Source organism: Triplophysa dalaica, chromosome 15 (genome assembly GCF_015846415.1).
Source record: "Triplophysa dalaica isolate WHDGS20190420 chromosome 15, ASM1584641v1, whole genome shotgun sequence".
NCBI classification, from domain to species: Eukaryota; Metazoa; Chordata; class Actinopteri; order Cypriniformes; family Nemacheilidae; genus Triplophysa; species Triplophysa dalaica.
The window spans coordinates 19,165,836-19,289,534 of NC_079556.1; the positions used below are offsets into that span (position 1 = coordinate 19,165,836).

General features: G+C 37.6%; 3 protein-coding genes across 6 annotated transcripts; all 3 read left to right on the top strand.

Moving 5' to 3' along the window:
* The first annotated feature begins 552 nt into the window (after positions 1–552).
* Positions 553–5,535, top strand: tmem30aa (transmembrane protein 30Aa). The gene is made up of 7 exons (XM_056768737.1): positions 553–993; positions 1,078–1,197; positions 2,488–2,595; positions 2,736–2,823; positions 2,946–3,092; positions 3,891–4,103; positions 4,330–5,535. Exons 1-7 carry the CDS (start codon positions 745–747, stop codon positions 4,521–4,523), a joined length of 1,119 nt encoding a protein of 372 aa, XP_056624715.1. The 5' UTR covers positions 553–744; the 3' UTR covers positions 4,524–5,535.
* Positions 5,536–5,878: 343 nt separating this feature from the next.
* LOC130436859 (cytochrome c oxidase subunit 7A2, mitochondrial) lies at positions 5,879–8,704 on the top strand. Its single transcript, XM_056767854.1, has 4 exons — positions 5,879–5,999; positions 6,439–6,528; positions 7,988–8,072; positions 8,496–8,704. Exons 1-4 carry the CDS (start codon positions 5,982–5,984, stop codon positions 8,549–8,551), a joined length of 249 nt encoding a protein of 82 aa, XP_056623832.1. The 5' UTR covers positions 5,879–5,981; the 3' UTR covers positions 8,552–8,704.
* A 1,551-nt stretch (positions 8,705–10,255) lies between these two features.
* col12a1a (collagen, type XII, alpha 1a) lies at positions 10,256–66,915 on the top strand. Of its 4 annotated transcripts, none has more exons than XM_056767269.1 (64): positions 10,256–10,373; positions 10,991–11,098; positions 14,920–15,036; positions 15,124–15,264; positions 15,409–15,459; positions 16,051–16,314; positions 16,538–16,702; positions 16,790–16,963; positions 17,076–17,366; positions 17,577–18,179; positions 18,600–18,878; positions 18,986–19,258; positions 19,350–19,619; positions 23,932–24,201; positions 26,442–26,708; positions 26,794–26,986; positions 28,603–28,730; positions 31,003–31,152; positions 31,319–31,438; positions 31,574–31,738; positions 31,826–31,972; positions 32,231–32,373; positions 33,049–33,178; positions 34,035–34,180; positions 35,597–35,726; positions 35,838–35,974; positions 36,861–36,990; positions 37,147–37,286; positions 37,747–37,879; positions 38,145–38,165; positions 38,258–38,397; positions 40,124–40,253; positions 40,342–40,481; positions 40,796–40,925; positions 41,880–42,022; positions 43,121–43,250; positions 43,678–43,797; positions 43,891–44,037; positions 44,126–44,242; positions 45,952–46,104; positions 46,185–46,259; positions 46,697–46,836; positions 46,924–47,047; positions 47,289–47,432; positions 47,712–47,876; positions 47,969–48,007; positions 48,098–48,236; positions 49,230–49,372; positions 49,513–49,622; positions 54,447–54,605; positions 54,854–54,931; positions 56,353–56,439; positions 56,816–56,869; positions 56,974–57,069; positions 57,802–57,855; positions 58,395–58,448; positions 58,842–58,895; positions 59,410–59,481; positions 59,627–59,662; positions 60,090–60,156; positions 60,241–60,423; positions 60,620–60,697; positions 63,764–63,934; positions 66,162–66,915. In XM_056767269.1, the coding sequence occupies exons 2-64, from the start codon at positions 11,029–11,031 to the stop codon at positions 66,308–66,310; spliced, it is 9,069 nt and encodes a 3,022-aa protein (XP_056623247.1). In that variant the 5' UTR covers positions 10,256–10,373; positions 10,991–11,028; the 3' UTR covers positions 66,311–66,915. The 4 variants fall into 4 exon arrangements, with proteins under 4 accessions (XP_056623247.1, XP_056623249.1, XP_056623250.1 ...); XM_056767271.1 differs by having other exon boundaries at positions 66,165–66,915; XM_056767272.1 differs by having other exon boundaries at positions 65,254–66,304.
* The last annotated feature ends 56,784 nt before the right edge of the window (positions 66,916–123,699 follow it).

Sequence of the window (123,699 nt, forward strand, 5' to 3'; positions counted from 1 at the left end):
GTAATAAAATAAAATATAGTGCGAGCTCGAGCTGGTGACCAATCCTGCTGCATTTGTGGTGCATTACATTCATAAAACAGAAGAAATATGTTAAAGGAGTTCTATTTATTCAATTATTAATATTACCTTGTCAGTAATGATATTATGTATTTTTAATTATTGTATTATATACTTTTTAGACTGAAATAATAAAGGTAATTCTCTTATGCGCATTTACAAAATAATCGAATATTTTCCAACAATTTGCATCCTTGCAGCTTTCTTTTTCGGCGAAAAGTTGAGTTCATTCCAAGTCCCTTTAAGGAAATTCATGGCACGCTGCGGCCATTTTTTTATTCCTCCGACAGCTACTTCAGTCACACAACTACAAGCCTTATCTACTTGATAAATATATCTCTAATATCGGTTGCAAATGTACAAATAAAACAACCTCGACAGTTAAAAACACATTTTCCGTTTTTAGTGAGGGGGAGCGTTGCAGGTGGTTTCTCTACAGGTTCAGTACGACAGCGAACGTCATGACGTCACGACGCCGCTTTCACTCTATAGGCTGTTGAGTTTCCGTGTTTACCGTCTTGCTCAAGAGCGTTCATGTTACGGAAATAATCACCAGTTTTGCTGTCGTGAAGCTTTACACCACGAACGTCAATGATATCAGCGAGATAAACCACCAAACGGACAATCAAAACAATACATTTGAAGCGATCGTTTACCGTCCGCTCGTCTGTAGAGGATTAAAGAGCGATGATGGCGTCCAGCTATAACGCCAAGGATGAGGACGGTCATCATCCCGGTTCGGTAGGCTCCGGCGGTCCGGGCGCCGTCAAGAACAGGAAACCCGATAACACGGCGTTCAAACAACAGCGGTTACCCGCCTGGCAGCCCATTCTGACCGCGGGCACCGTCCTGCCCGCTTTCTTCACGATCGGACTCGTTTTCATCCCCATCGGAATCGGACTTTTCGTCACATCCAACAACATCAAAGAGTTCGAGGTGCTTATCCTGACAGCGTAACTATAGCAACCGATCAAACGTGTGTTATCTGCACCGAGTTGATGTGTTCATTTTTTGTTGTAGATTGACTACACTGGTGTCGACAAATCCAGTCCGTGTTTCCACTGCTCTCAAAACTACAGCTGGAACAGCACCAGTGCCTGTACCTGCTCTGTCCCCTTCACCCTAGACCAGTCCTTTGAGGTATATACTTTATTTTCATGTACACTTAAAACTCTTCAATAGTTTAGGGAACCTTGGTCAAAGCAATTCTATGTGTAGAATTTGCAGAAATGTTTTATCATTTTATCAAGCAGCTTCTTGAGGTCTCACTTCTGTTCTAAAACCATCCATTATTTTAGTCATTCATTTCAAAAACATTTTTATTAAATAATTGTAAAAACAATTGTATTTATTCAAATAAATAGTATAAATATAATATAACTGTATTTTTGTCTATAAAACATGTAAGCATACAGTTTGGGCTTGAAAGGTGTGAAAACTAAAGAGAAACATTTCACTTAAGTGAGCCTAAACTTGAGAACAGTTCATGTGCTTGTGGTCTTGTCTGTATACCTCAGCTTTTAAGTGTTACTGTTGTATGTTTCCGCAAACTCGATCTTTGCCTAAGGTTTTTCTCGTTTGTAGCCAGATACTGGACAAAATATCACACTTCAGCAGTCTTGGGTGGATCTCAAGTTTGGTTTTGGCCATCACCCTTCTTTTACTTTACATGATAGCAGGTGTTGATAACAGATCAAGCCTTTATATATAAACCAACCTGTCGATCTATGATCCAACATTCCCTTGTGCAGCTTTACGGAAATTTAAGTGTTTTCACAAAAATTTATGTTTTTTAATACAGTGTTGTTTTGTTTAGTTTGTAGTGAACCCATGATAACGTTTCTTACTCTTTTACTTTTATTTACATTCTAGTCTTACTGTTTCACCATTCATTTATTCATCTTAACATTGTACTTGTACAGCGGTCTGCCCCTGAATTTCATTATTTTATTATTGTTGCAAATAACTTCCCAAAAGTCATTGTTTGTGAAGAACATTTTTTATTGTACACTGCGGCTGTTCCTCACTGTTCCGTTTTCATCCCTGTGAAGTGAAATATAAACACCATGAAGGTCCAAACAAAAGGGTTTATTTATAGATGCATTTATTTATAGGTCCATTAAGTTTTGTTACTTGGCCTGTGATCTCTTTTCCAGGCCATTTATCGATCAAATAAAGCACGCTCGTGTATAATGCAGTAGCATTTTACAGGATATTTTATTGATCGTGTCTGTACAGGTTTAAACAGAATTGTTTCCCGCTCATAAGATAATAGGTTGAGGATCAATCATGAATAAACTGCCTTTACGTGTGTATTTTATGAAAGCTGCAGATGTGTATCTAGACTGAAATGGCCACAGCCAAAAGATGGATGTGTGTTGTCAGATGTTTGTGCTGGTATTGCTTTTAACCACATATGGTTTGTTGCAGAGCAATGTTTTCATGTACTACGGGCTGTCCAACTTCTATCAAAACCATAGACGTTATGTCAAATCAAGAGATGACAGCCAGTTGAATGGGGACAAAAGCTCTTTACTGGTAGGTGATTCCAGTTAATGCGATTAACCTTAATTTATGTTGAGATAAATGTATTTCAGAACAGTTTCAACAACTTTTGCAACAAATGATGCTGATTGTTTCATATATTTAGGTACAAGACCTTTATTTTTGTTTTACAGAACCCTAGTAAAGAGTGTGAGCCGTATCGGAAGAGTGTTGAGAAGACCATTGCCCCCTGCGGTGCCATTGCAAACAGTCTTTTCAATGGTAAGACAATTATGTAACCTTGCAATGAACCATGTCTTAAATGAACTTGAGTTAATTTCCTAAGATGTTTCTCAGATTTATATATATATATTAATATATTGCATATATTTTAATATTTCTAGATACTTTGGAACTGTTTTATATCCATCCCAACGGAAATAGAACGGCTATTCATCTGGTAAAGACAGGCATTGCTTGGTGGACTGACAAGCATGTGAAGTTTAGAAACCCTGGAGGAAACAACATGAACCTCTCTGCAGCGTTTCAAGGTAAACGAAGCTGAGTGATGGTGAGACAGGTGGACAGACTTCTTACATACTATATACAATAGTATGTTTAGTTTTATATTATACTTGATTTGATTTTATATTTATTTAATAAAGCCCAAATATGCTATTGAAGATATGTAATTGATTGTCCCATGTAAGTAAACATTACTTTTTCTATACATTTATAGGCAGAATAATAGAAAAAGGTTGCCTAAAATATAAAGAGAATTGCATAGCTTAAACAAGAAATGACAAAGAAATAATAGTTCTCAATAAGACACATTTACATTACAGAAGATATATGATAGTTATATGCCTAAGTGTGTAATTACATTATTACATAATAATAGCAACTTTTGTGTCATCTACGCCAAAGTCATGCAGTCATGACTCGTGAGTCAGCGAGGTGTATAACAGTGGACTTAGCACAGAGCCCTGCGGCACACCAGTGTTTAATGTGACAAGTCGAGAGGTCCAGGTGTGGATAATGACTGGCTGTGTAGTGCTGCATAGAAAGTGCGCAGTTGCCCAGTTAAACTCAGATAATTTGTTAACTCTGTGATTGAAATTATTGTACAGTGAACTTAAATTCAAAATTATCTTTTGTTTTTTATTTGTCCAGGTGAATTAATGTAATGTCTGAGAATTGTTCTGATGTTTGATTGATAGCTTTTCTTAGCAGCTTATAAATGATCCAACAAGACATAATAAAATATGACCGGAATCAGCTGCCATTTAACTATTTTAATGTTTCTTAACCAATTAAAAACAACCTAACAGCATTATTAATCGACACAGAAACCAGCAAACCAGTGAACTGGCGAAAGCCGGTTTATGAGCTGGACCCCACTGATCCTGACAACAATGGTTTCATCAACGAGGATTTCATTGTGTGGATGAGAACAGCTGCTCTCCCAACCTTCAGAAAGCTTTTCCGGATCATTCAAAAGAAGAAAGACAGCAAGACCCCGACATTACAACCTGGAAACTATACCCTGGAGGTGACCTACAGTATCCTTGACAATAATATGCAATCTAAATCTTATATGCCTAAAAAATCAACATTCTTTTTAAACAATGTCATGAGACTAAGATCTAAAAATAACCCTGGCTTAACAGTTTTTTTTTTGTGAAGAGCCCTTTATATAAAATGTATATGAAAAACAGGTAATAATGTGTGTGTAACAGTAGAAAACTTCCACTGTATCTCTAGACTTCTTTAATCATGTGAATCCAGATTACCCAGTGCGCAGTTTCGATGGCCGCAAGCGTATGATCCTCAGCACGATTTCCTGGATGGGAGGAAAGAACCCTTTCCTGGGCATTGCCTACATGACCGTGGGCTCCGTGTGTTTCTTCCTGGGAGTGGTTTTACTCATTATCCACCATAAGTATGGTAACCGCAACAACAATGCTGACATTCCCAACTAACACGTGTCAGCTGAGCTCTTTACAGCTACATACTGACGTGAGATATGCAAGCATGAGTCACACGAGTCACACAGCTTAACTCATCTCTCATATCTCACACAGAGCAGATGCTCCTAGGTAAACATATTGGCGGCTGGATGGACTATTTGCAAATGTGTTGTTAATGCACTGGTATTTGAATTAATCTGTTTTAAGCATTTCATTATTTTGCACCAAAGATCTATCACTAAAAACCTAAGCAGTGTCTTCTTTCTGAAAAATTGTGTGATGAGGACAGTGTAATGATGGGGCCAAAATAACCTATTCAAACAAGTAGATTAGTTTTGGATGAATCTTACAAAAACGTTACCAGTTATTATTTCATTCCAAGAAAGAAAAGTATTGAAATGATGTGTTGCATAGAGAGGATGAGGTTCATTTCACAGTTTTCCTCAAGCTTCTCATTTTTGTTTTAGTTATAAGTTTAGTTTTAGTAGATGTCGATTATTTTCGGATTTTCATTACTATCAATATTTTATTTGCACTGTAAAATCTGAATGCTATATAAGTATTTCGCATTACAGTAAAAATAAGTTTAAAAGTGCTTAGTTGGCATAAAAATGATGCCACAATCCCAAAGCATTTTATTGGTCATTACGACAGGCTTCCGCATTTATACCTAAAATATAACTTGAACATATGACAGGCTGTGTGAGATTTATTCGCTCAGATATTTAAGTGATTTTACTGATGAAACAATATTTCTGATGTACAGTTTGACACATGCATATCAGCAAAGATTGTGTGCATATATTCACTGAAATGCTGAACTGTGATCTTTGAGGATTTGATTGAAGCAAAGCTGTTCATTTTTTGAGTTTGTTGTACAATATTGTTATATGTATTGTTAGAAGTATGTGTTTGGTAGCTGGTAGCTTTATTGATCTTTGTTGTGTAAATGTCCTGTGTTGGCCTGTAATTATGTCTGTTATTTTAAAGTTGTGAAATAATAAAAGCATGAGCACTGAAATTGTGTTTTGGTGTCTTTAATGCTTAAAAAACAGACTGTACAAAATACTATACGTTTCCAAAACTGTTGGATAAGATCACCAGAAAAAACTGATTCATCATTGGTATCGTACATGTAGCTCATTTTTATTCTACGTATTTCATGCTTTAGCAACGAGTTCATAGTTTACAAATCTGTCTTTAACAGCATAAAGGACCACAGCAGAGTAAGCAGCTGTCAGTATAAAATGGGATTGTGTTTCAATAAATATTAAAACGAATTTTTAAATAAATTTACAGGAATATTTTGGACGCTGTTGTTCACTGTCCAGCAGAGGGCAGTCACTCGTCACTGTGCGCTCGAGCAGCCTCAACAGCGAGCAGAAGAAGAAGTGACATTACGTTATCCAGTGTCCTTGTGCTTCCGCGGCTTCCTGAGCACTGCGATCTAAACTAAAGCATAAATTCATCATGTTTAGACACTTAAGGGTGAGATTTAATCACTGTGTTTCATTATGTTTATCTCTAGAGGGCTTGAATGAGATTCAAGTAGTTGTCTTTTCGAGCGTAAATGTGGTAGATGTGATGAAAACGTTTAGCATAGCATTTGCGCTCGTGACCTCCTGCTTCTTAAAGGAAATGTTAAGGATGTATTTGTGTGTAGCAAAAACTAACACTTCTGTTTTGACGAAATGTATATTTTTACAAAGACATTTCAGTAAGTTGACATTTATTATTGTAAATGTTGTTGTTGTTTCATGGGCGTATTATATCTTAAGCTTTTTCACATTAGGATCGTACTGACCCATTAAGTGACAGAAGGACGTTTTTATCAGTCCTACGTTGGTCAGGATGTGTTTTCCTTTCTGTGTGTTATATGTATAACTTAAACGTGAAGTAAAATGTAAACATTTATTTTGCCCTTTAGACATTGCAGCAGGTCTCCAGACGCACTCTATTCAACAGTGCACCCAGACAGCTGGAGAATAAAGTCCCAGCAAAGCAGAAGTTGTTTCAGGTTAGTCCTCTTTACCAGTTTTGACCCAGTCTAACTAGAGCGTTTTCTCCTCAGATTCCCCAAAACCTCAAACTTTTTACTTGATTTACTATCGTCTGGTATATACAGTGACCTCCACTAATATTGGCAATATTAGTGGAGGTCACTGTATTGTCCTCTTTGGCACTGGTCTGTTAATGGTACTGTTAAAGTTAAGACTGCAATTTGTTCCCAGGTTCTGGACAAATATTGTGGATGAACAGATAAGTACGACATGATTGGCTAATAGGGTTCACTTTCGTAGTAGGCTGCGATTACTAATCATGCATGTGTTGTAATGCTAAAATAGTAAAAATGTGTCAAATCTAAGTAGTGCAATGCTTTGCTTATTCTGTAACCGTTATATCACTGGCTTTGAGGCTGTCATATTCTGCTCATAGCCGATCAGCGCTAAATTAAGAGTGGTTGTTTAGATATTTCGCTTTATAAAATATATATGACATACTGCAAGATTTAGTTATTAATTCATTGGTGTTTTGTACACATACACAGCGGTAAAATGAATTAAAACATATTATTTTTAATGTCGTAAATGATTTTCCTAGGTACACCGTTTGCACACTTTTAAGTTTTTACATTTTGTAGTGAAACCAGAACTGTGGGATTTTAAGTGCTTTGCTCACCCTTAAATAAAGGGCACTTTTGTTTTACTTCATGTTGTTCCAAATCTGTATGCAGTTATTTAGAACACAGTTATACATTTTGAAGAATCACGATGAAGTTTGCATAAACAATCAGTTATGCAACAACAGTTGATATTGACTAAAGACTCTAAAGTATTATTTGGTTTTATTGCAGTTTAGATCATTCATTTGATATAGACACCCTTGGTTCTTGTGTGTGGAGAGTGTTTTATCACTTTTGGAGATGATTCAATGAATATCTGATTTTTGTCGGGTCCTCACACACACGACAACTTTATGGTTCTGACACTCGCTTATCACACAGAAGAATTAATCTTGCCTCGATGCATCCTTTGTCTACTAACTTCCTCTTCGTCGTTGGTATCAATGTGTGCTTGGCAAGACCGTTTTGTGCTTGAGCACCGCCAAGTCGTGTTTTACTGTAACTTCAGCAGCACAAAAGCACCAATCTCATTGGTCAGCCACTTTTAACGCGGTGCATCAACCCCCCCAAAAAACAAACCCGATGCATTTTTTTAGATGACACTTTTACGCTTTCTGTTTTGCACATAAGTGTTCACACTCACATTGACGCCCTTTATTTTGTCCTGAGGCATTAAACGCTGGCGATAAGCACGCACCATTACCGTCCCGGTGTGGACGAGCCTTAAACTGTCTCTTTTGCTTTAGTCCACTCACACACAATTGCTTGATGGTAATGTATACTCGTGGCTCCTAATAAGTGGATGCTGAAGTGTCAATTATGTTAATATTCTGTTCCAACTCCATTTTTCTAGGAAGACAATGGGATGCCAGTTCATTTGAAGGGAGGTGCAAAGGATGCTCTCTTGTATAGGGCAACAATGGCCCTTACTGTCTTTGGTAAGCTCTTTATATAATGAACACTGACATTCATTGGTATCATGTATTGCTGTTTACTCAGGAATGTAAATAGTGGGTTTATGTTAGTTATTATTTGTAAATAATAATTATTGTATTTTACATACATGTTGCAGTCTTAATTCCGAATCATTATACGATCTACTTAGAACCTATGTCCTGCTTCAGTGGGATCTATTCGTATTTAAACTTATGAAAGGTGTAAATAGTTTCATCAGTTTGTTTTAGTTTGATCTCATACTTTAAATGACTCTGTGTCACAAAAATCTTATTCAGGGTTAATTATTTGAAAGGTCTTTCCACAGAAGTGTCAGGAAATGTCAGGTTTCATTGTGTTTTTTGTGCTCCTTTCTTTGATATGTACTCTCTTTTTCTACTGTATTGAAAAACCTTTTCTCTCTACAGGATGTGGTTTTGTGGTGTATTCGCTTGTCGATGCTGCATTGCCCAAGAAGAAGTAATAAACAGTTCCCTCTGTTCCCATGTCTGAGCTGTAAAGATCATTAAACCTCAGAATTGTACTGTCAGTTATTTTCAATACAAGGAATAAATATTTATTGATTGTGCTATAAAGTACATGTAATATGTAATAAAATGTCACACTGTACAAACGGTCCGTGTATTCCTTGTTGTGTCACCTCTCCTCAAACACAATCGTTTGAACATGTATGCACATGCATCTAAAGTCGCATTCTTTGTTTTGTTTGCCAAATTAGCATCATAGAATAGTGAGATTTATGTCTTTGTAATGATGCTTAAATTCGACTCTTTAGAAGTTGCTTTAGGTGTATTTAAACATGAAACGGATTCAAACTGATCTAGGTAGATGCTAATGCTGCTATGTGTATGAAAAGGTCTAGGTAGCTGTGAAAGCTGCTCACGAAAAATGTTCTTTGTTAAATACTTCAGTATGATTTAGGATGCTGTTGGCAGAGGTGCACCTAAACAAAACTACTTTGGCACCTTACGTTTAGAATGCATATTTTGTTTATAAAGTACTTGTATTCATAAGATTTACTTTGTATACTTTGTTTACTACAACATCAGCACACATGTTGTGAAGTATATTCATCTTCGTCACACATGTACTGTACATTAGCATGCATTCTTCGTTTACTGAAGGTTTGTCTTGTCCTTGTAGTGTAAATTAACTTTTTTATTTGGAACAGATTAAAGGTTTAGAGTATATTTTCCTGTGCAGAATCAATATTAAAACATTAAAGAATATCACAGCCCATGACAATTGACCCTCAAACACATCAGTTCCTCTAATGTTAGTTTGGTTCCCGTTAATATTTTTATGTGAACCAAATAATTTGTTCTAGGAGACTTCAAATAAACAAAAAACGTATGCAAAATGTTCCCAAGGGTTATGGGTTGATAGTTTGGGTTCCTTTATTTTTTTGCAAAATCTGTGCCAGTCTGTTCCTCCTCTTCTTACTCCAGCACGCGCTTTCTCCTCTCCGGGATGCAAAGAGCGCGAATAGTTAAACATTAACGGTCATTGCTATTTTACTTATTTAGGTCACAGCAATTTCTCGATTTCAGTCTTTCTTTAATAACTCACAAATGTAAGAATACATATTTAACAAAACCAATTGATGTTTGTGAGTGCTAATGAAGTTTTTCATTCTAGTGTCTTAAAAGCGGACAGCTGCTGAGGTAAGACGATCAAATGTTAGCATAAAGTCAATTTAAATGTCTATTTATTTGTTATAAGATACAACACCGAAAGAAAACGAAGATTGATGTCATTAGTTATGCGATTTAGACCACTTCACTGTTTTAATAAAACGATGATGACGAGGTAACCTTAGACTAGTATGCCAAGAGTGCAGTTTGATTTAAATGTCGTACGAGATAGTTTTGTACTTCATAAAAAAGTTATCTTAACTTCAGATTGTTAAACATCTATAAAAGTTATGGTTCTTTCTGTGGATGGCCAGCATTTAGAGGAACGTTCTGGGGACCAAAAAGTTGTCAGCACATCCCACTAAAAAGGACCACTGCTCATTTAAAACTGGGGGCTCCATTCTTGAGGAATTTCGTAAAGGAATAAAGTGAGGAACAACCCCCAGGTTGAGATCAGACACCTCCCACTCTCACAGAGGTTTTCTGATATCAGACACCTCCCACTCTCACAGAGGTTTTCTGATATCAGACACCTCCCATTCTCACAGAGGCTTTCCCTCGATGCTGGACGAGCCTCTCAGTTCTCATTCTGTCTGCAGAGGGACATCAGCTCTGACTTTCCATCCGTATTATTATAGGACACTTGAACAGGTCTGAATATGATTTTATTCTATTCACACATCTCTAAAGAGTTCTGAGAAGTTTTGTAGATTTATATGTATACAATTATATGTATAATTGCGTTCTGATATTAAATAGAAAGTTACATTATTATTGCTCGTAACGTTTTAAGTTGAGTTATTCTGATCTCCTTTTTGTAAATATTGTTTTTTAAATTAGATGAATCTTTTGTTTAACTGCTTTGAGAAATGCATTCATCTTTGTAAATTGTATTTAAACGTGTGCAGGGCAAATACAACGAACATTTTTTTTTTTAATTCAAGCAGAACAAATATATTTTGATAATTGTTATTAATGGAAATTGGAGTGAAGTAAGCATCTGTATCTATGAGCACGTTGCGTTTTCATTGCATGTTTATAGATGTCCAGATGGAGGCGCTCGTGTGCTACAAAGCTGATCAGAGGGTCTTGTGTAGAATAATCATACATGGGAAACAACTCTATTTCATTGAAAAAAATGATGATATGCATTTATCTCGGCCATATGTAGTGCATAAAAAACGGATATATAATGTTTCTGTCAATTAAAAATAATGTGATATGATGCAGTAATGTTTAATGACAAGTAAATTTTCTTTTATTTCCAGATTGATTCATGAGCTGCTGACTGTCTCTCTGTTTAAACATGAAGATCAGGCTGTGTTTCGCCGCTGCTGCACTCTTAACTTTATTACTGAATTCAGTCGAGGCTCAAGGTATGGTTGGTTTCTAAATTATTTCTCTCTGTCCCCTGTAACTAATTTATTATATAAAAATGTATTATCTGAAACATATTTTTGACTTCATTATCAGACATTACTGTGGTCAAATATAAATAAAATTTCATTTTAAAATCATATTATATGCAGTAGTTTAACTACTGTGTATTTTGTTATATATGTATATTTGAGAAATGCATGATTTTTCACACACTAATACATTTTATAAGTTTTTAAGCCAAGTAGATTTCATCGACTTAATGAGCAAATTATTTTTCAAAGTTGCACATGTAATTTCTGTATACATAAAACCATGATCTTAAAAAGAGACACACACACACTTTTTCAAAAGTAAAAATGCTGAAATGTGTCGGATGGAATATGTTTATGTCATCTGTTGCGGGGCGAGCCTCTGCAGTTTTGAACAAGCAAGTCTGGGATGGTAATCACTTCTCCTATGAGTCATTTACTGCCCAATGAATTACCATAAGAGAGCCGGCTAATGACATGAGGACTGAGATGAAAGGATTTCATTATTAAACAGATCCGGACAGGTTAAACAGAGGTTTTCATATTTGTGGTATAAATTCTGCAGCATTTACGTTCTAAAAAGTGTCCTTAGGGCTCTTTTTGCCCTAGGAGCTCAAAGTCCTGCAGTTATCGCGAGTTGATGGATGTACACCAGAACACACTTGCATGGTAATCTGGAGTTTTTAATTCCAGAAAGCAAGTGCTAATTTACAGGGGAAACTTCTCCGGCAAAAAGTTTTTAATAAAAACAAAATTTCTTTCAGTGCCATCAGTTACATGCATAGACTGGATGAGGGTTTTCTACCGCAAGATTTAAAGTTGTTTTAGTTTAAGTTAGATATATTCTTTCAGTCACCACACAGCATCAGTTTAGCTGTCTCGGGAGAATATTTGAGGATGAAGCGTAAATCGACTGGAACACCGAATGGAAACATGTAATTCATTCATTTTTTGCGCTGTAACAGAATGGAAAAGACGTAACATGAGAGGACTAAATTATTCCTCAAGACAAAGAGGCTTTTCAGGCTTCCTGCAGCAGTCGTCGAAAACGCTGAGTTGCAATCCATATGGAAAGTTAATATGCAGTAATGTTTAATGTCAGCACATGCTGCGGAATTACTTTGGCTTCTGTTCGGCCTCTCTGGGAGACTCCGACCTCTTTTCCGAGCTGCCTGGCAACCGTGCAAGCCAAAAAGAATGCCTGACTGGCTGGAAGTTATTGACATGGGGCCGACTCTCTCCGGGGAGCGACAGAGGTGCTTTTTTCCGACGCGCCTCTTTATTCTGAAGTTCCCAGAAACCTGACACGAGCGGAGAGTTCTGTCATTTTCGTTATTAAACTGTCAAAGTCAACAAAACTGTCGCGTTTCATTATTCCACACTCCACTGAGCTAGTATATTGTATTTTAGACTGTCTACGAGTAAACACTAGGTAGAGTTTTATATGTTCATGTTGTGCGTCGGTGCCGAGACACCGCCCGTGAGATCTCTCAGCTTGACCCCTGAAAATCAGTCTGAAGACTCATGGGGTCCAGGCCTGTTTGGACACATGAAGCTAATCAACCCCGGGCCGTTTGAGTATGATGCGTCAGGTTGGTGAGCATTCTTTTTCCGGCAGACCCTCAACTCTGTGTTCAGGTCGTGTTGTTTGTTCTTTGCCTGTGCAACGGTGTGTTTCCTCCATCATTTATTTTAAAATGATATTTTGCTGCTCTGGCCTCCATCTTTTTCCCCTCAAAACTTTCCTTCGTCTTGTTTTTGCATGTGACATTTGCTTTATTCACATTACCAGCTGGTCATTAGGGACCCAGCTAAACAGACAGGCACAGCTGGTTAACACAATACTCGGTGTTTGTACTGCTTAACTAGCTACCAGCTGCACCAGCATAACTGTGTCGACCCAGCGGCATATCCAGCTATTTGTACAGTAGTGCATGAAAATATTTAGATAATTAAGATTTCAACAAGGAAGATCTGCCATCATATAGATGATAAATCTATAGAAGGCAATTTTTGGATCTTCATCACCTTGTTGATGAGCATTAACATTAAATACACTCTTAAAAATAAAGGTTCTTTGACAAGGTGTTTTCTGTAAACTTATTTGACATATACTGGTATTATGAAAAGTGCAATGCAGATAAATGCAAAGTGAATCGAATATCAACAATGCATTCTGGTCCTTTAAAAAAACTTAAAGCCAATGCATAGTATCTAACACTTTTTCAAGCAAACATATCGAACCGTATTGCATCCTTATATAAACTCAATTTATATTTACACAACAAATATTTATACAAACATCAACTGTTCCCCCTCGACTTTCTTCTGTAGAACACAAAAGAAGATATTTTGAGAAATGTCTCGGTGGTTTTGCGTCCATTCAGTGGAAGTCAATGGGGTAAATGTTGTTTGGTTACCGACATTCTTCAAAATATCTTCTTTTGTGTTCTGCAGAAGAAAGAAAGTCATACATATTTCGAATAACATGAGGGTAAATAAGAACCTATATTCTAAAGGGTTTCTTTTGCACAGCACAAGCTGAAATCCTGACAAAATCAACTAATATTTTGGTTAAAGCAAAGCATGTTTGATATCATAACCTCCGTGTTTTACATTTAGAACCAGATCAACTGCTTTTCCTGTGCAAACAAGACATTATTCTGACATCAATTTTCAGCATCCGATGTTGATGTTGAGCGTGTACGTGGACATCTCTACCTCCACCTGCTGAGATGAGATCCACAATGCATTGATGTAGATTGCATGTTAATGTCTATCACAAAATATCATTTTAAAATACATTTGTAACCTTTCTATGTTTGGTTCCTCGTGTACATGGAAGCCGTTTATCAAGTTGTTCACCCAGCAACTTTCTCATGTACCTGTGCATGACACTGTGGCAACCAAGGGAATGTGGATTTGTTTTTTCATTAATACGAGATTATTTCGTATTATGTTGTTTGTCAATATTTTGTGTTTGTACAGTTGTACATCTATACTAAGTGTCAAATAAGTATGTGTGAAAAGAAACTACACAACAGTCGGTCACGATGAATTGTGTATTCTTTTTCTGAGATTTGCAATGGATGTTTGTCTTACAAATACATTTACATTTATGCATTTGGCAGACGCTTTTATCCAAAGCGACTTGCATTGGATTGTATTATACATTTGTTTCTGACCATGTGCAATCCCCTGGGATCGAACCCATGACCTTGGCATTACTTGTGCCATGCTCTAACCATTGAGATATATAGATATATATATATGCACTTACACCGAGTGTAAATATAACATATAAATGTATACTTTACATACTGCTGGCCTCTTATCATAATAAAACTTGATTCCATTGTATAATCAACATCTTGGGAATGATATGATTGATTTATCACGTTTTGTTTCCAGTGTACAGGCATGCTTTGTATTGACAGCATTCAGCATGCATTGGATGGTTGTCTGCATATGGATGGGTGATGAAGTATACGGGTATAGAAATGTGTTTAGACTTTCACAGCTTGAGCTGCAGACCGTGACATTCCGGGTTATGCAACTCAAGAAAAGGCCATTTGATCCATTCGAATGGCTTGCGTGGTGTTTTGTCATCTTTACTATGGTTGTGTTTGTCCTGCCCAACAATGAACAATTGAACTTCAGTCTGAAGTGTTTGTCGTTGGGATTACTAAAATCATCTCTTTTTTTTTTTTTAGCATTATTACTATTATTCATTCAGACGTATCCATCTCTTTCGTGAAATCTTGACTATATAAACCTCTTCTTTGCAGTGGAGCCCCCATCAGACTTGAAATTTAAAATCATAAATGAGAATACTGTGCTGATGTCATGGAGGAGACCTTTATCTAACGTACATGGCTTCAAAATACAAGTAACATCAGACACCGGTGAGCGAGATCAACAGTTGTCAATGGCAATCAATGAGATGCCTTGAATGATATATCTTCTAACGTGATATTCCATATTTGTTCCAGATGATTCCAGAGATTTAAATCTCCCTGAATCGGCCACAAGCACATCTATCACGGATCTAACTCCAGATGTGGACTATTCAGTGGCAATCAGTTCATATTTTGGCACAGAAGAAAGTATTCCTATTCTTGGCCAAATCACTAGTAAGTGTTCACCACAAAATACACTACTTAATACTGATGTTTGCTATAATATTACATTACTATTACTACTACTTACAGTATATGTCAGTTTAAGGGTTTTTGGTTGCTGCAAAAATGAAGATCTAATTTCTCCTTCTTTTACAGTTCAATCCAGTAACACCAATGAAACCAGAAAGCCACAGTCAGAAGTGATCAGTGAGTATTTTCAACATTGAATCAGACATTTTATCATTCCAGAGATAAGGTACTGTAATTTTGCTTCTTGTCAAACCAGATTAACTGTACCCGCCATACTATGTATAAAACTTTCTATGGACTGTTATTCCAGCCCCTGAGGGCTTTGAGAATTTGTTTCTATTTGACAAGAAAGGTTGCCGAAGAATTAGAACTCATAATAGAGGTCATAAAATAGAATTAGACTTCATAAAATGTATTGCTTTGCGCTGTTGAATGGGTAAATTGTTATGGTAGAGAGGAAGGGTGAGGTCACTTTCCAGCCTAAAGGATTGACCCTCATATACTCATGTTTTAAACTCATGGAAAGGATTACAGTCTTACCCAAATTCACTCAAGTTTCCTTTCTTGCGAATCCAAATAGTATAAACATAAAAAAATGCCAGTTCAGGGTAAAATTTTGAAGTGCTGATTAAAGAAAACAGAAGTTTATTGAACGTTCCATTTGCTCTTGAAAGGCAAAAATTACAAGTCGCTAAATTAATTTCCCACATAGATTGTGGGTGATGGCACCGGCTTTCTCTCATGCATCCTACTTCACTTGTCTTGCAGAATGTTCAGTGAGTGCCATTGCGGATCTGGTTTTTCTGGTGGATGGCTCTTGGAGTGTGGGAAGAGAAAACTTTAAATACATTCGGAGTTTCATTGTGGCCATGGCAGGAGCCTTTGACATTGGGGAGGCTAAGACCAGAGTGGCTGTGGTACAGTACAGCTCAGACATCAGAACAGAATTTAATCTGAACCAGCATTACAAACGGCCCAACCTTCTCCGAGCCATCAAAAATCTGCCCTACAAGGGTGGTAACACCATGACAGGTGCGTGAAAAAAATCGACTTTCTATGATGTCAGCAGGTAGGACATGTTCTGAGATAAGCGCTCTTGTTAGAACAACATTAGTATAAACCATTTACATCTTCTTTGTAAACTTGCAAAATGCCTTTCATGGTAGTTGTTGTCTTTTATAAGGGATTTATAAGACATTTCCCAAGCTTATCCATTGGCATTAACATCATTTTGATGTATTACATGCTCAACCAGGTGAAGCAATGGACTATCTCGTAAAAAACACTTTCACTGAGGCAGCCGGCTCAAGGAAAGGCTTCCCCAAAGTAGCCATGATCATCACGGATGGAAAGTCTCAGGACCCAGTGGAGGAGTACGCCAAACGACTGAGGAACATCGGAGTAGAGATCTTTGTTCTGGGTTTGTATCTCTATATCTCTTATCTAGCATTTTCAAGTAAACGTTTCAAATTTAAAATCTTAATCAAATTTATTATGTCCTACTCAGGTATCAAAGAAGCAGATGAGGATGAGTTAAAGGAGATAGCCTCAACTCCTCACAGCAAGCATATCTATAATGTTCAGAACTTCGACATGATCGATCAGGTCCAGAAGAAGCTCATCAGTGAGGTGTGCTCCGGAGTGGAGGACCAGCTAAATGCCCTAGTAAGCGGAGGAGAAGGTACAACCCAACACAGGCACTTATAAATAAAATTGGATGATCTATAAAATAATTGGATCATTACCCATTTTCAAAACCAAACCTTTGATTATCTATATGTCTCTTTGTGCAGTTGTCGAACCAGCTTCAAACCTGAAAGTAACGGACATCTCCTCCAAGTCCATGAGGATTACATGGGATGCATCTCGTGGAGATGTCACAGGCTACAAGTTGCAGCTCATCCCCACCATTGCCGGCGCCAAGAGGCAGGAGCTATACACGGGGCCCACAATGACCATGGCCAACGTAAGAGATCTGTCACCAGAGACTGTATACGAGATCAGTCTTTTCGCCCTCAAAGACCTAACCCCAAGCGAGCCAAGAACTACCACAGAGAAAACTCAGCCTGTGAAGATATCTACAGGTTAGATTCTTGCAAATGATTTGTCATCTAGCAGATCTTTTTTATAAAAAACAATCTACAGTAGATACATTACAGGGAAACTTGAGATTAAGTGTACCGATAAATAATGTAGTGATTTTTTAGTTGTAGAAAGAAGTTTTGGAAAACCCTTACAGTGCCTGCTTCTTTATTTGAATCAGTATTCAAATTTCAGTCTTTTGTCTTCTATAGAGTGTTCACTAGAGGTGGAAGTTCAGGCTGATGTTGTTCTGCTTGTGGATGGCTCCTACAGTATAGGACTGCCTAATTTTGCCAAAGTTAGAGCCTTCCTCGAAGTGCTGGTCAATTCCTTTGACATCGGAGCCAACAAGGTGCAGATCAGCCTGGTTCAGTACAGCAGGGATCCTTTCACCGAGTTCGCCTTGAACAAGCATCATGACATTGCTTCAGTGGTCAAGGCCATCCGCACCTTCCCCTATCGTGGAGGATCCACCAACACTGGTAAAGCTATGTCCTACGTGAGGGAAAAGATCTTCGCCACCGGCCGGGGTGCCCGCAGTAACGTTCCACGGGTCATGGTCCTCATCACGGACGGCAAGTCTTCAGACTCCTTTAAAGATCCGGCCAATAAACTGAAGAATGCAGATGTTGAGATTTTTGCTGTGGGAGTGAAGGACGCAGTACGCACCGAGCTGGAGGCGATTGCCAATGCTCCTGCTGATAACCATGTGTTTGAGGTGGAAGACTTTGATGCTTTTGAGCGTATCTCAAAGGAACTGACCACATCCATCTGCTTAAGAATTGAGCAGGAGCTACATAACATCAAGAAAAGAAGTAAGTGTCTGTTATCTTTATTTATAGGAAAGAAATTTTGTTTCATAAGTGAGTTGTAGAAGAAACACAATTGCTGTTGGAATACTAGTCATTGGAAACATATGTTGAGTATTGCTCTGAAATAATCAATAGTGGTAGAAATATTTGAAGGTATCTTGATAATGATCACATAATTACCGAATTGGTTGACTACCGTTTAATTCAAGACAACAAAATACTAAAATTTGTATAATAATGTCTTTATTTGAACATGCAGTATTACTTTTCTGATGTAGTGTCTTTTGTCCTGTCACTTTCATACATTAGACTCTCTGCAGCCACACTAGATTTTATTTTAGGTACACCAGTGTTGGACAAATATGTCTGTAAGTCCAACATTTGAAGTACCTTCAAATCACAAATATGTGTTTGACCACGCAGGTTTAATTCCGCCCAGATCTCTGAGCTTCTCTGAAATCACATCCAGGAGCTTCAGGACCTCGTGGATTTCTGATGCAGAGGATGTCCAGTCTTTCCTGGTGCGTTTTAGGCCAGCGGCTGATGTAACTGGAGACTATATCTCAATGGTGGTTGACAGTGACACCACCTCTGTCATTTTACCCAATCTCATCCCCCTGACCACATATGAGGTTAACGTCATCGCTCAGTATGACAAAGGAGACAGCTTTCCTTTGACGGGAGAAGAGACGACTTTAGAAGGTATCCAATCATATCCAAATCCAATTATTTAAATATACAGCTTAATGTACGATGCAGGGTTCATGTACTGCATATAATCGATGACACATTCCCCTTTCGTAATTTAGAGAAAGGCCCTGTTCGTAACCTCATGGTGAGCGAGGAGAACGTGGACAGCTTTCGTGTTTTGTGGAAAGCCGCACCAGGAGCAGTGCTGAGATATAAACTGTTGTATGAGCCTGTTGGTGGGGGAGATAAACTGGAAGCAGAGACCGATGGGAGTCAGGTCACGATCGTGCTCCATGAGCTGCTTCCTATCACCACCTACCGTGTCACAGTGTACCCTGAGTATGCCGGTGGAAATGGGCCCTCCTTGGACACAGAGGGCACCACTAAAGAAGGTCAGAACTGTTGGTAGACTTGTTGCTTTTTCTCCCATTTGTTTTCAACAAAATGTCAATTAAAGTAATTCCATCTCTTTGATTCTCTCAGTTCGGGGCTCTCCGCTTGATCTGAGGGTCTTCAATGAGACCGTGTCCAGCATGAGGCTCTCGTGGCGGGCAGCTCCAGGAAATGTGCTTCAGTATAATGTGGCGTACAAACCCGATGGTGGGGAGAGGAAAGAAATTAACGTGAAAGGGGACACAACTTCTGCTCTGCTGAAAAATCTGCTACCTGACACGGATTATGAGCTGTTTGTTAGTGCCCGTTACTCTTCTGGGCTCGGAGATCCACTTTTGGGAACAGGCACCACTCTGGAAGGTAAGAGACCTGGTTACTTCTTTTTTTCACATGTTTGCAATGTCTTGAGTATTATTTTATAATACTGCGATACGCTACATGAATCACTATTGAAAATATAATAGGAACTGATGTTTTAAATGTCCTCATGAAGCAACACAGAACTTGTATTAAGCATCTTGCTTTAGGTGGAGTGAAGGGCATTTGTAAAATAAATGTAGGCACAATGGCACATTCTTTTATTTAGGGCTTAAAGTAAGTTCACTTCCGATGATGTAAAACACAAACATCAATCGAGTTACTTTGTTCAACATTCACGTAAAAATTGTCAAATGGACAAAATTTCATTCAGAATGAACAAGAGGTCTCTGTGTTAAGGTTGCTAGTGTTGACAGAGAGTTGACATTTGGTTTTGTCTGTCAACGTGTGAACTGCTCTCGGCCTCCTTGGAAGTTTTGGGAAATAGCAAATGGATGAACTTTAGAAAAGAGCACAAAATACTGTTGGCCATTCATTTCTGTGTTTATGACCAGGCCCTTTGGTGGTGGTTTTGTCTGGTGTCAAATGGGGCCAATTTCAAGACATCAAATGACAACAGCTTTTGTATCTCATCCCACAATGAAGCTGTATTCCTCCCTGTAGTCACACATGTGTCATATAATGAGAGGGTGGTTAAATCACTCTCCACGACCCATCTGGATTCCCCGTGTGGGCAGGAGATGAATTAGCTGAGCTTGTACAAATTTCCACATTTTTGCTTGGCATGACATGAATGGCGAGCGAAAACAAGAACCTCAAGAGATGATGGTTTGGGGAAGTTTGTGTTTGTTTTTGCCTTGTTTCATTCTTAAATACTCAAGTGGATGTTTGTTACATCTAGTCATTCGTGCCCACTTTTTCAATGTTACAATCTAAGTTCCTTGGTGCTAGTAAGTTATTTACCAGCAACTGCAAAGAGTGTGGTTTGTTCCTATGTAAGCTTAAATGATAAAGAACATGTCAATATGAATGATGAATTTGCAATAAATGCCACAATAACAAGGTTCCCAAAAAAATATTACAACATCAAACCTGAACCACTGATGACTACCCTGTGTTTTAAAGCACATACTTCATAAGATGGTGATTATTCATGCTGACTTTCCACACGGGGTGTAAGGATACGTGACTAATTTCTGTCTGATGACAAACATCTCTGAACTGAGCTTCATTCAACTCTATGTCCTGGTGGATAACACAACAGTCTTTGTTTCAGAAAACCTTCCACCTTCAGAAAAATGCGTAAGGGGCCAAACCAGTCAGGTAAATTAGGAAGTGACCTTTGACAAGAGCTTCAGGGACGGATGCTGAGAGTTTTTCAGTTACATTGGGTCTCCTGAGGAGAAAATAACTACTTTAGCCCTTTTGAATTATTTGTGAAGTGTTGACTCACAATGTAAATGGCAAAGCGTAAATTACTTGAGAAGTGTCTCAAGGGTCATATAAGATATTTTTATACTTTTTTTTATACTTTGAAGTATACTGTTTAATAGTCCAGAAACTATAGTATTCTAGTCTAGTCAGCCTTATGTTTTTTTTATAAGTTAACCACAGCAACAACTCAAGTAACATCAGAAGCTGGTGTGTATCTACAGGTCTTTATAATTAAAAGTAAAAAAAATAATTCCGACTCATTGCACTGTTTGGTTGTTATAAGCCAATGCATTTAAAGCAAAACCCATAATGATCAACATGTTTCTTGTGAGTGCGACATCTGCACTTTATGCACTTGGACAATCTGAAGATACACGCTTTATCTAATATCTTTGGATGGCAATGATCGCCACTCCAGGCTATATTTTTTATATTTTATTTGTATTATTTCATTCCTGATAATGGCCTTAATGTGAAAGAAAGACTTGTTGAAGTGTTTTTTTAGGGGGGTTTTCCAACTTTGCAGCAGATGTATCAGTGAGCCTTTGGTGTGTTTTAACACCTGGTAAACGTGGTTCCAGTCAGCATGAGTTTTGTCTCATGATAGTTTGTGTGGAAACTGGGCTCGGGAGACTGTGTTTCTGAGCCAGAATTCTGCTCTGTTTCACTGAATATATATTAAATTCTTTGAGGAGAGAGGACAGACCTTGCTTAATGGCTGCCGAGATTGACCAACAGCAAATTACCGTGCTATTGTAATGTCATTCAATAGTTTTAACGTTATTATATGAATTGTATGTTTGATATTAGATTGAATGTTGAATGTTTCTGAGAGGCACTTGACTGCTGTTTTACGCATTGAAATTATCTATATTTCCGTGTAGCACTTTAACCGTTGTGTTTAAATGTAGTGTGATGGTGTTGTCTGCGGATCAAACAAGGTTTATTGTAGAAAACTGATCTTGAGACCCATACCTTATAGCCTTTTTGTTATGTCCCTGTGTCCAAACAGCTCAGATGGTTTGAATGAGGGTGATTATATGCATGAGGTAGTCAATACTAAGGTCAAGGGGATATATTGGGTTCAAGGACATAGCTTTTGAGCTTCCAGGTGTTCTAAACTTGGAGTAATTCGGGATAACAGCCACATTGATGCTTGAACTTCTGTTCTCAGTTAACATCAATATTTTGTTTGGATGGAATGCAAAAACAAGGATCAAAGAATGAAAATAGCATATGAGAGTTCAAAAGACGTCTGCTTTCGATCTGGTCTATAAGTAGACGAGCATCAATAAGCTCATGCATTGGTGGATCTCTGCTATGTGGCCGCATCTTCTATTAAAGCAGAATGGCACAAATGGTTGCTCATTAGTAGCATGTGTAAACTAAGCATTCTAGCGCAACAGTTTTTGGCATTGGCCGTTCATCCACCAACATAATGAAAAGCAGCCTGCAGATGACATTCGCATATGTAATGCTTTCTTCTGCACTCCGTCAGAAAAAAACAGACCTATGTGTTGCCACCGGGCACCGGGCACTGAGTCCTGACCTTTCTGTCTCTTCCATCTTGGATTAGTTGGTGGTGTTTGCTAAATCTCGAATCACTGTTACTTTTGGTCATGCCCGGGTTATTGATTTAAATTGTGATATAGAGGAATGTTATTGCTAAGTCTCTTATAGCTCAAGAGATTTGATGGAGTTCTCAGTTGTGTTTCATTAAAGTGTCAACTGAGACTGTAATTATTGAAATCCATGAAGAGTATGGAGGTGTAAAATGAATGTAGATTGCAATGTTAAATAATCTGTATTTGGGTAAATCTGATGAGAAATGTTTCAGCTCATATTGAGTTCTTCAATAATATTGACTTTTTATTGCAGACTTGACACATCTAAGCTCAGTTTGAGACAATGTTGAGATTTCTTCTGAAACTCTAATGGAGACATTTATGAGATTTGTCAGTAGGCTAGAAATATCTTAGATGCAGATGAAACTTAAGCAAAAGTTTCCATTTGCTCTCCATTTTATCTCATTGATGTCTGGTGACTGTCCTGAGGTCAAATGCTCACCAGGAGAACAGGATAAGGACAACCGCTGAGAGGGATAGGCTTTAACATTGCGGTTTATAGAAGATTGACTCGCCTGTCGAAGCTCCTACGTTTTCACATCACTTCTGCTTAGGCTTCTCTGTTGCTTCAGCCCACTCAACAAACAACTTAGGAAGGGGGGGTAGTAAGGTATGGCATGGATGAGAGAGCGAGCTACATCTGCAGTTTTAGCAGTCTGGGTTTAATGGATGGGTTGTGTGTTCAATGGAAAGTGGTGACAGATGTGTGGCAGCAGTGAGAGAGATTGTTTTTGCAGGACTGGTTTTCAGCGTGTGTGTTATGGACAGAGTAACTCAAGACAATCGCATGAGCTACTGGCCGGTAAACTGATACAATACGGCATAAGTTCACTAAAAACAATACTTCACCCACAAATTAATCTTTTTGAGTCTTGTTCATTCCAAATCCGTATGACATGGTGTAGTTGATAGAGTGACCACCAATATAGGGGTGTCCCAAAAGGGGTGTCACAGTACACCAAGATTGACAATAACTGATTTTAATAAATGTGGTTATTAATATTGTGTTTAAAGTACATACATGATGAGCATTGTAAATAATTCAGCACCAAACGCTCTCTCGACTTTAAATTTTGAGTTTGATTCAATGACCAAAAAAGAGAAAAGACAAAACACCCTTTTTGGATTTAGTTTTAGATTTTAATGCAATCATTTTTATCCAGAATGTAATTCTGTCTTTTGTATGTAATGGTTTTTATTGTGGATATGTTTTTATTAATCGTCTCTCTGAAGTTATGCACGTAACATGACCTGTTTTAAGTAATTCCTCTCTTTTTTCCTACTCAATTCCTCAGAGCTTGGATCTCCTTCCAATCTGGTTACTTCAGATGTGACCGAGAGCAGTTTTGTAGCTTCCTGGACTGCCGCCCCTGGAAACGTTCGCGGTTATCGGGTCACCTGGAAATCCCTCTTTTCAGAGGAATCTGGAGAGAAAACCATCCCCGGGGACATCACCACCACGGTTCTGGACGGGCTGACACCGGAAACCCGCTACAAGGTTTCTGTCCATGCTGCCTACAGCCGGGAGGAGGGGAAACCACTCCACGGAGAGGAGACCACAGATGGTAAATCCATTCCCACCCCTTAATGCATCTAACATACGAACAATACTCTTTACCTTCTCTCTGTTTGTCTGACATGGGCCTCTCGTCCTGAGGTAACCCAGTCCTGAGAGGATTAAACCTTGACGGTATGTAATGGAGAAAAAAAAAACAGTGATAAAGTTTATCTGCATATGTGAGCAGCAGTAATGAATGAAGTTTAGGTTTATTCAAGTGTGAGTTTTGCTCTTTTCTTTCGAAAACTGCTCTTTTATCCAAGTTTCCTATGTTTTTTGGAGTTTATTAGATGTTTGAAGCAACAGTAATATAAAGACAAGGGGTGTTGAAGTATGCTGGAAACGAAGGCTCTCAAACTGAAATGTCTCACTGTTTTTTCCTGATGTGGAAAAACGAAAAACTGACTTCCAGTTTCTTTTATAAGCTCAATGCCAAGAGTGCGTCATTGCCGTAGGTTTGCATCATTGCCACTGTTTCCTCTGCTGAAGGCTTTGCGTTACATATGTTCGAGTGTATGGAAGTCATTGGTTTAATGATCTACACATGCTCTTTATTAAAGAGGAACAGGATTACGTGAGAAATTACAAAACTTACATACTCAATCCTCATACATATCAACCGTTAGGGCAGGGCTATTAAATTAGTTTGTCATCGTGGTCAGTTCATGAAAAGCATCCCAAATGAGGGGCCAGAGAGATATGGCTTGTAAGATGAGGGATGACACAACAACAATAAGAAAGCTGTTTTATTTTTTCCCAAATTCCATTTTTCGGTTGTAATTTTTCTGGATTCTGTGTTTTCCGTCCTTTACTATACAATAGTAATATATTTGCACACATGAAAAATAACTTCAGTGTACTACAGTATTCACTCATAAACTATACAAAAACTACAAGAACCTGCAGTAGATAGATACGTTGAACCATACAGGGAAAAACTCTAATATAAATAGAACAATATTTTGTTTTTAAGTCTACTTAAATGTGAGTAATATTTTTAATAATAACTTCAATTTTTTTAGTATATTGTTACTAGCAAATTAACTTTACTAAAGTAAATAATGTACTCAGGGATTGGATTATTGAAAAAAAATAAAGAGAGATGGGTGTGTAATAACTTGTTCAACCAAGTTAACCAGACTTTTATTTTGACGGGTCGTTGCAAAGGGTGTTTGTAAAACTATTGCAGATTACATATTTAAACACCATCTGAATATATCTAAAATTATTCATGCCAATTTGAATTTAGCTGTTCGGTGCTACTTTCTGGTTAAGAAATACATACATTTGCCAGATTTTGTGCCTAGATTCCGCAATTCAATCATATGGCCCTAAATATGGGAGCCCGTATGTTGTATTTTTACATTTTTGCCCCATTAGAAGTTTTTTCCTAGATTTAAACATGCTGATGTTGTATTTCAGACTGCACAACGACATTGGTGCATTGTAAATATGCCCAAGCAGGCTTTTCTACATTCAATGTTCAATTGTTGTATTTTGAAACTGCATAACAAAAAAAGGAAATTCAGCGAAACAACATTAACCTTCACAGGTGCTGCTCTCCGACCCGCTATTCTCCGCCCATTGCCTCTGTACTTTTTGAATGGTGGTCCTGTTTGTGCTAGAAAAATGTCAGAAATGAAACTAACACAAGTTCTCAACCTTCGTCGTCCTGTTTACAGCTTGCGAGTCGCGCCACTTGCCTAACGTCAAGTGACTGCGCTGTGCTGCTGATCATGCTGAATGGAACACACGCGCATCACTTCATTACTGTAGGGTCGAACTACATTTATTCTAGAGATTATTTTCACAATATGCTACTTGAAGCAGTTGAGCTGAAAACAGACTTCTGGCACAGTCAACTACATCTAAGCCTGCCATCACTTTATTCCTCACGACTGACACTGTGTTTCTTAAGATTTTTGGAAAACTTGGAAGTGTTGTTTTCCATCCATAAAACTTGCAATTTGTACAATGTCTGTCCATCTAAAAGTGCTCTGTAGGTCGCCAAACGTCCCGACCGTTTATTACATTCCCTTCTGCGTAAAAACACACGGCATAAAAAGAGAACATCCTGGCCAGGCTCAGAACATCTGCATTATCCATGACGTAAAAACATTTTTCCATGTCTGATTTCAACCACTTCAGATAGTCTCAGTTATATCAAGCATACGGAGGAACGTTTCTGAAGAGAATTATGTGTAGATCTGTCTGGTAATGCTTAGCACCTCCCATTCATCTCAACAGTGTCGGCCGCTGGTAGAGTTCTTATGGTATCAGAAGAAACGGAGAGGACCATACGGGTGACATGGCAACCAGCCCCCGGTAACGTGGTCAACTACAGGGTGACGTACAAACCTCAGGGAGATGTGCGTCAGTTGGCCTCCAAAGCACCAGGGGGCACCAACACTTTAGTCCTGAGACGCCTGCAGTCCGTGACCACTTACGATATCACTGTAGTTCCCGTCTACAAGTTTGGAGATGGAAGAGCAAGACTAGGAGAAGGAACAACATGTATGTCCCTCTGATCAACTACTTGAGGTTAAAATTAATTTGCCTGCGATTACCGGTTTAATTTGACTCTGTGTTCTTTTTGCAGTGTCTCCATACAAAGCCCCCCGAAACCTTCAAACTTCCGAGCCCACTAAGACCAGTTTTAGGGTTACGTGGGACCCAGCCCCTGGAGACGTGAAGGGCTACAAGGTCATTTTCCATCCCGCTGAGAATGAAGTGGACCTGGAAGAGCTGCTGGTCGGCCCTTATGACAACACTGTTGTTTTGGAGGAGTTAAGGTATAAGATGTCAATGCAAGACGTAATATTTCACAATACACATCTGCACACTGTGCCCTGCATCCCTATTTAAAGGTGTCATGAATTGGCCTTTATCGTTTTATACTGCTGTATGTGGTCTACTTATGACGTCTGCGTGGTTTTTACATTCAAAAACATCAAAATCAATAAGTAATCGGCTATTTTCTACCCGGGTTTTAATGCTGGTTCCACAAACGTTCTGTTTTATGCGCGTGCCGCATTGAAGACTTGGAAGTTAACGCCCACTGCTATGATTGGATAGCAGTTTGTGTAGTGAACTTAGCTGTAGCCTTCTGTGAATTGGGTGAGACACATAACGTTAGGTTACATATTAGCCCTATTTGCATGGGATTAGTATTATCTGGGGACTTTGTGTGATTTAGAAGTTACCTCCCCACATCTGTTTTTCATGTGTCGCACTGGGATAAGTGAAGCCTGTGATTTTACTCAAATTTACTGACTTATTTCAAGGGATGTGATTGCAAGGTTTTGAGTATAGTTTGTATAGCCTATAGTTGTATGGTTTTTAAATATATATGACCGTTCATGTCAGAATTTGAGACCCGTGATTGCGAACCGGACAGAAGATCTCTGCGATTGCTGGTCTCCTATGTAACGCGAGTTTCAATGATAAACAACAACTGGCAACTGTTGGCAGGTATGGATATGACCCAGGACCAGAAATAATATCAAAACACTCCAAAACAGCCTCCATTATTTGCAAACTGTGGAAATAATCTTGAAAATTATATATGAGCCCTCAAATCACGCATAGTACAAATATGTTTGACTTACATAGGAGTTTTGCGCCATTTTGTGCCATTCCTATCGGATCCAATATTGACGACACGGCGCTGCTTTTTAATTTTAGTCTCTGGAAATCCAGCGTTTACCTGTGCCTTGTTCACAAAGGAATCCGCCGTGAAATGATAGGTGCATTCCAGGACCTGGCGTTCGATGGGCCTGGTGTCAGTAACAGTTTTAATTTCAGTAACAATTTTCAGTTCTGACACTGACAGGATGTTCACTTGAATACGATTTCCTCTAAAATAACAAATGCTCGGGTTAAAATGGATCTCTTCGTTCATGACTCCTTTAAAGTCAACACAACATCATATTTACCTTATTTACTTTTATTGCATCTTCCTGGCCTTACTGGGAATGATTCACGAGTGCATGCTTTTTGGAAAAAGCACTACAATTGGCTTATGGTGCCGAAATAGTTTAAGGATTCGTCCAATATACAGCAAATCAACATTTAGATCAGCCTTTCCCCCTGGAATTAAATCCTCACTTTTCATCCAAACATTTCCCAATTAAAGTTATATTTTCCTAAATTCTGAATTAGATAACCGACATATTCGTTCATTCCTGCATTAATTCTGTCTATAATGTCAACACTTTCTAGTTTACTTTCTCCATGAACTTCATGGACATTTAGAGATGAATATATTCCATGTGACAGTGAAGGGAACAAAAATAGTTCAACTATAGCAAAAGCTGTGGTGCATGCCTGCGGTTTAAATCTTGATCAGATGTTGACGGATGAAAACATTGTGTGTCATGAGAACTGATTTGTGTTGCTCTTGTGTCAGGGCCGGCACTAAGTACTCAGTGAACGTGTTTGGCATGTTTGAGGGAGGTGAAAGTCTTCCACTGGCTGGAGAGGAGAAGACCACCCTCTCTGATGGTCCACCTGACCCTGGACCCTTTGAACCTTCAGGTAATAAAAACACCCTTAACTCTCTCTGACGTGCCTGCGCAACCAGCCTTTCTGACCCCAGGCACAACACCTCTTACAGACCAACTGATGGCGTATTATGTTACCGGAGAGCGTTTGGCTTCTCACTTAAAAGAAACCCGAGTACCTGTAGCATTCAATTTGTTTTGCAGTTTGTAATTCTAGAATATGTAGAATTAAACCCGCTATGTGTTTTTTGCAGTTCGTAATTCAAAATGACTCCAGATACAACTGTTCTTAGTCAGGGTTTAATAGAAAAAAGTAGGCTGGAATAGTGCTCTGAGTAATGGCAAATGTCTGTGTTGTAAGAGCAGAGGGGAGGATTTCGACACATGGTCACGTCTCTGCCTTCAAACAGAAGAACATTTCAATCAAAGAGCAAGAAACATTACCCGCTCCCAATTATGAATGCTATACAACTTGGTTAGGAGAGAAGTGACATACTGCACACGGTCTGTTGACCCTGGTTTGGAATGTTGCTCATAATTGGAAACAGATCTGATGGTGAGGGTTTGCTGGCCGAGACCAGCAGGAGAGGAGAAGGTAATATACAGAGGCAAGATTGAGATGCTTCACTCTGCTTTTGCTAGTTTGTGAAAGGCAGTGAGGCACCACTACTAAAAAAATTGCAAAAAAGATTCAAGATTCTTTTACAACACAATATCATGGTTCTTAAAGTCCCCATGAAATCAAATTTAAAGTTTTGTGTTTTGAAGCGTGAATATGTTAGCCTTAAAGTCTGCCTGTGCTCCCTTAAATATCTTTGACCATCAAAATATACATTTAAATGTTTTTTTCATTTCAAATTTTCCTTGAAATAGCTTGAATCAACCCCGTTGGCCCAAAAAATTGTTTAGATGTAAGTAGTGTGCAGAGTGACAGCAGAGGTTAACGCCTCTTCCGATCTTCACTGTCCAACACATGACATGACATTGAAGTTATGTGCTGTCTGACAGAGATGAAAGCAACATGTGTTTGCTCTTCAGAACCATCCGGACATACTTATGGAAACACATCTGTATCTATACTGTGCCATGCTAGATCATTTCTGTCATGTCCATATTCAAATTAGCTTTTGAATGAACTAGTTTTGTTTCATCATAATAGGGACTATGAAAAGTTTTTATGTAACGAAATTTCATGTTCGAAAAAAAAATTCCAGAAACCTTTTGAGCACTGGAGATTGTATCGAGCACAGAAATATTACATCATAGGTCCAATTACATTTTTTATAAGTTCACCATGTCAAGCATGAGAAGACAGCACATGGGAAAGAAGTCAGAATGCATGAAACAGTGTTCAACCGCCCCTTTAATAAATAAATCCTTTCATCATTTACTCACTATCATGTCATTCCAAACTTCTATGACTTTTTCGGCAGAACACAATAGAATGAGGCACATTCACCTTGTAGAGAACATTTGTGCGAACAGTATGAGTTATGAATGTTTTAGATGCATTTTGGCGGAACCTGTACTGTTAAACGTGTATATCTGCTTAAAAAAACAATTCTGTCAACAGTTCACTAACCGATAGATGTTATCCTGGAATCTAATTTACTAAAATCCACTCAACTTGATTTCATGGGATTTAAAGCGTGTCATCCTTTCCAGAAACAGTTGCAGTTTACTGCACTGTTAGTCTCACAAGGAGTTGTTATTTAAATTTGAGAAGTCCTTGTTGGGGAAAAATGTCTGTTTTTGTTGTTAATCCCTTTGAAATCCTCAGGTAATTCTTTTTATTGCCACTAAGGAACTCCCATGCAGGTTTGTCAAGAGAGCACATTTCGTAAAAACAATAACTGGAAGTTTTTTCAAAAATGTTATCTGTGATATCCATTGGCTGTGGTTTTGTTTTCTTCATTTTCTTTTTGCTTGAGGGAATGTTCAATAAATCAGACAATTATGCAACCTGTTCTCTTTGAGCAGGGCCAGATGGGCGGCACTTTCTTTTCCCCCTATTCAGGTATCTGGAGAGGCAAGAAGACGGAACGCAAACCAAGAAATCTCTTAAAAGAATGTGTCTTCACCAGCAAAGAAGATCTTAGTTTTAAAGATGTCTTTTAGTCCGATTTGTAAAGTATTTTCAAATGTGCCCAAAATGCCAAATAAACAGTTGTGCTTGGTATGACTGTGTGACTGATTCATGTGTTCCAAATCTGTGTCCTTCATCACAAATCACACTCTCAAAATCTTTTATTTTAGATTATATTTATGGTAACTCATGTCCTGACTAGTGTTTTCTGGCTATACAGATGTAACATGCAAAGCGAAAGCTCAGGCTGATATCATCTTGCTTGTGGATGGATCTTGGAGTATCGGCCGTCTAAACTTTAAGACCATAAGGGCTTTCATCGCCCGCATGGTGGGAGTTTTCGACATCGGCCCTGATCGTGTCCAGATCGGTGAGAGAATTCTAGTCAGATCTTTTCAGTCCTTCACCTTTAAGGTTTCGGATGAGATCTCAACAATATTTCATACTGTTCTTGTATTTGACTAAAGTCTGATGTTATTGGACCCTGGTGTACCCTGGACATAAACATACTCACTGTATTTGTCTCTGGTTCACAGGTCTGGTGCAGTACAGCGGAGATCCAAAGACAGAGTGGCATCTAAACACTCACAGAACCCGACCAGAACTGATGGATGCTGTGGCCAATCTGCCCTACAAAGGAGGAAACACTATGACTGGTATCTCACACTATGTTCTGTTCATTTTCTCCAGTGCTCTCTGACTTTCAGACCCCATGTTATACTTTTAACTTGTTCTAACAGGTACTCTCAATTATATTCTGACTTATGTTGCCATATTCCAATATTCCTCAGGCCTTGCGTTGAACTACATCCTTCAGAGCAACTTCAAAGCTAATGTCGGTATGCGTCCAAACTCCCGGAAGATCGGCGTCCTCGTCACTGATGGCAAGTCGCAGGACGACATCTCAATAAACTCTGAAAACCTGCGGGGCCAGGGCATTGAGCTGTATGCCATCGGTAAGAACTTCGGATCTGAGTAGAAATCGCATTGGAGTTTACCTTTTACAAAGCTCAATGTGATGTTTGGGATTTTGCGATCATCAGGTGTGAAGAATGCAGATGAAGGCGAGCTGAGGACCATTGCTTCAGACCCTGATGATATCCACATGTACAACGTGGCCGATTTCTCCTTCCTGTTAGACATTGTGGATGACCTGACAAACAACTTGTGTAACAGCGTCAAAGGTCCAGGTAATACTGACGTTAAAGTCTAAAGACATGCAACTTTAATAAAGTTACTACATAAAATAATCCTACATGTACTGCCTTGTGAAGTTATGAAGAACAAAACTATCCAAACTCTTTTCTAATGTCTCAAATTTTATTCTGCTGCACTAACAAATCCTCTCAGTTGGAGAAGTCATCTAGTTTTTAAATAACAAAGTCAAATTTGTTGTTGAAGTAAAGGGGTCAAAGGGTAAAGCCTAATTACCATCATAACTCTCTCAGGAGGAGGGCCAGAGCCACCCACTGATCTTAGGACCTCAGATGTTACCCATTACTCTTTCCGTGCCACCTGGGTCGGCCCTGACGGTCCTGTAGAAAAGTACAGAATTGAGTATGTGAGCACGGCAGGAGGACAGCCTCAGGAGGTATGAACGACTCTTAAGTTAGGGATAATGTACAGGCATCCGGTTGTTATAGCAGAAATAAGCCCCGGCAGTATGATCAGGACGCGAAGCGGAGAGTCTTGTATCACACTGAAGGGGCTTATTTCGCGATAACAGCCGGCTGCTTGTACATTATCCCGCTTATTTCACGGCTACTAGCCACATGAGAAAAAAACTGGACATAAAGTCAAATTTGAAATATTGTATTAGCTCATTTTTACAGAATGCAGACTTTCTGTGAGGAAAAGCCGTTTACTTTCGGTTTTAAAGTAAGAAATGACGTTCAAACGACACAAACAGGCAAATTGGTTTAATCATTTGTAAATATAATATATTTTATGTTATTTAAAGACATATTTATAAATAATTTTTGTTTAATATTAAAGTGCCCCCCACAAAATGATTCGCAGCATCCGGGTTACAGGGTGTTATTAGTTTAAATTTGGGTCTTTAATTATTTTTCTATTTTACAAACCACTTTGTAACATCTGCCATATTTTTTTCTAATAAAAACAAACCCATCATTGATAGATGAACCTGGATTTGACCTAGACATGATTTGTTACTTTGAAAACATCTGAATATTAATGTAGTGTGATTCTGGATTTTATCTTGGGATGAAGTTTTGGTAAGCCCTCGTCTCCTCCTCTGTTACAGTTGTTTGTTGACGGGACAGTGACGACTGTGGTTCTGGAGAGTCTCACGCCTCTGACAGAGTACATAGTCAAGGTTTACTCGGTAGTGGGAGAGGACAGCAGTGACCCTCTCAAGGGCACAGAGACGACTTGTAAGTGTACATTTACTGATCTATTCAGCTTTGGGTGTATCTCACAAAAACATCTCCAAGTCACATCTCAATTCAAAATCAAGAGAATACATGTCAGCAATACTTTTTTGCATTATTCTCAAGAAAATAATGCACGCATGCTTCCAATTCCCAGGCATGTTCTTGACAGGTTTTGTGAGATTCACCAACACTTTAAATTTTGTATTTTGTTCAAAATATACTGTTCAAAAATGGCAACGTTACCTGATTTGTTTGAGCTGCACACTGTACGATTTGATCTCAATTTTACCCCTCGAGATCTAGAGTTCGTCTGACATATTTACAAACTGACAATTAACCATAAAAAAAGAACCATTAAAATCGCACAGTGTGCACCTTAACATAAACATTAAGCAAGATGCAAATAAAGCTGCAGGGAATGTGTATGTGCTTATATTGCTGTGTTTGCCATATTTGATTTGTGTTTGCCACGTTTGACATTACTTCTACAGAGCTGTGAATGTTACGCTCATGTCACATTTGGCATGATGCTGCTGCTCTGCATTGCAAAGTGTCTTTGTATTATGTTATGAACATCGCTGTCATCCTCACAGCCATCATTGTCTTTATGTGCAATGTCATGGTGTTGGCTTATCTGTTTGTCCTTGTGGCGGTCCGTCCGTCATTCTCATTAAGTGAGTATCTCATGACCATCTTCATCCAACCATTGCCCTTCATGACATCCCATTCCACACTGTCATGCTTTTGTTGATCCACCCCGGAATGCTTCCCATCTAAGCTTCAGTTGGCTGACATGGATAGTGAGGGAGAGAAAATGACATAGAGACCTAGAGAAAAGCTATGTTCCCCTCTATAGTGCCTCTCAGTGGTGTGAGGAAAATGAACATCTACAGAGAGCGCTCCACCACTATGAATGTGAGATGGGATGTGTCCGAGGGCGCCACCAGCTACAAGATTCTTTACAGAGCCTTGAACTCAACTCAACCCTCTGTGGAGAAGGAGGTATCACGATGCCACACTGAACATTTTTACAACCCACCCCTGATCTCATTATATCATGCAGAAAGCTTTATGGCCCTCCATCTTTCCTACATACAGCTGAATAGTTGAAAATCAAAGTTGAAAAAAATATCAGTGAAAAGTAATTTTGGCTTTAATTAGAAACAATGGAAATATTAGGGTGTTACCTTGCTCAAGACTGTCAACGGCTATGACATAGTAGAAAGGGCATATGGAAAGCATTTTTAGAGATGTTGTAAATAACACCTGCATGTAATAGGCTAAAAAGCATTCTGTATATCGTTTTTGGAAAATAGCAACTCATTAGCTCATTGGGGCCAGTTAGCCTAGTTTCTCATAGCGAGAAGATCCAGCGGTCTCAACGTCACTTCTGGCTAGTATCTGATTTCCACAGGGCTTAAGTCAAACGTTGACTGAAGACAGAGAGAGCAGATGTTTCTACTCTTCCATTTCTTCATTAGAGAGAAACAATATGTTGTTGTGGTACTAGTTCAGACATTATATATCATCATCTCTAGTCAGAAGTGATATTTGAGTCTCAACTTTTATAAAACATTTGTAAAACTATAATAGAACTTCCCTGCTGAGAAGACCAGCATGTCTTGCGTTTTGGATGCTGCCCTGCCGTGTCCAAGCTTCTTAACTTTAAAACTGCAATCTGTTCTTTTGAAAAACAAACAAAAATCATTTATTGAGCATGTACATAGAAGATCAGTGTTCAAAACCATCTTCCTACGTCACAACGTTAGGTGTATTTACCAATATTATCAAGCCCAAGCTGGCTATTAGTAAAGGCTAAATGATCTAACATATCGCTGTTTTGATGGTATAGCTTTTCAGTCTCATTGTTTTAAGAGACTGTAACACCTTGTCTACACCGGACGCGCCTCATCCAGTGTGTTTAACGTTTTAAAAATCTTGGCAATGTGAAGCTGTTTAAATATAATAAAAGTTATATATTAATACTATCATAAAGAATTATATATTAATATATAATTATAATTAATTATTAATATATATATATATATATATTAAAATATATTTGTTTATATTAATATCTTGCAAATCAAAATAATGGCACATAATGACAGATTTAAAAAGTTAATAGGGGAATATCTTTACCTTTATCCTCCACATCGTGATGAAAAAATCTTCAAGTCTGGCTTATTACAATTGAAGGAATCGTGTCAAACAGATCGCAAATGCTATTTCATGTTAACTCAACCAGCTAGATATCCTACTACAACGGGCTTTGCTAACAAACGGGTAGTTATAACTAGAACAAACAAAACCTAGTAAATCATGTTGGTCTTTTCAGCAGTAAACGTAATTTTCCATAATGGTCCCCTTGAACGAGTCCACCATCCCTTTCATTTGTGATGTGGTTAACCTTCACAGATGCGTGTGAAAGGAAAGGTCACTGAGGTGCAGCTGAAGAAACTTCGTCCCAACACAGCCTACACCATCTCTGTCGTCACCTTCCATGGCAAAACCGCCAGTGACCCTCTGACTGATCAGGGGGTGACCCGTAGGTGGCACTAGGGCTTTCTTCCCCTCAGCAGGGACGTAAAGCACATCCTTCAGATTCTCATTGTTTGTTTGTCTGTTTTTTTTCCATTTGCTTCTTTACTCTTGATAGTAAATATGCCTCCGTCCGGGGAGTTGATAATCAGCGATGTTACCCACAGCACTATGATGCTAGAATGGGATGCTGCTCCTGGTGCTGTTCGTAAATACATCATCACTTATAAGCCATCGGATGGGGAGTCCAAAGAGGTAAGGCCATAACCATCAAAAATGTAATTTTGTGTATTAAGTTCTTCTTAAGTTAAGGCAACCCGAAAAGGTTACTGTTTTATGTTCAACCTATTGACTACAAAGACTCGACAGTACGAAGAGTGACCAATATGTTTGAATTATTCCTGAGTAATGGTCGACACTAGGCTGCATCTGCAAATCTGTGGAAAGATTCCTGTCGGTTTACACAATACATGGATTAGGGACCTGTTAATGCATCGCCACAGCAATTACGTTACGCAAGTCAGCGGAGACGGCAGCTGTCGGGACAACGCAGCTGCTCTCTTGAACTTTGGGAATGCCTATCGTCTACCGCTTGAAGATTGCAAAAGCAGACGCACACCGAAAAAAGATAGAGGACTTCCTATGGGTTCTCTAAACTGGCCGTGGCAGTTTTGGCTTATGATGTACACCACATCCTGGGGCATTAATCTTGACTCCATGCTGCTCATAACTCTACGTTCTGGTTCGCAAAGATGAAACAAACACACACGCAAACGGAGGCCCAGGTGGATTGCGTCTTGAGAAACCTTCAGAGGAAGCCCAGATGGTGGCAGCTCCTGTTACTTGACAGATGATGATGCACTGTTGGATCATGGGCTCGGCTCTAATTCTGTAGACACGTCAATTGCTTTTGCATCCATTGAGGCTCTGTTGTTGGATTTACTCACCTCCACGTCTCACGACACCTCTGTCCCAAAACCCACAGACTGTCAAACCCTCATTAACCAATCCCAGTGACCATTAACCAACGTGAATGCACTGCCAAATTTTGGCGTTGTGGATTGTGCACAAAACCAAATTCTGATGTATTTCACCAGCCATCCAAGAGACCCTTAACTGCACATCTCATGTTTCTCTTTAGCTTGAAGTTGACGGCGATGTGACAACAAGAGGTCTGGATGATCTCATTTCCCAAACGGAATATGATGTGGCCGTAACTCCGGTGTACGACTCTCGATCTGGGAACCCAATGCTGAACCAAGCCATTACCGGTAATGCAAATTAAGTTTCCATCATCTCTGATCACGTCCTTTCTGGCATAACATTTGCAATTTAAATTGTTCATTTTATCGATAGTAATATATCAAACTCAAAGTTTTAAACAATATTGTTAGCCAACGCTTGGTGTCTTCTTCAATTGGTTTTAGATGTTGTTCCAGCTCCAAAGAACCTGAGGTTCTCTCAAGTGACTCTAACTAGTTTCAGGGTTCACTGGGAGCATGGCGCTCCAGACGTTTCCCTGTACCGTATCGGATGGACTAAGAGTGGAGAGAACAAGTTCCAATATGTAAGACGCCAGATACTCAGAAATCAAATCAGACCTGTGTCATGATTTTTAAGACTTAAGGCAAATACTAGAATTAGAGCTAATTTTTTGTAATGATGCGATTTAAGCAAGCTGTTCTTTCTGCTCAATACAACAACACAAAATGAGGAAAAATAAAAAAAAACTATTGCATTAAGTCAATGTCAATACAAAAAAATCACTGCTAATGTTGTCAGCTTGCAATTACAAAGCTAGTTAAAATATTAATTGGGAGTTTTTTAAATCTTTCACAAAATTCACAACATAACCACTTCAGATTTTCATAATAAGACTGTGGGAGTATGCATGCTTGGGCATGTTTTGGTAACTTTGATCACTGTGGTTATGAGATAGTGATTATTAAGATTATGTTGACTCACATCGACCTAATTTGACATAAAAAAATGTATACAATTCAGTACACACTTGCTATCTTTCTCAGGACATCTTGAGCAATGAGGACACCACCAGCCTCCTGGAGGGCCTCGACCCAGACACCCTGTATGATGTATCTATCACTGCCATTTATCCCGATGAGTCTGAGAGTGAAGATCTTATGGGCAGTCAGCGCACTTGTAAGCAACCCCAAAATCCACCTTTTACACTTTTTGAATAAAACGTAACTATTTTACGAGATAATGAAATCGTACAGTGTGAATCGTACAAAAACGTTTATTCGAAAAAAGCAATAATGAAGCTCCACCTCTAGCCTAGATTGTACTAAAACGTACGAATAAGATCGTACAAATTTCTCACCTCGTAAAATAGTTAAGAATTGTCATGAGACTGTGTTGAAACTTCAAACTCTCGCTCTGTTTCTCGGTATCCTCCTGACATCAGTGTCCAAGATAATTACACCTGGTGAGTCTGTTATTTTGAAGATATATGACAACACATAGATTCCATAGGAATAGGGATGAGACGCAAGATTGACATGTTTTTCTTTCTTGTAGCTCCCAGTGGACCCCCTCAAAACCTTCAGGTATTTAACGAGACCACCACGTCCCTCACCGCCCAATGGGAACACGCGCCTGGACGAGTCCAGAACTACAGGATCACCTATGTGCCAGTCGCCGGAGGCAGAACGCAGTCGGTAAGGATCATCTAAACACGTTTCTATGTCTCACTGACATTTTTTCAACAAAAACCTTCTGGTTGGTTGCATGGCATGTTCTTCTGAAAGGTCTTCATTAAGAAGTATTTTTTTCTAAATTGTTGAAATGTTACAGTCGGTACAGTTAGAGATTTATTTGAGCTCTCAGGAACTGCATGCATGATCAAATTTGCAGTAGTTGATGAATGTCGTCCTGTTAGTGTAAAGCACGGGAATGTGTTCAATGAAAACAAATTATTGTGTCATCGCAGTGGAAATGAATTGCTACTTTAGCTTTGCTAAAAAGATCAGACAGTAATATATGATCGGAGATTCTCTACCATCTGCAGGCCTGTTGCCGTAATGTTTTTCAATGACCCCATTTGAAATCGCTACCAGATTTCCACGACTTCTCTCGCCCAATCATCTTCATGCCATTTTTCATGTTTTCATGGTCTCTGAGTGGGTGTAGAGGCGATGTTATTCTATACTAAAGTCGTAGCAGTTACTTTCCAATTTCTGTTTAGTTAATCAAGCAGGGATATTTACTCTGGCTAGAGTCACAGGAATAACTGAGCACAAATGTGCATAGTGTGACGGTTCACGGAAACGCAGTCGTATCTTATATCATATTCAACTGGATATTGATTCCGATTTCAAACACTGCCCTGTTACCTGAGCTGAAGATAGCTTAAGTTTATTACCCCGTATCGATCCGTAACCTTTGACTCTTTATCGCCATCACTGTTTGAAACATAACATTGCAGGTTACTTTATGCACTTTCTTTACGTGTGTTAAAGTCAAATGACTTCAAACTGATTTCCCATTGGAAATCCAACCCGACAGCATGACATTGTTATTATAGTTGATTATTACAGTCTCCAGAACTTACCCTGAAAAGGTCAACTTGTATTGCATTTTTTGTCTTTTTATATATTTATATTTCCAAGAGTGGATCCTTCAGTTCCTGCACGATGTTGCGATCGCAGAATTTAACGCATAATCAAACAAACTCTGCAAAATTTAGGGATTGTCACAGATTTTCACATTGCGCATTCTGCCAAAACCTGCTCCAAAAGTCAAGCAGAGGGTCTGCAACACTTACAATTTGCTAATAAACATCCATCGGCATCTATTAAAAAAAACTAGCCTCTGGTCTCCTTTCCTTCGATCCGCTGAAGGTGTTAGCATTAGCCGTTACTATTTTTTTGGCTAAAGGTTGCATGCTTGTGGCTTTGATTCAAGTCAGCCTAACCGATGGGTGTGTCACGTTCTTAAACAACATAAAGCCACCTGATCTATGTAGAAAGCTGTCATGTTTATTTCGGTGTCAATGAACATTCATCACAACCAAGTAAATGCTGATTTCTTAAAAGTATGCAAGGTTCATGGCATATTCTCATAAACGTTATCGCAGGGACATTTCCACAACCATAAACATGAAACGGCATGAAAAGAAACGTGATTGGTTGCTTGACCTATTGGGACGGGCTTAAACTTGCATAAATGCTTATGTTTTCACAGGTGGTAATTTTAAAGAAGAACACTATTTTCCTATTTAAGTAGTATTTTTAACTTTTTCTGTAAACTGCCCCACAAAATTGGATAAACCCGCTGCAAAATTAAGTATTTTTGACTGCAGAAATGTCAAAAAATCTCTGAAAAATCCTCTGGGGGTTGATGGCTTGAGCGTGTGTGTAACAGCAAACGTTTCCCTCCATACAGTCAGTGGTTGGAGGGAAGAAAAACACAGCCGTCCTGCAGAAACTGACCCCTGATACACCCTATACCATCACTGTAGCTGCAGTCTATGCGAACGGAGAGGCAAAAGATATTTCCGGTCAAGGAAAGACATGTAAGTGGTTCTTTAATGTCGATGCACTCCATAAATTAGGCCATGAATAGAAACACGTTGAATAGAGTTTCAACTTGCGTTTCCACAGTACCGCTGGGAGGCGTGAGAAACCTCCGGGTCACAGACCCCACTGTCAGCACCTTGAATGTACGCTGGGAGCCTGCCGAGGGGAGCGTGAAGCAGTACAGGATTTACTACCAGCCCGTCAGAGGAGGCGCCGAGGACATGGTACGTAATCCTGTTAAATCTCCTAACAATGATTTATTTGACCTTTAGTAGTTTTTGTGGATGACGACATGTAGCGCAGCATGCCCATGCTCGCGTATGGAACAAGGGTTACTGCTTTTTTAAAAGCATAACCAATCAGCCTGTTTGTCTACCATTTGTTTGCATTGCTAAATGGTTAGATGCATCCTATTAGTTGCATTTAGCATTTTTCTTACCGTTTTTTTGTTTCCATACAAGGAAAGTGTTGTATAGTTACCAAAAAATCACACATTCTTTGAGATAATAAAATATTATATTCTTTGTTGTTTTCTAAGGTCCAGGTTCCTGGATCGAGCACCAGTACAGTTCTGAAGATCCTGCAGTCGGACACTGAATACAGAGTAACGGTGGTGCCGGTTTACGCAGCTGGAGAGGGCAGGCGCATGTCTGAGAATGGAAAAACCTGTGAGTCAAGCTCTTTTCTACTTAAGATTTCTACAAATGCTAACAATGGTTCTTGAGTAAACAGGCATTGAGCATTGATTTGCTCATCAGTAATGTTTTCCAAATAACCGGCGTTTACAATGCAACTAAGTACAAAGCGAAGTTTTCTTGCTTGTACCTATAAATAGAACCCAGAGACTTGGCCAAAAAGTGAGTCAGCTTTATTGGATAGATTACCAGGGGAGGAATGCCGATGTGTTGGCAACCCCATAAATGTCCCTCCCATTCATGGCTTTAATGGATCTTCTTTATGGTGTGTAATGGCTGGGGATGCTGGTGGGGGGAACCAAATATCCCCAAATGGAAAACCAAGGGAGGTGCAAAGACATAAAAGCTCATGTATTTACTGATGTGGGCTTAATGCTCCTCAACGGAGCGTGGCTTACAGGACTTTGTTGGCGCCATTGTTATCCGTTAGAGAGTAATTTCATGGTTTGCCTCCCATCATCTGTTATACTTTGTTCTGGGTTTGTGTAGCTGTGCCATGTCAAAATGTTGACCATTGCTTGGTTTCAAATCTGGTATTGGAGTTTTCGCTGCTGGAAATCTGAATAGTTTTCCACATGGTTCGCATTTTTCAAGAGGCATGTTTCTGATTCCTGTGATACCCAATGTTTGTCTGTTATGCTAGTGTTTTAATGATAGCTGTCTGCTTTAAAAGTGTGAGTGGCAATAAAACATATGTTTTTTTAAATATGAAGTATGAAAAGACGTTTTGTGAGATATCTTCAAAAAGATCTAAACATTGACTCTCGTCACCTTTTATAAACGTGTTTTGTTGCACATTGCTTGTCGTATGTACAACATCCTCACTTTTGGAGTTCTTTTCAATACTTTTAATTTCCGTTACCTCTTTAACCTGCCCATCCCCTTTTACTCTCTTTAATTTTATGACGCCATTCATCTCTTAAACAGTGGTGCGGACCCCCGCAAGGAACATCCAGGTTTACAACCCCACCACAAACACCCTGAACGTGCGCTGGGAGCCGGCCTCCGGGGATGTGCTGGAGTACCGCGTCGACTACGCCCCCCTGTCCGGAGCCCGACCCTCCGAATCCGTAAGTCCTTGTCGCGTGAGAGGTTGTCGAGCAACAGTCACCAGTACTACCAATCTGTTTGCAATCTGTCAAACATGTTTGTGTTTTCAATGGCATGTAGTCTCATTCTCACATGAACTTCATTGCTGGAGAGAGATGTTTGTAAAGCTGTGAGATCTATAAATTACTTTATTGCCGTTTGATCGTTGTTTGAACGACAGCAGCTGTGTGAAATTTTTAGCTCAAACCTGTTTTATGTCAAAGCTCCAGATAATAAAGTTCATACAAAGTAATGTTGTGTTGTTCAAATAGAACTAGCTCCTTATCTGCAGCCACTGAGATTTTATTTCTTAGTGGAATATTGGTGAGGACGCAGAGCTTTTTCCAACAGTGCGGCCAGCTTTCCAAATCGAGTTACACTGAGAAATTTAGCTCAGCAATAGTCTGCGCATTCATTTAACCTCTGATCTGAGATAAATTCTTTCACTTCTTTCCACTGGAAAACCCGCAGCGCTGAAGAACGATCATTCGTTAACTGATCCCTGTCGCCAAAATAAAGTATAGGGTTGTTGAAAAGGACGGGAGAACGGGGAAGTTGTTGTGTGTTATACCCTCGTGACCAGATATCGCGAGTAGCGGTGAGGGAAGACCGTCCGCAAACCTCTGTCAACACATCATTCACTCTTATTACTTACGACTTCTAGACTATTAAAACATGAAAGGAATATTTCCGGGGTCTCTCGCTCTACGTTGGCTGTGAACGTGATGGTTGGGTTGGGAGTCAGTGGCGACACAGACAGGAGGTCAGACGCTAAAAAAAAAAGGCAAAGCATCTTTCTCACGGTGTTATGTATCTGAAGTCTTATAAAGTCAACTATTCTGTTTTATGTTTATGTTAGGAAAATTTCACAAGCCGTCTAAGAACAACGCATTTTACATTGTATTTCACATTATATAATTTACATCGATCTGTTTGTCAGTCTTATTGTCTGTCTATAAAGAATTTAATACAGTACTCAATTACACTTTGGGGGAACAATATACGACATGTTCTTTGTGAGATTAACCTATTACTGTGTGTGAAAGTGTCTGACGTACTTCTGTTTTATTGTCTATCAGGTTATGGTTCCAGGAAACACAAACACGGCCTTGCTGGAGCAGCTGATTCCAGAGATGGAGTACTCCGTCAGTGTGGTGGCCCGGTATGCTGATGGCGAGGGTTCCTCGGTGTCTGACAATGGAAAAACATGTGAGTCTGTGCTTGAGAACACACCACTTCTTCTCTTCTGTGGTCACAGTGCCATGACAAAACTAGAGTTTTAAAAAGTCAAAGTTTTGAAAGTTTTAATACACCTTAAAAAATTTATTTGAAGAAAAAGTATTGGACAAAGTATGGAGAAAGTCATGTGGGTTTGGAGCAGCATGAGAATGAATGAATTTTGATGAATTTGGATGAATTTTGATGGATTATTCATGGCCAAATGCTTGAAAGAAAATTGAAAACTATCAGTAGAGATATTCAGTGTTTTAGAAATAATAGAAATTGACCATGCAAAGGTAATGACTTTCATCCAGCCATTTAGTACTGCAGGTCTACAGAGGAGTTCTTTATGCTTTCAAACGGCTGTATCTTGCCTCATATATTATGTTTCTCTAACATGTCACGTGGTCCTCAGTGGGTCTCCTAGAGCCTCGTAACCTGCGTGTTTCAGACGAGTGGTACACTCGTTTCCGTGTCTCTTGGGACCCTCCTGCTGCACGGGTCAATGGTTATAAACTGGTCTACACACCAGTGGGTAAGAGAAAGCTTTGCGTTAAATTAACGAAATTGTCATCTGAATCGTTGTGGATTATTTTGTTACACATTTTGTGGCTGAATGCTGTTCCAGGCACAGATAACACCATGGAAGTGTTTGTTGGAGACGTGACCACACATATCCTGCAAAACCTCCAACCCGGCACTACCTATGACCTGAAGGTTTACGCCCAGTATGATGCTGGCGTGAGCGGAGCTCTCGCCGGACAGGGAACCACTCGTACGTGCTGCATTCTTTGACTGGGAAATCATTCGGTGTCACAAGAATCTGTTTCCATGGCGTTAATTGTGTTGTTTGTCTGTTTTAGTGTATCTCAACGTGACTGACCTCCAGACATACAATGTGGGCTTTGACTCCTTCTGCATTAGATGGACGCCGCACCGGGCCGCCACCTCATACAGACTAAAAGTCAACCCTGTCATTCGTGAGTAAAAGAAATATGAAGCTTGAGATAGCTCTTTACACACCTAAAATAAAGTGTCACAAATGTTAGAGCTTTTCGCCTGATGCGGTTCAACATTGTGTGATGAGCACTTGTGTACAGCTAGTGGTAAACAGATGTTTATTCATGTTTGAGGCTATTTTCAAATGATCTGGAAGTAATATCTGTAGCAAAGCCACATGTTCTGTGGCGTTAAGAACTCAAGCTCCCGTTTTGTAAATGTGACCGCACACTTTCTTTCAGCAGTTGTTTGAGAGTGTGCTTGGTGTGTATAGGTCTTATATTTATTCTTCGGTTCTAACCTTAAACTCAACATAATTGTTTGTGTGTTTGGCTCACAGTTAAGTGCTAAAACAACACAGACATATGCGGTTTAATAAGGGCATTGATCTTTGTATGTGTTCTCCCTATTTGTTACATATATTGCACTCCATGTACATTACATTGAATGGCTTAAGCTTACAAGCTATGCATTAATTTCAATAGAAAAGAACAGAACAGACGCGATATAACATAAAACACAAAAATAAAATGGCCAGCTTAATGACAAATACAAGTACTTTGTTTTAAGAACGTTTTGTTAACATTTCCATTAAAGTCGGCATGAAATAAAAAATTATCTTTCTTATTGTTTTATACGGTGTTGAAGTATTTATGAGAAATTATTTATCAGTGCATATCATTATTATTTTTTAATTCATTTGTACTTGTAATCTTTAATCAAAAACTTTAACCTCCCCTACCCCTCGAAATGACCTCTATTTACTTCCGGTCATGAGGAAGGGCAAGAGGGCGGGGCTCCAATGACTGACTGATTGCAAACGTGCGTTCAAGTCTTTTAACTTTCAACGATCCAATCAGTTCTCGATGGATGAAATCAAGTCCCGCCCTACATTTTTTTCTCATTTCAAAAGTTGATTGACTCAGGTATACAGTACGTCACAATACAGAAAAAATACAATCGCTGCTTCCGTTTCATGCCGACCAATAAGTTATAAAAATAAAATTTCTAAACGTTTTAAAGTTTCACTAATGATTTAAAAATAATTGTTCACACTAATGTTTGGTAACTCTTTACAACAAGGTGCTATTTGTTAACAGTTAGTTAATGCATTAACATTAACATGAACGGACATTGATCAATTCTTCCACAGCATTTATTAATCTTAGTTTATTTCAGCAATTTTTTTATCAAACGTTGTGTCTGTTAACATTAGTTAATGCACCATGAACCAACTTCAATAATTGCATTGACATAAGCTAACATTAAGAAGGATTAAGAATGTTGATAAACTTAACGGTTTGTTGTAAGCTAATGTTAGCTAACGCATTTACTACTGTTAACAAAAAGGACCTTATTGTAAAGTGTTACCTAATCTTTTTGTTACATTTCTTTTTAGAATGTTTGACGTATTGTTCATTGTTCAAGAGAACCTGTCATACAGAACAGGAAATGTGTTGGTGAGCTGGACAACATAGGAACATAAAGCAGACATGAAGTGTCCAACACGCATATGAACACTTTAAAATGCATCCCTCATGAATTTCCTTGGGGATATGACCAATGAGTTTTGGTCCCAGCTGTCTTATTTTGTGTAATATAATGTTCAAACATTTGACTGCTACTGTATGTCCCAGCTGTGTTACCATACTTTCTGTAACTAATCATTGCTTTCTTCTCCCATCACTAGCATCTAACCGTGGTGCTCAAGAGGTCACCATAACCGCTACCGAGAGCCAGTACTGTTTCGACGGGCTGACGCCAGACACGCTGTACAACGCCACCGTCTACACGCAGACCCCCAATGACGAGGGTCCAGGAGTCAGTGTGAAGGAACGCACATGTGAGTCACCGACACACTCAAAATTCAAGCACACAGCTCTGTTTACAGTTTACTGATGTCTGGATTTCTTTTCTGTGCAGTGGTGAAGCCAACCGTAGCCCCAACAACACCCCAACCTCCTCCACCACCTCCCACCATCCCCGGTGCTCTCGAGGGTAAGACACTACAGTTTTATCATTTCACTTTTAAATGCCTTTATATAGGGCTAAATAATTAATTGATTAAACACGAGTGTTTTATAGATAAGATAAAAATCTGTTACAAGCAAAGATAACTACACTTTTCTCATATTGATAACTCAGTTCAACAGTCCAGAGTTCAACAACCAAAGACCATTTAATTGCATTTATGCAAGATGCACAACTGCACAGCTCAATTGCTCCATTCTAAACATCTCTAAAATGGTATAAACATGTTTTGGCCTAATCTCTGCTTCCTCCCCTGAAGTGCATCCTATAAACAAAACACAATTCCGTCTCACTTGTGTGATCTGTAACACTACATTCCCAAACGACTTCAAAATGTTTTTTATGGTTATGAGGAGTTGATGAGGATGCCAGCGTAACTCATTTTGTCCTCATCTTTACGGCAGTGTGCAAAGGAGCCAAGGCTGACCTGGTGTTCCTGATCGATGGCTCGTGGAGTATCGGAGATGAAAGCTTTGCTAAAGTCCGTCAGTTTGTCTTCAGCATGATCGGAGCCTTTGACGTCATTAGTCATGTCGGCATGCAGGTAACACGCCCGCCGGTGGTCACGTGATGACGTGTTGACCGCCTGGCCGCACCGTGACTCACCTTGTCCTTCGTTCTGTGGAAACAGGTGTCTTTTGTACAGTACAGCGATGGCGCTAAAACGGAGTTTAAGCTGAACACCTACCACGACAAAGGAAAGGTCCTGTCTGCTCTCCAGATGATCAGCTACAGAGGAGGAAACACCAAAACAGGTCTGAATCAGTAACAGATCTTTTGTGCTTCTTCTTTTGTTTATAAAATTGTGAACATCTCTGCACATCATGAAACAGTTTAAAGAGACACTTGAATGTCTGATGGTTCTCCAGAGAATTGAATAAATACTGCAGATTATTGTTGTGTCCGATGTTGACCCAATTGCTTCCATTGTTTGCCCAACTTTGAAGTCGCTTTGGATAAAAGCGTCTGCTAAATGACTAAATGTAAATGTTTTAGGTGCTGCACTGAAGCATGTTGAAGAGAAGGTGTTCACTTCAGACAGCGGGATGAGGAGGACCGTTCCTAAGGTGCTGGTTGTGGTGACAGATGGGCAATCTCAAGATGAAGTGAAGAAGAGTGCCGCTAAACTTCAGCATGCAGGTAACACAGACATCAGCATAAAGTTTCAGTGGTTGAGAAGTTTGTCTGGTGATTGTGAAAAGTTATTAATGATAATATGTTATTGGGAAACTGAGATGCTAAAAAGTCCCAAAAGTGGTGCTTTTACTTTTGACTCGGGCATGTTCTTCACGTGCTTGGAAGAGATTCGTCCATCTTAGGCGATCTATTTACTGTAAACACCAGGCAATTTCTCTACTCTAACTGACAGCAGATAGATTACTGTGATCTTTAAAAGTCTTTGTACTCTCTCTTTCTCAGGCTACAGTGTGTTTGTGGTGGGCGTCGCAGACATTGACATTGCAGAACTGAAGAATATTGGAAGCAAGCCAAGCGAGAGACACGTCTTTGTCGTGGACAACTTTGACGCATTCGCTAAGATCCAGGACAACCTTATTACCTTTATCTGCGAAACTGCAACATCCAGTATGACTATGTTCATCAAGTCTGTAGTCTCAGCAATTTTTTTATCTTAAAAAAACAAAGAAAAATAAGATTTCTGTGCTCTCGTTTTACAGCATGTCCTTTGATTTACCTCGATGGATTCACATCACCAGGTCAGAACTTGACTTTGTACATTTCAAGTCTTTTCTCATTACACAACGTTGTTTATGTATACGTATTTATGTTTTGCTTAAACTTAATAGGCTTCAGGATGCTGGAAGCGTTTAACATCACCGACAGGACATTTGGCGGCATGAACGGAGTCTCCATGGAGACCGGATCCTTTAACAGTTACATCGCATACAGACTCCATAAGGATGCGTTCATTTCCCAACCCACAAAGTAGGTCGCCATGTAGCATGTGTTCTCCCCCCTACAGACTGTAATGATCTCCGATCCATCACAATTATCTTAACCATGTTCAGAACTCTCCGCTCTCCTTGACCCTGTTTCACAAAGCAACAGTGTCCTTGTTTGTTTGCAGCTTGTGAAGACGGGGGTCACATATTTCACATATTTCCAGTGTGAAGGAATATCATAGACTCTCATAGGGATGTAGCAATCAAATGTATCCATGACAATGTAGCATTTTGAAAGAACATCATATACACAACTTGATATACAGTAAATATAATGTTAAAAACTGATATCACACTCTTCAGTTCAAAGTTCAAAGAAGACTGTAGGATTTGTCTGTGGCCAAGTCATGCTCGATTAATGCCTTATAATGGTTTGTATTTGTGCGGGTAAACAGCTGTACAAATGGAAACATTTTGAGAACCAGAGGAGGAAAATACTTTCAATATGTTGCAATATCTCTAGGCTGGGAGGCTTTTCTCTGGGTTTGTTTTTGTCACAGAACAGTCCATTAAGTCTTTCTTTCAGCTCTGTTTTTGGTTGACACTGCAACATGAAACAAATTAACATACGTTTCTGAAAGTTTTAACAATAAAGGCCATTCTTCTGCCTGAGGGGACGTTTACAGGACAACGTTATACCAACGGAAAAGTTTTTACTATGCGCTTTTGAAAAGTTTCATATGGATCTGCGAAAATGAATAAAAACACTGTTCGCACAATGCCAGTAATTGTTAATGTTTTATTTCCCATCAGTGTAGATGTTGATTTTGAATTTGGTGTGTGTAAATAATATGTCTCAGTAAATCAACATTTCCGCCATTGTGGTTTTGAAAATATAAAAAACCTTCACTTTAAAACCTGTTTCTTTTCAGGCCCTCATAACATCGTTGCAGACGTTTTGTTTTTAGTTTTAAATGGTGTTGTGTAAACAGCCCCCAATTCTCATTACTGATGTGTAAAAATGTTGTCCTTAAAGGGAAATCCATCCAGAAGGTCTTCCTCCCTCCTACACCCTCATTCTCCTCTTCCGTCTCCTCCCAGACACGGGCAAGGACGCCTTTGATATATGGCAGATAGCCGATAAGAATAACAACCCGGAGGTTGGACTCACCCTTGACCGTAAGGACCTTCTCTTTTCTTCTGTTGTACTAGTTTGTAGCACACTCAGTAGTGGGGTTTACTGCAACCTGTTTCGAAACAGACCTTGTTATGGGCTGCTTCTTGTTTTCTGCAGACTGATCCTTTTTTTTTCTCTTCAGCCTCCAGCCGAACCATTTCGTTCTACAACAAGGACACGAGGGGTGAAATCCAGAAAGTCTCCTTTGATAATGACCACGTGAAGAAAGTCTTCCATGGCAGTTTCCACAAGGTAGAGTGAGTTTAAATACCGGGCCTTTAAAGGTTTAGCAAACCTATCATTTGGGAAACACAGCACAGTCAAACATGTTTCATTGAAATAATCAATTTGCACAGGTAGTTTTCATCCTGCACCAGAGAGACCTTTAATGACCTGAAGCCCATCTGTTCCTTCCTATGAGATGGTTTTGTTACTTTAGTTGTCTCGTGTATAACGGCTTATAGATTTGAAATGGAGTGCTCTTTCTCCCTCCAACCAGTTACATCGCATTTAGAAAGTTGTGGAATTTCCCCGGGTGAATATTAGTCCCAGCAAAGTAGTAAAGTTTGTTTTGATAAACGATTTTGAAAGAGATGGATTGTGATATTTTTTTGCTAGTAGATATAAAATGTGTTTCCAGGTTCACTCAGATTTATTCTTTTTTTGGTTTAATGGAAGATTCGTTGCTGTTGACTTTGCCTTTTGATTTAAATTGAGATGTTTTAATGGTCCATGTGGTGCACACACATCTGTAAAACACAGCAATTCTTCTTGGTAAAATCATATCTTCAGGTTCATGGAAGACTGGCCTTTAGAAAGAAGAATCACGGATGAGATATCTTTAATTTCTCCTAGACATCAATACGATTAAATGGAGAGCAAATGGAAACTTTTGGTTTAGTCCTATCTGCTAAATTTCTCATGAGAAAAAGAGCCAGAAGAAGCTAGAAAGAGATCTTAACAATGCCATATTAAATAAGTCCACATTCATTAACCTTATTTTACTTGTCCTATGGTATTAAGGAGAAACATTTAAGACTATGTTAATACTTACTGTAACACAACTGTGATCTCTTGAGCTATGAAATAGCAACATTTATTATTATTTTTGTCTGGGTGGCCATTGTACATGAGAACCATTTACGTCTATCCCTACTGTTTAATATCTTTCAAAAGTGAATTTATGATGTTATTTTTATATAAAGGATTTTGCGCTCTTATAGGTTATTCTAAGCCAAAAGCAAACACAGAGTCTCTCTATAGGCAAAGGTTTCAGTTTCTTTGAACATTAAACGTCTCACGCACAGGAGACTGTAATGGATTTTGTTAGCTCATGCAGTGATCAGTGATGTCATGTCATCTGGACTGTAACTTATCTCAGTTTGTGGTCCGGGGTTGGAGTAGAAAACCACTGGTTTGCCTCTGTGGTGTACCTTACTGCAGTTTTGTACAGTACTGGATGATCCACAATCACAGGCTTTACTGGGGACTTAAACACAGAACAGCAGTTCTTGAGTCAGGGTGGTGTTTAGCTAGGCAGCCTGGTCACAAGATTGCAGACTGGTTACATGGAGAGGAAACTTTTTGGTTTTAGAAAACTTATAATGAGAAAGTAAAGTTAAGAAAGTTCTATAGTGTGAAAAAAGTCTAATAAGTGAGCTAAAATGTGGAGGACACCCGCTTGCTTATCTGAGATTCCAGTGTAAAGAATCACACGTGATGTTCAGTTATTTTGCTAAAAAAAAAAAATTTTTAACTAGGTAAATACACTACAAAGTTTGTAGAATGGTTTTAGCATAATGCTTACATGTTTTAACATGTTAGCATGTTAGAATTTTAAGATTAATATTTACCGTAATGATTGTAGCATTAAACAAACATGTTTTACCATAAATTAGCGTCATGCTAACATGTATAAAACAATGATAGTAGTTTTCAACGTGATGCTAAGGTTTTAACACATTTTTTGAATCATGTTAACATGTTTAAGTATTATGCTAGCATCTTTAGCATGATGTTAGCATTATTCAACATTATACTAACTTATTTTGCATATTTGAACATATTTAGAATGATGCTACAGAAAGATCCATGGCTGTTTAATTTGATTTATTCGTGTACTGCAATATCGTTATGCAACTGAAATGTACTAACCACAGTCATGCCGTTGCCAATTTGAATTATGGATTTGTAGTAGCCGAGTTCCTTGGCTAGATGTTTTGAAACCAAAGAATCCTTTATTATCAGAACCAATTTTTATGGAAGCAAATAAGAGACATAATGTTTTGAAATTTAACAGCCTATGAATACTTGATTTTGAATTATTTTACTTTGGAAACCATGTATCTGAATTTATTTGTTTCGAATTTACCTCTATGAAATTTAAATATGAAAATTCTTGATTTCCAATTTAAAACCCTGAATTTAATGCTCACAAATTCAGATACAAAAAAAAATCAACTTACAGAATTTCAGATAAAATACATTCAGATTTATCAAATTTGATTGCTCTTATTCAGATCTCAAATTTCAAGTTAATACTTTTCAAGGAAAACATCTGTCTAATTCGACTGCTCAAATTCAGATCGAAAAATTCAAGTTAAATATTCACATGTTAACATCCGGGCTACCCAGGATAGGAAAAACATTTGAGCCCAGAGCCCGTCTGCAATTGAACCGAACCATTGAACCGAACCATTGAACCGAACCATTGAACTGACGTCGGGCGGCCTATCAGAGCACGACAACCTGACTGTCTGTCATGATCCAAGAAGAGGCCAAGGCACGGATATTAAACCTCTTAAGAAGATGACTTCTAGGGAAAACGAAGGCGCTCCGGTAAGTTTGCTGTTTATGTACAATCAGACTCTACAGAACAAAAGTATGTTGTTGCTAATTATTTTTTGGAACTATTATTATTATTATTTTTCGACCGACGTCGGTTCGGTTCATTGGTTTGGTTCATTGGTTCGGTTCAATAGTTCGGTTCAATGGTTCGGTTCAATTACAGACGGGCTCTGGGCTCAACTGTTTTTCTTATCCTGGGTAGCCCGGATGTTACCATGTGAATATTTAACTTGAATTTTTCGATCTGAATTTGAGCAGTCGAATTAGACATGTTTTCTTTGAAAAGTATTAACTTGAAATTTGAGATCTGAATAAGAGCAATCAAATTTGATCAATCTGAATGTATTTTATCTGAAATTCTGTAAGTTGATTTTTTTGGTATCTGAAATTGTGAGCATTAAATTCAGGTTTTTAAATTGGAAATCAAGAATTTTCATATTTAAATTTCATAGTGGTAAATTCGAAACAAATAAATTCAGATACATGGTTTCCAAAGTAAAATAATTTAAAATCAAGTATTCATAGGCTCTTAAATTTCAAAACATTATGTCTCTTATTTGCTTCCATAAATTTTTTCTACCATGCCAGAATACTGTTTAACCAGAGTCGTCAGGGAACCATAGGAAATCAGCACAGCTTTTAAAGTCCTTCTCTGGTCAACCGCACATTACCACACAGAACAGTGGCCTTTTCTTCTTTTCATTTCAGTCCTTTTATATCCAATCCCGGTGATTATGAATTTAATAGCTTAGATAAATCCATAAATGAATGCTTTCCTAATTCGATTTGAAGGTCAGGCCTAGAGCCACAGGACTCCTTCCCTCTTCAATGGATTCTATTTAGATCATAGCGACTTTGTGCCAAACTCCAGTAAGCCAACTAGCAAGATAGCCTTTTGAAGGCGGAATGCCAGGGAAAGACTGTTCCAAACATTATGCAGCAAAATTATGCAGCATTGTATCAATCATTTTAAGATAAGGCAACCAGAAGTCACTGGGATAAAGTCGTTTAAAAGAAAAGCATTGATAAAAATGATAATTATTTAAAGAAAAACCTTTACTGAAGGATTCCGTTATCAGTTATGTGCGTTTAACATGAGAAGAGGTATCTGAGTAGTGTTTAACGACTCAAACTACTTTTAAACAGTTATTGGATGCATTTTCTATTGGAAAGCTGTTGTTTGGGCCTGACAACTTGAAAAACCTTTTGAATTCCTTGACGCAAGGTAGAGAAAATGGAAGGAAAGACTGTCTGCCAAACATGCAACTATAAAATGGAGGCAGATAGATACAATGAAATCCTGACAGTCGGGGAGGCTACAGAACAGCACCAAAATGAAACCACATGGTGGGTGTAACAGACCCCGCGGTAGCCAGAATGGGAGGATTCGGGCAAGTGTGGAACCTTATGGCACAATTAAATGAGACCATAGAAATGTTCTTTGGCCATGACCTCAAGCAAAAAAAGTCTCCGCATTCAATTACTGTAATAATATCTATTGTATTTCTAATTTACCATGAGCTATTGAACATGCTATTTAGAAAAGCTTCCAAATGTTTCCATGCGAGTTGCTACATCCAAAACCAGAATCTCAGACCCGTCTACTTGTGGCCAGCCAAATGCCGGATTCGGTTGCCAAAGATGTTGACAGTATTGTGGCAAGAAACATAACCTTACTTCAGGACTGCTGATCTACAATGTAGGAATATGAGATTTAAGAGCTCATCAGTCTCTTTGACTGAGAAAAGCCAGACAGAGGAACAAGAGATGGTCAGCCGCAAAATGACGTAACAGCAAGATGCGGTGACGCTACATCTTAAGAAAATGTACCCCCCCCCTAATAGGATGGAAAAAGCATTTTAGTGGTTGTACCTCCGTGTAGTCTCATGGTTTGTTCAAGGAGAAAATCACACTTGATTAACCATTTAATATCATCATTAAGGACGATCCTGCTGACATTCAGTTTGCTTTACTGTACATGATCTAATTCAACTCATCAATAACTGAAGAATTTTAAACACAGTTTGTAGAACATCACAGGGTTCGTGTCCTGTGGAATCATGGCAAAAGGGTTTCCAAAAGAGAGTGTTTCAGGATTTGTTTTGCAATTACATTTCCGTGGAGAATTGGGAACCAATCTGATATGTCCAATGAATAAATTACCGTAGCTGATGGATAGATTGCTTTACCTAGGTATTTTCCCTAATACTTGCATATTAATTCTTGCAGCTTCACATCTCGATTTCACCAAAAAATGTCAAACTGAACATCGATTGTCAGGAGGTGGGTGAGAAACCGATCAAAGACGCCAACAACATCACCACAGAGGGTTATGAAGTTCTTGGCAAAGTGGCAAAGTCTGGCGGTTCAAAGAAGCAGTCGACCACAGTGAGTACAAATCGCACGAGCGAGACTATTAATACCATCAACCAGCCGTGCGTTTTCATTGTCTTCTCAAATTCGATCTCACACGTCCTTCCGACCGTTCTTGTCTGCATGGATTCTATTGTGTTTGTGGTCCTTTTCAACGTGCCATTGGGCGCATATTGGCATGTTATTTTTCTCATTCCCCGTCCCGCCGCTCAATAGAAGCCATGTGTAACATCCGTCTGCCTTCTTTTGTGTCTCTCCCGCAGTTCCAGCTCCAGATGTTTGACATTGTCTGCAGTTTGGGCTGGACAAGTCGAGACAAATGTTGTGATATTCCAGCAATGGTAAGGAGGTATTGTGTATAGATTGTCATGGGATGGTGGGTGGTGTCGTGTCCTCTATGGACTATTAGCGAAAACATTCATAATAAATAGCAACAGCGATAAAGTCTCAGTGGATTACAGTGTATGTATTTAGAGCAGGTCAGTGTTTCTTCCCTAAACACAGCTGTCAAAATCTTGGGTGATTTCCAGCAATTGTGTTTCACTATGACTCTTCTGCCCTTCCCCTCACATTATCTTCGAGCAATCTCTCTAGAGTAATATGTCATCATGTCTCTCTAAAAGCAATGCGAGGGTTAATAGTTCCCCATATTGACCTTCCTCGTGTCAAGTTATCTCATGACACACATCACAGTGTTATCAGTGTGGGGAGAAACACATGATCATGTCTCATTACTTTTGGAAAGTAAGGATGGAGGTCTGGCCCACGGTCAGTGTTCCTATTCATTCCAGTGCTGTTCAGCTGGGTTCTGGTCTGGGCTTTGTGCAGACCAGTCAAGTTGTTCCAGACTGAGTAAATCATTTCTTTATGGACTTTGTTTTGTTCACTGGGGCATGCTGGAACAGAAATGGCCCTCCCCAAACTGATCCCACAAAGTTCTAGAGAATGTCAATGCATGCCGTTGAAATAAAGGGCTTATCCTAACCTGTTAGAAAGAAGAGAGTGTCCACACACTTTTGACCATTTAGTGTAGTTGAAGGACAGGTAATGGAGGTACACATCATTTTGTGCCCTCTATGGCCGGTTAAGTAAGTTACTAGAACTGTTTTAAAATAGGAGTGCACTGATTTTTTTAACTACTATACTATATATGCTATATTAAAAAGTGTATTTTTTATAATCATTAGAAAGGTCGAAGGTTTAAATCATGTTTTAAAGGTGCAATCTTTTGCCTCTCTATCGCCATCTGTGTTTGAAACATAACATCGCAGTTTACTTTAGTAACTTATCTTTACGTACAGTATGTTGAAGTGAAATGACATCAAGCTTCTGTTGGAATCATGTCTGACAGCTCAAATTATGAATCATTATTGTTAGCTTACCGTTGTGAATTGGGGCACAACGTTTTCAACACTGTTTATTGAACTGGCCCAACAACTGATTTTTGTTTACTTTTAACCAAACAACAGTTACAGATTGCTGCTTGAAATTAGTGAGTTACATTCAAAATCATGTGGATGAAGGTTTACAAGCAAGTTTGCAACAGACATAACACAATTCATGTGTTAGCCTTTTCCATGCTATAGCCGATTAGTCAATGGTTTAAATGGTTAAAATATCAGCTGGTAAATATTGGCAAGCAATACTATGTTTATTTCCACTGGTTTTTGCTTGCATAGACTTCATAAAGAAATCATTTTCAAACTATCTACTTCATGTTTGACAGTATCAGGAGGTCTGACATTTCTCTGTATCCTTGTAGAGAGATGAAGCCAAATGTCCTGCTCTTCCTCACTCCTGCACATGTGCTCAGGACAGCATTGGCCCTCATGGTCCAGCGGGCCCTCAGGTAAGACCATTAGAGTCCTGTGACATTTCCTCCGACTCTGAAGTCATCGCACCAGCGCTGCAGATCTTTAGTTCAGGGATTGGGGTATTTTCCCCGTAACCCCAGCACTGTAATTACAGCCCTGCTCTTTACATTAAGTAGAAGAATATGATGGGGCCTCTTTTCATATACGCTTTTCTGTCAAACATCTGGGATTGCCTATGGTTTGGAGCACAGCATGCGCTAATGATCTCTGACTTGCTCGAGAAATAAGCGGATACGCTTAAAGGTCAAAAGCAGAACTGAGGTCCGTTGGGTAGGCTAACGTAGAAACATCTAACTCTCTGGAACAGTCAATATGGAATCCTCTTAAATTTGCTACTGTTTTTATTTCCAGGGTAGCCCTGGTACAAAAGGCCCACGAGGAGAGAGGGGAGAGTCTGGTTCACCGGTAAACTTGTCCTATTGCTACGAAATAACCAGACATTGATACTAAATAAAGTGTGGCATTTTGATCGAACACCAGATTCTAACTTATGCTATCTGTCTTTCCAGGGTCATATGGGACCACGTGGAGAGCAGGGTCCGCCAGGCTCAATGGGACCACCAGGCCCACAGGGACCCAATGGATTGTCTATTCCTGGTGAACCAGTGAGTAAAGAGCAGAAATATACCCTAATGAAGAACAGGGTTGCAGATAAATTAGTCTAGGACACAGAGTTGGCTGGCTAGTCTAGGGCCATGCTAGTTTGGTGAAATGATGGATAATCTTAAATTTGTTTAATAATTGGCAAAAGAATTGATTGGATGAATTTGGATGGCTACAGTCAACATAATTTGTGTACACATTGACAAAATGACTGTAAATTATGTCACTACATGGGTGTTTCTGTGTTATGTTATATGCAGTTTATTTTAATCATGGGGCAATCATGGAAAATGCAGCGTTTTGCTTAATATTGAATTTCTGTTCATTAAAATGATAAACTAATAAAGGGAATAATTATATATTACACAAATCATGTAATCATGTAATTTAGTGGCGTTGACGTTTTTATGCATTATGCTACTATTAATCTAACATTTATAAAATATGAACCAACAATTTATACCCTATTCTTGACAAGTACCTCTTACCTGGGCTGTTACATATTGCTTGGAGGTAGAAATTGTGAAGCTGTCTGACTCTGTGTTGTGTGGATCTGTTTTACGACCTTAAGTTTTAAACCCATGCATATAACAGAGACAGCATGTTCTCGCCTCCTCTCCCTGTCATCCACATACAGCAGACACGTATTTTCCTTCATGTTCATGTCACAGAAGAATGAGAGGGGCTGGTTTTAACTGCAGTGTGAAAGCTCTCTTCATTTCTTATGTTTTCAGGGGCGGCCTGGACCTAAGGGAGACCCTGGTGACCCGGGTCTACCTGGACAAAGAGTATGTGCAGTTTTGTATGCATTTTACAATTAGCTCTAATATACTGTTGTGAACAGTATTACGTAATATCACATTAATGATTTTCACTTTTGATGATGTGTTCTCTAAATTAGTAGTTAATAATAAAAAACAGAAAGGGACCGTTGACAGACACTTGCGGGTTTACAAAGTACAGAACGGTTTCTCGTATAGTTTTCTGAATATGAAAGAAACGATTGCTGACAACATTATTATAACTTCATTTCTTGACTTCGAAACAAAAACAAAACATGGATAGAAATACCAATGTCAACTGGTACTAATTGGAGTACAGGATGTAGGTAAATCACTAACCACATTACTTTACAGAGAGTTTATTTACACATGAATTTATGCGGTTCAGTTGGTAATATCTTCCTTCTCCGCTGCGGAAAGGATGAAATTAGTCATATCCTTCCAATATAATGCTCAGCTGTGATCCACAAACAGCTGAATCATTGTTTGATCCATAAAATGTGTATGATGAGCTGAATTGAAAATTATGTTTTCCATCTTTCAAGGGGCCCGTCGGTGCTGCTGGTCCTCTTGGCCCGGTAGGATCTTCTGGAGGAAGGGTAAGACAGACAACCATCAGTGCATGATGAGTTTTACACCTTGTTTAAGAGAGCAGGTTTTCAGCTTTTCTATCTGGATTGTGTTTTGTCTGGTCGGGCCAATCGAGTGTTTTGGTTAGTCCCTCTCAAGGGCATGTTTAAGTCAACTTGAAACCAGAATTGATCCTGTTTATGTTCTTAACATAACTTTCTATTGCAGACGATTCATCAGGGCATGTTAAAAATAAAATGGCTTTGTTAAGTCAAATCCTTTCCAATCGCTCGGCTTCATTCTCGTATTCAATGCCCAATATTAACTTTACCGTTAAATCTGTTTATATCTTGCTTGATAAGGAGACATTAGGAATCATATAACTGAAATACAACTGTTTGACTGCATGTGTTTTTATTCAGGGTCCTCCAGGAAATGAAGGCCCGTCTGGACCAAGAGGTCCATCAGGACCAATGGTGTGTAGACGTGCTCTTTAAAATGATCTGCATTACAGATGACTCGTCTGTTGAAGCCGCACAAAATAATTTTGAATGGACAGCACAGTCTCGATCATGATGTGCTGAAGGACAAAAAAATATAAGGACAATTAAACATGTATGCAGTAGATCATTCTGTTGAGTAACAAATGATCCTCTTATTGGAATAAAAAAGACCAAAAGACTCACGAATCTTATAAAAAGAGTGGTTATAAATGTTTGACCCACGGGCTAACTTAAGTTATTGCTTTCAATCATCTCCAATGTGAAATGAAGCAAGAACCGTTTCGTTGCGTATACTTAAGGCTCATAAGACGCTATGTGAATCTTTAACTACTTTAACCATTACGCTCTTTTAGTGTTATTACTGGTTGCTTGTTTTAAAAAAAATGCATTTCAAGATGAATAATAAAGTTGGGGGGAATTAAAAAGAAGAGAAATCAAAACCAGAATTGTTCAATTGCATTTCCCATTCTAATGCTCATATTTTTAGGGACCACCAGGATCACCTGGAATGCCAGGAAATACCGGAAAATCAGGAAAACCTGGAGACACTGGCCTCCCAGTATGTAAATGTTCAATTACAAACCATTAAAGTGAATCATGCTTACAAAATCGTTTTAATAGGCAAAAAATGTAAACGTTTGTTACAAACTGAACATTGAACTGACCTGACCTGGTTTTAATCTGCTTTCATCTGTCAATCACAGGGACCCCTTGGCTTGAAAGGAGAGAAGGGTGAACGGGTGAGCGTATCTTTCCTAAAACTTCAGCTCTCACGCTGCTCTTTGATTAGCGCTGTTTGCTCAAGCTTTACTCTTACTATTGTTCAGGGATTTGCTCATGTAAATCATCTGTGTGACTGACATAAATGATTATCATACCTACTGTATGACTTCCACCCAGCGGACATAAACCTATAGCATTGAAGGAGGAATCCAACCACAATCTAAGGCTAGAATAGCATAGACAACAGAGGGTGGGCAAGTAAGAAACCACCTAACAACCAGTTCCATAACATTCCCGTAACTTCCTCGCAACCACCACCCTTAGTACCTGATAAAAAAAGGTTTCAGGTATTGAAGAGCAATGCCCTGGCAACCACTCATAACACAGAGGCAGAAACTTTGGCATGGACCAAGCACCACTTGACTGTTACTCTTTGTTTTCCAGGGAGACACTGCATCCCAGAATATGATGCGCTCCGTTGCAAGACAAGTCTGTGAACAGCTAGTCAACAGTAAGAGACCAAAGACCAAGAGACCTTTTTGTTTGTGTATATAGTATTTGTTAATCTCATACTAAAAATGTTATATGCTTGTAGGACAAATGAGCAGAATTGATATGATGGTGAACCAGATCCCCAGTAACTACAGAAGCAATAGTCCCGGTCCTACCGGACCCCCAGGCCCTCCAGGCAACCAGGGATCCCGCGGAGAGCCGGGTCAACCTGGACCCAGTGGTTTCCCCGGAAACTCAGGTTCGCCAGGGTCTCCAGGAGAAAGAGGTATGCGAATTCCACACTCTAGATCTTAATTTTTAGTTTCAACCTCATAATTAATGAATATCCATTTTTTTTCATCCATTAGCGTATGAGAACTGTATACATTAGCTAGAGTCTGTTAAGGCATATTTTAAAAATGATCTACATTTGTACACCTAGCATGTCAGAGATGTGAATGAGTATACTCGTATTGTTTTAGGAATGCCCGGAGAGAAGGGCGAGAGAGGAAATCCAGGTATCGGATCTCAGGGACAGAGAGGATTACCTGGACCCCCAGGTATGATTTTTTACACCCATCACTTCAGATTTTTAATGAAGTTTGTGTGCATTCCTCGTAGTGATAATAGCTATTTTATGATGTGGCTTTTTCATGTAAATTCATACGATCTCATTCATATGTTTCTGTATGGTATGCTTGCACCCCATTGATGTTTAGGGCAGGAGCTTCTTTGTTGTCTTTTTTGCATTTATTTTGAGTCATACTTTTTTGTACAATTCACATCATCTGAATTCAAGGTCCAAGTTCTTGTTGATATTGGTCTATGCATGTTTGCTTCTCACCGAAGGGTTCAGCCGTACAGTTGCCTATCCAAAATCTGCTTATTTATGAAACTCATTCTGACCATCATTACCAAATATTTAACAACATTAACTGCTATTTCCACGTCATCCAGAGAGGAACGGTGAAGTATTTAAGCCTGATAAATGAACACTTGGTCAAAAATGATGATTCATCATCAAATGAATGGTCTCTTATGCAACAGCTGGAATTAGTTTTTCCAAAGAATCGGGAATGATTGTTTTCCCCGGGTTGTTTGGACAGGTTGGCTCAAAAGTGTGCCAACCTCTCATTTAAGCGTGTTGTGACAGTCGGGATTAAGACAACTTCAAGAGCTTGGAAAAGGGGCCGGTAGGAGCGTTCACCTCACAGGGCCTGTAACAACAAAACCTAGACGGATGAAAAATCTTTAAATCATTAGGGCGTTTACAGCGGCATTTCTTTTTGTTGTGAGGTTTATTGGTACACTTAGGTTCTATTCCAGGAATCCCAGAAGGCCATTGGCCACAGAAAGAACAGGTTCTTATTCTGATGTCATTCAAAATGACTGGAACCGGATATTGTTGCATTACTAGTTTTGGAAAAGGCCAGCTTTACAGACGGAATGCAAAAATAATCTGCGTTTGACGTCATAAATTTCGGAAATGCCTCCATTAGAGTTTCAGAAGAGATGTCAAGGATGTGTCAAACTGAGCTCAGATCTGTCAAGTCTGCAATCAAAAGACAAAATTATTGAAGATCTCAATATGAACTCAAATATTTCTCATCAAATTTACCCAAATCCACATTATTTTTCACCTCTTTATAATAACAGTCTCAATTGTTTCTGTCTCTTTTAAACGAAACACAATTTTAAGCTGCAAGGAAGTAAGGATGTATCATGAGTGAAAGCAGATATTCTTTATAATTCCCATTCCGAGATTCTACAATATTTATGCACAGTGTATGGTAAGGATGCAACAATACAGCTCTCCCACAGTTCAATACGATCCTTGGTTTTTCGCCCACGGTTTTCCGTTCGGTTCTGATGGAATCGACACATTAAAGTGTTTTTACATTGTTTTATGCTTATGTGACAGGAACAGTAAAAACTTGAGAAGAAAAAACGATTTAACTGAAATTCTTTTTATTTTACTAGCAAAAATAAACTTTTACAAATTCCTGGTGTATTAAATAAATGTAAAGATTAACACTGGCCGCTCACACCAGTTTTTGGTTCACTGTTCATCAATATGCCAGTAAAATAAGCTTCTTGTAGAGGTTTTAAGCATTACAGTATTTAAAATGATGTAATTCAAAGTTTGCGATCGCTGTAATTGAAGTAAACGTGAGCTCAATGGGAAAGGTCAAAGATAATATATTAACAAGGTGCGCCATTCCAATAAATTAGAAGAAATGCAATGATAAATGGCTGCGTGGAGGCGCTTTTGCTAAGACGTTAATAGCTGTCCAAAAGGCTTCAGAGTGGCATGACTTTCGTTAAACTGACTTTTGCGTGTTGCTAGAAGTGACGCTGTTTCTGCATGTGCTGAGGGCAACGCGAACGTGCTGCTTTCGTGTGCAGTGTAAAAATACATTCTTGATGTGCCAAATTTGGACATTAGCACATTAGTACAACGGGCATACAATAAAGCCAGCTCGCGTCTGTTTGTCACCATTATACTCGACAACAGCACATTGCTTCTCGTGTTGCAGGCAGTCTTGCTTCAACGCCCCACAACCACTCGCTATTAGATATTACTCGTACAAACGTGTAAAGAGCCAGTTCACGGTTAAACTAAGTACACAGAATTGTACATAAAACGGTAAAACCACAATTCACTTACACATATTGAACCGTGGAGGTCGTACCGAACGGTTCAAGATTATATTAAGTATTGTGGCATTCCTAGTGTATGTGGAATCATTTGGGTTTGCCATATCCCAAGAATTTCATCAACAGGCATTTCGTCCTTCATAAATCTTTTTAACATTCTGTTTTCTTTTCTCATGACATTTATGTTGCTGTTGCAGTTTGAGCCCTGTGCCGTTATCACAAAAACAACCAGCAGTCTGACCTCTTAATACCACACGAGAGTCTAGAAATAAATCACTTTTCATTAAACTAAACACAACTATTGTCCAAGATGCAAGACTGGCCAGAATGGTAGTTTCCACCCTGACTCATAAACAAAAAGGAGCAGCGTGGACGACAGAAGTAATCCAGTTGTTATTAGAAAGAGGTTGTACAGACATGTTTGGGGTTTTGAGCGATGTCAATCTTGTCTAGTCTCAGTGCAACACAAAGGCTCTGAATGATTTATTACGTCCATGGTAACAAGAGCAACACACAAACACTATTCAGCATCCTCTCCACGGGACGTATGGAACCGCTTTCCAATCTAAAACCGCATATTCCCGAGAGCCGGCCTATCAGTAAAAATACATCTCCCTCATATAAACAGTGCCAGATCTCTCTGTGAATGAAGCTTGTATACGTACAGTAGGAGTAAGCTTGCGGTGACTCATTGTTTGTACTTTGGGGGAGTGACTAGTGTTTGTAGCGGAGACCTCATTGGCAACACATGTTGGATGTGCACGGGAGCAGGAGTCAGGGGACGACATTCCAGTTCGTTTTATACCGTCTAGACAGAGAGGGGCTGGGGGGAGGCGGTGCGGCGGACTTTCCCCCTTCTTCCTTTTAATTAAGACCTCTAAATATTTAAATTACAGTGTTAAAATCAGTTTCCCCATCCGAGAATTTACAGGCGATGTGAGGAACTTACGGGTTTTTTGTTTCCTCAGGGCCACAAGGGCAGTCTACGACAGGGCCCCCTGGTTCCTCAGGCCAGGCCGGGCCCCGTGGACCACCAGGGCGGCAGGGATCCCCTGGAGTGAGAGGACCTCCTGGACCTTCAGGATACTGCGATTCCTCTCAGTGTGTAGGAATCCCCTACAACGGACAAGGATACCCAGGTAAAAGCTGTTGTGGTGTCAGATTTATTGTCTTGTAGTAGTCTAAAGCTCTGTTTCAAAGCCGACAAAGCTGCTACCTTCTGATGGCCCGAATCAAACGGAAACCTAAAGTCTAAAGTTAGCAGGTCCTCCAGTGTGACCAAACCGGATATGGTGTTTTGGACTTAGAGGGGTTTCTTGTTGGCCACGTTTGCTGTCCAAACGAGAATTTGATGTTTGAGATTTGCTTACAAGGCAAATCTGGATAAAAACACTACGCATTTCATAAAATAGTTTGTTTTCATTTATACTGAGCTATTTTTAATTAAATACTTTTCAATAACCTTTTTAATCAAATCAGTACTTTTTGGTATAAAGAAATCTTCCAACATGATACATTAATCTCAGTTAACTCATTCGCTGCCAGCTTCTTTAAAAAAAGTTGCGGTGTTTTTTAACATTTTCACCCAACTTTAATGGCTCACAGTAAATTTTCTGTAAATAATATATGAACAAACAATATGTCAAATGAAAGAACATAGTCTCAGCTTGTAAACAAAAGAAACCGTATTCTTCTATCTTCATTTGTTCATTTTTTATCACTCCGTAGATGTGGGTAGGTTTCTACAAAAATGCGGGGAAGCGTTTTTTTTTAAATGACGAGATAACTCGTCAATGGCAGGGAAAGAGTTAAATTACTTTTCGTCAAGGTTATGATAGTTACCTTTAAAACATTTCTGACTGAAATCAAATAAAGCATTGGACCAAATGGTTTCTGAAAACTGAAACTTAACAAAAATGAGAAATGTTGCCTCAGGAATAAACTTAAATAAGTTTTAGCAGATGCACTAAAATTATTAATTAAAAACTAGATCTAAAATGCACATAAATAAACAATAAATTGACAGGAGCACACAACAAAAAAAAGTTAAAATGATTACACATTTACATAAAATATTTAAAAAGAAAAGAAAATTGCGACGTTTTTGAATTTTGAGTCAATATGCATTGTGGGATTGCCTAGTCTATAAAGCATTCATATGACGTCGCTGCGTTGAAATTTGATCTCACCAAACTATTTTATGAGGTGACTGTAAATGCATACTACAAGAAGTGTATAAAAGAATACAAATATACAATTATTAAAAAACAGCAATAATTAAACCCCACTCCTAATGTATTAAATAATTATTTATTTCTATGTAGAAAACTCTCTAGGTTTTAGAACAGAGCTTTAGAAAAAGTAGGAAGCATGATAATTTGTTAATTGCATGTTTATCCTTTTTTTAAAGGAAGCAGTCATTTTGCCTCTGAACTAACACGATCTTTAACCGTTTCAGGTTTTGCATAGTAGGCTCTCTATACTGCCTGATCCCTTACGCATCCCGAGATTAGCACACTCGCTCATGAGTTAATAAGGATAACCACCGTGGATTGAAATGCTGAATATTTTTGCTGGCCGACTCTAAAACAAACAATCAAACCAAAGAAAGGACTGGACTGCCACTAACACCAGCTGAGCGCTACTATATCATACTGGGGACAGTGATGGTTACGCACCCGTGGCCTGTTTGCTAGAACTTAAACTGCAAAGCCGCAAAAGAGAGATTGAGGACGCATGTCACTACTAACAATGACCATCAATGTTAACAGCGGTCCGATGACTGTACATAAACTAATTGTGCCTTGTAAATGTTAATCGATGACACAAATAGGTTAAAAGCAGTCATCATCAAAGCCTGTGCCTGATAACTCGCTTCTTGCTGACAGCTGACGTAACCTTGTTTGTGTATTTCTTTATTTTTCTATTTGTTTTGTTTTCATTGAAACTTTTGTTGATGTATGCAGCTAACGCTCAGGTCAAAATGTAGTGTGTGCCATTAGTAACGCAACTGCAATGCTCCTGGTACGAGTGCTGCGTTATAAACTTGCCGCTTGTTTTTCTTCGTTTTTATTGTATTGTGATTTATGCGATTGTATGATACCTCAGAGAGTTCAGAACAAGTCTCATAACTTCCCATTCGGTCCACAACCGAACATGTATACGTATTATATTAGAATAACAATAGTTTAGGGAGATCGAACGCAAGGTTGTGGACGACTGCAGATCTGGGTTGGTATGGTTGGAATTGACGTTTGTGTATTATTACCTTTTTATTACTATGTTATTATTATACGTAAAAATGAAGAGTTGGAACGTGTTGGGTGCCAAAAGCACATGCTGAGCTAGCCAAATAATATTTCCAAGCAGGCCCCTACCAGCCGGAACCTGAAACCTACGTAGTGCCCATACCGCCCGAGGCCTCGGAAGATATCGAGACACAGTCGCCAGGTTTACAAAATCAACGTGGAAAAAGATCGCTATCAAGAAAGGAAGCCAAAAGAATACAGACATAAAGTGAAAACTATGAAATGGTTCAGTTGTATCTTCTGTAATGTCAAATGTAGATCACGCCTCATACATATGCACATTTAACATGCTCTCCATCCTCGCTTCCTCGGAAGAAACCTGTGTGTCAGCAAACGGTTCTATAATGTGTCTATGCTTGTAACATAACTGCATTTTTGTCATTTTGAGAAACTTTTTGTTCAGTACCCCAACCCTACCATGCATTATAAACACTATGAACTGATTTCTTGCACATTTGAACGATTGTACGATGTTTGTTGCGGTGCAATTTCATGTCAATTTCGCCAAATGGGTCAACTTCCCGTCATTAACCTAAATCGAATATTTATCTGTTGTATACCAACTCACGCCAAAGGACGAATTGCATGCCTGTGTTGTATATTTAGTAAGGACGTTTACAATCAGAATATAGTTGTTTTTCAGACGCTATCATTCTTCAAATGCAAATTTTGGAATTTGTTGCAAGACTATGGACATAGAATGGCTTTTTTTTCATGTCTGAATTGCACATTGTGAATTCCACAGCCGTATTTTCTTATTTATTTCTGAATCAGAGGAGGCATTTTACAATAAAACTACTGAAAATGTTTAATGGCTGTTGTGTGTGATCTTTGATCGTCATAGTGAATCAGCTTTGAATATTTCTTGATCGTGCACTGAAAATGTTCGATGATATAGAAAATGAATATAAAAACTATTTTGTGGCGTACTGAACGTACCATTTATGGTTAAAATGTACTATTTTATTGTAATCATTTTACTGTAAAAATAGTTTTGAGAAAAATTCAGTTATGCCATTGTCACACTAGACTTCTAGATTTTTTACTTAGACACAGAAAGATTCCAAAGTTGTTATACTGTTATTGTTGTATTCAATATTCTAAAGCTGTATTGTACAAAATTAATGAAACATTATTCCCCTTTCAATCTTCTGTTAGTAACACGTGCCACATACAGTGATACAAATGTGCATGTCAGAGTTCTCCAGACTTGACCTTTGGCAGATTTTTTGCCATTCCGGTCTTTGGCATTTGCATGCGTATGAATAGAAGTCAATGGAATGAAAAGTCTAGTGTGTCTGTGGCATTAGAATGACCTGAAAATGGGGGATTCTTTCGAAATCTTGGCTCTCATGATGTCAAACATGATTTTTTAAAGATACAAATTTGCCTTTTAAGGCATTTGAAATAAGATCTGTCATGTTTAGACACATTCATTTCAAAACTTTACAAAAAACTTTAAACATTACTTCAGACCTTGAAAAAGTCTCATTACAGTAACTGCCTAAAAATGTCCATTTGATAGCATGTTTTGCTAAAAAAAGAGTAGCCACCTTCTTATTCATCTCACATAAATAGACATGAAAAAAGAAGGCTATATTTTCATAAAAAATGAAAAAAAGTACCTGTTAATATAATGAAAACCAGAATTGTCGTATAAACAGTTTGATAAGGGAATAAATATCTTAGAGAATTAAAATATTTTAACCCGGTAGCCGTTTGAAAGGTATTGGCAGATGTGTTGCTGCAAATAAAATCAAGCTAATTGTAAAGATCTCTGCAGAATCTGCAAAAAAATACAAAAACAATAAATTCTGTATTATTCGTAAAGAACAGAGAACAAAATGATCTTTATGATGATCTTTTGTGTGTTGCTGAATTATATGCTTTATATTTAAAATCATTCCTGTCATGATGTTTCAATAGTTTCATGAGAATCACTCGAATGTATATTTTACATTACGTAAATTTAACAGAATTGTACAAAACATTTATTTTAGATCCTAGAAATATATTCTTTTCCAAGAATAAATGTTCTGCTGTTCTTGGTCAGTATAAAAGAGACAGCTAGAGTGCAAAAGCACCTCCGACTCCTATAAGGCTGTTGATCTTGTTCTTCCAAAGAAAACATGAAAATGTGAAAGGCTTTAAATGTGCATATAAATGTCAAAGGTATTGGTTGAAGTTCTGTCTTTTTGTTCTGCTGCATTTGAAGTGTATGTAATCCCTGAAACCCTTATTTATGCTCTGAGATTGATTTTTTTTGCATTAATTACAGCCAGTATTTGATATCTGGGAGATTTTGAGAAGGTTTAATGTGTTTTACCCCAAACATGCCTCTGAAAGTCCATTTCAGTGAAATTGAAACACTTCCATCAAAGGCTCTTTAAGGAGCAGTGAATGACTGAACAGAAGGAGCGAGATCCCTCGCCGAATGTCTGGAATGTACGATTATATAACCCTCTGTTTCCCATACTTTTTTGGGAAAATCAATTTTTAATATGCTCGGATGTCACACAGACTTCAATATTAAAGGGATAGTTCACCCAAAAAAGTATATTCTGTCATCATTTACTCACACCGAGTATTCCAAAACCAGTATAAATATCTTTGTTACTATAAACACAAAGGAATATATTTGGAAGAATGTCAGTTACCAAACAGATCTCATCCCCTATTCCCCTGTCCTTTCTTCAGTGCTTTTGCAAAATTTTGTTACGAAGCATTCGTAGTACTATACACTAATCAGCTATATATCCATTGAAATACAAAAATAAAATTCCATTTTGAAAATACAGTTCCTTTAATGCAATGTATAGTCATAAAAAACACATTTCCCAAATTGGAAGCAAATTCCAAGTTGTATATTTTTTCGGCGAGATATTCGAGCAAAACATCCCATTCCGTTGGTTTATTCTCTAAAGCTCCCTGAGGGTTCTCCTCTTTTTTACGGGGTTCCCTTGAACACATGTGCTCTGAATTAGCGCCAATTGTTTAATGTAGACTGCCGTCCTCCATCTTAAACCCAAACTTAAAATAATACTTTAAAACCGTCAACCACAAACAGGTTATAAGTCTGTATGCTTCTGGGCCCTTTCATCAGTTTCAAAGAAACTACTTGACTTTTATCGTATCACCTACTACCTTTTAGTCAAACTCATAAAATGAACATCAAAGTAGGTCATGTACATATGTGTAATGACAGAAAACCCTTAAAAAGGAAACATTTAGCCGTTCAGGATATTATGTCATAGAAGACGATTAGCAGTGTTTTTTTACACAGGTGGTCCTGTCGCCCCCATAATTGTCCATTTGGTTTCAGGGTAATTTTAGAGGTCAGTGGTAAAACACACTGAAAATTCACCATCAGGTCAACGACGGGATCTTCAATAACATATCTTTGTGTTATTAGCTGATGTAATCATATTCATCTTTTTAATAGCCCTCAACAACTGCAACCAATCCGATTCCAATGAGATGGAACATGAGAAACTCAGATTGTATTTACTTTGGGGGATCTCTGTTTGAAATCATGATGGTTCAGTTGGAGAACTAAACAGCTTGCTGAGTCATTGTGAAGTCTTCGCAGCGGACGCAAACCCACGACCACTTCGCCCCCGGGGTTCCCGGATTCAATGATGTCATAGGGTAAGGCTTGATAAATAACAGTATTCATTCGGAAAAAAATTGTTGCTCAACAGAGAAGCAGACGTGTGACCAAAAAACTAAACAATACATCTGAATGTTATTACGAAAAGTGCCAAAAACATGTCGAGCTGTTCAATAGGTCTCTATGGAATTTTAAGTTTTGCAAAAATATTTTTTTTCTATCATATTTTGTATAATTCTTATAGAAAATATATATTTGAATAAATGAATAAATATAATAAATAATTTGTTTTATTTTATTCATAAAATATATCATTTTTTATTTATTTATTTTATTATTTCATTTCATTATTTTTTCTTATATTTTATTTCATTATTTTTATTATTTATTTTTTATTATTTTGTATTATTATTTTTTGTTACGTTCAAGGTTCCTCAGAAGGCTTGTTTGGTTTCAGAGTTCTTCAAAACTGCAGCACATAGTTTTCTAAAGACTTGTAACGTTTGTACAAAATGTAATGCTTGAATGGTGCCCGCCAAATATGTAAATGTTAATGTCATGGGATCTGGCTGCAAAACCCCTTTTTTGTTCTGACTGGAAACATGATATTTAAGAGCGGATGACTTCACAAAGTCAGCGATTTATTGCCAAACATTAAAACTCCTCTGGAATGGTTATATATGCATGATCTTGAGTTTGGGTTCTGTTCATGATTCTGTCTGTAAATGCACTGACTAATGGTGAGTATGGAGAAATGTTAAATACAAGATGGTGGGAACAAAATAAATAAATAAACTGTTTTGTAAACGTCAGCTCAATGGACTTAAATGCCGGATGAAAATTCAACCCATGTGTTGATGTTCTGCCCAGCGGTGTGAGGGTAAAACTGAGATCTCATGGGCATATGTCGCTCTGGGGAATGAGTGATGTGAACAAATATGCTCTTTCTCTCTCTTTCTCTCTTTCTCTCTCTCTATCTGTTTCTCTCTACGAAAGTTTTACAACTTCCCGTGATAAGAACTGTCTGGTATTTATTGAACGAACTGCAGATATCCATTTTTCCTTCCACACAGGTAAATCTATGACATAACCATATGGTAATATATCATTTTGGATAATTTAGCCAATTTAACGCATTTTTCTTATTATTTGGAACTTGAAGGATAAATAATCAATCTGGCATCAGTACAAGAAAAGCTTAAGACAATGTAACCCTTAAGCTGCATGGAATTACTTGAGTCAATTACTTCAATTGCGTGAGTACAGAAACGTAACCACATCATAATTCATGCCAAAGTGCATGCTGGGTAACTAAACAAGTAGGCTACTGTATGACATTACATCAGTGCTGCTACATTACAGTAACTTGATCATTTTTACTTTGAAATTGCAATATAAAGTTGTCATTTAACTGAATATCTGCTTTGTAAAAGAACTGGACGTGTAGTTCTGCAAAGGTAATATTTTCAATGTAATAAAAGGAAACTTCAAGTGTTTAATATAGTTTAAATGAAAGTGTCTGTGTGATAAATAGCATGATGCTTTATCCTGCAGAAAAAGCAATTCTTTTCAGTCCAGTTAAGCGAGTTGTAAAAAAATGATCAACAAATAACATATGTAGAACATTTTGCTTTAAGAAGTTTACATCCAATCCACACCATTATACATACAGTACGTTAACTCAGTAGAAATTTTTCACATTCTGAAATACATATCTTCCAGAAAGCTGAAGTATATTATCGGTGAATCCATTTGCCAAAAGGTTGATGTCAGTCTGGAACAACATCATTTCACACAGACACGATGGATTAAAATCACATATCACATTTACTGCACGAGCGGCCAAAGAAAAGAGAGACAGGCCTGTGTTCACTCTTTACTGTGGTAACAGGCATATATGTGTTTTTAATGTGAACCAGAATGTTTTCAATGACAAGAGTTTGCTATGTCTTCACAATCATTTCAGGCTCTTGTTATTTGCGATACTTTATTATAGTTGGTGAAAACCATGCTTTAATTTTTCTGAGATATTGGAAAGGATCACACATACTTTTGTTTAAAAAATGAAATGGTGTGGATGCACTATGGATCACCCTCGCGTGGCCTGATGCGCTGAAGCTATAGGATAAATAAAAATCTGCGCAGCCACAGAGTTTTGACCCATCTGGCACTTTTGGAAAATTCCTTTGGCTTTAATCACGGCATTATGGGTGAATCATGGAAAAGCAAATGAGGATGGAGAATAGTGCCACCACACCACTTCACTGCAGTGAAGAGTGCAACCGTAGGACACTGAATCCAGACCAAACATACTTTGTCAAACAAGTGCGAAATATTGAGTATTACATAAAAAAATAGAATACTCAATATATACAAAATCCTTTACTACACCTACAAAAAACACTAACAACACCTCTCGATATGACTTGACTAATATTGACAGAAAATTCCAAGTATATACTTCTTTTGATCGAGACATACTTGCGATCTACATAAATAAAAGTTAAAGGTGTATTTCATGTCAAAAAATGAATACCTGCTGTTTATAAGAACATAGTAGTATACTGAAAGTGCAAGTATAATAAATATGAATTGCAAAGTATGTCAGTATACAAGCATACTTGCAGTATAGAAACTTTACTTGGCTAGTAGTTCACTAAGAGTATACATCACTTCAAAGTGTATTTGCATAATAAGTATTGAACTAGTTAACCGGCTAGGATCACTTTAAAAATGTAGTTGTAAACTAGTTGTGTACTCAGAATTGTTACTCTTAAGTATACGTTTGTAAACTAAAAAGTGGGCCGTTTAGTCACAAGCAGTTCTGAAATGTTACACTTACAAAAGCAGTACATTGATATAAGTATAGAACTTAAAAGGAAATACTTTACTAAATTAATTTTAACCAAATAATCTTGAACTATATTATATTTTGTAAGGGAGCAGACTGTTAAATTTCTTCTTGTTTCTAGCAGCTTAATAATAGCAGATTAATTTAAAAATCAAAATCTGAGATGGTTTTAGCTGGTTTTGGCTGGCATTGGTTTTAGGCAGATTTTTTCAGCATGCATTCTTTTAATAGAGGGTATTACCCTTATAAGGCAAGAAAGAACCAGAGCGGTTCTTGTTCCGTTGAGTTTCAGACACCTCTCGGTTCACTAAAGACATTATGTCTCTTTTGGGATATCCTGTGAGATTTATTTGAAATAAACTTGTCGCTCATTGGTCAACGACAGACCTGGAAAACTTATTTAATTTATTTTTTGTTGTTGTGGAATCTTTCAGCTTCCCAAGATAGATGTTGCTGTTTCCCAGTATCACATATTATTGATGAACACTGATTTCCAGTGATGTTCTGTTAGGATCCCAGGCATTTTTTCCATCCGTCACATGTGTGAATACAGGACCTTTATTGGTCTCGCCGTCTTAAAACAAGGTTCATTGTCTAATTTTACAAGATAACTGCAATTGCTCATAAAGTCTCTGTTTGTGTTGCTTTAAAAACCCAATGAAGATTCTTCAAATTCCAACAAATTATCACCTCAACTAAAACCAGTATACTTTACTTTATTAAGTATACTTAGTAAAGTTTAAGTCTACGTCAAGTATACTTTGTGAAGTAATACGAATCCACCAGCATACTTCAAAGTGTACTTTTTGGTTACTACTAAATTGGCTCACTATTTAGCTTACAAAAGTATAATCTGTGTAACAATAGTAAATTTACAGTACACACAACTTTTTTTTGATTTCAACTATATGATACAAGTGACTTTATATATGGGGATGATTTACTTGTTCAATACTTGCAGCACATATTTAAGTTCATGAAAGTACACTTTAAAGAATGAATACTCCATTAGTTTAGTGGTTTTATATTGCAAGTATACTGGTGAGTGAACTTGACAAAAATCTTTTTTGTTTACTCAAAGAAGATTTGAAGTAAATTTCTATAAGGAAAATCAAATATACATTAAGATTTACTCCAAAGCTGTCTTGTTACTAAATAAACTTGAACATGTATATTTATAAGACAGCACTACATGAACAGTATTTATTAGACTACTCAATCAAAAGAGTAAACTGAACTACAAGGCAAGTATACTTAGAAAACGTTTTTATGCTTAGAGTAAATCTCAAAAAGATTGAGTACAAGTATGGAGCAACTATATTAAGATTTTTGTTCCAAAATAAGTATAATTAAGTGTAATTTTATGTATATGTATGAGAATTATAAGTTGTTGTTTTAAGTTACAAAGAAGTATACTGTCCTAATACCACACTTGAATTTTTGATTGATTTTAGATCTAGTAAATGTCTCTTATTGTCTCTCTAAAAAACCTATCTCAGGCCATCACACTTTTAATGCTGTCAAGGCTTTGCTAATATGTGCACTGATAAGTCTGCATCACGACATAAAAAAATGACCCTTAGGAGCATCCATCATCTTCACAGCAGCATTGAGAATGGAAAATGTTACTTTGTTTTCTGTTGAATTCATCTGTTGTGTGCTGGTCATTCTGTGGCTGCGTTCCCACTGGACAGCTTTGAACATTGATGGACTTATGAGATAATTGAGAGTGTAATGGGAAGTCCATAACTTGGCCATGGCAAGCTCTCAAACGCTTTTCAGAGTGGTCTTTTCCTCTCCTGTGGAGTTTCTCAGTTTCACATCCAGAACGTGAACCGCAGCGGTGCTGGTTGACATTGGAAGGTTTACACAAACTCCTCTTGACAAGTCATTGCATACTGCATGAGTTCGGTTTTTTGGAAGTCTCCCACGTAGCTGTTCCCAAGAATAAGTAAAATTTATGAAATCATATAACCTAGAAGAAACTTTGTTTTTAATGTTTAGGTTGAATTCAAAGATACGTAATGGGCATCCAATTCATAAAAATAAATAAAATAATGAATAGTTTACTTTGGTGAAAAGAAGTTATATTGAGTGTTATATTGAGAATTGTCTGTCTGTCTACAATGAAGGTCAATGGGATTCAATTTTGTTTGGTTAACAACATTCTTCAAAAAATCTTCTTTTGTGAAAAAGATTATACAGATTTAAAAGTGATCAAAGAATTTACAAATCCAACAGATACCAACGTGGACACCAAAGTGTAGACTTTTTATGACAAGTTTCATTTCTAATCTGTTTATAGTTGGTTTATAGAAAAAGCTTAGTTTGGACATGGTTGTCATGTTATTATATTATAATTACTCACTGATCAGTTGACTCGCAGTATGTTTATTTTAGGCTGAAGTACATTGTGTGCCGCTCAGATTAAGCCATCGGTATTTCTAGATTGTTGTTTCTGATCCACTTATAGTAAAGATGTCATGTAAAATTTGTTAACAGAGACTTTTATCTATGTCGAAAATAACAATAACTAGAATATCCAGAACTGTTGTAGTTTGATTTAGTTATATGAAACATGTGAGTGCTAACATCCGTCACCAGACATTAACACCCGCCAACCTGCTAAGTGTGGCAGATTTCACTTTAGGCCGATAAGATACTAGCCATTTTGGCAGATTGAATAAAATTATTTCATTCCAATTTTCTTAAAAGTCATGTGAAATAATAATAATAAATAAACAATGGCAACGCGACACTACTAAACTACAACTTCCATGAGCACTCCCTACATCTTAAGAGAAATAATTGTTCATTTTATGTTTTCAATTGAAATGAGACAATCTCTATGACGCATACGGTCGACAATTGCGACCTCTGGAGAACGCAGCCTTCGAATTGAGATGCAGATGTTTATAAACGCACACGCTATTGGGAAGAAAGGTCCCTTTATGAAAGTGTGGATGTGTGAGGAAGAATTGTGGTTCATACCAATTGATTCTGTAGCTTAGTGGTAAGAGCATTGTGTCAACAACGCAAGGTCGTGGGTTGGATCCCAGGGGATTGCACATACTAAGAAAAAAAATGTATAAGATAATGCAATGTCAGTCGCTTTGGATAAAAGCGTCTGCCAAATGTATAATAATGTAAAAAAGAAAATGTAGTCTTATTTGGGTGGTCAATATGCATTTGAAAGGGTTTTAAACAGAGTAACATTGCTCTAAATCAAGTCAATTTAGCATGCCGGAGTCAGATTTAACTATTTCAAATTTATTTTCCCAACATTAAAATTGTGGCCAGTTAAAGTGCTGAGTGACTAATCCCCACTCCCCATTATGGCTGGTGAGCAAAAAGGTAATGTCAAGCCCTGACCACACTGTATAGTGAACAAAACATTAACTGAAAATATGACACAAGTCTCTTATATACAATCACAATGTCCAGCCTTCACAAAATTCAACAATGATCTCTGACAAACAAAATACAGAAGTAAAATCACTCATTAGTAATTTACCTTTGCAAATCCAAACATGTTTAATGTATTTTAATGTTTTAGTAGTAAATAAAAAGAGGAATGTGAAGAATCTAAAGCTCGTCTACTTCCCATCTACAGCTCAACTTATACTTATCTAAAACTCATCTGCAGTTCATCTTCTGCACATCTACAGCTCATACGGTATACCGCTCATCTTCTGCTCATCCGCCTCCCATACAAAGCTCATCTTCTACTCGTCCACAGATCATCTATCATCTTCTAATAATCTATGGCTGATCCAGTGCTCGTTCAAAGCACATCTTCTACTCATCCCCAGTTCATCTACTGCTCATATACAGCTCATTTTCTGCATATCCACAGCTCATGTGCTCATTTACAGCTCATCTTCTGCTCATCTACAGCTGATACTACATACAGTTTATCTTCTGCTTATCCACATATCATCTAATTCTCATATACAGCTAATTCTCTGCCAATCTACGGCTCATCCTGTGCTCATCCACAACTCATCTAGAGCTCATCTAGAGCTCATATTCTGCTCATCTACAGCTCATACTGCATACCGCTTATCTTCTGCTTATCCACAGATCATCTACTTCTCATGTACAGCTCATTTTCTGCTAATCTACGGCTCATCCTTTGCAAATTTACAGCTCATTTTATCGTCATCCACAGCTCATCTAAAGCACACCTGGAGGTCCTATTGTGCACATCTACAGCTCATACTGTATACGTATTATCTTCTGCTTATCCACAGATCATCTACTGCTCATTTACAGCTCATTTTCTGCTCATCCACAGCTCATATTTTCCTCATCCACAGCTCATCTTTACTCATCTAGGGCTCATCCTTTGTTCATCGACAGCTCATTTTTAGTTCATCAACAGCTCACCAACAGGTGATCTTTCTCTAGTCTAGGGTTCTTTTAAAACTCATCTTGGGCTCATCTACACGTTATCTGTGACTCATCCACAGCTCAACCACAGGTCATAAGTAAGGTATCTTACGCCTTCTGTTCAGCTCATCAAGTATTCATTTTAATATATGAAAATTAAACATTTCTGTCCCTGATCAAAGTTCTTTGACCACAAGACGAATTTACAATAGAGTGGGTGACAAGTGAGCTGTGCAGTGCTCACCAACATCGAGGGACCTTGTTCTACATATATATAGGTACTAACACATAACACAGAAGTGGGATCAAAGAAACCCATAGAAAACTGAAAGCATTTTCTTAACAAAAATGTCTTGACTTTGGATCCTTTCTCACTGTTTGTATTTCACTCATGACCTGATCTCTGCGTTTGTCACTTTACATACTGTTATATTAAATCTCACACTTACATTCTCATCAAATTAATTTCCATTAGAATTTGATTATTACATAAGATGACAGCTGTTTATTCTTCATCCAAACACGCCTCCAACACAAGTGTTCCACTGAGGAAACCGCTTCTTTATACAAACTACCATTTGATTTCTAACCCCTGAAACATTGCTCATTTGGAATCAACTTAAAAGCTGTGCGAACACATGCGTATAGAACTGTGATTTAAACAATCTGCACTATTAGTTTTGCTCCAGTGAACGGATTCAAAAATTCTGCAACATTTCAAGCCTTTTTAAAAAGGAGCTTGAGGAGAAATCAAAGGAAAACTTTTGGCCGCCAGATTTTTCATTGTTGTCAGAAGTGAGAAACTTCATGCAAAACTGTTAGAGTGTTGTGGCCGGTTTCTAGGGTGTTCTGGTTGTTTACTAGGTGGTTGCTTACGGGTCCAGAAACTTGAAGTCCTCTGCAGAGTGTAAAAGATTTTCTGGAACGAATCAAGACTTATAATTCATTCAAGAAACTCAAAAGGATTTTTAGTTTGCGAGTCAAACATCCTTCTTACATTGATGAACTTCAGCAAGAAGAGTTTGGAGGGTGTCAAGATTTTCAGTGAATGACACGTTAAACTCTGTCTTGTTTTTCCACACAAATCTGTGCATATGACTTCAGAAGAGTTATAGCAGACTGTGTTTATGATGCCATCCTTGAGGTTTGAAAGCTTCAGTCATTCTTCACTGTAATTGCGCACCGTCGTCTTCAGAACTTCTCTTCCACAGAGGAAAATCGGTTTGGAACGACTTGAGGGCGAGAAGGTGATGACAGAATATTTGGGTGAAATGTCTATTTTCCAAGTGATGTTTGCGAAGTTAATAACAACTTGCAGTTTTGCTTTAATGAAATAATGTGTACTATTCCTTTGACTTCAAGACCTCAAAGTAGAGCCGACAAACTGCACAGCAAAGCAAAATCAGATGTCACAAAAGATAGTGAAAGTGATTTTGGGTTCAACTTTAATAGTACCCCATATGTCATTCTTCATGTCTAAAACTTAACGGCACTGAATTAAATATTGTATGATTGTTTATCCATAATCATTATATGAAAACCATTTAGGGAAAGTTGAAACAGCCAAGAAGTGACACGTCTTTACGGTGGATTGTCAGACAGAAACACAGCTGGTGTCCTCTTCAGGGCTCTGGCATCATGTCAAATGGATGCCAAAGGATTTATTTGATTCTGTGGCCACTATCAGATCCCAATGGAGAGCATCTTCCATCTTTCTCATGGAAAACATGACCAAATATGAGAGTCCTTTTCAGTTCGGCTGATTCATCTCATAGCGATGACACATCCGATTTGTTTCCTCCCATAAATAGATATTTTATTATAAAACTAGACAAAGAAAAAATTTGAAAAACAAACATACGCTGGCATCACAAAGAGGTTCAGGAAAGTTTAAAAAACCTTTCAGACAGACATATGGATTGTTTTTGTGTCGGGAAAAATAAATCGGAAACAAATGAGAGTGGTAAATAGGTGTAAAATAATTTAAAATAATCTGGATTTATGTAATTTTGATGAGAAATGTTTGAGTTCATATTGAGATTTTTCAATAATATTGACTTTTGTTTGACAATATGTTTGACACATCGTTGAGATCTCTTCTGAAGCATTAATGGACATTTGTCAGATTGCTGACTCTTTTTCTCAGAGACAAAGATGAGACGTGAAAGTTTCAATTTGCTAATAAAATCTCACTGATATCAAGATGAAACAATTGAGATGTTTAAGAAATCTCTTGTAGGATTTTTTCTTTCTTAGGCGCATCTTGTTTGTCTGGTGGTTCATTATTGCCCTCTTCGTCCTCATTCAGAGATGAACTGGAAGTTGGACCCGAGACTTCAGCATCTAATTTCTTTCAATTCCAGTTATGTTAACAGGAAACCCCCCAACAATCTCTGTTAAACTTCTCCACATTTCCATTCACTGGTTCCCGCTTTTCCTCCCCCACAGCTCCAGTTTCTTCCACTCATCCACAGTTACGTTCACGAGGGATTTCCATCTCTCCTTACATTCCTTGCTCACCCCCTCCGTTCTTACCTCAGTCCTCCTATGGTTTTTTCCTGTATAATATATCTGCTGACACAAGTCATCCGCTCTGAACTTTACAAACCCTCACAAAACACTCAAACAGCTCATCCTCGCAGTCTCAAAGCCAACCCGCAGATGTGGGACCGGCCCGGTTCTTCTTCATAGGCACTGCAAAACGTCTTATTAAAACTCATTTTAAAACCTGTCTAAAATGATAAACAACTGTCTTCCCCCTTATCTTTTCTTCTTCTTCCCCGTGCTAGGGAGTAACATACCTCCATTTTTTATTTTTTGTGCGAGGAACTCGACAGGTTTTAAACAAGTGACACGCATCAGGGAGTAATGGTGTGGCGTGACAAAACGGTACATTGTTGATTTGATGACACGTTGTGTTGAGCTGGGACAATAAACAGACCTTTCTCATATGTAGTGAAGGAAAGTCTGATTTATTCCAGTGAATCATTTACATTGTTTGGACGTATAACTAAAATAGTCAAATAACTGAAAACAGATAAAGTTTTAATCAATGATTCAAGTCCCTCAGTAAGTTCATAGTGAAATATTAACTTAAATGCTTTTTTTCGAATTATGTAAACAAATACATTATAAAATACAAGTTAAAATTCATTGGATCCTCTGCCGCGGTCGAAATAGTTTGAGAAACACTGCACTAGACTTTTTATTCCATCGACTTGCATTCATACGTATGAAAACGCGGCAGACAGGAAACAAAAAGTAATTCAGAAAAAAATCCAATTTCTCAAGTTCCAGTTTGGCGACCTCTGACCTGGAAATTCATTTCACATGAAAATTTGTGACCAATAGATCAATGTCACAGCATGACCTGTTTAGGAAATCCAAGATGAAGGAAACAGATCAAAACACAGATAACAGCAAAGGTTCAACCATGTTCTCATTCGGAAAACACAAACACATAATATAATGAACTGAAGTGTCATGATGTAATCTCAAAAAGCACACATTTATCCAACAGTAAACATTCAGCAGCAAAACTGATGACACACCAATCAGAATCTCAGGATAATATCAAGAGCAGCATCCTAGAATCATCTTCAGGGCTTTATATTACTTACAGTATACATACAGTATATTTACAGTCCACAGAAATTTCTCTATTCTGTATCCAGTGAACTGTAGCATGTGTACACCCTCAAAAAGACTACGGCTGCACTTTATTTTACAGTACATGTACACACAGTGTACTTACAGTGTACCCAAGAAAGAACTGGGTAGTAGTAGGTAACTACATGGTATAAGTTTAGGTTTAGGGGTAAGTTCAGGGTTAGTACCTTGTTATTACACAGGACTGTAAAATAAATTGCGATAGAGACTACTTACAAAAATCTTTTTTCAAAAGACCAAGAAATTGCTAAAGTATTCTGTAACAAGATTGGGCCAAAGGTGCATAGGATGCAATGATATAATTGTACTCTGTATTGTGTTGCATACACAGTTTATATTGTTCTGGTATTTATAAATTTTCTTGTCTTTTAGATTGCTTAAACATTAGTGCAATTTTCATTTTTCCTAAAGCTCATTGTTGCATTTTGCTCTTTCTACACTCTTTGAGGTTGTATTTTGAATAGATTACTCTATTCTCTTCCCAATATGTTGTAGTGTGAGTGATTCCCAGAGTAGTGTGTCATGTTTGGGGGAATAGTTTGCTTTTTCATTAAGTTTGGATTGTTTTAAGTAGAGAGCTTAATTTTGAGCCGAAAATAGGATGTTGATGGAATTGGTTGAGAAGTCATGAATTTGTGAGTTTCGAGATAAGGAGCCATAATTTCAAGAAATGTGTTTAATCAATCGAGAAAAACTGTAATACACTTATATGATGCATCAACTATGCTTAAAAAGATTGCTAGTTTTGTTGTTTATGTCTTATTGAGTTTGGTTGGGTTATATGATTCCCACAACTCAAAACCAACATCTTTACCAAAAACCACATTACCCTTTGTCATAGTACCAAGTTCTTAACACAACAACTCTTAGTTAGATTGAAATACTAGTCGATTTTTCAAATATACGGTAGAACATATATTTTTATTATAAGTTGAAATAGAATGCTTTATGCACATTTTAAACACCTCAAATATTTACTTGAATTTAACACTTCTAGACTCTTGGTTTTGAGTTTGAAAGTGATTTAATGATTTGCTTGGTAAGAAACCATCTGCCACTGATGTGGATGTCATCATTCAATGTGTGCTTTGTGTCTTTCATCATAACATTAGATTTAGCTTCGTACTTACTTTTTTTGAGAGAGGTACAGTGATATTGTTATATGACACACAATATTTAGTGTCTCATCGACAGACAAGGTGTCAGAAGAGCATTCATAAACTATTTGCCCTCAAGTCCGGGCAATTCCCATTGTGCCTTGAGCAACATCAGAACAGCCAATCAAATTGAAGAATTACCTTAAGGATACATTTTTCTTAACATTTACAAGTGCATTAGGCGGATGCTTATATGCAAAGCGACTTGTATTGCATTACAACCTATACATGTTGTCTTCCCCGGGGATCTAACCCTTGACCTTTGCGCTGTCAACACAATTTGCTCTATCAATTGAGCTACAGGTTCAGAGATGGGGGTCAGATTTATTGGGGTTTAATTGAAGAACAAACATTTGATTTATGGGATAAGCACTATGGCGGATATTTGATAAATGTGTATAAAATGTTAGACTGAGAAGTTTTCATTAAAAAGATGTAATAGCTAGCATGTTTGATACTTAAGACCTCATGCAGCGACAGCTGAACCATGCGTGTTAAGGAAAATGAAACATTGTACAGTATGAGTAAAGCGATGGCCTCAGGGCAAATTATTTGCATGCCAAGTCAACATCACTCAAACTTTTGAAAGCTAATACAAGTGAGGAACCGTAGTGCAATAGTCTCACAAGCCAAGTCATCAAGATCCAATAAGCAAAAAACAAGATTTGAGATGAATTACTTTACACATGAACACGTAAACAGTGCTTTGCTTAATTTCTGCTTTTTCATTCTCAAGCCGTGCTGAGTAATTTCAGCAAAAATATTATAACCTACTATAACCTACTTGGGCACACTTATACTTGTTTCTGCACATTCAGTCATTTAAAATCGGTATAAGTACACACCACAGCTTTAAATACCCCAAACACAAATGAAGTCTATATGTTGTGCTGTGGTCGTCGTGAATCTATAAGCGAGTTGTAATTATCGCTCCAGCTTTAAACAGCATTTTAAAGGGTGGCCTGCTCTTTTATCAACTACTGACGGTTTGGATCTTATAGGCAACAGCCATTTTAGATGTGGTCTGCGACATGCAAGCTTGCACAGATACAGTATAAAGACTGTGCTGGAATAAGGAAAATGTTTGACAGAAGTGAATACAGATGGAAAAAGGGAGTTACAAAATCATGTAAGTGTTGCCATATGTTGGTGCAGAGGACATTTGGGTTGCACTGAGAACGCTATCGGCTACTCTGATGCTGATACCTTATGGACTCACACTGTTTGAGGGCTTGATTTAATTATGTAAATGTGGTATGCTTTCATCTCACTGTTACAGTAAAGTTTATGTTTGAGGAAATTGAAATCATATGTACTCCTGTATGGCGTGAATAGCTCATCTCTTATAAAAACAAATTTTTGAAGGGATTGACACAATTGATACTTTACTCATACTGACTGAAGAGTTCATTTTCTTCTCTATAAAACATAATGAAGTATTTTAAGTATACTTGGCTTGTCGTTGTGTTTACTCTTTTTTGTGTTGTGTTTTTTCACAAAGTTTTACTCTCTGTTGTATAAATGTATGGGGTGGAATAGAGTAATTAAAATGCGTGAAACTGAAGCTGATTTTGGTAAATCTTTCCTTGAAGCATGGATGTGTAATGCATTATAAAAGTAGTTTTAAAGCATTGTAATGTCTAATAAATGTTATTAAAGTTAATATATTATAACTTTAATATCATAAAATTATAAAATTGAAATTGGTTATAATTCTTTATATGCTTATAAATGAAATAAGAACATAGTAGGCCTACTATCCATGAAGTGCAAAAATAATATCTAGATAGTAAACAACTGTATAAGCTTGATGTTAAGTTCACAGTAAACTGTAAAGGTAGACTTGCATTATAAAAACTACTAACCTAGTGGTTTACAGAGAGCATATTTCAAAGTGCAGTTACACTTAACATTAAGTTTCCCTTTGTTAATCATGTATAAATCCACGTATTAAGGATTAGCAACTTATTTTAAAAATGTATTGTAAATCATGAATTAGCAAGTTATTAATACATACGGTACATAAAACTTTGAATGATACACAGTAGCACCTTGCATCATGAGTGGCACCAAACATCATGGTTGGAAAAAAACTATAAAATACCCCCTACTCTTACTATAACAGTCTATTTTGTCATTTGAAATATCTGTTTTTTCGTCCAAGAAGTATACAACTATTAAGCATTTATAACAAATGACTAAAAAGGGCTCACTATTTGGCAGGTATTTCATTAGAGTCATCCTCTTTATTCATCCATTTATAACTGCTTATCATTGGTTTATAATGCATTCGTAAACAAGTTATTACTAATTAATAAACACCTTTGTAAATGTGTGTTAACCAAAGGATACTTTCGTAAAGTAGAAAATATGCTACAAGTATTGAACAAGTAAACTATTAGCATAGACCTACATTTATAGTCACTTGCAGTATAGTTGGAAAGCTGCAAACTTTTATAAACTAAATAGTTTTAACTAAAAGTGGGCCAATTTAGTCGTATTAAAATAGTCCTTACAAGTGTAACACTAGTTGACGATATTAGTACACTTACTTCATAAAGTAATCTTGAAGTTCTTTTATTGTAAGGGAAGAGAAATAAATCCCCGACTTTGTCTAGGACTCTCCTTCATTGATCAAAACCAAATACATACAAAAATGCTTTTTGCTCTTCAGAGCATAAATCCCCATACACCTTCATAGTACGGAAAGAGTTTCTTTGTTTCACAAAGGACCCATAATGCCATAAAGTATATTTAAAGACGAAAAACCAATTTCATCAAAGACAACATTTTTCTCCAGTGAACATCATGTTTGTGCAATGTCACAGGTCGTGGTTTAGGTTGACCACATGTTATGTTAGCTCTGTGTACTCCCTCAGGAGGTAGCACTTTTGTGTGTTGTAAATCACTAAATGTATTTGTTGTTCTACACATGTACTATATATTTTCCTCAGTGTGGATGAATAATTGTGGCGAGGGGCATGTCACTACTTTCTGTGCATTATTTCTTGTAAAGTTGTACTCTAACTGTTTCGGAGATAATATTTCTCTTTACAATAGAGATTGATCAGTGTTCCCTTTTAAAGTGTCATTGAACATAAACCAGTAGGTACAGAATTGTATCGGAATCAGACACCTTTGCTAAAAAAACCTTAACCAACATGTTTGTGTGTTTTCATAAGTGTCGCCATTCCACAACTGTAATCTATAAACAGACATTCATGTGCTCGGTTACATGAGTGCTGTCCGCTCGTATGCTTTTGAACAGACATCCATGAGTATTTTCACAGCATAAATGACAAAGATTTTCCACTAAAATCTGTCAGCGGGCATGAGAGAAAGTCTGCCTGGAACACGTCCACCGAAGGAAGATTCCAGATTAAAGCGTTTGCCAACAATTTAATTGACAGCACATGTGCTGGACGCAACAGAAAGGAAGCTTGTGAGCGAGAGGAGCAACGCAGGAGAGACAGCTACTGCATTTTATGACTAGTATGAAAGAGACATATGAAATATTCGATTCTGCATTTGATCTCTTAACCATCACATTTTTGAAGCCCTCCGTATCCACCGAACAAGTGTCCAATGCTTGACAAAGGAGATCACCTCATCGATGTCGTCTGTGTTTCCTGTGTGTTTGGAAAACGAATCAGTAGTGACATCAATGCACAACATCTGGAATGTTCTGGGGGCTTCGGATGTACGTATGAGTCATTGATAATCCCACAACATTAGCACGCATGCCTTGGCCCCGTTCTGTGGGGATTGAGGCACATTTGAATTATACCATGGGTAAATCCCAAAGCAATTGTGGGAATCCCTTCTTCAGGGTGGCCGTGTCTTACTAAGTTGTTTCTTTAATTCTCTTAAGTGCCACCACTATCCGATAAATCAGATTCATCCTTTAGACTGTGGATTGCGGTGCTTGCATTGCAGATCTGGACTGAATGGACTACTGGAGATTTTTGTGGCCAGTGTTGCCATCAAATATAAATGGAAAGTGGCTAAAGCTTTCTTGTAAAGTCGCTAAATGTTGTTAGGTGATGTCAGGCGCTAACTAGCATATTTATGAGGCCATTGAGTTACATTTGCATTCACGTATTGGGAAAAGTGATTGGTCGTTGGAACCAGAGTTTTGTAAGAATGCTGCTAAGTCATGTTTCTGGCTAGGACAACAAAACCGTGAGGTTGCTTGATTTGTCGCTAAGGGCTTTTTTAAGGAAAAAGACACCAAAGAGGTCTGAAAAGTTCTCAAACTAGTGAAAGTCATTACGTTGAAATGTTGGCAACACTGTGGCAAATAAACTTAATAAACTTATCTTGCATATACGAGACAAAGAGTCATCAATTCAATAGATGTTTTTTGTCAGTTTGAAAACAAAATTAGACACAATGATGGTTTTCGACAAAACAAAAAAAACTTTTAACTGTTAGTTTACACGAAAACGACATTTTGTGGACTGCAGCGCTATCGTATTCGTGTAAACTGTTACACGCAAATCTTTGAAATCTCTGACGTCACGCACATGAGTACTATATGTTTAGTATCTGTGTTTGTACTATGCGACATTTATTTATTTATTGTTTCATTCATAAAGCCTTTCCAGAATCTAAAGCTATATTCATGACCAGAACTAGTCCATGTAGTCTGTTCTATACACAAGTCGATTCATACACAAGTTGGGGGAGGGACCATTTGGAGTTATTAAAGTCAAACCCCAGATATGCGGATGTACATAGATGCATAGTGTTTCTTTACAAAGTGACATCGCCAACTACTGGCCAGGCATGCATGATACAGCACTTCTATTCATTCTCAAAGATGGAAAAAAGGTTTTCTGTTTTACTTTGTGTAAACGTGGTCCTAGATCCTCAAGAAACTGTAAGTGGTGCTATTATATCATAAATAATTGTCAACCTTAATATAGACCTTGAGATATCAGTCAGAGCAAATTAAAACAACATGTACATTGATGTTTGAGAAATCCCTTTAGATTATGAAATAAAGAGTTTGACAGGATGTCTTAGACACCCTGTCATTTAAAAGAATCATTGGACATGTGGCATTAGTCATAGACTATACGGAAATATTGTTATATTTCTACGCTGATGAGGTAAACTCATCTGTCTATTTTACTTCAACGAAAATATGTGTAACACTCATGAAGCGTTCAAAAAAATGAGATTTGAGCATTATACCTTTAATGTCCGTCAGTAAATCATTAATCTCCTAAAGATGTGCAAATTGAAGAAGGCCAAGGATATGAAACAAAAATGGCTTTGATGTAGTGATGGGGAATTATATAACAAAATTCACAGCAAAAGAAAAAAAATGAATGAGGAAGAAATCGTTCATTGCAATTCTCTGAAATAGGGGTTAAAAAGGGGAAGGGGACTCAAAGCTATTTAAAAGTATTAAATATTAGTATTGAGCAATTTAGCAAAATGTTAAATTTTCCTCATTTGTAAGTTGCTTCAGAGACAAGTAAAAGGGAGAGTTCACACTCGTACCAAACCTCTATGCGTTTCTTTCTTCAGAACAAAAAAAAAGAAGATATTGTGAATAATGTTGATAACCAAACAACACTGAACCCCATTTACTTCCATTGTATTGGCACAAAACCACTGAGACATTTCTCAAAATATCTTCTTTTGTGTTCCACTGAAGAACGAGTCATATACAGGTTAGACACTTCTTCTAAAATGATTAGCATCAGACATACCAACATTCTAAGAAATGTAACACTTTTGAAGACAACACAAGCAAACGTACCCTAAACAGTAATAGATGTATGATGACTTAAAGAGCTCAAAGCCTTGTGTGTATCGATGGGATTTTCTTTATCTCTTAACTGATCTTTCTCCTTCGACTATATGGAATGCATGGATGAATCCCCCCACATCACAAAATATCCCACAGTCATGGATTTACTCATCTGTACCTACAATGACAGCTTGTGAAGATAGTTGGGTTCAGTCTTCTCTGATGTTACACAGAGATGCAGTTTATCAGTCATAGTGCCTCAAACTCCACATATATACTGCAGGGAGGTGAAACATAGATATAACATTTTAAAAGGGCATTTAGCGTGAGAAGCATGTAGAAATTACATGCAGCAGACTCCCAGAACACATAAAGTATACTAGCGCTCAAGTATCCTATAAAGAAGCCACAGCCCAATGTGTTCAGAGCAGGGAACTGACTGCAGAGGAAACACAGCTGAATGCAGGTCATTTCACAACATTTAAATGTAATTGTTTTTCCATAATTCACTGCCCGTGGGCTGTGTGCAAATGGACGCCGTCCAAGAAAAGCTGGAGCTATTGTCAGACAAAAGAGCCGGTTATTAATCACATGCACCTCTGCAAAATCTTTAAATCCAACTTGGCCAACGCATACTCGATAATGATGTTGTCTGAAAGTCACACAGACGTATCTCATCCATAGTCTGAAAAAACGTTAGAATCAATAAAAACCTAAAGGAAGGCCCAGTTCTTTCATTCTTTACTTTTCAATGTTCTCCCATGATGTACTCTGGTAGAGAAATCATCATAACATTTGTTTGTGACTTTCAACCGTGTGTCTGTGGAAAACTTTACTGCTTTGGAGAACATGCCATACTCCTTAATCAACATTATAATGCTTTAAATTATGTTGACATTATAAAGAGCGTAAAGTAAGAGGTAACGCTATGAAACACAAGTCAAAAAATTGTTCATAACAGGTACGAAATGTGAGATTTATGAGGTACCTTAAAAGGCATTTGGTCTAAAATTGTTATCAGGTCTTCAGTGCAGTGGTTCAAAATAGATAAATCATGACGGTGTTTCTCTATAATCTTCCTTCTGCCTCTGTCAAAGCTGTTTATCATTGCAGATGCCAATCTCATGCTTCATATAGAAATTATGAATGGAAATGATCGTAGATCTCTTGTCCTCTCTTGACGATTTGCCAAAGTGGTAGGAACATTTCTCGAAAAGCGTCCAACAGCAACAAGACCAGACGAGCTTTCCAGGTGATTTTGTGTTGAACGGAAACAGCGCTCAGATTCATGGGAATGCGAGCAAATGCGCCGGTTGGATGCCAAAGTGTCTGGGGTCATCCATTACTCAAAAAACACTCTTCAAGAGACAACCAGTGTATATTTGTGTGAAAACAGAACTAGGAGAAAGCCCGCCTGGGCTTGCGTTGTTTGCCCAAAAGATGTCATTATAGATGTATCCATACGTGATTACGCCTGTTATCATCGTGATAACCAGTCAATCATTTTAATATTAGAAAAATAAACTGCAGACTTTTGACGTGTACAATGTGCTATAGATGTTAAGAATGCCAGAACTAATATCTAATTTGTCTGTTTATATGTGGGCTTGGCATTGTGACAAAGGAAATATTATAGCTAACAGATTTACGCTTCTTCTCTACTTTTTTAACAAGTATTCGGGGTAGTATGATAGTACTACAGCGCTGGTTGGTACAACCAAAGACTTTAATGATTAACAATGCGGTTTTGTTAATATGAATACAAGTGTAACACTCAATATTGAAGGAAGTCCCACCTTCTAATAAAAAGAGCCAATCGTCAGTTTAACACTGATGATTCATTGTGGGAGGGGCTTTGTAAAGTCTCACAGCTGAAGCTACTGGGAAATAGTGTTTTTAATGCAATTTGAGCTTATAACAAAAACTTTTGGTAGTGTTGATGTCAGGTTTTATTGTTGTTGGAAATATGTTCTTGCACTGTGCCCTTAGCCAGCGATATTGGTGTTCCCTCATTCAAGTAGATGGGAATTGGTCTTATATGACCGAACTAGCTTCCAAGTGGCATTGCTAATATGGTCGCCAGATGTAATGACTTGTTGAACTGTTATGGTTGAATGCTTAAAAAAACGGGAAAGTCATCAGCGGCTTATTAGAATTACTTCATTTTTAAGATGTGCTTTAGAGTATTCTAGATTGTTAACCCGAGAACACTGACCATATAAACATGTAGGCAGTAACCAAACCTCAAAGTAAACACTGAATGGTCCAAACAGCCGCTTTTTCTCATTAGACAGGAAGAGTCCTGGAAATGGTGGAGATTCACTGGGGGGACTCTAAAAATATTTTTTAAACATAGATCCAGAAAAAACACAACAGTATGGATATCGTTTCAAGGCCATTGCAAAAGTCATTTTGAAAGTGGAACTACGTCCCCCCTTGAAATCCACTCCCTGGACCCCCCCTAAATTTTCAGCCCTGGACGGGAAAAGATCTAACAAAATTTCTGCCTATTTCCTGAAAATCAGAAGACAAACCAGAATATGTCTTATCCTATACTTGTGGATTTCATTTACATTACCTGCTACAAGGTGTGTTTTTACAAAAACTTATGGCATAGCTTGTGTGTGGCATACTTCATGTAGTAATGGGTCTCCTGTGTTCTGCAGGACTCGGACCACAGATCTGGAAAACATCCAGACGCGACACACGCATAAGATGCAGGGTTAAGTCAAGTCAAGTCATATATATATTGCGCTTTTTACCATTTTCATTGTTACAAAGAATTAAACATATTGACTACTAGCCAAACATTAAAGTTACTCAAGTTAAAACAAAAAAGGAACACACACAGAATACAGACACGCAAACAGGTTCGTAGACACCCACATGCATAAAACCCAGTCCCACATGCATAGAGCAGAATATACACAGGAACTTACAAACACATGCACACACAGCGTGGTCATCTCACAGAAGCAAACATGACGCAGGTCAAATATTATACGGACTATACATTTCTTTATGTAATTATAAATAAATTAAGCAGAGTGCACATTTTATAGTTATTTTAATAAATACAAAATCTTCGAAAGCTGATGTCAGCTGCGGCAGGCTCAGGGGCTTTAACAACATCAACTGTGAGAGGAAAAGTAACTGGAACCGGCACAGTCAAGGCTTCCCGAAGCGAAATATTTCTGTGGAACAACAGTAGGGGATTTGCATATGAAGAAGCAGTCGGATAACAAAAAGTGTGACAGGGAACAAGTGCAAACATGTGACTGCAGGAAGCTTATGATAACAGATTAGACAGTATAAAAGTAGGTGGACAATACCTGAATAACTTACAGTATTTGCGAAACTTCTGGAATCTGCAGTCTGCGGTTTGTCTTTTTATAAGGCTTTGTGAGGAAATAAGCAGTCAAATTTCGATCTTTTTTGAGCCAATACTTGTCAAATCTGTGTTTTGCATTCAATGAAAATTCTTCCTAATGGTTAAACTGTACTTGAAGCACCTGCGTAAACAGTTTCAGCAGTTATTATTGGTACATTATATCCCAATCTTCAGGAAAAGGAAAATGCCAAAACGAATGATGACTGTTTATGCTCATTCACTACATATAAGTATGAGAATTGGAAAGCATCCAGAGAACTTTAAGACATCAAGAGCTTGTTTCCTGGCCATGCGGTAAAAAGTAACCGTGTCCCAAGTTTTCATTAAAAGTGCAAACGGACATTAAAGAGACGCTTCAGCCAGACAGAAGAAGGAACCCACCGATTAGAGTCTGAAGAGATTTGCATCAGTTAGTGGTTTTGATTTGTGACTCAGATGTGTAGAAATTCCTTCTTCGTCTGCTCTATTCATAAAATCATTTGGCCGATCGGCCTGCTGGGAATTCTTTTGCTTCTCCAGATGTCCCGTCTGCTAATTCCCCAGACAAACGCTTATCATTTTATTGCTTTCATCCTCAAATGATTATTATCACATAACATATAATAAACAGTATAATATACTGCAGTAACAATTTGTGTCATTTTAATTTTCTCTTGAATTAGAATTGTATGTTGGGCTTTTATATTATAGTATGTTTGGAGCACCTTTCTGCACCTGGGGTTCTTTAAGATCGAATTGAAACTTGACCCTATGGATAAACCCATGATTACTTTCAGCTGTATTAAAGATACTCGTTTGTATCCGCTGAACTATTGTGAGCAAACATTTGGTTTGCATCAGGATTGTAATTTTGCTCATTTTTTAAGCCAAGAAATGGAATTCTGAGAGCTATCATTTGCAGATTTAATACTTTGGCGATTATATTATCTGACAAATTTAACAACACAGATAGTTCTGGGGCCTCATTTTTAGACCGTTGCGTGGAAACTCCTAAATTTTATCTTATGATCATTTCTCAAAGTGTGTACGTGTTATTCACTGAACAAACGTATGCACCGAAAATGCCTCTACGCCTCTCTATCAAATGTGAAATCTATAAATCACAAATGAGCTTGAAATTGCAAGCAGTTAACAGTTTCATATCTCTGCCGTTTAATGATATCTAATGTCATTGTATTATGAAAGAGCACCTGTCGACGTCCAAATTATTTACGAGCGGTAAGAATGACTTGTATTTTCAAAAGCCTGCACCACTCGGACAAGCAAAAGTGCGTACGTCTGCTCAGATCCTGACGTGGCGCAGAGCACTTTTCCACATCAAAGATTGTTTTTATGAAAATGAATGTTGACTTTTTGATGCTTCACAATCAAATCTGTTTTTTTATATAATAAGGCCCCTGGTCCTTGAATCAGATTGGAGCAGAAGCGTTTTATGGGGGGGTGTTTCAAAAGAACAAACATTGTTTTCTACGGGTAAATGCATGCAGGTGCTATCATTGTTTGAAAGCTGCACATCACATATTTTTTTATCAAATTACTTAATATTTGTCACAAGTTTTCATTAATGTACATACTAGACTACACTCATCCCCCCTACTTTTCGAAGCCCTATTTTTACGTATAACGAAACCTGTTCTGGGCTATGTTTCCCAAAAGCATGGTTAGCCAACTATGGTTGCAAGTTACATCGTTCCAGCATAGATCAACCATTTAAGTGTTTACCAAAACCATCGTTCCAATGATCAATCGCAAGCAGCATCCCAAAGTTGCGTGATTTGAACTACATGTCTAGAGCTGTGGTTAGAAGCATCGTTCCTTATTATTATGACTTGAAAGACTTACATGTTTCAAACTTTTGATCAAAGTAAGCAAGCAACATGCAGTGCATTCAATATCCATCACTCGAAATATATAAACATTTGATCTTTTAGTTTGACAAGGAAATAGAAGCGCTGTTTTTTAAAAGTGCACATGCGCAAGGACCCTGGGGAATCCCTGGGCAGAATGACGTAATTTATTGACTTCCGTGGTTCTTCATTTGATTCAGCTGTTTGCAGCTTGTATAAATGCACTTTGATTTATTTAAGTTTTTATTTGTTAATTTATTTTAAGTTTTGCTTATCGAAGCCAATTAAGTTTTAAGTTACATATCTGTATGCCACTACATTGAATGTCATTGTGGAGTTTACATTTGCTGGTTTTTAATGTATGCTTGATGTAAAAATGACATTAAAGTTTTGTAGTTTCAAAATGCTTGTGTGTAATTTACAGTATTTTTACTGTCTGTTAATGAGTATTTTGCATTATATTTTAATAAATTGAAAATATAAATTGTCATAATAAATAACCATTTGTGTAATACATTTTTAGTATATAAATAGTACCCCTTTAGTGATCTGCAAATAAATTATCAAGGAGCTTTAAAGACATTTAAAGTATACTGGTAGCACAATAATGATCAACTGAAATTATATTTTCATTATAGTTCTAGTACAGCAATAAAGTGTACTATAAGTATAATTTAAAGTAATTCAGTTAAATTGCACTTAATGTGTTTAAAATGGGTCCAATTTAACACAATTTCAATATATTAAATATATTGAAACTAGCTTTAAATTGATTTTTAAACTAACTTTAAGTATACTTAATATACTCAAAGTTGTTCCAAAATAATACCTTTAATATGTACTTTTTAAAGTATAATTTAAATATAATAAGTATGTCCAAAAAAGCTCAATTTAAATATATTTCCTTTTCACCTGGGGGGACACTTATAAACGAATTAAATTTCATGAAATAAAACAACAGATAACAAAAATAGGATAACAAAAGTAGTCCTTAATAGCAATGTATGTTATTAACAGCAAGAATTTGACTGTTTAGAATTAGACAGAGTCAGCGTTTATCCATTACACCACCTGTAGCTGGAATCTGGTTCCAGAAGACATCAGATGTTCACCAACATTAGCTATTTTTAAATCCAGATTAAAAACACACCTGTTTAGCTGTTCATTTACAATCTGAGCACTCTGCTGGTTAACATCAACTGCACTTCTATTTCTAATTTCTGTTTCTTTTCTTCTTATTCTTTATATATATATATATACACTCTGTTTTATTGTTTCTTAAAATCTGAAGTTGTATTTATGATCGAAAGATAGTCTTGTCTCTCTTAGCCAATCATTTTATGTTAAGCACTTTGAATTGCCCTTGTGTATGAAATGTCCTACATTAATAAACTTGCCTTGCCTATGATGAGGCTTATGTTGCCAGCACAGTAGCTAAATGGTCGTAAGCTCAAACCACACAGGCATACAATAGTTAAACCCTTCCATATATTTACAGTTTACATTGTCTTGAGTAAAATTAATGTATGAATCATATGAGGGGATTCTCTCCTCAAACACCACAAGTGTACAGCATCCGCCTGGATAATGTGACGGCAGCCACAGTACAGTACACAGTATAGGTGGAGAGGAGATAGAGCCAATTCAGTGGGTGGGGATCATTAGGAGGCGATGATTGACAAGGGCCAGTTGAGGGCATCTGGCCAGGACACCAGGGTTACACCCCTACTCTTCATGAGAAGTGCCATGGGATCTTTACTGACTGTAGGGAGTCAGGACCTCGGTTTAATGTCTCATCCGAACGACGGAATGATTGTTTTTGGTCTCATGACTTCCACCAGCAGCTACTTTATATTATGAATTCATACTGTATTCCCATGTTAATGCTTTCAGAAATACTGTTTGTTTATTCAGCTTTCAAGCATCATCAGTGAACTTGTCTTTCTTGTCAAAGAAAGACCAGCACAAAGAAAGACCAGCACATTTTCCAGAAAGCCTTACATCATCTCACAAGAAGGCATATGTGTTTCAATGCGGTTTGGTTGTAAAAACCCAAATTAGGTGCAACTGCTGTGAATTTTAATACGTTTAAATCCTTCTTTAGTGCTAGTACACGAAATTACCTAGATTCCTTGATTTAAAATGAACCTATAATTAATCTAAGGCTTTACCGTAATTACTTGACCTTTAAATGACTTTCTACAAATAAAACGTACTTCATGTTTCTGCTTCATTAATCTGTAACGGTCAAAAGTTAAGAAATATTCCAGGGTTTCTCCATTAGATTAATCATAACCTCAGGCAGTGTTTGTTTCGCCCTGTCAGTCACGTCTGGACAAATCTGATTTACATTTTGTAGTTTGGATAGTCAGACAGGGTTTGGTTCTATTCTTCTGCTTGCACTTTTTGAAAAGAAACGTACTTGTTACACACATGATACATTGCATCCCCCAAAGAAGGTTTAACTTGTTAAAAAATTACATTTGCATTTTGTTTAAAAATTACACAAACTTACATTTACATTTAGTCATTTAGCAGACGCTATGATATGATACATCATACAGGAGCAATAATACAGTATAGGTGCCAATACAAAGTTACTGGTTTCAACAAAAGCTAGACCACTTCCTGATGAGAGAAAGGGTTAGTGTTATTATTATTATTATTTTTTACATGCTCCAACTTAAATCCTTCTTTAGTGCTAGTACACGAAATTACCTAGATTCCTTGATTTAAAATTAACCGATAATTAGTCTAAGGCTTTACCTCAATTACTTGACATTTAAATGACTTTCTACAAATAAAACGTACTTCATGTTTCTGCTTCATTGATCCGTAACTGGTCAAAAGTTAAGAAATATTCCAGGGTTTCTCCATTAGATTAATCGTAACCTCACATATGACCTAAATATTCATGAGTCTTCAGAGTAACAAAATGACTAACCATTGAAATAAAATAACAATCCAGTCAGATAACATTGTGCAAGTATGCATTTAGAAAACGTTATTATCCATAGAGACATTATGTTTTAAGAAGACTATGCATTTTTCATCAGTATGTTTGTTTTCTGAGATCTGAACCTATGACCTTTGCGCTGCGAGCACAATGCTGTATGGATTATACCACAGGAACACTGTGAAACCGTCTTGCGCAGACATGTCTCCACGCCCAAGGTCCTCATGGGTCATATGCTCAATGTAATTTCTGTTATTCCTCAGGCAGTGTTTGTTTTGGCCTGTCAGTCACGTCTGGACAAATCTGATTTACATTTTGTAGTTTGGATAGTCAGACAGGGTTTGGTTCTATTCTTCTGCTTGCACTTTTTGAAAAGAAACGTACTTGTTACACACATGATACATTGCATCCCCCAAGTTTAACTCGTTAAAAAATTACATTTGCATTTTGTTAAAAAATTACACAAACTTACATTTACATTTAGTCATTTAGCAGACGCTCTGATATGATATATCATACAGGAGCAATAATACAGTATAGGTGCCAAAGCAAAGTTACTGGTTTCAACAAAAGCTAGACCACTTCCTGATGAGAGAAAGGGTTAGTGTTATTATTATTATTTTTTACATGCTCCAACTTTAAAAATATTTGATGCATGTTTCAGTATCTATTTTACCAAAGAACACCATTTTCTGAATAGTGACAGACTTTTAAGCAGCGTTGTAAAAATTCTCTTGTTGTTAAACAAGATTCCATATCTAATATTTATTCAACCAAATGATTATCAGCATACACAACACCATGCATGACACTAACCTATTCATTCAATCCATTTCCAATTTATTTAAATAGCGCTTTTTACAGTGTTACATTGTAAAGCAGCTTTACGTGAAAAAAAATTGAATGAATAGAAATCCCACAGAAAAGAATAGCTAGAATACAATACATGATATCAATGAAAAAAATAAAACTTTAACTGCTTTTAAGATCATGAGGAGTGTTTCTAGACTTTTGACTGGTGGCGTAGAGTCAGCTTTTTAAAAATGAACCAGTTAGCTCATCTTTTCCCCTAGACGCTGAACAAGATCTGCAGGTATGAGCTTTGTGATGCATTGACATCTTGAAGTAATTTGAGTAAAGCCGGTGCTAATTGTCTCGTTCAGGGGGTACGAGGGCTGTTCACGGCAGAGAAAGTACAGCAAATGGGAGCATAGCGGCTCTCTGGTAAACATTTCTGGATGGAAATCTGCAACCCATATACTGTACCGCTGAATTTATTATTATCAGCCATTCAACCTTTTTTATTTCTTTACAGGACCAAAATGTGTCCTCTACAATGTGGTAAAAATAATATAAAGAAAGAATGAGAAAGTGCTCTGAACCTTATGTATCTTTGTAGCCTGACATCTTCCATTCACCATCTATTCAGCACTCCATATTCTGTTATTCATTATAGCATGGGATGAAACATTGCACGACTGCCATAACAGTAATAAAGATAAATTATAGCACAAACACCATCATTAGCATATTATTATTCATTTTCATCATGTGTCCAACAGGCAGACTTCAAACAACTAAACCTTTGTTCATTTTATGTCTTTCTTTGTTCAAATGTCAATGAACCCAATGTTCTCGTTTATACTGCTGGAACTCATGCCAAGAGAACCCGCAGAACACCATGATCAAGAACACTGATCAGTGCAGGTGCTCTGAGCACGACATGTTCTCCTGTCACTATGGTGGTGTTCACATTATCCCGTTGTCGTACAAAAACGGCTCTCGGTTCTCTCTCGTGTTGCTGTGTTGATCCTTGTATGCAGAGCAGCTTGAAGTTAAACATGCCTGTAGTTTACATAGTCCTACTATATAGTAAGCGAAAATCCTGAATATTATGTCCGAAACCTCATTATGAAAAAAACTGTAGGCAAGAAATACCCGGATGGTCTACTAATTCCACCGAGATCGGATGGACAGTCATCTATCCCATGATGCCCCTGGAGCTGAACAACGGTCAAATTTCCAAAGTAAATCAAATAAATATAGCGGAAAACTTCAAGGCGGATGTCCGTTTTCAATTTACAGTAAGTGTCAATAAATGAATTTCTTGTGACTAAATTATGTTTTTATGAATGCTCACGTTTAGGTTGTCGTTAATACGTCATAAGTCAAAGAGTCTTGATCATTAAACATGGCGGACGCAGTATGTCCGAAATGTATTCATACCACACTCACTCATGCTATATAGAATGTGCTTTTTCACGCCGATTAATTCAGTATGTATGTCAAAGAATGCTATTTCGGTTGCAGCGTCTGTTTTCGTCCGTTTACACAGACACTCGACCCTGGAGTTTTCATACTAAGATGGGCTCTGCAGCGTTTCCTATGTCTCCATTTTAGGGGGTCGAAAACGCCAGATCAGGGTAAACGCCAGGCGTCACAGTAGCAAAAGGTATGCGTTTTTAAATGAAAACCCAGTAGTAAAAACACCACCTCTGTGTGTGTTCAAGAGTTGTGTCTTGTATCCCAGTAGGACAGAAGACATATGAACTGCCATTTGCCCCCAAGCAAGACATTTCAATCTAAAGTTTCACAGCGGTTTCTTTTAGCCCCAAGTTATGTCTCCTGTTGTGTCAGTCCTCACTGTCGAAGGGGTGTGGAGACCTGCCTTAAATCTAAGCCTGGTCATAGAGGACTTTTGACTTTGCGCTGGAACTCGTAACCTTAAATCTCTGTTTGGTTTACAAAAAGTCTTTGAGGAAGGCCAAGGGTTAGAGTTCACTTACCATGTGTTGACCAATGCTTTGTCAAATGAGTCGGATCGGAAAACAGTTGTTCTGAATTTATTGATTATTAGTATTCTTTAACTTTTTAAGTCCATGGCAATTTGTCCATCTGTCTGACACAGTCGCATGGCAATTCATAACTTATTCTCAATTTGGCCAATTCGTATTTATTCATATTTTACCATGATATGCTTTCGTGGCTCTTTATTAGTACTTTTGTCTAACATTAGTGTGTTTTTGTACAATTCACATTGTAAAAAATTCATAAATTAACCACCTTGTGAAATGGTTGAAATGTGCTGGTTAGTTCATGGACATTTGGGCAATAATGTGCAAAGCAAAAATGTCCTTGTCAATTTAAATTTTCTTATAAATACACTTTTTGCCTATATGCCTTTTTGTTCTATTTGTTGACTGCTTTCACATTCATCATGCTACAAAACAAAACTATATCCGACTTAAAAGTAGTTTAGTGAACTCGATTTCCAACATTCTTTCAACTCACACAAAAGCAAAACTGAAACGATTAAAAATGTGTTTTAGAATAATGGACCTCATTAATACTACTTCTTTGATACTTTTTAAAGCTCTGGACATTCAAAACATCTTTTGTGTTCTGCGAACGAAAGAAAATGATACAGATCTCACATTACACAAGGGCAAGTAAAGGATGATGGATTTTCGGGGTGAACAATCCCTTCCAAGCCTGTACTTATATTGGTATAGCCATGTAATTACATAATAAATTGCCTTTCACATGTAGAGAAGAAAGAAACACGTAAAGTAACCAAATCTCGGATCCACTTATGTAAATGGTGTGGAAAGTCTGCAGACTGAGCGACTCTGGCAAACGTCTGCTATCATCCTTCATCCTTCATACAGAGCCTGAGGTAAATTCCTGCGGGAATCTTTCAGACCTACACGTGTTTATCTGCGACTGGCTTTATAACACAACTTAAACGTAACCACACACACAGTAAATATCAATGTGAGTTAAACACTTCCTAATGTATTTTATCCTTGAATGTATTACATCTTGTTTTACTTCCAACATATTGCCTACAAATAGCAACTATGTGATCTAATACATCCTAAATACCCACAATACGTCTCTCATCCTCAACTATTCAAGATATGCATTTAAATAAAGCAGGGAGTGTAGCACAGAAATGTGTCTGCACAATGCGACCAGATGCGTTAGACACAATAAGAAGCTTTTACTGTATTTTACTTGCAGCACTTGATGAGAACTGGATGTGAAAATATAAATCATTAAAATATAATTACTAAACAATTGAGTAACCACATTTCTGCATTGGTTAAGGTTGTTTTTGCTGGAATGTGATAGAAAAGCTGCAGGGCCACAAATATGGCGTGACACGAGGACACGTGGCCTTCGGAAAGTTTCACAATCTGACAATTGGGTGCATGAAGCTATCCAATAGCGCTGCCCAAACATGCATTTCACAGATACTTAATTCTTTTCCAGTTATTAAGAAAAAACAGTTCATACTGCTTACCTTATCTTTCTGAATGAAGGTTAATGAATGTTGTTGTGACACTAAAAGCTTTTTGTACCTGGATTGACGGATGCTTGTAATTTATGTGTCGACATTCAAACTGTCTGTACTTCTCTGTAGATTGTAACACCAAGACTCTGGGGCAACTCCAACACAAACGTTTCTGAAATCATATAACTGACGTTCTCAAATTGTCGTGTTGTATGTCTGTCAGTATTGAGGAAATAAGTCTGAGGGTCTGAGGGATATGGTGCGCACATTATGACGGCTGGGAAAATCAACCCTTTTTTTAAGAATAGGTACATAATGAACGCTTTGGAAACTTGGCATTGTAATTATTAGCAGTCAACTTTTAATATAACATATAGGCACTCTGATCTTGACTTGTAAATGATTGATATCCAAAGTTATCAATTATCAAACTATTATTTCACAATGACTTGAGCTAATGAGCAGCCATCCTTCAACCCACCAACCAATCTCTTTTTAATGTGATTCTTGCGAAACCGTTTTTTCCAATAGTTCTCAGCTTTGTATAGTTACATGCAGTTATGACTATTTCTAAGCGCAAATCAAGGCCAGGGTGATTAAGCTTTTATGAAGCGAACAGAGCTTCTTTTGTCTATAAACAAATTTGCCATTTCATGGAAATAACTATGACAGTGAAAGAACCAATACTACCTCCGCCTCCCTCACCGTTCGGCCTGTACGTGCATATTTGTGTCTAGAAGATCCATGGAATTAAAACACAGAAAAGAGGGAGTTGGACTATCAGAGGCCCACAATATGTCCAAACACCCATCTCAGACCTACACTGACACTTAGTGGTGAAGCATATGAGGCTTTGCCTATTCTCTGTGTTTTCTCAATGATGTTTACTCAAAATGATTTGAGAAAAATTATGATGTCTTTAATACAGCAATAGTTTCTCTTTAATAGTCTTTAAAAAGTTAGGATTTAGAGAATTTTTTTATCAAAAAGTTCATACTTAAAAGATATTATAAAGAGACATTATACTGAGATATAATAAGATCTGAAGGAGTAGTCATTTGTGTAGAATTACAATTACAGTCGGATTTGTTTCAGTATAGATTTATACTAAGCAAATTTAGGAGAAACATCTTATGGAAACAAGAGTATAAAGGTGTAAAAATGTATGTTATAGAGGTAAATAATCTGGATTTGGGTATATTTGATGCGAAATGTTTGAGTTCATATTGAGATCTTCATTAATATTATCTTTTGATTACAGAATTGATAAATCTGAGCTTAGTTTGAGACATTGTTTAGACTCTTCTGATACTCTAATGATGAAGACATTTCTGAGATGTATAGCTCTCTTTCTCAAGAAAAATATCTCAAACGCAGATAAGAGCTCATCTGTGATTTTTCATTCATATGGATGGAGGGACCATTATGATGTCATCGGTCATGCATGTTGCCATAACTGGCTTTCCGATGTCACCGGCTGGAAACCTTTCCGCTCTGTAAGAGTGACGAAGAGTGTACACTTTCCTCAACGTTCACAGAACCCACTGCTGATGAGATCATTCAGTCTGAGAAGCTGGCTTTAAGAGTTATATTAAAACGACATCAGAATAAAATTCCTAGGAAATCAGCTACTTACAGAACCTTTAAGAAACGGTGACGTGATATACAGTATAGAAGCTTTAAAGCGCACGGATGTGCCATTTATTTGCCGTTATTGCCTGAAGTCTTTCCCAGGTCCTCATGTTTTATGGACACTGAAAGGTGCCTTCTGATTTTAAAAACACCTCACCTCAGTCCACAGAGACACCAACAGTGGTTCACGGTCATATACAGATCTATCTCCTGTTTGTCCTAATGTTGTAAGTTCTAGCTAAATGAATGCAGTACACGTGTCTGTCTATATTTTTTAAGACTTCCTGGATGGTTCTCTTTCTAACAAAGGCCATATGTGGATGAGTATCCAGTGATCCTGCACTGAAGTACTAGTAAACATTTATAGAAGTTATAAACAGTTCTCTAAATCCAGCTCTTTGCACATTAATGTCTGTGTTCTATAGACACATTTTAAAGGCAAAACATCAAGAATTGTGGCTTTCAAAAGATTCAAAGAAAAGATATATATGCAATATATCCCTGAAATGATACATATGAGAAGAAAATGTTTCGGCCCGAGACATCATAAACAAATTGATACAATACTAGTCAATGGAGACTACCTGAGATCCATAGACATGCCGCATTGATTTAGTGTAAAAAATGTATGAACGTCTGGAAATCTGGATACAAGCTGAAGACAAATTGGTATTGAGTTGAACCTTAACCCATAACAATGAGAATAATTTAGTGGCAGGTAAAACCACAACAAACTAGCCAAAGCTAGTTAAATTCGATTCAATTCGCTTTTATTTATTGAAAGCTTTTTACAATATTGCATTGTTTCAGGACAGCTTTACAGGAAGAAAGTCAAAACAAACCAAGGTTGGATTTAGTAATTTAAACAAGTGGCCCATCTTTGATCTTGGTTGTTGATGGAGCGAGCCTGAGATAGTGCTAGTGCGCCCACCTCTATTTCCAGTTTCCACAAAATATAGTCCTGATGTCTTTCCATTCAGCAAGGACTTTCTAGTGGCCCCTTATTCACAGGAAAAACACTGCCTGTTTTACTTTCTGAGAAATCCTCATGTAATCCTCAATTATGATTGTAAAGGTAAACGTTCTCATGGGTCAGGCTGGTTTGGTCCAGCACACAATAGCACTTGTGCAGGAATACCATGCTGACCTGTTAAAGAGCATGGGCAACCCAGAGACCTTCCAGGAGCTGTGCCGCGTGAGTGGTTGGTACATGTCAATGCCAAACTGGCTGCCCAGGAATCAATCTTCAGGATGGCAGGTATCAGTGGAAAAGCGAATTTTTCCTGGCATACGGGACAGAAACAAGGTTTCTGGTTGCCATGGAACCAAATATAGGACTAGTTCAACAGCATGTGTTTGCAGTTGTGGAATATAAACAGTTTTGAAACAACAACATAAACAACGGTTACTGCGCATGCGCTTAACTTCCGGTACACATTCAAAAACAACAGCGTGCCTGTAGATAATTATTGATAACAAGCAAAGTAAATTGAGAAGAACCGATAAATGGCTAAACTTGCCTCTCCCATATTTTGAATTTAGACTGTGACACCGATCTCAACCACTAAATGTCCCATACGGTATCATTATATGCGCCAAAACTACAGGACCCATTCAACAAATTGTTTATTTAATACAACTATTATACAATAAAACAATCATATAAATTATGTTATTAGACACTGGCCAGACCGATAAACAAACACAGACCTTTCGTTAACTGCAGTCCAGACGCGAGTCACAAGTGGTCGGATGTTAGTTTTTTCTCAATTGGTTTGTTGCTGGGCACACATGCTTTATCCTTTTTATAATTTATGAAGAAACCATGCGGAATGGTGTTTTCTTGGATCCTTACAGACCCTCAATTTGATTCAATGTGTTACTTTGATGTCATTTTGTATTTACATTTACATATTTATGCACATTTTTGGACTTGAAGTGTATTCGTCTTACAGGACATCTGTCAAACGTGGGCTTTCAGCCTAGCATAGTTCATGTATTTAAGGTGTTATTTACTCTGTTTAGGTCTAAAGTAGTGTCTTTGCAGGTATTTTTCTTCTAACATAAGTCAGACAATGATAAAATGGTGTCTTCTTGTCCAAAGCTATACATTTAGTTTTATCTGTATGTATGTTCCCTGGGGATAAAACCAACGTTCTCTGCAAAGCTTATGCAATGATGTGAAGATTGTGTGGCCGTCTCAGAGTAGAGGAAGTCCTATTAGATTGTTGAGGCAGTTACATATGCTTATGTTTATAACTCTGATTGAACAGAAAACCAGAGAAAATTCCAGGGCACCGGTTTATGTCAGGGCCCCTCTTTAACCCTCTATGTCTGCTCTGTTGTGACTGGACTAACACCAACAAATGTCCAGTACCATTATATAAGGCCACTATAGGACAACTGCCAGCCACCTCTTTTTGGAGAAAAGGGGACCTGAGTCCCAGACCAGAGAGGTGAGGCATTTGCATTCGTCTACTGGATCACCGAAACACCTTTGATTCCCACCTGAATCTCACCCTAAAGTTCAAGCCAGTGGGCCATAAAATGTCTTCAAGACCTCCAGATGCACCATCCAAATTACATAGAGCAGGGTCAAACTTTTCCACATTCACACACTTGGAATCCCTAAAAGAGACAATACAATTGAAACACACCCTAGTTTTCAATTTTACTCAAAACGGTTTTGCACATGGAGTCTATCATCCGGTCTTAACCCACTTACCAACACATTGTGTACTTGGTCTTTAAGCATTCAGCACTTTGCCAAGTATTGTGGAAGTGGTATTGGAAAGGAAATGCGTAGGTAAAACTTCAAGAACTGTGTTCTCATTTAAATTCGTGTTTTTGTGCAAATGAGTTCCACATGGACCTGGGCTGTATGGTATAGGCCCTTCTTAAATAAACCACTAATAATCTCACTGGAGTGGAAAAGCACTGATTAAAATGACAAAAAGTACCCTCTCAGTTTTTCAGATTCTTTCAGATTTTTGAAAGGCACAAATAAAGCACAATTTCATTTATAACGTTTAATTTATTGGTTTTTAAGATTCGGTATTACATCTTAATTTGAAATACATTCATTAGAAACATCACTCTATTCATGTGTTTGTTGGATTCTCAGTCTAATGAATACTTTGGAGAATTTGTCTTGTATGTTTACATTTCATTATTTGTAGATAGAAATGCAGGATGAGTTACGCTTTGAAGCCTACTACTTAGGCTTCTCTTATAACCAAGTATGATATATAGTTATTGCAATGCTTGTCTTCTGAACGCTGATCATGCCACAGGCCTCATTTACTAAATGACTTAATCCATGGGCGAATTCTTTACACACAAATCTGGGTCACAGCTCTGAGTAATCCACACAACACACACGAGTGTGAACAGAGTTTCTGTCCTGAGAAATGTCCATCAGCAGCTCATAGAGTTCATGAATCAGAGGAGACGTAGCCACTGCTGACTCCTCACTTCAACCATTGTTGTGGCTGAAGCTGACGACATGTGACATGCCACAAACGATTGAAGAATGAATTCTGTGGGCTGTATCTCCGACACGAGTGGGGAAAATATCAGAGCTTGAAACCAGGAGTGCCTGTGGTCCACAGATATGCACTGCAGGACTCAACAATATGACGGCAGCGCGTTTACTCACGCCGGGGTGTTTGTTAAGCTTGAAAACAGCTGTCAGCGACACGAACATTCCAAGACTGTTACGTAATCCAGAACAGAAGCACACACTACTCCACTTAAAGTTAATTGGGGAGGTGAGGTGGGCACAGTTGCAGCCACTTCATACTGAAACATTTCTCAAAATTGATTGTACACATTTGTTATGCAGCTGGAACGGAAACCCCCAAAACACACACATCCACATGTGGATTACCATCGAGAAAGTACTGTGGTATTATGTGAAGTACCATGAAAATACTAGGGTACGTAAACACGATACAGTGATGACTGTAACTGAATGTTGACAGTTCCAAGATGGCGGACGTGACAACACGTCTGGAGTAATCAAATGGGGCATATACATATCTATAGTTGTGCTAATACTGTTTATTACACTGCGCTTTGGAATATTTGATTCTGATTGGCCAGCTGCGACATTCCAAAAGATGTTATTCTCAGATAAAAACCGCTCAAACGGATAACACCCAGCAACCAATCACGCTGCAAATCATTTTGACAGGTGCAGTTTAATATTACACAAAATTAAATGAAAATATGTATTTTAACAAATATATATATATGACATTATATTTACAAATAAATAAACCAAATTGAATGTTTACATCTACATTTAGTCATTTAGCAGACGCTTTTATCCAAAGCGACTTACAAATAGTTTAGGGAGCAATAAGCGATATATCATACAGGAGCAATAATACATTAGGTTTTTTGTCTGTCAAGTATTCACAGAAGAATTGGGTTTTAAGTAGTTTTTTGAATGATGTGAGAGATGTGGTTCACCGGACCGAGTTGGGTCCCATGACACCATGAAGGAGTTGTGAATATTCGTACCTCAAAACCGAAAGTAAACAGCTTTTCCATGCAGAAGTCCTGCATTTAGTAAAAATGAGCTAATAAAACATTTCAAATTCACATTTCATGTCTGTTATCATTACTGTTATCACGAATTAAGCCCCTCCAGTGTGAAACAAGACCCTCTGCTTCATGTCTGGTCCTGATCACACTTTCAGGGCTTATTTCTGCGATAACAATCGGCTGCCTGTACATTATCCCTTACTTAGTATTATAGTACAATGGTAGCAACACAATTGACTCTATGTACGGTAACTTCTTGGTTTTCGATGAGCCAGTTCAGGGATTTCCGGTCAATACATAGAATGTCATTCTCGATCACTGCATTTTAAAAGTGTAAAAAATGATTGTTGAATTGAAATATTCTGAGGAAAAACACTGAGATACGCAGCAGTACTCAACTGTTCTGAAATGTCGACATCTCATTTCACGTTTACAGAACTAAATTCATGTTAAAGGGATACTGAAAATTCTGTCATGAATAACTCCCCCCGAGTTGTTCAAAACCTGTACATTTATTGTTCTGTTCAAAGAAAGATATTTGGAAAAATGTTAGACATCAATGACTACATCAGGAAGGAAAAATCTAAATGGTGGTCATAGGTGACCCAGAACTGTTTGCTTTCCTAAATTCTTCACATCTCATTTTGTTCAACAGAACAAAAAGAAAAAATGACACAATAATTCTTCCTACTATGGAAGTCCATGATGTCCCAGAAATGTCAATTGCTTACATCTTTCTTTATGGTTATCAGAACAAAGAAATGTATACAAGTGATGACAGAATTTTCATTTTTGGGTGGAGTATCCCTTAAAAGCATGACTATTTTTCCAACTATACTCTGATTACAAAATTAATATTACACTATTGATGCTGTTAAAGCTACCTCAGAAACTGAAGATATCCTCACACCAATGAATGACTTACACAAGTATAGGATAAGAAACCCCCCAAAAAGTATAGGATATGCAAAGATGTTCTTTCTTGCCTCCTTCAAACTCAACATCGATTACTTCTTTCACATAAATGAGATAACCGGTTGTGTATGGAAAGTGACTTTACATGTCTTTTCCTTGGAAAGAAATGAGATAAAACAAGTTTGTAAGCATACTTTCAGCACATCATGCAATGAACGTTGCCTCAATTAATGTAGATTACGAAATGTAAGCAATCCCTTCATAACAAATGCAAAGTACACCGTTTATACCACATAGCATTTGGCACAAATGTTTGAACAGAAGATAATCCCGACTGTGAGATGATCTGCTAAAATGGCTTCGACCTTTCCATCAGTAGAGCATTACAGTCAAAACAAGAGTGAAACCGTGACACTGTTTGCAGTAAGAAACAGATTAGAGTGTCAGTTAGGATCTGATAAGACTTTGTGCAGCTCATTGTTCACCATTTTAAACATACATCCTTAAATTCAGAAAAGGCTTAAGTATACAAAACTATCAAAAAATATCTAAAAACTCAAACTAATAAAGTAAAATAAACTCATCAAACTGATGTTTTGAGGAAATGGATTTGTGTGAAAATATATGTTTCTTTTTTCCATCTATTGAAGGATAACTAATTAAGTTGTATAATGAGATCCTGGTTTGTTGTGTTTCAGAAAGCCTTACTTTTTTCACCGAACCATTACTAAGCTGGCCATCTTTCCATGACTCAGTCCGGATCATCTCTTCTCTTGGCCCCTGAACATGTGTCATGACTTATTCTGGAAAGTCGTGTCCTGCTGTTGATAACTCCAAACTCATGTGGTTAGTTTATTATATCATTGGCTGTCTAGACAAGATAATAGCTTCAGATAAATGCATTACACATCATCTTCTCTTTTTGATTGAATCTCCCTCCACTATTCACTGTAGAAGATAGAAAATGTTATTGTTTAGGAGTTCTTAGTTGTGTTTCATTAGGGTTCAACTAAGCCTCAGATGCTTCTCAAAAAACTAAAATGAAAACAGAAACAAAAGTGCCATTGTTGATTGTTGATGGCCAAAGAGTTTGGAGGTGTAAAATGAACGTGGATTGTAGAAGTAAAATAATATGGATTTTGGGTCAATTTGATGAGAAATGTTTGTGTTCAAGTTGAGAACTTTAATTATTTTGACTTTTGATTCAGACTTCATAAATCTGAGCTCAGTTTGACACACTGTAGACATCTGAAACTCTACTGTTGATTTCTGGCTCTATTTCTCAGTAGAAATATCTGATGAACATATGAAACTTAAGCAAAAATGACCCATTTGCTTTCTATTTAATCTCATTGATGTCTACAAGAAATGATAGAAATCTCATCTGTAATTATCTTATACCTGTGGTGAAATTGTGAACAAAAACCAAATTGGGTTTTTCTAATAACAAATGTTTCCCCTCCCAGGATAAAGGAATCATATTAAAGTGTAATAATAATAATTTGTTACATTTATATAGCATATTTCTGGACACTCAAAGCACTTTACATGGAAGGGGGAATCTCCTCAACAACCACCAATGTGCAGCATCCACCTGGATGATGCGACGACAGCCATATTGGGCCAGAACGCCCAGCAGACACCAGCTTATTGGTGGAGAGGAGACAGAGTTACAAAGCCAATTAATACATATGGGGAGGATTAGGAGGCCATGATAAGTAAAGTTCTTTTCACAGGCAAAGTTTGTACACTTTCAGTTTATAAAGAGTGTTTTATGTCTTTCTGACAGTCCTCATGTGCAGATCAGATGTTTAAAGCCAGTCATTAATAGGAAATTCCATCATATTTACAGGAAAGTCTCTGAGATCCTGGTATGTGCGATTTCTCTTCAAAGATATTGTGATATTTTAAGTTGGCTTATGAATTTGAATGGGTTTTGCTACTAGCTCGACCTGATTTTGCCAAGTGCTTGATTTCCTCAGGACAATATATTTTGTTGACCTAAGGACAACATTTTTATAAATAAAACCTAAACCCACAACAAACCCCAAGCATAACTTACCGCTAAAGTCAGAGGGAAATGATAAGTGACAAACAATGGTCTAGAAGCACCTAATCCTGGTTGGAAGATTACATTTAAAATAAACTGTAAATTTATTTCCGAAATCTGATTGGTTGATGTAAATGTTGTCCCAGGGTCAACATGATGTTGTCCTAAGGATATCAACCACTTGGCAAAATCAGGAGAGCCTTTCCTAGAATACTCCTTTATGGCTTTTCCATGGTGTTTGGTGGATGTTCTGTTTCAAACATAAATAAATGTGCTATTTGATTTTAGAAAATTGTTCATCCTTGGATGGGAGCTTTCCCATATGAGAGCAACATCACAGATTAGGTGAGATATTTAATATCTCATTATTTCACATGAATGAGATGTGGAGAGTAAATGGAAACGTTTGCGTCTCAGATGGTTCTCCTGAGAAAAAGAGTCAGAAACCTCACAGATGTCTCAAACTGAGCTCAGATTTATCAAGTCAAAAATCAAAAGTCAATATTATTGAAGATCAAATTGTTTGACCTCGACAATACATTCATTTTGCACCTCTAAACTTTCATTTTATGAAACAGCTGAGATGTCTAACACAACCGACAAATCCATCACGTGAGAATAAAAATCCTTTTGGTTTCCCACCACCAGTTCTTCTGCACAGTTGCACGTTGATACACATTATTTTTTCTATCTTTCAAAATTTGCCGTCTCTAAATAATATGTTACACAGTAACAGCTGGAACTATCACAGTATATATCACCCATCTCGTTCAGGGTAATTAAAAGCAAATCATTAAAATTTCCATTCAAACGATTATCAAGGCTCCCATTTGTAAGACCACAGCTGTGTCATTCCGCTTCTCCCAACCTCTCACTTTATTGAGCGCAGATGTGGAGCCGACCGTTCTCTGCATCTCATGTGACTAAGGGTTTAAAAATGGTAGTTCAGAGACCATACAGTAAATGATGACCTCATCTCTAATTCCCTCTCGAGCGTGTGTAGTCGGACCACACAGAGATTTATTGTATATGGATCACAAACATTCAGCATTGCATGTTCCGGTCTGGTGTTTTAGGAGACTCGGGGGCCGTCAGACAATAGAGTCGTAGTCTGTTTTTGGGTTCATATCGGGTGCAGATTAATAGTAGCTGTGTGGGCTTTTAACCAGCACCGTTTGCAATACAGATCGGATTTGGGAAGCATTTTCAAACTTTTCTTTCAAACTTTTTGTCCAACCCAAACACAACTGAGGTGCCAAAAGTTGTTGGTCCCCACTGTATGTGACTGATGACCGATAGTTGAATGATCAGAGATATGATTTTGATGTATAAAGCACTACCACACTTTTTTTGTAGCTCAACTAAACATTCAGCAGATCTCTTTCATGAACCAGAGAGTAAAGTATATTATTTTAATTTGTGGAAGCAATGTAGACATTTAAAAGCCCTGGTCCTTCTCACAGCTCTCCTCGCCTTTTTCTGTCTACTTTATGAAATAGATACTGACGTCAAGGTGATGGGAAAGGCATTATTCAGACTATTTGACATGGTGACACAATTCCAACATACTTGTGTCATCACAGAGTGGAAAATCTGTGTTTAAATCATTATTGAAGCGGACTCTATGAAACACTTTGCCAGACATATTAATAATATCATGCTGTGGGTCTATTAGGAAATCGTCGAATAGACACATATTTGAAATGCCATAAAAATGAAGCAAATAAAACACAGTCTAGAAAGCATTTATAAGCATTTACTGTTCTTCTGCATTCGTAAATGTCAGAGTTGGTTATAGTGCAGAGATATTTAGGGCAGCTTTCATTTATAGGTTTTAAATGTGTCACAAAGATTTATGGGTAAAAATACACCACACGACTCAAACAATGTTCTTTGATTCTATGTGGGAACGTTCAAGACGAGATAAGACTGAAAACAGGAACGTTTTTCAAGTAGCAGAGGTCGGTTGTCATCCAAGCGACGAACTCTCCAAAACGGCAACGGAAAAATCGTACCAACAGAATAAATTCTCCTCATTCCTCCTGCAAAAGTGTTCAGATTTTGACAGGCCATATTTAGATAACAACTCAGCTCCGTCAGTCTCACAGAGACGCATTGGTCCCTCAAGACCCTGTCGGGACGTGAGAGGGGCCAGGGAGGGAAACCTTCTGATGTATGACGGAGGAATTTATTTTCTTTTTCAGCTTTTCAGAGGTTTGGACGTTGTTCATTAGCCACCGTCGCATACGTCATTGTAATAACAATAAGCAGGGTTTATTTTAACAGCCCAGCTATTCATCAACCTTGTAGGCTACTTTCTGCTACCGCGTATGGGTTCCATATCAGCATCCAGCCCCGTTCGGCCAGACCTCTTTCATTTTCCCACTTGATAGAGAAACGCAAAGCCACGGAGAGCTCAGCACATGCCCAGACTCATTAAACAGAGATGCTTTGACATTCACAAGCAACAGGGGTCTCTAACCGCTATACACCCCCACATGCTTATAGTGGCTGAAGAGAGCGTCTTGCAAAGATTCAACTGTTTCTCATTTAACTAATTGAACGGAGGAAATGCGCGGTGGCCCTTAAATATTTGCATAAAAGAGAATCGCGTCGACTTCAACACAATCTGTTAGGCTAACTGTACTGCTGCTGTAACTTCTACGTATTATTTAAAGAAATAGTACACCAAGTAAAAGGTTAAGTTTTATTCAAAGAAATGTTCATCAGTTTAAGTCAATAATAAGGTCATAACCTGTACACGCCCTAATGATTGAATGTTTAGGCTCCTCCCGAATTTACGTTTAGAATAGTAATAATTTTCACACGTATTATCTATTTACAATTTTTTTGTGGGTGTCTGTGCCTAATTTTGGAATTGACATCTTGACCCCAATTAAGAAGATAACATGAGACATTTTAATATAAAATGTCACAAGGGTACAGAAGGAGAAACGTTGAATGTGTAAGTCAGACCTTGGAGGATTTTGACTTTGTGAAGAATGTAAGCACTGCGGCTTTGTGGCGCTCTAATAACATTGTTCTGTTTGTTTGAGAAGCCTAACCAGACATGTGAGCTCCTGGACAACCAGCGACACCTGAGTTTACTGAATCACCAATTATATTTTATAAAGACAATAAAAAATGATTGTGTAAAACAGAAAAACCCAGTTAGTGGTGCAACACAAATTATGCATCCACCCTTAAGTTGGAAAATGTATTAAAATACTATACTAAACGTTTCACTTGACATTGTATTGATAGTTCTAACAAACCCTCTGCTATTAATTCTTGCTCAAAAGTGTGTTCAGAGTCATAAACGTGTCATCGTCTGAGCAGAAAGACAGAATGAGACATAACTCATCTCGTGCTCACCTGAGGCAACATCTGGGGTGTGGCAACATGTTCACTCTGATTTGTTGTGGCTTTGGGGATCTAAGTGCTTTTTCCTCTCTGATTGTTTTTTCTTGTCAGTGAATTCATAGCATTATAAGTGACAGCTGTGCCACGTACAGGCCGGTGCAGGACTGCATGACGTGTACGCTACAATACAGAGGTTGTATAAATAGGCCGTCTGGGTGGGATGAGAGTCAAAGAAATGTTCCATATGTCTCCCTGTTGACTTTAACATGACCTGCTGACAAACACAGAAGAGACCCCCACATGCTGACACGAGGCCGGCATCACAGTAGGTGTAGATGTCTTTGTTTGGACCCCAGTGTGGTTCTTCCTTTAAAGTGATGGCCAGTTGTTGGAGATGTCCTGAAAATCACAGATGAGATGTCTTTAATGTCTTCTAGATATTCTCAAATATTTCTTGTGAGAAAAAGCGATGTCAACAGTGTTACAAACTGAGCTCAGATTTGTCTGCGATCAAAAGTCAATATAAGTGAAGATCTCAATATGAGCTCAACTCTCTCATCCAATTTACCTAAATATTTACCCAGATTATTGTGCCTAATTTACAGTCATTTACCACCTCCATACTCAAGGCCTATATGCATTTAAACTCTCTCATTTGTTTCACTTTTTATTTCTTTTCTTCAGTCATAAATACAATGTTTCTGAGTGGAATGGTCATGGCCATGATACAAATAGCATCCATCATTTAAATGAAACTATGCTGAATGTAATCATTTTTAATGAAATGGTCTCATTAAAATGTTTTCCATACTCTGTTGTTTTATTCGTTTTATGGTAAGATGTCATGATAAATATTCACACAAGTTTGTAGTTATTCAGCAGTTATTCTGCTGGGTTCCTGTTGGTTTGTTGTTTAATGATTTCTGTCTGTCTCTAAAGCATACATTTCAGGACGTGTATAATACTGCCACCTAGTGTTGAGATTTCACAATAGACATTTACAGCTTTTATTTACTGAAGAAAGTGCAACTCTAGTTAAACTAATTGATTACAATCCAGAGTCACTGGGGGACTCTTTGTGCACATATGTATTGGAAACAGTGATTATACATGTGTGTTTATAAATACTGAACTGATTACGATAGCATGTGCCGGCAGACGTCGCTTTATCACAAAGCACAAAGCTGCTTCCTATTAGCTCGGAGACTGCTGAGATCTGATACTCTTCTACATAAAACAAACATCTCAATTTCTTCCTGAGATGGCAACAGAAGTCCACGAGGTTAAATGAAGTCAAACTGGAGGTTTTCTGCCAAAAAAAGTTGGAAGAGATTTGAGAGGGCATCAGAAAGCCCATAATACCATGCAAAGGCAAGGCCAAACTGCATAAAGCCCACCGCTGGCATGAAATCTGGTCATATACTGTTTTTTATTAAAGAAGGTTTTAAGGTTAATACAATTCCAAAAAACATGCCGCATAAAATTTGACCAAAAGGTGGTGCTTTTGGAAAAATGCTGATTTTGCTGGCCTAGAAAGATCCAATTTCAGTGACATCATCGACCTTTCTGCAGTATTTTGCAGTGAAAACTAATTATAATGTAACTTTGAAATTCATGTGAATGACAGCTGAAGTACATTTTCTATTGCAGTTTGTTTCTTTATATCATTCACACAACTGTACTGTCTGATGTTGCCTTTGGAGATGGCAAAAGGTCCGTCTGTGAGAAGGTATAGTCTGCAGGAAAGATCTCACCAAAACTCCAAAACTGGAACATGTTACAGTGCAATGAAGCATTTCTATGATTTTCAGATGAGATGGATGAATTCATTGTTCTTTGCTGAGATTGTATTCAATTCTTACAGATGGTTTTCTTGTTCTACAAACTTACTGAAATTTGAAAGGTCTCTTTTTTTTAAATAACAATAAATGTTTTTATCAATGCAACTGTTGCAACATGTGTGTCTTTAAGGAGGAAAAGATTAGTTTGTAAATCTCTTTGGGCCTGAAGTGAACATACTTTTTTGACAAACTTTTCAATAAAATCTCTGTTAGCATCACCAACAGAGGAAACACACTTCTGCACAGTGCATTCATTACACTTTTAGCATTAATCATTTTGTTGTGTTAAAAATGGAAAAAGAAGAGATCGGATGGATTATGAACAAAAGCAATTCATTTTTTTAATAGAAATTCTTGGAAACCTGACATAAATCATTTTTACTGCCACACACTATGAGCGCTAAACTTTTATCAGTGGGCCTTCTTTCTGAAAGGTCAATAGTTGGCCATATTATTTTACTGAAAATGCTATGAAAATAATGCACAATATGGCTTTAAACATCTTGACACTTATGCACAATGTAGACCAAACAATCATGTGCAACAATCATGTTACCCTGATCCCTAAATTTATTCCTTTTGATTTAAAGGAGGTATCCGGACATCTAGCGTTGAGTGTGCAAATTGAAACAAACAGCTCACTCCACCCCTTCCTCCTCCCTTTCGAAGCGCTACGGTGGCTGACACAGGACAAAGATTTCTTCACGTTTTCACATATTTGCAGAAGGAGATGATATAAACGAAATGTGCTTTTTGAACAGTTAGTCTATTTAGGGATAATGTACACGCCGAAATTCCATTCAAGGTGTATGTAGATAGAAACAGCTCATTCTAAAGTCATAAAAACATAACAATTCATTATGTAAGGTCTTTCTACAAAACTGAAGACATAGTTATGTATATTATATTGCATTTCCGTCAATAAATTCACCACAAAATGACACCTTTAAAAAAGCTTTTCTAAAAATCAAACGTGCAGCACTTGCTAGTCACCAACTGAGGGCGCACTCACCACAAATTTGAGGGACATACGCTGAACTCCCCAAAAAAACTAAATAAAATAGATTTTCTGTAGTTTTATAGATTCATTATTCTGTATTTGTGTTTATTTATTTATTTTGTAAGTGTACCAGGTATGTAAAAATAATTGATTTAAATATTTAGTAACAGGAATAATAACAGGAATAAAAGCCAGACACCTGTGATCATTTTTACTTTAAAGTGATATGATGTGTTTGTGACAACATTTATTTAATACACTCGTTTACATACTCATGATAAGCATTCATTGCATGACGTGTTTCTCAGTATAAAAATTCAATGACAGACTTTTTTCAGTTTTGAGCATAAAAGTCCACATTATAATTCTTACTAGTAAAATTTTTATTATAGAGCTCTCTATTTTAATTCTTACTAGTGAAAATGCAATTAAACGCTGGGGATTCACGATTTAAGCTAATTCGGTTTGCCACAGTAGTCACCTAAATATCTTTATTTGTGTTTTGAAGACACCGGGAGGTCTTTGCACATGTTGAACGTCATGTGGGTGAGTTAAAAAAAAAGATTTTGAGTTTAACATTTCCTTAACTAATCCCTGACCGTGAAACTTCCCCATAGTCTTTGTGGTGATGGAGCCGGAAGTCCTAAAATGCTAACTTGCTTCCGGGTATTGCATACAAATATATGTCATCTCTGATGTACTCTATCAGGATAAATATAGAGATTGTGATTATTACTTATCGTCATTCTGTATTTCCTTTTAGAACCACCCTTAATGTAAATAGGAAACAAACATCAGTAAACTCATTTAAAGTGGTTCTGGAGACTGGAGAGTGATTACTTCAGATAGATGACTAGGTCTGAAGGGTTTGGAATCAATCTGAACTAGTGCCAAACTAAACTCTCATCTACACTCATCACAAAGAGACATCATATTAGCATTTGTAAATAGTCACATCATAGAGGAGATGAAGAATAAAAAGCTCAGGGATCGTTGACATATCTTCCCCCTCATGTGGTTTAAAACCTATACCTCACTCTCAGTAGTGGAACACAAAAGAAGATATTTTGAGAAATGTATCAGTGGTGTTTGTGTTCACATTATTGAATGTTGTTTGGTTTCCAACATTCATTCAAAATATATTCTTTTATGTTCTGCAGAAGACAGAAAGTCATAACGGTTTGAAATGACATGAGGGCGAGTAAATTACAAATTTTCAATTTTGTGTGAAAGTTCCCTTTAATCTTTTGGAATTGAACCTTTTCACATATCAAGGAAAAGACCCATATCATGAATATTCTGTCTTATACTTAAATCCAGCGGCATTAAACTGGTCTTACAGTTGCCATAAATTGACATGATTTCCATCAGAGAGTGAGAGAGCTGGACTCATACGGGGATGAAGATCTCCAGGGATGATGTAATCCTCAGATGAGTGTCTTCTAATTCCCGTCCTCTTTTGATGAATTTCAATGTCTCGGTTCAGTACCGTCTGATGACTTTCTTTCTGTCTGCACACAGTTCTCTGTTTCTGTAGCACTCAACAGGAGTTCAGGTGGCAGGAATGAGAGAGCTCTGTGATGACATACAGCATAACCACACAGCGGCATGGAGAGACTTCCACCCTCGGTTAATTTTCCTGAGCATATGAAGCAGATAAAGCGATTATATGGCTGAAATAGAATTACAGAGAGACCAAGTGGGCGAGTTACAGAGGGAGAGCTCGCATGTAACAGTATTATCAGCATGGAGGATTTCTTGAGGTCATCATCAACGCTCTGAAGGCCAAACCAACACTGTTATGTATAAAAAAATGAGGGTCACTTATGCATTCTTGATTAATATTTTATACACTTTATATTAATAAAAGTCTACAAATTACACAAGAACACAAACGTATCTCGAATTTTGTGTCAATAATAAATAATAAATTAGATCTCAGTTATATTTGAGCATCTTCAGTGTAGTGAGTCTTTGTGTAGAATTTGCCAAAATGTTCTCTTATCATGCTTCTTGAGGTCTCACCTTGAGATGCTTTTTGAAGGAGCTCACATCTATTCTGACCAGGGCTCCAATTTAGAATTAGAAGGAATTAGAAACTGTCTTGTGTAAAAAAGCCTCTGCGATGCTTTTAAACCAGTAAGAAGTTCACATCTATTCTGACCTCGTATTACCAAATTTTTCTCCATTATTTAGTCACATATTTTTTTGTAAGAAAAATGGAAGAAATACCTGAAGCATTGATTTCTTTATACACAAATTCCTTTTAATTTTGGGGTTAAATAGTTTTTGAATTTTTTTGAGTGATTCTGCACATCAGCTTCTCAGCAGATTCAAGGCTGTAAGGTAAACTTAACATTTTTGGTTAATTTAAATTAAAATGTTTCTGCTCATTTTTTTAACAGAATATTTTAGTGTTTGTTATAATTGATTGATCCCTGCAGATTTTTTTTATGCCCTCATAATCTTTTATCAAAACTGAAATTTCCCTTCCGAACAACATTTCTCCTCTGCATGATGTACATCTCAGCCTGAGGGCGGGACTATATTTACTGTCTAATGGCCAGGAATCCAACGGCCCACAATCCAATCCAATTTTGAGTTTATATCATTAATCACGATATATCTGTAAATTGCAATTAAACAAAACTGTAAACATGTTCATGTAAGAAAATTCTAGAAATTTCTGTAGCACAGGAAAGGCGGGATTAAGAGATGATGGATGATTTCGTCTGAAACTTGGTTCGTGTGGACAGTATTAGTCATAAAAGACAAAAATGATCAAAAAAGACAAATTTAAAGCAACACACAACTTTTTATATTGTGTAATCAATACAGCCATAAATAATTATGTGAAAAAAATATGTTTACTTTATTCCAAATACAAGCAACATAAAGCACAATATGGGCCTATGGTAAATATTTGTCATTTAATGAGAACAGGTGCTAAATGTCCTAAAACGAAAACTTTAAATGCATTTTTGTAAACATTGAAACTGGTCACACAAAACACAAAGGTTTAAAGTGGGAGGAGCCGCTCTTTATCCCGCCTTAAATTCCTGTACATTATTGCATCGACCAAAGCTTTGCACTTCAAGACACTTCTTCAGGTCTTCAGGAGACAAACAAACACACATACAGTTCACATACAGCAATATAAACATTCATCATGACTTCAGCTGCTGTTATTTACCTGCATGTACGAAAGAAAATGATTAAAATTTAATGAAATTGTTAAAGGCCATGTTCTGTTAATGTGCTTAGTATTGTAAATAAATGATAAACCAAGCAAAAGTGTGATTTTGCACCGAATTTGAAATCTTTTAATAGAACGCGCAGATTTCTTACAAAACTCATCGCTCTGAGAAGCGAAGTATGCTATGATTGGCCAGTTAACCAGTGCGTAGTGATTGGTAGAATACTGCAAGCGTGTGACGGAAATGTTACGCCTCTTACCATACTTGGAACATCAGGTTTCAAAGCAATTGTACTGACAGGTACGCCCACCTTACCTGCATATACATTTGGGCGGTCTTAGTCAAATCATACTGATACTGACGTAGATTTGTGGGGGTGTGGTTACACGAGGCGTTTCAGGCAGGTCTGGGTGAGCATTTGCTTTTATATAGAATGCATCTTTTGTTCAGACACTGGAAATTTTTGCAATTTTACGTGCATTATGCACGTGCAACTCATAACACACCAAAGACACAGAAAAACACGTATTCGCGACATATGAACCCTTTAAATGAACTGGTGTTTCATACCATCAGTATTGGTTGTTCACCAGTAGGTGGCAGCATTCTCAAGCCTAGTGCAATTCTGTGCTTTTTCTTTATCCTACTTCTCTCGTTCTCTATTTCAGCCCAACACAGTCTAAACTTCAACATGCATCAGAAAGCCATCGAACCGATGGTAAATCCATATGTAAATAACTCCAGTGAAAGCCTCGTATATTCGGCTGCCGACAAATAAAGTAATATAAATAAGAAAGAGAAAGACTGAGGTGTATCTCCTGAGATTGCCTTTTTTATAGGCGGTAAGCAGGGACGGTGGGCAGCCGGGCTGATCCAGGCTGGGGTGGGTGAAGAGGTAAATGTCATGCACCGCTTGTTTTTATTGGAGCTTCTGCCACAATCTGCCCTTTCAGTTCTCCGGCTCTATTGTTTAAAGAGAAGCTTTTAATGCAGGGCACCAGATGGGTCCTCAAACAACTGTGGATAGAGGCATGTTTACCGGTCAGTGGTGTGCAGAACAGGTGAACATATCAAATCCCCCGCACCGATGGCTTCGTGGCTTTGGCTTGTAAAGATTTATTAGGCTTATGGAATTGTTAAGAGGATATTAGCATCCAGAAGCAGGATATGAGCAGATATGTGTAGCCATTCAAAATCACATATAAAGGGAGGTGAAGATTTTCCACTGCTGTGGATGGATTATGACTATATTACTCGAATGTAAAATAATACTATAGGATATAGTTTGATATTTACAATAGTAACCTGTAGTACAATTTCTAGATACTGTAAAACGCAGCTGGATTGACAGAAATATACTGTAAAATATTTTTTTCCAGAAAAATTACAGGATATAAGAGTATATAAAAAATAGTTTTATAGTAAAAGACAATAAAATAACAGTTTTACCTTATAAAATCACACGTTTCATGTTTTTCTTGTAAATTTGCAGTCTTTTGATTTTTTGACATTTTACATTGAAATTCTGTAGAATAAAGTTTTGTCTTGCTGGCAAAGCTCAGGCCACAGTGTTACATTTAAGTTTGCGCATTTGACAGACACTTTTATTCAAAGTCACTTACATTGCATTGCATTTTCCTGTACATTTGCTTCTAAGTGTATCCAATCCCCTGGGATCAAACCCACAACCTTGGGGTTGTTAGCACCATGCTCTAACCACTGAGCTACAGGAAATCTGCTTCAATGATGCTAAGAAATTATAGAATCTAAGAATAATGTAGCACAAGGCTAACATGTTTAAGCATAATACCAATATGACTTTGCACGATTTAAAAAAGATACTGTGCCAAAATATGACAATTCTGTCATGAATGACTCACCCTTAAATAGATTGACAGTCCTGAGGACCTCTGTTTATCTTCAGAACACAAATTAAGAATTTGATGTTTGTTGTTAAGGTTGTGTTGCGGTTCAGGACCCCGGATGCTCTTAATTTGCGTTCCGAAGAGAAATGGAGGTCCTTGGGTTACCGAACGACTTGAGGATAATTCATAACAGAATTTACATTTTTCAGCGTAAGGTACCTCTTTAACATCTTAAACCATGATGCTAGCAAAATTTTATATGTTTAAGCATGACACTAGGACGTTTTCACATAAAGCTAACATGATTTAGCATACTTTAACTTTATACTAGCATGTTGCTAGGTGTTGTAAGGTTCTATAATCTGCTTCCCATGTGTTGCTATGGTGTTATTTATTGTTACTAAATTAATTTGACATGCTTCTAGCCAGTGGCGGTTCTATACTACTGTAACTGGGGGGGGCAGGCAGGGGCCACTTATGCTTTTAGGTGGCACACAACATTTGATGAACACATGATTATATTTTTGTCATTTTTTATCTGAAAACAAATGCAGCTCAAAATTGTTCTGTTTTGGTCTAATATCATTCCAGATTTAGGGTGGCCAAGTGTGCTGACACGGGGATACAGGCCCCTCTGGCCCCCCCTGAAAAACCGCCCCTGCTTCTAGCATGATTTAGCATGTTTCAACATGATGCTGGCTATTTTAGAATTTTTAGCATGATGCTAACAAGATGCAGCATGTTTCAACATTACGTCGCCTAACAAGCATAAAAGATTTGTATTCTATTTTACTATGTAGATAAAACCTTTTTGCTTTCAAAGAAACGTCCCAAAATTTACACCATATAAAGAATAAAAAAGTTATTAATTTTCTTATTTTTAAATAAATTGTCACAGAATAATATCATATTCCAAGGCAGTGATAATGCTAGAATGCTTTAACCTGATGCTAGCATTTGTTTTGTATTTTGCTAACAAGATGTAGCATGTTTTAGCATTATATTATCACGATATAGCATGATGCTATAGCTATTGTTTTGGTGTATACTCTGCTTTTTGTGTGTAATTCCTTGTTACTATGGTATTTTGGCTGTTGATATTAATTACCCAAGCAAATACATTTGCAAAATGAAGAGTAAAAGTGACGTGTATCATCAGAAGAGAAAGTGCTCATACAGTATATTTCATATATGCTGGCATCACTGTGTCATTGGACGTATTCATGGTTGTGAGAAATGGGTGGAATGCCCCGTTTAATGTCTCATATGATATAGGATGTGTGTTGTGGATTGCTTGTGTTTGAGCACCTGGCTCTCTGTCAACACAGGATCAGATCTCTGTGTACATTACGCTGCTCGCACAGTCTCACTGAACATGACAATGGCTGATCCATTTCCTGTGATTAAAACTGAAGGCCAATACTCAACACAATCCCAACACAGGCAGCAATTTCAGTTTTAATGGTGCATGCAAAGTTTTGCACCTTTGGTCTTAAATAACAAGCATAAAAGACTGAATTATGTAATTGATAATACACATGGTATGTTATGGTGTACGTAACAAAGCAATGATAATGGTAACGTTGAAGCTGTGCCTGACCTGTGTGGTTTAAATAACACCGTATTCTCTCTAAAACCCAGACTAATACCAAAACCTAAGACGGTTGAAAAAAACATTTCAATGAATTCTTTGGTTTTTTTCAACATTTTCAAATTTTACAAACACTTGAACTGCTTTGAGATGAATACTTGTCTGTAGTCTGTCTATTGTCTTTTGAATATGACCAACGTTTAACCTATATTATTTCAGCTACAAAACACTTATATCCAAAACTATTAATACTGTTATTCCTTGTACTTTACTGTGACCTGTAAATAAATGTGAAAATGCTGAACTGTATACATTATAAGGCCTTTTCTACATTTTTACAGGACTAGTGTGGATTAGTAAATAGCTGCTCAAAACAATATGATATTCATACAAAATCTCTGCTATAATTAAGATTTTTGTACTGCGGTTGAGATTATAATTTTTTTAAGATAGACACTTGGAACTTGTGAGAGCCCTAAAGATGTATATATACATACATGAGAGATACTTGAGATATGGCAAAGGATTATTGTTCAGTTTGCTGTATTCAAATGAATCGACTGCACTTTGATCAACTTTCCTCTGGGATTTCTGCAATGAAAGTGACGTATGAAGGCATTTGGTGCTGTCAGAGATTCAGAATCACTAGTGTCTCATTATGATCTCATTATCGTCCTCACTACAAGTAGCAACAAACTGGCACAACTTTTTACATTTTATTAGTTCAGAATGATATCATTTAAGGCATAAAACACACTGTAATAAGCGTATAACACAACAAGCATAAATCCACCACCTTCTCTTCTGGCCTTACCAGCTGCCCTTTGACCCCGTGGCCTTTTTATACTGACCATGTGCTGTGAGACAAAGGGCTGTCTTCGCATTACTCACAGAGACAGCTCCGCCTGGACCCCCTACCCGGAGACCTCAGGACAGAGACGAATGAGGCTCTGCCTACAGCATGAGCCTTCTCCCTTCATTGGCTGTCAGCATGGGCGTCCGTCACCAGCTAATAATGGCAGAAGTCAAAGCAAGGGGGTTCAGGTCAAGTTTGGGGCCGTCGACATGAGCCTGTCATCAGATCCATCATAGTCAGCGCTGGAGGCCAAACATGAGCAGGATTTAAAAGAGGAAAGATGTAATGGACTGCGGAGATGGTATTTGTCTTTGATGCTAAAGCATTGAATGATGGACAGATTCATAAAATGACAAACGACAAAGTCAAGAAAATAATAATTTTACTAAAATGATTGTTAACATACTGTAGAGTGACTATACAGCTATAAAATTAGAGTCAATATTTTGTTTTAATTAAATTACTGTAAATATAGTTGCTATAATAAATAACACTATATAAATCCTATTCTTTATTTATTTGAACGGTTTAACATATTCTTTTTAACTTTGAATTAACTTTGTATAAAAATGTGCTGTATTAATAAACTTGCCTGGCTCTGCCTAAATGCTTTGTCTAAATACTCTGTAAGAAAATAGCAAAACATTTTTGTAATTTTGTAACCTTTAGAAATCTAAAGGAGTTTGTACAAGTAAAGTCCTATTGCTGTGTGTGAAAAACATTATAAAAACAATATATTGTCTGTTTTTTTAAGTAAGTGGAATTTTTCTTTTAAATAATGAAAACCTGTGTTGTCAAAGT

Excerpts from the sequence above, each read along its gene's own strand:
- col12a1a (XM_056767269.1), top strand. The coding sequence starts at position 11,029 with ATGAAGATCAGGCTGTGTTTCGCCGCTGCTGCACTCTTAACTTTATTA. Across the intron at positions 18,879-18,985 it reads AGAAGAGACGACTTTAGAAG|AGAAAGGCCCTGTTCGTAAC; the intron begins GTATCCAATCAT and ends TTCGTAATTTAG. Across the intron at positions 47,433-47,711 it reads CGCTAAACTTCAGCATGCAG|GCTACAGTGTGTTTGTGGTG; the intron begins GTAACACAGACA and ends TCTCTTTCTCAG.
- tmem30aa (XM_056768737.1), top strand. The coding sequence starts at position 745 with ATGATGGCGTCCAGCTATAACGCCAAGGATGAGGACGGTCATCATCCC. Across the intron at positions 2,596-2,735 it reads GGGACAAAAGCTCTTTACTG|AACCCTAGTAAAGAGTGTGA; the intron begins GTAGGTGATTCC and ends TTTGTTTTACAG. Across the intron at positions 4,104-4,329 it reads TACCCTGGAGGTGACCTACA|ATTACCCAGTGCGCAGTTTC; the intron begins GTATCCTTGACA and ends ATGTGAATCCAG.
- LOC130436859 (XM_056767854.1), top strand. Across the intron at positions 6,529-7,987 it reads CAAAGCAGAAGTTGTTTCAG|GAAGACAATGGGATGCCAGT; the intron begins GTTAGTCCTCTT and ends CCATTTTTCTAG. Across the intron at positions 8,073-8,495 it reads AATGGCCCTTACTGTCTTTG|GATGTGGTTTTGTGGTGTAT; the intron begins GTAAGCTCTTTA and ends TTCTCTCTACAG.